The following is a 144,179-nucleotide window of genomic DNA, read 5'->3' as shown; positions in this document are numbered from 1 at the left end:
CCCCTTAGCCCAGAAACCCATTTTCTACAATGAACATCAGTAGTACATTGGTTGTCCTCCATTCATTCCTTTAGGAAATGACTAACCCCTCTACCTGGCACAGCCTGACTCCTCCACCTACCATGGGACTCATCTTGACTCTGTCCTGTTTTGATGGGCCAGGGAAAGGAATGTGTGACAAAAATAAGACAAGAGCATGGGGGTGGGGGAAGGGGGAAGAATCCTGTTTGTTTCCTGAATGAGTATCAGAAACCTTAGGTGCCTAAACCGACTGGGTGCCTCAGTCGGTTAAGTGTCTGCCTTCAGCTCAGGTCATGATCTCAGTGTCCTAGGCTGAGCTCCACGTCGAGCTTCCTCCTCAGACGCGAGTCCGCTTCCTCCTCCCTCTCTGTGATCTCTCTCGCTTTCGCTATGTCTCGAATAAATAAACAAAATCTTAAAAAAAAAAAAAAAAGAAAGAAAAAAGAAAATGCAACCTTAGGGCTAATAGAATCTCTGGCAAAACGATGGGCCAGCTTTGAGAGAAGAAGAGCTTTAGGCTCTCCTACCAGACTTTAAAACAGGGCAGATTTCCACCGGACACACAGGTTGTTAGCATGCAGTTCTTGTGAAGAGACCAGGGAGCCTGTTCAGGTGGGACTGGGACTGGAAACATGGCCATTCCTGAAGTAAACTGCCCCATAACTTGACATAGAAACTGCAATTAGGAGGTCCCCCCTTGGCCATCCAGCCTAGAAAGCCAGTCTGTGGCAGGCAGGCCTCACCGCCAGGAACAGGATGTATGATGGGCCCCACAAGACAGAGCAGGATGTTGACAGGGTCACTTCCTGCCAAAGAGAATCACCTTGGAGACCCAGAGGGCTACACTCTGGGCTACCTCAGCCCTTTGACTCTTTCCTAGAATGCATATTTTTATCCATCTGTATATTTACCTACAGGTATCTGTGTATATTTTTTCCTTCTTCCCTTTAATGCCTTGCTTGGACTTTGATGGGGGTGAGAAAGGCCCATGAGAACCAGTATGCGTGGAGAGTGAGTTGAAGCTGCTCAGTTCCCAGGGGAACAAAAGGGCCCACCCGAGAAGGTCTGAGCAGCTGGGCCAGACATGCTGAAAATCACAGAATTCCCCAGTCAGCTACTGGAGGAAAACAGTTACAGCTCTAACAGCCATGGAAGAGCCTTGGAGGATGTTCCTCCTGGACAGGCAAGGAAGCTGAGGCCCAGAGACGTCAATGAGAAAAACCCAGTTCCTCGGCAGCCCAATGACGATGGATTTTTGCCTGCCTAACCCTCCAAGGGACAGTACTTACTCAGGAGAGAGGAACTAAGACTAACTTCTCTTCTTCCTTTGTCACGATAGAACCAAGTGAGATTGATTCCTCCCAGGCAAGCTCAAGTTGTTAGGACTCTCTTCGCCCTTGCTGAACCCCAAACTAAACGGATCTCCAGCTTTCTGTGTGTGGGGAGGGCTGGCAGCGTTTACTCTTAGGGTATTTGTGTTAAAGTGCCTGAAAGTTTTACCCTTACGGTCTTCTGAGTAGACTCCGAACCCTAACTTGTGGTTTGAGTTTCTCATCCTTGGTGATTCAGTGTTATTTTGGGAAACCTGAAGGGAGTGGATTGGCCTAACCTCTTGCAACACCTTGAAGGACTGGTATGGGGACATCCATGTCACAGACTTGAGTTTCCCAGCAGCAGCAGGAACACGTGCTTCCAGACCATGAGCCTCTCTCCTCGGAGGTCATAAAATACACCAGAAGATCTCCTTCTTTCTCCCAAGTCCACTGAGTCACTGAGTCAAAAGCGCCTGTGTTAGCAGTTGTTAAAAAGTAATTTAAATTTCATTAATTCGGGTTAATATCAAGGAAAACTGCCTGCATTCAGAGCAGAAGTGATTTAAAGGCCAAGGTGACATAAAAGGAGCTTAACCCCAAAATCTGACAAGTAATATTCCTAACCCCTGGTGCACGTAATTTTCAGCAGAGGTTCCTTAAAAATATTTGGCCTCACCGGTTTGAAGGACAGGTGTTCAGAAATGCTGAAAAGCCACTGCATTCTCAAATAGTGATAAAATTTCTCTTCACTCTTACAAACTAGAGATGAAACCACCAATTTGCTACTGAGCGATTCTAATCCCACGGATGGCCCTGTGAGAGGGAATTATGAGAAAACTCCTAATCTTTCCCAGGGTGTTTGGGACATGTTTTCTTGAGAGAGCATTCACATGAGCTCTATGGCCTGAGACACCCTTGCTTTCTGCACAGTCGGCCAACATATGAAACATGAAGTATTTTTATTTTTTGGGAAAAAAATTAATTAGAAATCCTTTTGGAAAATACATAATTGATGGAATAATAAGGGAAACCACAGTTCCGAGCTAAGCCTTGGTTTTAGCTTCACCCGCATGTAGAAATACATTTAGGGCAGTAAGGGAGTCAGAGGGAAAAAACGGTAAATCTGGAACTGTTCTTCGAATGCAAAAGTAATGCCTTGATCCTTCCATCAGCAAAGCAAGGTCACTGTATGGCTCCCACCTGGTGTTGATTCTCCCTGTTCTCAGCCTCTGAAGTCCCTTGCGACCTCTGCCACCCCTGGGCCAGGAGGAGAGCCGAGGACCCGGCCGCACATCCTCCTGTCTGAGTGGAAGGGAAATGAGCCTCCCAGGCACCGTTTCCTTGGCGTTGTCCCCCTTACCACCTGCGTCTAAAAACTGTATGTTTTGTTTGAGTATTGTTATAAAAATAGTTTGCTCTCGAAGAGATATTGGCCTTTTTAGAAAACCGCGCCTGGCACGAACCGAGCGAGTCGGTGGCCCCAAGCTCTCGGAGAAGGCAGCGTGCCTCGGAGAGCAGCAGTAAAAGCGGTGGTTGCTAGGGGAACAATTGAATTGCTGACACAGAGACAGATGATGGGCCTGAAAACTCTTTTTTCTTCTCCTGCCACATGGAAAAGAAAGCAGATGAGTCAGAGGGAATGGTGGACGCTCCTTTCTGCCTGTTAAGAAAGCTAAATGGCCGGAATGGCCTATTAGTTAGCCTAACGGGAAGAGTCTAGTGGTAATAAAGGCAGGGAAAAGCTGAGAGCAGCTGGAAAGTTGGGGATCAGCCCGTGAAGGCTGAAAAAAAAAAAAAAAAGCCACCCACGAATGAGAGGAAACACGGGAGGCATTTGATCATGTGTACATAGATGCTTCTTTGAACACCCTCTCCTAGATATGTCGAAATATTTTTAATTGGTTAATTTGATCACTTGTATGCCATTCTATTGCCATTTTTGAAATCCTGTTGTTTCTTTAAACACCTTTCTTTGAGGTATAATTACCTTAAAATTCATCTCCTGTGCCTATGGAGTATAGTGATTTTTAAAGTAATTTTAGAGGGTTTGGCAGTCATTTTCCCAATCCAGTTTAAAACCTTTCCATCTCGCCAAAATGTTGCCTTCTGCCCGTCCACAGTCAATCCCGCTCCCAGCCCCAGGCAACAAATGATCTGTTTTCCATCTCTATAGATTTACCCTTTCCAGAAGTTTTATCTAAATGGAATCATATAATCTGCGGTCTTTTGTGTCTGGTTTATTTCATTTCTTGTGGTGTTTTTGAGGTTCATCTGTATTGTACCCCATATCAGTAGCTCATTCTTTTTTTAATGATTGAATAATATTGCATTGTGTTATCAGCCACTTTACACGTGTGATGATGTACATGTGTGTTATGCATCACATCTGGTTCATCCGTTCAACTGTAGAGGGTCATTTGGATTGTCTCCAGTTTAGGGTGATTATGGATAATACTGCCATGAACATTCATGTCCTATAAGTCTTGGTGTGGACATGCATTTTCATTTCTCCTGGGTACACACCTAGGAACAGAATTACTGGACCATAAGTATATGTTTAACTTGTTAAGAAACCACCAACTGTTTCCAAAGTGGTTTTACCATTTTACATTCCCATCAGCAATACCCAAGGGTTCCAGTTTCTTGATGTCCTCCATCTACATTTGGTATTGTCATCTTTGTGATCGGGGCTGTTCCAATGGGTGCGTAGTAATATCTCCTTGGAGTACATTTCCCTAATGACTAATGACATTGGGTATCTGCTCATGTCCTGAAGGTTTTTTATTAGGAAACATATTTGAAATGGTAGAATTTGGACTGGGAAATCTGAAAACCAAAAAAACGATGACTGGAGGCCCATGTCTAAATATTGTCCACTGAGGTTTATAGGATAGTGTTTCTCATGGCACACTGCTTGCAGAATCACCTGGAGTATTTGTTTAAAATGCGTATTTGCCCTTGCCTGCAGAATTGATGCCTACGGAGGGGTTCCGAAACACACATTTTTAACTGGTTTATTCTTATGCACACGGGAGTTTGGGAGCCAGCACCCTAAACCAAGGCATTTCTGCTCACCTGGGGACCGTGTAGGTCCAGAGTCCCCACTAGTAGGAGAGGGACCGAAGAAACAAATAAGCCTGTGGGAGACCTTTGTCCCAAGCATCATGAGCTCCGTGTGTAAGCCTTCAGGAAAACCATCTTTCTGACTCTAGATTTCTTCTTCTGGACACGGGAAACTTAAAACTCATCAGACATGATGTACATAATCATTGTGTGTTGTTAGAATTGCAAGAACCTCCTTTATAAGGCAGATGAACACAGACCTGAGAATGCCCGTGGAACGCACTGAGCTCAAACATGAAAACACCATCTCAACCAAGCTCATGAAAACAGGTCCGTTTTCAATCAGGAAAGCTCTGTTTTAGTGTCGTTTCCAGAAGGAAGGCTTTGGCTCTGTCATCAGGTCAAAGAAAAACCCATTAGGGAATGGCTTCGGTCTTCTGTTCAGGATTGAGTCGGGTGGTTCAGGATAGATGAAGTGTCCTAATCAATGTCACCAGTTCCTCAGATACTTATCTCTGAAGGCAGGCTGACCTAAGTGATTTAAAAACTCTCTTAGAGGGCGCCTGGGTGGCTCAGTGGGTTAAGCTGCTGCCTTCGGCTCAGGTCATGATCTCAGGGTCCTGGGATCGAGTTCCGCATCCTCCTCCCTCTCTCTCTGCCTGCCTCTCTGCCTACTTGTGATCTATCTCTGTCAAATAAATAAATAAAATCTTTAAAAAAAATAAAAATAAAAACTCTCTTAGACTCGGAGTCCGTTGTCATTACCAGGTCACGCTGTATGCGTACGTGTGTAAGCAGTATTGCTGTTACCCAGAAAACAAGGGAAATTGAAAGCGCCATGGCCAGGCCAGGCTTTGGCAGACTATTCCACTTTTAAAGGACGGTTTGGGACTCAAAGGAACACATTCTTTGTACACCATGATAATGGCTCAAAGCAGAAAATGTTAATGAGCCTGGTAGGAAGGGGTTCAAAGAGCTTAGAGGGGAGATGGGGCTTAAGGTCTGGAATTTTACCGAGGAACTGCTTTTCTTTCCATAAAGGAGAGTCCAAACACGGAATCTTACCATTTGTACTTCGAACTCGTTTTAAATATATTAGGAAAAAAATATATACACACAACAAACCTCCCACCCAGACACCCTCCCACTGGCTGGTAGTTGTATTTGAACAGTCCGTGGGTGGCATCCTGGGCAGCGCGTACATCATTGTGCACCTCCAGGAGGGACATTCCGAGTCAGTCTGCGCCTCTGACGGCCGGGACCGCCTCTGCTTGCGCTCTCTGTGGGACCCTTTCCCTCCCAATGGCTACTTAGGGGCTTTGTGAAGTAGAATTGCTTTGTAGGAACACAGAAATGAAAACATTTATGGAATCGCTCTGCACAAATTACTTGGCACTGCAAATTGGAACAATTAGCAAACCTTTGTGATGAAGGAATGCCGAACGTGAAACAACTTGAGAATGGAATAAAAATGGACCCATTATTCTTTGATTCAATTAAAGTGCGCATTATCTGTTCAAAATGCGTTTGCCAAGCCATATAGTTATCTGTGCTGTTGGAGAGGGCGCGGCTAGTCCTAAGCGAGACTCATTCATGCCAGCCCTGCCCTGCACCCACCTTGGAATGAAAGGAACAAGCCGTTCCTTTGAGTGGAAGAGGACTGGGTCGGTTGCACAATATTCAGCCCACAAGTAAAACCACGTCCATAACACTGGTCATTTTTCGTAATGGTCACAGATTTTTACAGAAATCAGTGACAGAGAAATGGATCATCTAAAATAATGCAATTTAGCGATGTGACTTTCTTTCCCTTTAGATAAGTCAAAATTATGGACATACTGTTCCCTGTATTTGTCCAGATGGTAAACTAGAGACGTTGGTTGGAAGTGAGCTTTCAAATTGGCACAAAGTTAAAATTTCTGTCCTCCTAAAACAAAAATATCGAGTGGCCTGGTAATAATTTCACATTTTCAAAAGGCTATGAAATCCTTTTCTAGCTTGTCTATCCATATCATTTTTAAAATGGGATCTGTCTAGTTAGCATTAATATTCACCCTCTGGGGAATGAGTCACCAGTAACTTGGGGCTGCCATCAGAACCTGATGGGATTCTAAAGACGCCGTGAGGGGCGCCTGGTGGCTCAGTGGGTTAAAGCCTCTGCCTTCGGCTCAGGTCATGATCCCAGGGTCCTGGGATCGAGCCCTGCCTTGGGAAATCTCTGCTCAATGGGGGCAGCCTGCTTCCTCCTCTCTCTCTGCCTGCTTCTCTGCCTGCTTGTGATCTTGGTCTGTCCAATAAGTAAATAAAAATCTTTTTAAAAATAAATAAAAAAAGACACCATGAGTCTCACTCTTTTCCCTGCAGGTCGGGGGGACCCTTCTCTTCCAAATCCTTGTCAGCCTGGCCCCGAATCAGTCCACGTGAAGTGTGTGCAGAAAATGGCTCCAGAGAGACACAGCTCATCAGACTTCTTTTAGATAGAATTTTCTTCTGTCCCTTCTTTCTCTGTTTGCCTCTCTGCATTTGTTCTCCCTTTGAGAGTGCTCTCTGCTGTAATGCAAATACTCGTTTTTCTTCCTCAATCTTCTCTGATTCTTGGAATATTCAAGTTGGCTGTGTCTTGGCATTCATGTATATCAAGTTTCTTCTCTTTCAACTTTGAGCGTCTTCCGTGCTAGGACTCTTCTTTGGGGGGAGGGGTAAGTTTTAAATTTTGAAATAATTTCAGAATTTCTTAAAAGTTGCGAGGATAGCACAAAGCATTCCCTTGTACTCTCCACCCAGATTCTCCGGTGGCTACCGTGCTCACACGTTGGCTCTATCTTTTTCTCTCCGCGCATATACATATCTCTTAGTTTTTGTCTGAACCATTTGAGAGTAAGTTGCAACATGATACCCCTTACTCCTCCAGACTTCAGTGTGTATCTTACTCTGAAAAGTATTGCACTTCAGTGCTGAAAAAAGAAAAAGCAGATAAGCAAAAAGAAGGAAATTAAAATCCATCTGGATTCTTTCTACCCAGAAATAAGCGTTTTGCTGTATATTCTTCCAGTTCTTTTCTATGCATATATTCAAATTTCTTACACAAATGTGACATTATGTATACAATTCTAAGCCCTGCTTTTCGAGGCTCCAAAGCTATAATATATATTACATATAATATATATTATATATGTGTGTTTAATCTACAGATAATACTATCTCTAATCACTTCCCATAGCCAGTGGCCACAAACTGGGTCAAAACAGCAGAAATTTATTGTCTGATAGTTCCAAAGTCCAGGAGTCTGAAATCAGAGTGTCAGCAAGGTCAGTTCCTTCTGGATCTCTGAGGGAGAATCTGTTGCCTACCTCTCTTCCTTAGTCTCTGGCGGCTGCCAAGAAACCCTTGGTATTTCTTGGCTCGTAGATGCAGGACTCCAATCTTTGCCTCCATCCTCACGTAGACTTCTACCCCGTGTCCCTGCGCGTCTCAGACTGCTCTCTCCCTTCTCATAAGGATACCAGTCATTGATGAAACCGGGATGACTTCATCTTGAGATCCTTAACTAATTACCTCTGCAAAAATCCCACTTCTAAATAAGGCCACTTTCTGAGGTTCTGAGTGAACATGAATTGTAGGGGCCACTATTTATCTTATTATCACCATGTTCATGAATAAGGATTTTCACCTCTCTGTGCGTCAGTTCCTGAGTGTTTCAAGGATTAAATGTAATAATACACATACAGCAGTTAGCACCATACCTAGAACATAGTAAGCATTTAATAAATGCTAGCTATTGATTATGGCAATAACATGACTTAACATAATTTATTCAGTCAATAACCTATTTGCTATTTAGATTTTTCCAGTTTTTTTCCAGCTATGATAAGCTCCTAACAAATATCCCCGTGACTTTATTTTTGCAACATTTTTACATATTTATGGTTATTTCCTTACCATAAATTCATAGGCATAGGTCACAAAATTCTAAAGCTTTTGATTTAATAATTCCTTTCTAGGACCTCATGGTTTTTTGTTTTTTGTTTTTAAAGATTTTATTTATTTATTTGACAGAGAGAGATCACAAGGAGGCAGAGAGGCAGGCAGAAAGAGAGAAAGAGAGGAGGAAGCAGGCTCTCCACCAAGCAGAGAGCCCGATGTGGGACTTTATCCCAGGGCCCTGAGATCATGACCCGAGCCAAAGACAGAGGCCCAACCCACTGAACCACCCAGGCGCCCCGGACCCCATGGTTTTATGACTGACTTTCGTTGTCCATTTTGGGAAATCATCTTTTGCACAGGTGTCCAGAAACTGAACTTACTTTTCCCTAAATTACCATTCTTGGAAATACACACTATGCTGCAGGCTTGATAATGTTGGTGGCTGTTCCCCTGGGAGCACAGCATGGCCTAGGAAGGGGATGCCCAGCAGGACATGTCACTGGGGGCCGAGGCATGAGAGGTACCAAATCTGAACCAAAACCACTGGATTCTGCAAAGCAGTTTTGAACACTCAGGTAGACGGTAAACCACAGTAACCGTGGCAGGAAAACAGCCCACCACAAATAAAAGCCGAAAGCTCTAGCTGACGCTCCGGTGTTCACGTCTTAATGAGAAATTGCTCAGCAGTTCAAACCTCCTGGTTCAAAGCCCTCACCACACGTGAGGATCCTGAGAGGCCATCTTTCCGGGGTAACCCTCAGGCCACAGGTGACTCCGGGCCGACTTGTCGGTCCCCCTCTCTCTTCCTCCTAGGCACAGAGGGAAGCTGGGGTGAGCCCAGAAAGGACGGGGCTTTCTGCCGTGTTGCCTGTGGCAGCCGGAGGGCTTCCATCTAAAGTTTTAAGTGGGCCTTTCCTACAAGCGCTCTACAAATGCACCTGCTAACCGGGTCCCGCGACACTCAGGCCCCGGTGTTTGACTGTTTCCTCTTGGAGCAAACGCACGAACCTTTAGTCAGCTTCTTTTGACCACAATTAGAAAATATTACCAGGGTAGGTGACCACAAATGGTATTTAAAAACATCTTGACAGTTTGGGGAGGGGGGGACAAAACAGAGCCCCCCTCCCCCTACACATACACACACACACGCACACGCACACGCGCGCGCGCGCACACACACACACACACACACACACACGCCCGGCTTTACTCCAGCTCCCACACACAACTACTTTTCTTTTGATTGACACTCTTTTGTAAAAGCATGCTTGAAATAGTTCTAAAGTCATGAATTTGGAGCTGAGTGGGTCTATCTGAAAAATCTATATTTAGCTTTGCAACGGGCTTGTGAAAACTTGTTTTTATTTTGATTGTTGTGGGTTCACACCCCTGGAGTTTCGTTTTGACTTTTCGGGTTAAATGAGTTTCAAAATGAAAGTCCTCCAATTGTCAAATTTTCCCCCAAGTTTTAATTTAAAAACTGGAGGCTTTCTTATTCCATAGGTTCTGATGGCTAGTCTTTCTCCAGAATCCCTCTCCTCTCGAGGTAGCAACCTGACTCTATCCCTCCTGCCACAGGTTTGATGCCTCGCTTTTTCTCCCATCCAAGTACTAACCAGGCCCGACCCTGCTTAGCTTCCGAGATCAGACGAGATCGGGCGCATTCAGGGTGGTATGGCCGTAGACTGCCTCGCTTTTTCTTAACGCCTTGGGAAATAATGAGCAGAGGCCAAGGGAAAGCCCTTGGTTGAAGTGTCAAAAGGGCTGAGCTCATATATTTTTTTAAGATTTTATTTTTAAATATTTAATTTATTTGAGAGAGAGAGCAAGAGGGAGCATGAGCAGGGAAGTCAGAAGGAGAAGCAGACTCCTTGTGGAGCTGAGAGCCCGATGCGGGACTCGATCCTCGGACTCCAGGATCATGACCTGAGCCGAAGGCAGTTGCTTAACCGGCTGAGCCACCCAGGTGCCCCTGAAGATTTTATTTTTAAGTAATGTCTACATACAACATAGGGCTCAAACTTACAACCCCAAGATCAAGAGTTGCATGTTCTACTGAGTGAGTTAGCTGAATACAACCCTGGGTTCATATTCTTGATCCCACGTGGCAGAGCAAACTTGAGCAGACCCATGCCTCAGTTTCCCCCCCTTGGAGAAATGGGGTGCAAATAAGATCTCTCTATTTTTTAAGGGTTCCGTGACCAAAAAACCAAGTTGATCTTGACTGTTTATTAAGGAATAATATTCCCTGTATGTGAAAGTTGTTATTGTAGGAAGGGACTCACCCACCGAATGGTTTTTATAAGCATTTGAAGGCTCAGAACTTGACACAGAAGCTAGAATGAATTCCTGCTACCTCTGAAAGGTACAGCCTCAGACAAGTCCTCTGACTGGCCAAGAGAAGAATAAATTATTAAGCCGATCTGAAGAGACAATAAGGTGAATGGGCTAACCAACACTTTCTACTTCCCTCTATTATCACAACTTATTAGGATTACTTTTTTAATGTCTGTTAAACATTATGCAAAATGTTTAATAAGCTACAGTTACATTCAGTGCATATTCATTTGCTGCTGTAACAAATGACCATAAACTGAGTGGCTTTAAGCCCAATGCAAATTTATTATCATATAGTTTGGGAGGTCAGAATTCCAAAATCAGTTTCACTGGGCTAAATGGAAGGTATGTGCCTCCTGGAGGCTTAGGTGGGGGGTTAGTATCTGTTTCCTGCCTTTTCTGGCTTCTAAAGGCCACCCACACTCCTTGGCTTGTGGCCCTGCATTACTGTGACCTCTCATAAGAACCTTTATGATTACATTGGATCCACCTGGATAATTCAGAATAACTCCCCATCTTAAGATCCTTTTCTTTGTCACTTCTGCTGAGTCCCTTCTGCCAACAACATACTCGCAGGTTCCAGGGGTCAGGATGAAGACAGCTTTGGTGGGCCCATCGTTCGGCCTGCCACACATACAGGCAGGAACCCTATCTCCCCTGCTCCGTCTTGATCCCAGTACCTACCACACACCTACACCACAGCGGGTCCTGAATGTATACACATGGAATGAATGGAAGAAATAGATGATGCCTGCTGTTGGCAGTTCAGTCTGTCAGATGCTCATTGAACACCTGCAGTGAGCCAGACCCAAGGGGCTCAGAGCTGTCTTGGAACACACAGCCTGACAGGCAGACAGTGGAGGAGGAAACTGAAAGGAGCAAAAGTCAGCCCTGGGTGTCCAGAGCCCAGAAGAGCAAGGACACGGTAACAATTCCGTGTATTCTTGCAGTTGCCCCCTTTGAGCTATTGGCTGCTGTCTTCTCTAAGAATTCTTTGAACACATTACCCTTGGCAACTGTGATTAATTATATTTAGATTTATTTCTTTATTTCTAGTTCCCCCTCCCCCCAGCTACTCTTCTGATGTGCTGAGAATTTCTACCGAGAATTAGTAAAAGATTCAATGTCAAGGCTTTTTTGCAGACCCTCCCCATCCCCATCCACACGCCCCACTCAGGGAAAGCTCAGAAACACAGAATAGGTTAAATGGGTTTCCTGAACCAGCGCGGGAGCCTAACGACTGTAGCTTTTGGTTTTATGTGTCAATGTATTTCAGATTTCAAATAGAGCTGATATATGTGTGACACTTGGAGTACGCCTGTTAGCCAGTTACAGACTGCCTGCCTGTGTGTTGGTGTCTGGAGCCTGATTTTCCCGGACTCATTTCAGGACAACTCAGCTGAGTTATGGAGCACCATAGGGTTGGGCAGATGTAGGTCTTTGGAGGATCCATTAGCCATCGCCTGTCTGACTTGGCCTTGGGGCTTTTTGCATTTCTCCCATTTCCCCCTTCTCTCTCGGTCTCTCTCTCTCGCAGTCTGAAAGGGACTCCACTTTGTCTAGTGGTTAAGAAGCAAGCTCAGAGGAGGAGGACAGTGGGAGGCGGAGGACAGAGCTCCAGAGGATACAGGTGGCCATGGAGGATGGGGTGGGGTACGCTAGCTGCTGGAGGGCAGGCCAGGTCCAAAGGCAGGTCCTTCAAAAGATGAAGACTGTCTTGTATTTGCCAACCCACATCCCCCCTCGCCTAAGGACACCAGGCTTTTGCAGAAATACATATTTACCCATTTTTGAAAGGTTGATGGGTCTTTCTAGAGTTTGAAGGGATATCTCTGTTGCTCAAAAGGTATGAGTTAAATTGTGAACATACTTGGTTCCAATTTAGTCTTGCAAACTTTTCCTCTACAATTTCTCATGTCCTGTTAGCTGATAGCGCTCCTGAGCACAAACGTTTCTGTGCTGCTGCCCTTTCGGTGGTGGATGTTGGAAAAAATACAGAGTGCTAATCCCACACACCTGCTTTCAATTCTGCCCACATGGGTTTGGAGTAGGAGGTCTGTTCACTCTGAATATTTCTACACAGTTTTCAAAACCTGCATTTTTCCATGCTAACACATCTCTGCTTGTCGGCACCTAATTGAACACACACACACACACACACACACACACACCCCATGTGTTCACATGCCTACCATTTATGTTCTCAGAGAGAAGCCTGTGAGTGTGTGCTACGATGACCACTAGGTGGCATTACATGAAACACTCCCACTGTGCTCAAGGGAAGGAAGTTTGAGGATTGCCCAGGGCTGGGGTTCCCAGACTTTAATCTGTAAAACTTTTTCAAGAGAAAAAGAAAAGGGGAGCACTGCATGGGCCTGTCAAATTATGTTTCCAGGGAACATCATTAAGATACAAATCATGGGGTGTCCTTGTGGCTCAGTGGATTAAGCCTCCGCCTTCGGCTCGGGTCATGATCTCAGGGTCCTGGGATTGAGCCCCGCATCGGGCTCTCTGCTCAACAGGGAGCCTGCCTCCCCTCTCTCTGCCTGCCTCTCTGCCTCCTTGTGATCTCTGTCTGTCAAATAAATAAATAAAATCTTAAAAAAAAAAAAAGATACAAATCAACTTCCTCTGTTTCCTAAGAGATAGATTTTTAACCATAAAGAAGTAGGAAAGATAGAATCTACACATTAGGGATCGTCTTCTAAGTCTAATAAATGTAGCCTTATGGAAAAGTGACCACATTGTCCTTTTGTTTTCATTTTGATGCCAACCAAGGAAAATGTCATCATGAACAAGCATTTTGGGAAATAAACCTTGAGGGAGATTTGCAATTCCGGGACTGTTTCTATGAGTGAAATCAAGATCCTTGGACTTGCACTGTCTTACCTCCAAACTGACCCTAAGACCTAAGGATTTCCATCCAGAGGCACAAAAGAGAAGCGGTGATTGCCGCTTGATCAAACTGGATTTGCTAAAACTAAGAAGCGTGCATTCAGAGGTGCCTGTGTGGCTCCATCAGTTAAGCGTCTGCCTTCAGTTCAGGTCATGATCTCAGGGTCCTGGGATTGAGCCCTGCACTGGGCTCCCTGCTCAACAGGGAGGCTGCTTCTCCCTCTCTCTCTCTCTCTCTCTCTCTGCCCCTCCCCCTTCTCATGATCTCTCATTCTCTCTCTTTAAAAAACAAACAAACAAAAACAAACGTGTGCCCGGGTGAGTACATAGGATCACCCGCACATACACTGGCTGTCTTCCTGAGCCACGTGCCTGGTCATCTGGACTACCTCGGGTCTTCTTTGCTTGTCTGGATCACTGCTAGCCTCCTTGGCCTTGGGGACGAGTCCATCTATGTGAACCTCTCGCTGAGACAGGTCTGCAGGTCCCAGGTTGTGGAGGGAGGGCAGCACTGGCCCAGGCCCCCCCATCTTGGCATCTTACTCCTACTCACCAAAATGTTCTACACTAGAATACAAGGCACTCTGGCGTGCCCCCCTTCTGTGGCAGAGGAGGGGTGAGACGCCATGTGCTGCTAAAGGAGGTCTCGTAACTATCGTGAGACAAGTATAGGCTTTCGATCAGAGAGACCTGGACTCTAACACTAGGCCATGAGCAAATAGCTTCAGCTCTGACCCTCAGAGTCCTGGACATCAGGGTAGTAAGAGCAGACACATCGCAGTCACAGTCAGATTAAGTGAGGTGATCTAAGTATGTATTACAGTACTGACTGTGTGCTCAATGTGCGTTAATAAGTATTAACCCTATAACTAATTTTAGTGCTGGGTGCTCCTTCCTAGAACCAGGCAGGCTGGTTCACCCTAAAATAGGCCATTCTTTGCCATGTGAATGCTACACACAATGTTTCGGAAGAAATTTCCTCCCAGTAACTTGCCACCTCCGAGTCTGACCTCCTTTGAACTGTGGTTCCTCTGTCGCTGGTCACATCACTGAATATGCCTGGGACGTTAAGCAGCCCAAAGATTTGGTTCTGAAGCACAGTGCGGGAGACCTGGGATGTCTCCTTGTAGGATCTCGGGCAGCCCTGCTTACTCATAGGGATGGCAACTACTTGGTATTCAAAGGGTGGGGAGTCCAGTTAAGCTCTTCCCTTATTCACTGTAGTAAATTCAGGAGAAAGTCCCATGGCTGGTATCTTCCCCCGGCAAAGCTATGCAGCCTCTGGTAAGGCTGGAGAGCTCAGAGAAAACTCCAGATAACCAAACACACTGAAACTGATACCACGACACCAGAGTTGTGAATTGACTAAGCCAGGCCTGATTAGGAAACCTCTCACTTGTCTTTGTCACCGAGAGCGGATAGTAAGGGCTCCCTGGAAGGCTGTGCTTGTACTGCCACCTAGTGGTGACAGAAAGCCAGGCCAGGTCTGGGGAGGATTCTTGACCGACAGTCAGACTGGTAGCTGTACAGTTATTACCAAGGTACAGCTGTAACTTCCTCATGGATATTTTGTAAGATGAACAGTTTAGTCACAGCTTTGCAAGTTAGTCCCCTGATTTAATTTAATCTCATCATCCCCCCAAAAGCACTGAAATGCTGAGATTTAAGGTAGGGCCAAAAGACCTGCCTGGGAGTCTAAAGGTTCATTTGAGTCACTAGCTCCCCTAGGGATGTGTGTTAAAAATGGAAATTAACAATAGCAGGGTTTAGGTGACTGTAAGGCTCAGGTGTGAAGCCCCTTTGTCAACTGCATCAAGCAATGAAGCATGATGTTCTCCTCTAACATCTGGCTTCCCCATTTCACCTGGATTCTGCCTCTCCAAGCCCGGATGCCCACATCCACCCTTCACGAAAACCAACCAGGCAACCTCCTCTTCTTCCTCAGGAAGGGGAGACCCTCTCCTTAGTTAGTGCTGAAAACAAAAAATAAAAAACAAATAAAAAGTGGGAAAGATCCAGCCCAGGATGTGCTCATGGAGAGAGTTAACAATAAAAAGACTCAAGGGATACCCCTGCCTTTCACAGCCACCCAATTTACCAGGATAAAACTTCATTTAGAGGACAATGCGCACACTCTTGAGGTGGGTTGACTGCAGACAGAACACACAGAGTTTATGCCGAATGGTGGCCCCACTGATGGAGACCAAGGGCTCTGCTGGTCTTCCCCAGCCTCCACCCTGGCCGTGGGCATTCCAGTGTGACCTGAGTGGAGAGACATCCTCAGAACAACTTCCTGCCTGGCTCAGACCCTGTTGGATCTCTGAAATCTTCCCAGTATTCTGCAAAGCTCCCCTAAGCTCAGTCCCCTGCTTCTCATTCTCCATGGGGCTGGCTGAGGCTCTGAGTGGATCCTGTGCCCCAGCTGACCTCTGGGCAGAGGTCTCCCAAATTGCTTGATTGTGCACACCTATCTGTAAAATCACTTTAAACATATGCTTCACTACGAATCTTTGTATGTATCATGTATATTAAAGAACGTTTGCAAAAATAGATAACCTAAAAGGGCGAGAAATTAATATGTAATGTATCATCACCCTTACGCCCTAAACCGAATACAGCCCAAATGGGCACCACAGGTCTGGGGTGGGCCTGGCCCCCTTCTCTGCCTGTAAGAGCTAAAGTCCAGGTTTGGGAAGGTTTTAGCTCAAGAGCTGGCATTAGATAAGAGAAGCTGGACATAGGAGGCAACATAGAAGCTGCCACATAAACTCAAGTGGAGGGAGATATTTGCCAGGGAAATTGTCAAGGTGGGAGGAACCAGAGTTCTAAAACACTCAGAGGAGGGGAGCCGGGCATGAAGGAGAACCTCAGACTCGGGCCACTAGACCTGTGCCACAGGATTTCCTGATTCTCCTAAAAGGAGTCTCATCGTGACTGGCTTAAGTACAGATGAACAGCTCTCCAGGATGTACTGGAGAAGAGCATTAATCGCTCATTTACATACACTCTATCACTTAATCCCCAAAGTGGTCCTGAAAGGAAGCGAGCGCCCCTTTGCATAAGGAAGCTGAGGCTGGAAGAGGGGAAGTCATGCCCTCAAGGCCACGTACCCCATCAGAGGCAGGGTCTACCTCGTTCTAAATCCCCAGACTCATGGTACAAGTTCAGAATAGTCCGCTTTTGATACTAATATGAATACAAAGTCAGCTAACACTTATGGATTGCTTTTATAAAGGCTTCACTGTTGCATTTGTTCCTCACAGAAGCATAATGAGTTGATGCTATTATGTAAAAAGGAAACTCAGGCTGAGGGAGCTCATTTGTTCCGAATTGCCAGTTCTTTAAAATCATGACAATGTGACATCTCACCTCAAAGCTGGAAACTGTAACCTTTATTTACTTCCTTCCGCAAGACCGTTTGCCTCTGCTGCCTGGGAGATGGGAATGCTGGACCCAAAGCCCAGCGTTCAGAACTTGCTGAAATTTTCTCTCACCGCTGAACATTACCTATACTGGGCAGGGTTTACTGGAAGGGGATTCTATTAAATAGGATTAGTTTGATTAGGAGAAGGCAGGGCAAAGCCCGGACTGCAGAGTCCATGTGAATCTCTGAATTTGTTTTCTTGCTGTGAAATGGAGGAACTGGACAAAATACTCTCCAAGCTCCCTTTTACCTCCGATTTCTATGGTTCTAGAAGATGGAAAATGGACATTTTTGTGTGGAGAAGGGAAAGGTCTGAGAACATTACCACCAACTGTGTTCTCCAACTTCTAGCCATATGGTATTTGTTCTTTTTTAATTTAACTATCATGTAAAAAAAAAATCAGTCCTTCATTTAATTCCTGAATTTCAGGGAATTATTCTTTTTCTCTGGAGACTTATTAGTTTCAGAATATGGGACTCTACCCTTGAATTAGGTACCTTAAGAATATCAAACAATATTCACAAGGCCTTATCCTCTGTGGGTGGTCTTCTCTTCAATTTAGCAACAATTAAACAAGAGTTTTACCCCAGAATGTGCTGAGTCCCCAAGACGCAAAATTTGGGAGGTGTATTGAAGTAAGAGGTTAAAAAATCCCAAGAATTAATAATCTATAAGCATAATTTTAGCTAAATTTTAAAACTTACCAAGTGTTGTATATACTCCCAAGGAAATACTTACAAATACAGAAATTGAAGCTGGTTTATAAACTTCCCGTAATAGTCTAAGCTGTAGCAGAGGACAGTGAATTTGCACTCCTCCCCTAGACTGCACCTGCCTGAAGGTTGGAGGCCACATCTCCTACATCTTATTTTTCCACAGCCCTGGTTCAGTGCTGTCCCTTTTTGTTGAACTGGATGGATTTTTAGGAAAGAAGAGTTCACAGGTTCATTTAGTGCATCTGCTGCTGGGCAGCTTCCATGGAATGTTCTTCTCCAACACAGCTAAGGCATATCTGCAAGTATTGTGCTCCTCATAGGCGGGAGCCGGGCAAAGAGCAGGGTTACTGGGAGTCTCTGCAAGCAGAGACTGATTTGGTTCTGGAGACAACTCCCAGCTCATTTGTTGGTATTTTAGCAGAGGCCCAAATCACACCAGCAATATGTTGTAGGAACCAGCTACACATGAACAGGGAGCTGGGCTTCCCTGATCACACCTCCGCTGGCAATAGAAGAGGCTTCTACACCATCTTCCACCTTAAAAGCAAGGATTTATCCTGCATTTAGTCTCTAAGAGCTTGTGGTTTTCCATGTGACTGGATATAAGTGTCATTACAAGGTCCCACCCACTCTGCCATCTTTCCTACTCATCTACTATCGAACGAGCTGGAAGTTCCCATCTTTAGATTTTATATAGACCGTGTTAATGCACATCATCACAAGTTGATGATAGGGCCATCTACTCCTTCTCGAATGAACTCAGAGCAGACAGTGTAAAGATCCAGGTAGGGTGAGTCACAGGAAGTGAGGGAACATCGTGACTTGGGACATGGGACAGGCAAGCTCAGAAGCAGGTGTATGTTAGCTGTGACTGTATTCCCGGGGCTTGGACCAGAAGCTGGGACTAAACTGTGCCAAAGGAAACAAGGGGAGTCAGGGCTGCACAAGTTGCTGGGGGGCAACGTTGGAGGTGCCAAGTCAGCCACCATTGTGGCTGATCTGTCTGAGACAACAGTACAGACACCAGATGGAGAGGAAAGACTGCAACACCAGTATCCTCATCTGTGAAATGGGACAACAGTAAGGATTCCTTGTCAGGACTGTTGAGGAGATCAAGTGAGGTAATATTTAAGACAATATGCAAAGCAGAGAGCTTCATACAGGTGTTAATTAGTCATTATCTTCAATGCCAGTCCCTCATTGGCCCCTCTTTCACAGCAATTACGGTACTGAATTCTGGGTGGCCTCCATTACCTTAGGTTTACCAGATGTACGTGTCTCCCCCCCGCACCCAGATTTATTGTGTTTAAACAGTTGATGGATCTACCTAATACCCTTATTTGAAGATGATGTAGTCACAGTCTATGTGGTTTTGTGAGCCAGCAAAGAATAGTTTAATGGTTCAATTAGCTCCTTGAGGAGATACATGGTGCTTGAGATATGCCAAATAAGCAGCATGCAACCTCTGTGGGGAGAGGAGAAGTCAGCCGACTTCTTGTGAAGACACAGCTTCCTACAGAGCCAGATGTAGTTCACATTTTCCTCTTGCTTTTTCCCAATAGCAGTGCTCAGGGGGGATAAACTTTACTTAACCTAATTAATTTTAATCACAGCTTTCAAATCTCATACTGTGAAAAGAATTACAAATTGGAATACATTAATAGAAGCCATAGTTTATGCTGTAAGCTAATCATGAAATGTGCATTTACATTTTCTGCATGAGTTTGCAATTACCACTAAAATAAAATTCCGTTATGTCCTTTTAAATTACCAAAATGTGAAGAGCAGGTTGAGCCAGGCCCATTTTTGTGCTAAATTACTAGCAGAATGTCTAAATTTCCAAGAATTAGACAGCTTTCTTCATTGGAGCTACAGCAAGGAATGATTTCCAGTCGTCTGCTCCAAGCTATTTCTGTTTTTAAATAATCTTTTAGACTAACTGTGCAAATGTCTCACCTGCTTTCCAAGTGGTCCTTTGAGTTGAGTACAGAGGAGAAAATATTTATCTATATCTAGCTAGAGAAATATGTGTCTGTATGCATACAGATGTGTATCTCAATACCTATAGGTGTATTTAGATCTATATGTGTAATTTTGCCTTTTGGCTCTACATAGACATTTATTGTGTGGAGGTGTGTATGCAAGTAAATGCTCCCTTGCTCCTCAGAGGATTTGAGGCCGTGTAGAGGAAACGGTAATAAGATTTGGTAATAAGATTTTAATAAAGCATAAGTTCCCAAATTAGAATAGAATGGCCGGACACCTGCGGAGTAATGTCATTGCTTCCGTGTGTGGAGGCCTCCGTGGGTTTTGTTGAGCTCCTTTCACAGGCGTCCCCTCCCTTGGTCCTGAGGGAGGCAACACAGTGGGGACCAGGTGTGGCAGGGAGGGGCAGAGTGGGTCTTTCAACTCCAGGCTGAGGCTCATTCTAGAGAAAGGCTCCTGGCCGCTAGAAGCACAGTGTTTGGGCTGTGAGAGCGAGGACGAACAGGCAGGTATAAGCAGTGACCAGGTGCCCCCCGCAGGCTGATGTCCGCGGGCACAGCATGGTGAGGCCCTTGCTCCTCCAGAGCACTTTACGAAGCTTCCGCTGGCTGGTTTGGCTGCTTGGCCGGACTCATTGAGGCTCTGGCTTCCTGGGGCAATTTCATATTGAAGTGCCTGGGAATGTTCCTAGTCTCTCTCCGGCTGGTTCTGAAGCAAGGCACAGACATAGCCCCATGACAACAACAAGAAGAGGAAAAGCAGCTCCCAGTGACTGACGGCTTACGGTGTTCTAGACACTTTGTCATATTATATAGTCTTCCCATTTAGTGCCCTGTCTTCTTTCTTCTCAAGCAAATATTCCACTTCTGCCAAAGTTTCTATTCAAGATGGCTTTCAGATGCCCACCAGCCACTTTGTCTACCGAGACACAGGCCAAGACCAGGAGGGCTCTTCCTCTTGGCTGATCTACATGGAGGCAGAGGACCTTCAGCACCAAGAGGGCCAGGACTCTATTTCCAAGAGTGGTCCGGATGCCCGGTCTGCTTCAGATGCCAGCTCCTCCTGACCTGCTTTCCTCCTGGCCTGCTGCTTCCTTTATTCACGGCTCACCTCACTTGCTTTAGATTCAAATGTCCAGGGTAGGATACATCCGTCAGAGGCACAGAGCGTGGATCTCATCCATCGTTATGAAGAACAGTGGACGGTGTGTGGCACCTAAAAGCCTTGGTCTTTCAGATCGTGCAGACCTGGGTGTGAACTGTGGCTCCACAGTGTGTCTGCTGGGAAGTTGGATGATTTACTGAATTGCTCTGCACTTCAAGTTCCTTCTTTGTTAGCAGGGATTTATAGTCTGCTTTGCAAGGGCTTTGGATGAAGATGAAATGTGACATCTGCGTGAAGCATAAATTCGGTCCCTGGCACACAGTCAGTGCTAAGTACCCTGACTCTGAGTGAGGCTTTACCTGGGCCCTTGCCTGAGCTCCTTCTTCCTTTCTGTGCCCCTTAGTATCTTAACACCTGTCACAGGAGGTGTCTGGGCCCATCTTCTGAGCATGCGCCAGCCCTATACAACCTTTTCTACCTCCTTCACTTCCACTTCCACCCTTTACTTCTTGGTCTGTGGAGCCAAACCTGAAGGCCTGGACCCCTACCGAATGGGGTCTTGTGTCCCCTGAGGATCCAAACATGGGCCTCTGGCAGACTCCGCACCACTGTCCAGTGATTTGAGGGTCGTGATTCCCCTGTGGTCCGTCTGGGTTGGCAGGTGACCAAGACTGCAGCAAGTGCATCGGATCTTGCTACTCAGAGTGTGGTCTGTGGACAGCAGCACTTGCACCTGGGAGCTTCTTAGACATGCAGAATCCTGGGCCACTGAGTCAGAGTCTGCATCTGTACAAGACCTCCACGGATGCCCATGGGCGTCAAGCCTTGAGAAGTCATGGATTGGCCCCTAGAAGACAAGGATCCCGCCAATCAGTTCTACGGAAGAACTTGGGTTCTCTGCTCCAGGGCTGAGCCCTAGTTTCTTCAGAGTCTCCAATAGATGAGCTCGCAACAAACGTTAGAGTCAAATTTATCTGTGTAGGAGTCAGTTTTGTCTTCTTTCCAGATCGCCTAAAGCAAACATTTGAATCTCTTTCTCTAAGACGCACAACTAATCCAGGATCCTGGTCACTTGTTGCAGATCAACTTGCGAGCCCCCACTGCCATTCAGTCAAGTGTCCTAGGCCATACCTCCTCCAGTTCTTTCCGCTCATGGAAACACCATCACACACACAAAGGCAGACACATATACACAGTTGCATACACGTACGTGGGCATACATTACACACACACACACACACACACACACAGGGTCATACCACTTCTTGCCCCTGGACCTGAGCCTATGTTGTCTCTTCTACCTGGGATGCCTTCATGCCCTTGTTTGGCTGGATTTTGAGTCTTCCTTTAAGTTTCATTTGAAGTGTCAGCTCAGGGGCACCTGAGTGGTTCAGTCAGTGGAGCAAGCCGCCCTTCCCTTGGTCTCAGGGTTGTGAGGTCCAGCCCCACATTGGGTGGAGAGATGACTTAAAAATAAAATCTAAATAAATGGAGTGTCAGCTCAGCCAGCGCCACCATTTTGCTCTCACAAGACCCTTTATAGAATGACCGTGGGATGGCATCTCTACTGCCACACATGGCATTACAATCTTCTGTTTATGGCTCAATCAGGTCCTGGAAAACAGTGAACCCAGGGAGCACAAGGACCAGGCCGTATTTATTCATCTTCGATTCTCCAACACCTCACACAACGTCGGGGCATTGTAGATGCTCTGAAAATGCTTATTGCATAAATGAAGTGGTAAAAAGCTCAGATTGTTCTAGTGGCTTGGCATTTTGTCCTTTGAAGTTTAATCAGAATGCAACAAAATTCCTGCAGACTCAAAGCGTTTGGGGAAAATTCTGTAAAACCTTGCAACCCGAGTGGAAAAAGCAGATCAAAGGGAAATTAGACGGTAATTTGTTATTTTAAAAAATCCTGTAGCGGCATTTTAATTACAGAATATTCTCATTGAAATTTAAGAACTCCCAGGGAAATACTTCATATGTTCGAGTATCCCTCCTCACACTTCTCCACCAGCCGCGGCAGGCAGGACCTGCTGAGCAGCCTTTGTGAGGGAAAGCTCCGAGGAGGGCAGCGCACAGCGCAATGAGACGCCCAGCACTGCCATGGCATTTTGCCCTTGGCACCGGTAAGCCTTTCACCCCTCCTCGGGAGAAGGTGGCAGAACCGACAGGACTTGATGGCTGAGATAAGAAACTCTGAGCATAACTGACCCGCTCCATGCATACAACCAGATCGTCACAGGCAGGATTCGGCATTCTGGAACCTCCTCACACATCAACCATTCTTTCCCCATACCTGAGAAGGTCATCCCTTTTAAAATTTATTTTTATTTATTTATTTATTTATTTATTTTTGACAGACAGAGATCACAAGTAGGCAGAGAGGCAGGCAGAGAGAGGAAGGGAAGAAAGGTCCCTGCTGAGCAGAGAGCCCAACACGGGGCTCGATCCCAGGACTGTGGGATCGTGACCCAAGCCGAAGGCAGAGACTCAACGCACTGAGCCACCCAGGCGCCCCTTTATTTATTTTTTTTAAAGATTTTTTTTTTTTTTAAAGATTTTGTTTCTTTATGTGTCAGAGAGATAATACAAGTGGGCAGAGTGGCAGGCAGAGGCAGAGAGAGAAGCAGGCTCCTTGCTGGACAAGGAGCCTTATACAGGACTCGATCCCAGGACCCCGGGATCATGACCTGAGTTGAAGGCAGCGGCTTAACCGACTAAGCCACCCAGGCGTTCCAGGTCATCCCTTCTGACAAACATTATACACCAAACCCTAAGATTCTTTGTAAGGAGGGAGTCAGGACTGGATCAGTGTTTCCTTGACTTTGGGATGTCACAGAGCCATAAAATTGTTGAAACTTAAGTTTAAGGATGACTCTGTTTCGAATTGCCAGATTTGTTTTGCTAACTAGAAATGCTAAGAAAATCCATGATCAAAATTATGTCATAAAAGAAAATACATGTTGACATTTTAAAAAATGATCTCAGAAGAAAGCCTGGCTTTTAAAAAAGTGAATACATTTAGCTTTATGAAACACTCACCACATTTTCGTTATTTTTTCTCATTTCACAACAGGCCAATGACAACGAGCGGTAGTTTGGAGCAGTGTTTGGGAGATACGGGCTTTGCCAATCTTTAAAATGCTAGCTCCGTGTATTTGTTGAAATCCCGAAGCCAAGGTTTTGTAGCAGAAAAATGGGTGAAAGCTTGCGTGTGGTCATTCCACGCCCGGCCAGTCGCCAGCTTGCTCCTTATGTAACTGTGGCCAGACACACAGCTCATTCATGCTGTTGTGGTCATTAAAGAAGATGGAGGACTTGAAACTTCGGTGTGATTTTCCTAGGGAGTTTGAGGTAGGATTAGGCCAAGCAAAAGGTTTGAGCTGAGGACTTTATACCATGGTATACCCTACTCTCTTTTGCTTTGCCCGTATAAGGAAAATAAAGAAGATAACTTAGTACTGGGATGTGACTTTGGGCACTTAATGCTAAGGGGAAATAAAAAAGAACACAGAACTTCATGTATAAGAAAACTATGGAGTTAGACAAAAAATAATTACAGTGATTGGTTGAAGGAGGGGGTTTGTGGATAGATTTTTCTGTCATGTATTCCAAGTTTCATTACTCTGTTTATATTAGTTTTGGAATTTAAAAGTGATTTTGAGAAAAATTGAAGAATTACATCTTCTGGGACTTTTAGGGATATCCCTGAAACGCTGTAAGAGCAAGCTGCAAACTAATGAATGTGTCGTGGCAGAGTGTGTTTTCCAAAGATGGCCTAACATCACTGTCCCTCCCACAGATTCCTCCTCCAAAGAACCTAACAGTCCTCCCACTGAGCTCTTCCCCGTGAACCTGGCCAGATCTTTGTAGTGGCCTCAACCAACTGAGTACAGCAGAAGGGATGCAATGTGACCTTTGAGGCTAGATTATAAAAATGTCATATACTTCTGCTCTGCTTTCTTGGGATACCACCCCTTGAATTCAGCGGCCAGGCTATGATGAAGTTCAAGGAAGCAGCCCAGGTAGGTTGTCCACACATAAATGTTCTGGTTGACAATCCAAATGAGGACCCAATATCAACCGCCAGATGTGTAAGTGCAGAAGCCTCCAGATGATCCAATCTCCAGGCTTGGACTCTGTCTAGAAGCCTCAGACACCAAGGAGAAGAGATGGCTGGCTGTCCCTTCTGTGCCTGGGGGAAATTCCTGATTCACAGAATCCCTAATTCTAAGCAAAATTAAATGATTATATTATTAAGGTTTGGAGTTTGTTACATAAAGAATGTGTGTGTAGTATCATTCTCTTTCTGTAAAAGAGCAATCAAGAGCAAAAATGAAATTATTGTATATCTAGCTCTCTATATAGTGGACCTTCGAACAATGCAGGGGGTTAAAAGTGGCATCCCGCCCACCCCAGCTGAAAATCCATAGATAACTTTTGACTCCCCTAAAACTTAACTACTTAACTACGAATGGCTTACTGATGACTGGAAACTTTACTGATAACATAAACAGTCGAGTAACACATACTTTGTTATGTTTTATAGATATTATATACTGTATTCTTATAAAAAATAAGCTAAAGGAAATGTAAAGAAAATCACAAGGAGGAGAAAATACATTTATAGTACTATACTGTATTGATGGAAAAAAATCCACGTATATGTGAACCTGCACAGCTGAAACCTGTGTTGTCCAAAGGTCAGCTATATATTCAGAAACACCCTTGTACAGACACATAACTTAAAAAATTGTTATTGTGTTAAAATATACAAAACATAAAATTTACTATTTTAGTCTTTTTTTGACTTTTAAAAAATATAACTGATATATATCCATTTCAGCCATTTTTAAGTGTAGAGATGTGCACATTGTTGTACAATCACTGCCACCATTCATCTCCAAAACTTTTTCCATCTTCCCAAACAGAAGCTGCACCTCATTAACACTAACATCCCACTCCCACCTCCCCTCGCCGCTAACAGCCACCCTTTGACTTTCTGTCTTTATGAGTTTGACTATTCTAGGCACTTCATGTAAGTGAATCATACAGTATTTGTCCTCTTGTGACTGGCTTACATCACTTAGCATAATTTCTCATAGGATCACCCATACTGTAGCACATGTCAGCCTTTCCTTCCTTTTTAAGGATGAATAATATTCCACTGTATGAGTGTGCCATATTTTGTTTATACATTCATCTGTCAGTGGACACTTGGGTTGCTTCTACTTGCAGTAAATAATGCCATTGTGGTGTAACATACAGACTTGCTGAGTCAGTATGATATACACCCAATACTAAGTTAACACTGTGTATCAGCTACACTCTTCAATTAAAAAATAATGTGATTATAAATAATGTTACAATGAGCACAGGTGTGCAGATATCTGCTCAAGTCCCTGTTTTCAATTCTTTGGGGTACATACCCGGAAGTGGAATTTGGGGATCACATGGTAACATTTTTCATAGTGACTGTACCATTTTACGTTCCCACCAGCAGTGCATAAGGGTTCGTCTCTCCACCTCTTCAACAATACTTACTATTTTGTAATTTTGTTTTTTTATTTTTTTATAACAGCCATCCCAGTAGGTGTAAAGTGGAATCTCACTATGGCATCTCATTTTCACACGCATTTCCCTAATTATTATTATTGTTGAGCATCTTTTCATGTGCTTACTTATCATTTGTATATTTTCTTTGGAGAAAGAGATATTTAATTTTTTTGTCCATTTTTAAACTGGGTTACTGGGGTCTTTTGTTTGTATACAATCTCTTAAATACACAAACAAGGCAGAAGCAGAAAAAAAATGGACAACAGAGTGTTACCTCAAAGAGTGTGTTCTGGGAATGGGAAGACCAGGACAAGTGAGTTCTCTTTGCCTATTATGACACATACTGCCAGTTTTCACTTGTCACCAACATGTGTCACTCATTGAATAAAGAAAAAAATGGAATGAAATTATCAATAAAATGTTATTTTGCTTAAGTATCTTAAAATACCTGACTCAAGGTTTTGTTGTTGTTGTTGTTGTTGTTTTGTTTTGTTTTGTTTTAATTGTACAACCAGGAAAATGAAATAGTCTAGAGCTGACCCCTCAAGCAAATTTCACAGGTAAAATTTCAACAGTGAGAAGAAAACTTCATTGTTCTGGTTGAAGATCCTTGGCCTGCCTTCCCTCCCACCCCTCCTCCCTTCTGGGAAGAGCTCAGACTAAGAGAGGAGCCTGTTTCTCTTTAAAGAGAGTATTTGTTTCCATGGTAACTTGCCTTCTTCATCTTCAGAGTTGTAAAGTGGGAAATTCTATTACAGGTTTATCCAGGCACTTGCTTTTGAAATGGTGTCTGATATTAGCTGTTTGTTTCATTCACCTTTGCTGCTCAGGAATCTTTTGAATTTGGTGATTCTGTTTTGATCAAATGGAGGAAGTGAAAGAAAACAAAATGAAGCTGATGATAATCGGTCTGATTGGGCCTGCTGTGCCCTCCTGTGGGGAGCTGTCCTGGGCTGCAGGAACTGTGTGTCCCCCCCCCCCCCCAGGACAGGCTGTGATGTGTGAGGCCCATGAGAACGATGAGGGCCAGGCCCACCTCTGCACTGATCCCCAGCAGTGGAGCCCAGCACACACAGCACTGGGAGATGCCCTGTGAGGTCAGCTGAAAGGGAAACAGAAACTACTTTCTGCTGTCAAAAATGACTTATTGTTAATGGATTTCATGTCTTATCCATGAGATTCTGATGTGGGCAGATGGACTGATTACATCCCTGCTGTGAAAGCAACTGTATTGCAAATAGGTACAAATAAAGCAAGTAACCAAATTACCTGAGGCTGGTAATTTTCATTTCTCTGGTAGCGTCTATGCTTGTAAAATGTCATTTATTGACTCTTGGAATAGAAGGTTTTGAGAGTTTTTATTGACCACAGTGATTGGTATGCATGAAATCTACGTAGTTTTTAATCTTTCTGAACCCTCAGACAAATGACATTTAAATCAATTTATAAACACAGGAAATCTCTCAAAAGCACCTTTTCTATTCAAGAAATTCAGCTACTGTATTTCATATGAAAGCAACTTCATGTGATTATATCGGGAAAATAACATTCTACTGGTTTTCCTTTTTTTTTTTTAAAGCTAATTGCTAATCAACAGCTTACTTTTAGCTTCTAAACAGATTTCTTAAGCAAAATCTTAATTATCTATTTAAAAATATTTAGATTGGGATGATGAAAAAATTCTGGAGATGGTTGTATAACAAGGTGAATGTACTTAATGCTACTGAACTGTATGCTTAAAAATAGTAAAATGGTTAAAATTTAAACTGCATATCATGTGTATTTTACCACAAAGAGAATAGTATTCAGATTTTCCCAACTGGAAAATACAAAAGTTTCTGCAGTTGCTAAAGAAAAGCACATTAAGCAAAACATAATTATCTGAGAGTCTTGGGCTCCTAGCTTTCCCCCGCAACTTCTTTGAGGTATAATTGAAAGAAAAAAATTATATATATTTAAAGTATACAACTTGAGGTTTTGATACTTTTTTTTTTTTTGGTGAAATGATCACTACAATCAAGCTAATTAACATATGTACCACCATAGTTGCCATCTTCTTCTTCTTCTTCTTCTTCTTTTTTTTTTGGTGTGGTGAGAACTCTTAAGATCTACCCTCTTAGCAAGTTTTAAGTACACAATACGATTACCTATAGTCACTACGCTATACATTAGATTTCCAGAACTTATTCATCTTATACCTGAAAGTCATACCCTTAAACCAACCTCTCTTCATTTCCCCCATTTCCCCTAAGAAGCTTGGCAACCACAATCCTACTTTCTGCTTCTATGAGTTTGACTATTTTAGATTCCACATACAAGTGAGATCATGAAGACTTTGTCTCTGTCTGGCTTATTTTACTTAGCATAATGTCCTTCACTTTCATCCATGTTGTTGCAAATGGCAGAATTTCCTTCTTTTTCAGGGGTGAATAATATTCTATTTCTCACACACACACACACACACACACACACACACACACACCCATTTTCTTTATCCATTTTTCAACAGACATTTGAGTTGTTTCCATGCTTTGGTTACTATGAATAATGATGCAATGAACATGTGAGTACAGATACCTTTTTTTTTTTTTTAAGATTTTATTTATTTATTTGACAAACAGAGATCACAAGTAGGCAGAGAAGTAGGCAGAGAGGGAGGAGGAAGTAGGCTCCCTGCGAAGCAGAGAGCCAAACTCGGGACTCGATCCCAACTCGGGGCTTGATCCCAGGACCCTGGGATCATGACCCGAGCCGAAGGCAGAGGCTTTAACCCACTGACCCAGGTGCCCCGAGTACAGGTATCTTTTTGAGATTTGGGCTCCTATGAAGCTTCCCTTCATCCTTAGACTCAAGAAAATTCCAGATTTCACTTTCTTTCATTATCTTCAGTTTTGAAGAATTTAAAATGCTTCCCTTTTCCCATGAAAGATGATGAAAGTACTATGTTCAGTAGCTCTAGAGATATTACTTCATTCCCAGCTCTTGCCTGGGAGGAATCTGCTGTCTGACCAGGGTAATCAAAGAACACAAATTATCCCAGAATTGCAAGGGATCTCTGGGGTTAACTCCTCTGTTGTCCTACCAAAGTAAGCTTCCCTCTTCAGTATCTCTAACAGGTAGGCATTGTTTGCCTGATTACTTCCAGTGATGAGTAGCTCTCTCCCTCCCAAGATGCCCATTCCACCTTCGATCAGTCTCACTTTCTACACATTCAGCCAATGGTTTGTCTTGGCCCCACACCAGGCACTGGAGACACGAAAGGGAATAGGAAGGACGTGGTCCTGCTCTCATAAAGTTTACACGAGACTCTTCTTCTGTCTTTGAGGCTGAAATCTTGCTCCTTTGCCTTAAGCTCAGTTGTTCTAATTATGCCTGCAGTCATAAAGAGTGCACGATGCCATTCGTGTATGCCCGCCGTGGCAGCCCGGTGCTAAGAGCCTTGGTGGCTTTATTCCTTTCACTCTTCGTGGGAATCCTATGAGGCAGAGACCATCCCTGTCTCCATTTTACCACTGAAATTAAGATTTAGAAGGTTAAGTATCTTGCCGAAGATCATATAGTTAGCATCTGTTTCTCCATTCATATTCATTCATTTATTCATCACACACTGGCTGATAATCTACTATGTAACCAACCTGCAATGGAGAAAAACTTGGTGGTGGCTGTCCCAAAGAACTCACAGACAAATGGGGGAAGACATCAAGCCATCAACAGGCACAATGCAGTGTGCCAGCTGCGCTGTGGCAGTGACAATAATGAGGAAGAAGGTCTCTCATCTGTTCTTTGAGTCCAGTGAGGCTCCTGATGAATGCAGCCAGCCCCTGCTGCTTTCTGTCGTACACCGGACCCCTCTAATCCATCCATCCATCTGTCACCTGAATCCCGAGTGATGTTTAAACTGGGACTTGGTTTTGTCACATTCCTTCACTCCTTTCTGCAGCCAACAAGTATTTTTGAGTGCATAAATCAGATATGGCCAGGACATTTACAGAGTTTGTAAGGTAGGTAAGGAGAAGAGATAGAGAGATGAAAAGAATCATTAAAAAAAAAAAAAAAAGGGTGCCTGGGTGGCTCAGTGGCTTAAGCCGCTGCCTTCGGCTCAGGTCATGATCTCAGGGTCCTGGGATCGAGTCCCGCATCGGGCTCTCTGTTTGGCAGGGAGCCTGCTTCCCTCTCTCTCTCTGCCTGCCTCTCCATCTACTTGTGATTTCTCTCTGTCAAATAAATAAATAAAATCTTTAAAAAAAAAAAAAAAGCATACAGCCACTGTGGAAAACAGTTTGACAGTTTCTCAAAACGTTAAGCATAAAATTACCATATGACTAGCAATTCCACTCCTAGGTATATACCTAAAGGAACTGAAAACAGGTACTCAAATACCTGTACACAACTGTTTAAGCAGCATTACTCACAACAGCCAAAAGACAGAAACAACCCAAGTGTTCATCAGGGGAGGAACGGGGAAACAAAGCGTCGTTGTATCTATACGGTGGAAAGCTACCTAGTCATATAAAGGAGCACAGAATGTTACATATCATACAATTCTTTTTATATAGAATATCCAGATTAGGTTACATACAGACAGACAGAAAACAGATGGTTGCCTTGCAGCCGGGAGGAGAGAATAGGGAGTAACTGGTAACAGGTACAGGGTTTTCTTTTGCGGTGATGAAAATGTTTTGAAACTAGGTAGTGGTGTTCGGGCAACACTGTGAATGTGGTCAATGCCGTTGAATCATATGTTTCAAAAATTTTTCTGTTATGTGAATTTCACCCCCCAAAACCCCCCAAAGCATAACAAAGGAGCCTATTTTAGATTGGGATCAAGGAAGGATTCTCTGAGGAAGCACAGCTGTCCCATCCGAGCAAGCTGGGAGCAGGTTGTGAGAAGACCCGTCTGGGAAGAAGTGGGTGTGGACGGAGCTGAAGGGGAGAGCCGTGGCAGGATGAGGTAAGGATCTGTCGACTTGTAACGAGTCTCTGATCTTATCGCAAATACCACGGGAAATCTGGAGAGTTTTAAGCCGGGGCAGTCGCAGTAGCCTACACGTTACGACTTTTGACTTCCGCAGGAATGGACAGCAGGGGGAAAAGAGCAGAGCAGGCATGCGGGAAGAATGCAGTGCACAACGGCGATCTGGAGGACGGCTCCCTGGGCTTCCCGTTTGGTTCCCTTCAGAGACACACCTGTCATCCTGACCTCGTCCCTTCCCATTCCCCTGGCTCACTTCACCCTGCTCACCTCACAGCCTCTACTGCACCCATATGGAACAGCCGTCAGAACTCAACAGATACCATAGTCTCTTACTCCAGGCCCCTGATCATTGCGCTCCTATCCTGAAACATTTCCCCGTAATCTCTGGCCAACTTCTTTTCAACCTGCAGTGTGCAGCTAAGGCTCATAAAGTCCTGGCCCCAGGCTACTGTAGGGTTCCCTGACTCCCCCAGCTCCCTCCAGCACTCTGACCTAATTCCATGATGGCACATATCACAAGGGGTGGCCTTTGCCTATTTCACATCCTTGTTTTTTTTTTTTTTTTTTATTAAACCCATGAATGCCTCCAGGCAGGAACACCTTTGTCCTGGTGCCTGCCCCATCCACTGGGGTAAATGAATTCTTCTATGAGAAGTGAGTCAGAACTCAAGCACCTTGAGTTCCCCCTCCATCCCACCCCAGGTCTGCCTTGAATTCTTGGTTAGCATCATTTCTTTTTTTCTCCGTAGATCTCCATTCCCACCCTCCCACAGATACGGTCCCTTGCTGAAATGTTTGCCTCTTTCCACTTTTCAGGGTATCTCCGTCCTTAGACATTTCAATCACATTTTAGTTCTGCAGACTTCTCAATGATGAACAAGCCTCCCATCATTGCTTTTGTTAATGCTGACACACGGTTCAGTACCATATTTTCCTTCCTTTTTCGTGACACTTCTAAGCTCTTTAATGTGAAGACCAGCAATTCATAAATAACTGATTTTTAAATAAAGACACATGGTTTTAATGGACATTTAGCTCTCATGCTGCCAAGTATTGGTCAAGTTTTGACTCTTGAAGATTCTGTTTTGAAGATACATTCATTTCATTGTTATTCAGGACCTTATCAATTTCCTGGAAACATTCACCTCTTACTTCCCAACTGTAGCATACCATTAAGAGCCCAAGCAGCTTGTACTGAGTCCTACCTCTGCCATACACTAGCAGGGTCCCCTCGAGCAAAAAGTTTCGCCTCCCCATGCTTTTGTGTCCTCTTTTGTAAACTAGGGGATAATGATGGTACCTACCTGAGAGTTTCTGTGAACTCTGGACAAGTTACTACTTCTAATACACTCAGAACAGTGTCTGGAGTTTACAGCAGCAACAGTTACCTTCCCAGGAAGGGGAAACAGAGGGGAGTGGCTGCGTGTGCAAGGCAGCTCGGAGCTCCTGTCTGCACAACTTCACCTGTTTCTTTGCAGAGTGAGGACGGGCTGGAGAAAGCTGACTTGGGCAAAGTGTGCTGCTGCCTGTGCAGGTAACTCTAACAATACAACCTGACCGCAGAACACGTCTTTCTAAAGCCACAACAGTCCTAGGGACCTTGGTTTGGTCATCACGGTACCCTACCATTTATCAAACTGATAAAAAATATTCTTTTGAATGCCTTGACCAAAAAAATTGTCCCCTACCTAAAGAAAAAAGAAGCAACATTTCTGACAACATAGCTTTAACTTGATTTTCATATGAAAGACTTAATTGATAAAGACCTAAAATCTAAGACAGTCCAAGGAAAACTCTGAGATGGAAAATACTTCTTTGCTTAGCTAAAGAAAAGGTGACTTTTGTCTTTAGCTGAGCAAAATCATTATCACTGAGCCATTGCTACTTTTTGACTCTATCAACTTTCCGATTAACCTTTAGTGAGCATTTATGGCCTGCTTGCCTCAAAAAGTAGAAGCAGTTCATAACTTCAATACAATGGGCAATAGAATAAGAGATTAAAGTGCAGACTCACCACCTGCAGAGGATGTTGATGGCCTAGATATCATCTGCTTGGCACGTGTGTTACTCAGGCACAGGACAGGGAGCCAGACACCTCCTTGGGGTTGGGCAAGGGTTAGGAGAGGAAGGATCAGCAAACTTCACTGAAGGTTAGGAAGGCAGTTCAGCCAGGTAGTTGGAGCCTGGTGCCCAGAGAGGAAGGTGACCAGTGGAAGGTAACTGGCCAGGCAGACAAGCAGCTGACCTTGGAATGTTCCAGCAGGGCATCATGGGCTACAGGATGGGATCTCTGGGAACAGACTATATTTGGATGTCAGATAGGCAGGGAATGGGCAATCTGAGTTGGATAAGCTGTTAACATATTTGGTGTTCTTGGTGGTGGGATTAGGGCCTACAATGGGCAAGATCAAGGCAGAACTCCAGCCCTAAAAGGAAGCTGTCATCTTATGAGGACATAAGCTCAGCCAGATGAGCAGTAAGGGGACCTTACATTAAGTCCCTGAGCTGCCCACACTCCCAGGGTGTGGAAAGGCCTGAGTCAAGTCACATGGAGGATCATGCAGGCATGTGGTAGTAGGAAAAGGCTCTCCCTGACTGGTGATAGCAGTTAGGTAAGCTATCTACTGCAAGAGGCTGAAAACCCAAGTTGCTGTAGCTTCTTGTGTACAGACATTTACTGCTTATTAATAAATTGGAGAGTATGTTCTCAGGGTTGGTGGGGCAGCACGTTAAGGTCATTCCCATCCTCTGCTCCATCGCCCTTATATATGGGCTTTCGGTCACTGCCATCACATGATGCTCCCTCGTATTACATCCTCACGGTGTCTTAAGCAGGAAGGACAGATGGGAGCAAAGCCTGCTTCCTTCTAGGACTGTCTGGGAAAAGGTCTTTTAGGAGCCCCCAGCAGTCATCCCCCCACTGCCCACTGGCCATATCTAGGTTATTTAGCTACCCCAACTGGAAACATAAGTTCAAAATGCAAATCTCTTGTTTCCAGCCTCCACAGAGGCAAGAGAGAAGGGTGATAAAGATAATGATCACTGGAATTGTTTTTTGCATAAATTGCTTATTTAATGTAACTTTTTCCTCCTTTCCCCCTTAATTTGAACAGTACCCTAGATGCCCCTTCCCTCTCCCTTGACAGAAGAATATTAAATTGCTTTGGCTCCTCTTAGGAAAAGATGGTATTGATTTTCTCATGGAGAGTTCATCCCTCTGAGACTGACCCATCGATCCTTATTCTTCAGGGTCAGGTGTTAGATCATGTGAGCCTCGCCCTAACACTTGCAGCCCACAGGGAGGGTGAGGCACCAACAGCTGGACAGATAGCAGCCAGAGATAATTCTACCCTACATTCCTTGTCTTGGAAAACTGCCAAACTCTCGTGGGCCAAGGAGAGTCAATTTCAGGCAGTTGAGTTTTCACTTGTGACTTCTGTCCTCGCCTCATTGTGGACAGAAAAGGTCTAAGGATATAATTATAAAAACAGGAAGTATGTAACTATGAGGCATGAATTTCCTTATATGCTAAAAGGGTAGAGACTTGAAGACTGAAAGTATCAGTTCTCCCAGCCTAAATGGTCTAGGAAACAGTTGAGCAAGAAGGCCATTTTAGGGTCGTCTGACCTGGAGGTACTCAGTCTTCAGGGGACGAACATACTACAGAACTGGGTACACCTTGGGGAGAAATGTAGGGGCCACTGAGCATCCAGAGTAGAATAAAGACATGTTCAGACAAACTGATCAATCAAAAGTTTACCTCATCTGTGCCTTTTCTGAAGAAGTTGCTGGATGATATGCTTCAGCAAAACAAGGGAGTAAACCACAAAAAAGAAAGACATGAAGTCCAGGAAACAGGGATCCTGTCCAAGAAAGTGCCAATTCTGTATGGGAGCTAGGGGAATTGTACTAGGTCTGCAGAATGATGGCTCCAGAGAGGAAATGGATCTGCAACTGTTTGAGAATATGAAAAATTATTGATGGGTGTGGGTGATAAATCTGTTGGAGGTTTTTGTTTTGTTTTGTTTTATTTTTTTAAAGGTGATAAATCTACTTCTTTCTTGGCTCTGCCAGCAGAGGTGGCAGCCATCTCCTACTTGGCTGCCCTCAGATCACTGGTTGAAGGCCAAGGTAGTTAAAAAGAGGACCATCCAGTACAAGTTAGTGATATATTAAAATCAAGCACAGGGGCGCCTGGGTGGCTCAGTGGGTTAAAGCCTCTGCCTTTGGCTCAGGTCATGATCCCAGGGTCCTGGGATCGAGCCCTGCATTGGGCTCTCTGCTCCTCAGGGAGCCTGCTTCTCCTTCTCTCCCTCTCTCTGCCTGCCTCTCTGCCTACTTGTGATCTCTGTCAAATAAATAAATAAAATCTTAAAAAAAAAAAAAAATCAAGCACAGCTGGTGGAAAACCAGAGGCAGGAGATTCAAGGGCCAGATCTTGATGTCCAACATTGGTTATGGGAGCAACAAGAAAAAAAGCACTTGCGGCCCAGTGGCTTCTAGGACTTTCTCATCCACACTGTCAAGGAGCTTGGAGGGCTGCGAATGTGCAACAAATCTTACTGTATGGAGATTGCTCACAATGTCTCCTCCAAGAATCCTAAAGCCATTGTGGAAAGAGAAGCTCAGCTGGCCAGCAGCCACCAATCCCAATGCCAGGCTTGCAGCGAAGGAAATGAACAGCTTCTACACGTCGTATTGTATTAATAAAACAATAAAATGACCAAAACAAGGTGATAAATCTAAAAATGAAAAAAAAAATAGGAGACAAATGGTTTTAAGAGAAAGGCCATATAATTAGTCATACATTCCTTGGCTCAGCTGTGAACGCTAGTTATATAGTCATGATAATGCAATATTCACTGTTTAAATCTAATTGTGATCTAAGGAAATGGGAGAGGTGTGCACAAACTGGCTAAATCTTCCACTACCATAATACGAGGTCAAAATTTTGGTATGCAATATTCATAAATAGCAGTACAAACATATTATTTACAAGTATGGAGTTATTAAAAGGAAACAACAGGTCCCAAATGGGAGTCACCTATGCTAATCCCCATTCCAGCAGACCAAGACTTAATACCTAACCTAAATGAAATTCTAGCCTCCTCCAGGAATGGAATTTGGAACCAGTCTGTCTGAAATATGCCGATCAACACTAGTGAGATAATCTGCATGACAGACTCCTGCCTTTTCCCCAAAGCAAAGTGGCTGGGGCACCTGGGTGGCTGTCAGCTAAGCATCTGCCTCTTGATTTTGGCTCAGGTCATTATCTCAAGGTCTTGGGATTCAGCCCTGAATCAGGATCCCTGCCCAGAGGGGAGTCTGCGTGAGGATTTCTCTCCCTCTGACTTTCCTCCTCCCTCCCCCAGCTTCTGCTCTCTTGGTCTCTCCAAAATAAATAAATAAATCTTAAAAAAAAAAAAAAAGAAAGAAAGAAAGAAAGAAAAACGAAAAAAGAAAAGGAAAGAAAACTGACCTTGCCTAAAACAATTTTTTTTTTTCCTCCTTAAATGACTTCCTTGCCCATACCCCATTCTGGCTATAAAAGCCTTCTATTTTGGGGACGCCTGGGTGGCGCAGTTGGTTGGACGACTGCCTCCGGCTCAGGGCGTGATCCTGGAGTTCCGGGATCGAGTCCCACATCAGGCTCCCAGCTCCATGGGGAGTCTGCTTCGCTCTCTGACCTTCTCCTCGCTCATGCTCTCTCTCACTGTCTCTCTCTCTCAAATAAATAAAATAGAAAAAAAAATTAAAAAAAAAAAAGCCTTCTATTTTGTACAGCTCCTCAGAGCTCCTTTCTCCTTGCTAGATGTGATGTTGCTCAATTCATGAATTACTGAATAAAGCCAATTAGATCTTCAGATCTACCCACCTGAAAATGGTTTTTAACAGGGCAAACAGAAGGAGATTGAGAGCCAGAGGTGGGGCATAACTTGCTTGTTTTGCTAGAAGATACATTAGATTTTAAAGATTTTTATTTATTTATTTGACAGACAGAGATCACATGTAGGCAGAGAGGCAGGCAGAGAGAGAGGAGGAAGCAGGCCCCCTGCTGATCCCAGGCCCCTAGGATTATGACCTGAGCCGAATGTGGAGGCTTTAACCCACTGAGCCACCCAGGTGCCCCGATACATTAGATTTTAAAACTAAATACACATATCACCTTAAAAATTTAAAAATGTTTCTTTAAAATACATAAAAGTAGTAAGACAAATTGTTAATTTACTTGCTGAGGTGTCTTCTGCTTCTTTGCTCTGAAGCTCCTGCCCCCCAGCCTGTGGCCAGGCCGCCACGGATGTGCTATACAGTCAAGGCCCTTAAAGAGCTGACCCAGCAGGCAGAAGTGCAGGAGGCGTCAGCATTTCAGGGCTGGTTTGGCCAATTTAGGCCCGTCCATGTTGTGGCAAATGGCAAGACTTCATTCCTTTTTATGACTGGGTAGTATTTCATTACACACACACACACACACACACACACACACACCTTTATCCACTCACTTATCAATGGGCACTTGGGCTGCTGCTTCTGTATCTTGGCTACTGTGAATAATGCTGCAGTAAATATATGGGTGCTTATTATCTTTTTGAATTAGTGTTTTCATTTTTCTTTGGGTAAATACCCAGTGGCAGAATCATTCAATCATAGGGGAATTCTATCTTTAATTTTTTGAGGAACCTCCGTACGGTTTTCCACAGTAGCTGTGCTAGTTTGCATTCTTACTAACCATGCACAAGGGTTCCTTTTCCTCCACATCCTCACCAATACTTGTTATTTCTCACGTTTTGTTAAACTTATTCCAGAATAGTCTGGGAGCCTCTATGAAAAGTGAAATCACATTTGGGGACAGAACATTCCTTTTGAGAAATCTAAGGATTAGGAGCACCTGTATAGAAGGATATATATGAAGAAATTATGAAATATTGCATAACGACCAAAAATATTTAATTAAAATAATACCTTAAACCTCAGAAATGTCTACTGACAGGGAAAGATTAAATTATGTAAATGATGTAATTTTTTAAAGGACTGAATCATGTATGTTGATATGGATTGATGTCCATGATCTACTGCTACATGAAAATATGACACTGAAGGGCAGATATATGATGCTGTTTTGGTTAAAAAAAAAAAAAAAAGCAAAAGCAAAAGTCTGCATGTATAATGTGACATGCATATGAATACTGAAAATAGTAGGGAAGGATACACTTAACAGATTATTACCTTAACAGATTATTACCTTTTTATGTAATTGTGAATTATCTGGCATGTTTAATGAGAATAGGCAACTTTGTAATTTGAAAATCTAAGTTTGAAGGAGGAGGCAGAAATGGAGACAGAACAGTGAGAAGTCATGCATGGAAGGTACAGTGGTCTATGGGGACAAGGTGGCTGTTGGAAGGTGGGAATTACAGATCTGTATTTGTGTATTTGCTAAAAGATTCTGCAACAAGAATATGCGTTTCTTGGTTTACAAAAAAGTGATTTACGTTTTTGAAATAAATGTTTTATAGTATTTTTAAAAGTAGTTTTGTCAATAAATAAGGCTTCATAAAATGTATTTATAGGTATTTATAGCATACATAATGTAACTAACCTGATGAAGGCCTGCAAAGATCATTGTTTTTGGATAAAAAGAAGAAAAAATTCTTTTCTTTTTAAATTGATCTTATGATTATCACAGTCTGTAAATAGTGACAAAGTCTAATAAATGAGGAGGGAACACACAAGAGCACCGCATAATGAATTGGTCTATAACCATCTAGAAGAGAACAAATTGCAACTAGCAGTTTTTCAGAGTACATTTGCAGCAACACATATAATGAATCATAACTCTCTGCACCCCAATAAGGTTTCTGATCTGAAGCACACAAGGTAAGCTTCAAGTCGTATTGTCTCCCTTAAGGGAAATAAATGGTGAATTCGAAAAAAAATGAGGAACAAATCCCAATCTCACTGAGACATGAAGCTTATAGTTATGAGCAGACTCCCATCAACAGAATACACAGGTAGAACATTTGCATAGACAAGCCAAGCACCTTTGTGCCTCTGTGACCAGACTCTGAAGCCAGGAACCAGAGGAGCTGGGTCCTTTCGTGAACACATACCTCTACTAGCAAAGAAATGTCTTTTTACTTTGCTTACTCATTCCTTTAATAGTGGATAAAGGGGGAGTTTCCTGCTGTGCCTCTGTCCAGGCCCTGCTGATACTGTCAACCGCTCGCGGACATGACAAAAGACCAGAGAAAATACTGAAGAGAGTTACCTTAGTTTTAAAGATACTTTAGCTTATTCTCATACTTAGGAAGCCCCCGATGAGTCTGCTTTTTCCAGTATTAGCTTTGACAACTATCACAGTTAAAACTACATGCTGCTAACAAAAGTGACTATCTTTTTTCTTTCTTTTTTAGCAGAGGGTGGGGGGCGGGGCAGAGTGAGAGTGGGAGAGAGAATCTTAAGCAGGTTCCAAGCACAGTGCCCAGTGTGGAGCCAGATGTAGGCTTGACCTCACAACCCTGAGATCACGACTTGAGCAAAAATCAAGTGTTGGACACTTAACCGACTGAGCCACCCAGGCGTCCCCATAACTGACTATCCTAAAAGGAAAGAAAGAAAGCACATACTCTTTGGTAGGCTGATAAATCCAAAACATATAGGAAATCAGCTTTTATATTTTTCCTTGCCTAAACAAGCTAGTACCTGAGCCAGTTCTGCTGCCTGAAATGTTGAAACATTGCTATAATTGTTCCTTAGAACTTCATTTAGGATCTGAACAACCTGCCACTTCCCTTAAATAACAACCTGTCACAGTGACAAATGCGGAGGTGGCTGGTCCGCAATGCAAAAGTAGTCTGTTTCAGCAGACTGCTCCATGTACCAGCAACAGTCAGGTTCATTAAAATGAAGGAATAAAATGTGCTCCTACTGAGACACAGTGCTTTGGTTATTTGAGGGAAGAGGTTTTATTTTATACTTAAAAATAGTCAAATGGGGCTTAGAAGTATTAAATATATTAAAGATTTCCTTTACCATCTTTGTTTGTTCCAAATTCTCTTATTCTGCTAGCTGGTAGGATTGGGGCATTTTATTATCTAGTAGAATGTGACATTTCATCTCACAGGACTCTCCCCTACAAACTGATTTCAAGAACATGTGGATATACTTCTTCATTTTCTTTGGTGAATAGTTGTCTTGTTTTTTTAGTGAAGGAAAGAAGGAAAATGAAAAGAACCATAGTAAGGAGGACAAGATCAGACTATATTCACTGACATGACAATCTCCAGTTTTGTATTATTTGTAATTCCAAGTTAGGCATGCCATCTATAGAGGAAATGGTAACAAGTACATTTCTGCTTCTCCTAGACTGGCATTCATCAAATTGCTCCTGGACATGGGGAAGGAGGTGCAGTCACAATGACTTTGCTTTGGAGCCTGAAAACTAGAGGTTTATAGCTGACTATGTGAAGGAAAAGCAATTCCCTGGAGGAAAAAGATCTGGGAGGCAGACTGGTTCTGACCTGGTTAGATGCCACCTTGTTGTTGGGAGTCAGGAGGCCCAGCCAGTTTCTATGCCGAGGACACAAGATGGCCTAGATCCAATTCTAAATGCCTGTTATCTTGGTTTTGTTAATGCTCCCTTCCCCATTCTCCACTAGGGCAAATTCACTTCTTCTGTCACATATACTTAAGGTGTTGATGATAAGAACCGAATCAAATTTTGGGAGGGGAAATAGAACTGAATGTGTATTTGTCAATTCCTCATTTCAGGAAAGATTCTACGTCCTCTCATTTACAGTAACAATGTTAACAGGAATTCTTTATAGTTCTTTTACAAAGGTTAGTGTGATTCAGGAATCAGTAAATGGCCTGTGAACAAATGTAAAAGTCAAGCTCCCCATAGATCTTTAAGACTGTAGGAAGAGTCCTGGATTTGGGCCAAATTATTGCTTCTCTGCGCAGGGGATGCGCTTGCAAGGCCAGCATAATGGAGAGGCTCCGATAAAACGGCAGGGTAGCGTTCGCTGATACAACATATGACCCATTGTAAGACTTGCTGTATTAAACCTGAGGGACGCTGAAACAGCTGCCTCCAAACATAAGTGGAAATTGAACTTAATACTCTAATCACCATAAATTGTAGTGATAATTTGTGTAAAACCGCAAGTATATGCTATGACTAAATGAGTCTTTACAGAATATCCTTTCAGTTATTAACTTGGCATAAATACGAATCCCTGAAGATTAAGTTGAACACTAATCACGTTGAACATTCAAGGACCTTTTGTAATCCCGAGTTTCTTATTTACATATGATAATTTCCCTGGTGGTACCTGAGCCGGGCTGATCATTGCTATGTAAGCAATAACGAATGACAAGGCAAGCTGCAACAACGGATGGGGTTTTCCTCTCTTTTCCCAATCCCTCCCCTTCCTTCCTTCCCAACCTGAGCTTAATTAAACTCCTCAGAACTTGGCTCTGATAACTAGTGGGCCAAACCAGCCCTGAAATGCTGACGCCTCCTGCACTTCTGCCTGCTGGGCCAGCTCTTTAAGGGCCTTGACTGTATAGCACATCCATGGCGGCCTGGCCACAGGCTGGGGGGCAGGAGCTTCAGAGCAAAGAAGCAGAAGACACCTCAGCAAGTAAATTAACAATTTGTCTTACTACTTTTATGCATTTTAAAGAAACATTTTAATTTTTCAAGGTGATACGTACATTTAGTTTAAAAATCCAATGTATCTTCTAGCAAAACGAGCAAGTTATGCCCCACCTGTGGCTCTCAATCTCCTTCTGTTTGTCCTGTTAAAAACCATTTTCAGGTGAGTAGATCTGAAGATCTAATTGGCTTTATTCAGTAATTCATGAATTGAGCAACATCACATCTAGCAAGGAGAAAGGAGCTCTGAGGAGCTGTACAAAATGGAAGGCTTTTATAGCCCGAATGGGGTATGGGCAAGGAAGTCATAAAAAAAAAAAAAAAAAAGTATTATTTCAGGCAAGGTCACTTTCCTATGGGGGGAAGGAGGGGTCTATAATGTAGATTAACTCAGGGAATTTCACCTACAGTGTATAATGCTAACTGAAATTAAATCACAGAAAGACAAATACCATATGATTTCACTAACATGTAGAATTTGAGAAATGAAACAAATGAATAAAGAAAAAAAAGAGACAACATAAAAGGCTTTTAAACACAGAGAATAAACTGGTGGTTGCCAAAAAGGGAGATGTGTGAAAGGATGAGAGAAACAGATAAAGGGGATTAGAAGTACACTTATCTTGATGAGTGCTGAGAAATATACAGAGCTGTTCAATCAGGGTACACCTGAAACTAATATATAACACTGTGTATATCAATGTAACAGTGTAACATTACACTGTGTGTTAATTACACTTGAATAAAGACTACTAAAAATAATTTCATAGGAAAGAACAAAAAGGTTTTTCTTTGTCAAATATGATTAAGAAAATGAAAAAGGCAAGCCACAGACTGGGAGAAACCATTCACAGCACAAATGTCAGACGTAAAACTGCAACAAGAGTATATATAAATCTCACAACTCAATATTACGAGAAATAACCCATTAAAAAATGGACAAAGGATTTTAACAGACACTATACAAAATAAATTATATGAAAGCCCAATAAGCATATGCCAATATACTGAAAATCATTAGCTGTCAAGGAAATATTCAAATTGAAACTGCTGTAAGTTACCACTACACACCCATTAGGATGGCTAAAATGAAAAAAAACTGAGCATACCAAATGTTGACAAGGATATGGAGCAACTGTAATTCTGATACTTCTCTAGTACTGCTGCTGGGAATGTAGAATCACCTAGCTACTCTGGAGAAGTCTGGCAGTTTCTTAATAAGTTAAATATATACCTACCATAAAACTCAGCTGTTCCACTTCCAAGTATTTACCCCAAAGAAATGAAAACACCTCTCTGTGTGAAGACTTGTACACAAATGTTCATAGAAGCTTTATTTGTTAAGAGTCAAAAACTGGAAACCGCAAATATCCATCGGCAGTCGAGTTCATCGACAAACTGTGCTGCAACTATACAATGGGATCCTGCTGAAAAATAACAGAGGGTCAAACTACTTACATACGCAGCAAGCAATGTAGGTGAATATCAAAATCATTATGCTGAGTGAAAAACCAGTCAAAAGAGATTATATTCTATAGGTTAAATTCTAGAAAATGCCAAATAATTAGTTATAGAAAGCAGATTAATGGTTGTCTGGGAAACGGGGTGAGATGCATTATCAAGGGGTACAAGGACACTTTTGGAATTGGGGAGAGTCAGCATCCTGACTGTGGTGGTTTCACAGATGTATACGTCTTGCAAAACTTATCAAATTTACACCCAAGTATGTGCAGTTTGTATGAAAATTACACACTAACTGTTGAGCATCTGTTTCTTAAGAACTTTAGAATCACTTGATCCAATTCAAAACAAACCTACTCCCATCCCCACTGGGTTTCTGGCTGAAATTACAGTAAACAAATAACCTATAATACATATAGGTACATAACAATTTTTATGATATTGTTTCTCATTTAGGAAAATGTTAAGTTCATATCTTGTTTTATACTATTTATTAAGGTTATAGTGTTCATCAGCCCTATATCCTGTTAAATGTTTTCTTTGGTATTTTATAGTATTATTGCCATTTTCAGTTGGAGTAAAAGAAAATCTCCAATAACAATCTGATTGTTATTATTTATAGAAAAAACCCAATTTTTAAAAAAGATTTTATTTACTTATTCGACAGAGATCACAAGTAGGCAGAGAGACAGGCAGAGAGAGAGAGAGAGAGAGAGAGAGGAGGAAGCAGGCTCCCTGCTAAGCAGATAGTCCGATGTGGGGCTCAATCCCAGGACTCTGGGATCATGACCTGAGCCGAAGGCAGAGGCTTTAAACCACTGAGCCACCCAGGCACCCCAGAAAAAAACCAATTTTGACACATATTAGATATAGTCACTCTAGCAAATTATCTTTTAGAATTTAAGTAGTCTTTTGGCCTTTTGTATAATTTTACATTCTGCAAGTAAAGATAATCTTGTTTCCTCATTAAAGTGTTTGTATTTATTATTCTGTTTTGGGATCTTTTTATCAGCTAGAACTTTAAAAAAATGTTGAATGACAGTGCACCTGTGCTTTGATTCAGATTTTAATTAAAATGTTTCAGATTTAGTGAAAATGATTATCATTTAACTATTTAATATGCTATTGGTTTAGATCTGTGATCTTTATCAAGTTTGGGAAATTCCATTTTAGTTCTTTTATTTGTAAATTTCCCAACTGTCTTTTAGGCATCTATTAATAGAACTGTACATTTAATTTATGTATATAATGAATTACACTGATAAGTTTTTTTTTAAAGTGTTCCATTTTTGTTATAAACACTACTTCATGTGTCAATCTTTCAATATTTTCAAGCACTCAATTTGGACAGATATAGATTATCAAGTGTAGAACTCTATCACACTGTCAGCCTTAAAAGTTATTTTACCAGCAAAATGGATTTGGAAGTAGCAGAGGAATTGTAGTTCAGAACATGTAAGCTATAGGAAACCATAACCAAGTCAGATCGAAGGACAGAGAAAAGGAATTAGTTGGGAGGAACTCTTTTGAACCAAAGTCTATTGGAGGAAAATAAGAGCTCAGGGTGGTGACAGTTTCTCATTGGCTGAATTGTGGTATTTTCTTATTGGTTGGGTTAGTTGCTGGGCTTGGAGAAATTTTTTCTTCCTTCTGTTGGAGTAGTCAAGGAGGTTTCTTTCTATTGGGAGTATAAGGTATGTCTCTTCCTGTTGGGGTCTGCATTGGTGATGAGCATGAAAACTCCCCCTTCTGACTCCATTCTATTTTACTTTTTTAAGATTTGTTTTTAAGTAGTCTCTACAGCCAACATGGGGCTTGAACTCACAATCCTGATAGTGAGAGTTACATACTGCACCGAGACTGCCAATGTCCCTTCCATTTTAAAAGAAGCTTCCTTTACTCAGTTTCACAATACTTTTTAATGGGCATAAAATATTACCTGGTGTAGATCTACTATAACTTACTTACCATGGATTAATGGCTATTTAGATTGCTTTTTAAAACCTCAATGCTGGGATGCCTGGGTGGTTCAGTCGATTGAGCATCTGTCTCTTGGTTTTAGCTCTGGTCATGATCTTGGGGTCCTAGGATCGAGCTCTGCATCCAGTCCCACATCAGGCTCTGCACTCAGCTGGGAGTCTGCTTGTCCCTCTCCCTCTGCTCCTTCCCTTGCTCTCTTGCAAATAAATACTTAAAGACAAAAACAACTCAATGCTGTGATAAACATAATTATCTAACAGTGTAACTCTAAAATGATTTTTCATTTTTTTTTTTTGAAAGATTTTATCTATTTGACAGTGAGAGAGAGCACAAATAGGCAGAATGGCAGGTGAGAGAGAAGCAGGCTCCCTGCTGAGCAGAGAGCCCAATGCAGGGCTCAATCCCAGGATGCTGGGATCATGAGCTGAGCTGAAGGCAGACACTTAACTGACAGCCACCCAGGCGCCCATCACCTTTACTTTCTATACTTTCTCCATAGTGATGGAATGGTAGAAAAGACAAAGTTCGTATATTTAAAACTTTTTGAATTTCTGATGTTCAGGTATCACTCCTTGTATAGAAAGGAAGTTTTCTCCCCCAGCCTCTACTTTCCTAAAGCCCTTTTGAGTTGCCCTTCTATAGTTTTTGAAGTTCTAGCTCTGCATCTTTCCTAATCTTATCCTTACCTCCATGTTTCTGTGTTTTATGAATCTCAGGGATACGGTAGATTTTATTTTTCACTGACTCATTCATGATTCTGACTACAATTACAATGTGTGGGTGTTTTCCCCCCATACCAAGCCATTCGACACCAGCTGGGTATCGTACAATTCAACTTAATTCTGACACTGTCTACTCAGATACAGGATGAGATCCCACAGGTTAAGGGTTCAGTCCTACAAGACTACCTCTGGTCCCCATTTCTAGCACCAATTCGAGGTACAGGTTGTCATCTGTGCTTCTGACCTGACTGCCTGTGTAAGTCAGAGGTCCCAACATTATCTTCCTTGGAATGGATTAATTTCCTGGAGTGGCTCACAGACCTTGGGAGAAACATTTTACTTACTAAATCACCAGTTTGTTATAAAAGAATACGACCCGGGAATAGCCGGATGGAAGAGATGCACAGGGCAAGCAAGGTACTGGAAATGGTGATTTCCATGCCTTCCATGTGCATCACTCTCCTCCAATCTTCATGTGTTTACCAACCCAGGAGCAATCTGAACCTTGTTCTTTTGGGGTTTTTATAGCAGCTCCATTACACAGCCATGACCAATTAAAATATTGGCCTTTGGTGACTGAATTCCATCTCCAGTCCTTCTTTCCTCCCTGAAGTTTGGCGGAGGAGAATGAAAGAAAGTTCCTACCTTCTAACCAGGTAGTTGGCCCCCCTGGCAACCAACTCCCATCCCCACCTAGGGGCTTTCCCAAAAATCCTATCATTAACAAAGTGAGACGTCTTTATTGTTCTCATCAGCTAAGAAATTCCAGCTGTGTGCCAGGAACAAGAAGGGAAAATATAGATTTCTAACTATACATCACAATCTCACACTCTTCCTCTTAGCTTTCACAACACTAGATGGGTTAGAATCTAGTAAATTTACAATGGCAATACCCCTTCTATCTGCTCTATGGTGTGGGTAATTCTATAATCTGTCAGTGTAACAGAATCACTTTGGGAACTGGAAAAAAAAAGTTTATTTCCCTGAATAAATAGCCTGTCATTGTGAAGCCAAATTTCAGAGGCTGGGGTCCATAGAATGTATATTAATAAGAATAAGGAACAATTTAGAGCCATTAAAATTCTGCCTTTTTTTTTTTTTAAAACTCTTCTTGTTGAGACTGAGCTTCATCCTCACCAAAATCCATGGGAAAACCTTTGGAATCCCCTCCCTTTGGGTCAACCCCTACCTGCAAGGATCCAGGTTGGGGCCAGTGGTGGAAGGGAAGTTCCTACCCCTGTGGGACTCACACAAGGACTCCAGTGGTTGAGTGGTGGAGACTACCTGTCCTCCAAATCTTTTTGATCCTTCACTGGAAACTGAATTCCTACCTTCTAGTTAGGCATATGGCTGTCCATTTATACGGACTTCTTCAGCCTCCCTGCAAGTAGGGTAAATTCACGTGACAACGTTCTGGCAAACAGATGGGAGCCTAAGTAACTGTACCTTCGCTGCTCTTGCCCTTTCTGCCTCCTCTATTGGCTAGGAGGCAGATGAGCAAAACTATATTATTTTAGACTTTTACTGTGAGAAAGAAAAAACTGCTATCTTGTTTAAGCTATTATTTTGGGCAGCAGCCAAACTTATGTCCTTATGAATCACAGTACATGGAGCACAGAGACTGGAGAGTTTTCAGATATGACTGCAAAATGGAAGAAATACTCAGCTTAGGCCAAGGAACTTCTATCACTTCAACTGTCCTGTACGTAAAATGTGGAATCATGAATGGGGAGACAGAATTATGTAGTCGGACATGAGTTTTAGTATGAATTTTTAAGTAACACTGTTGTCCAGCAATGTACTAGTAATATACTAGCCCAAATGTACTGAAATATTGCTTGTAAGCATACAGATTACCAATTTCATATGTAGCTTAGAGAATAAAGACATGCTTCCAATCCTCAAAGAAACAATGTCTGTTAAAAGGTTCTCATGGAAGACACAAAAGAAACAAGAGTGGTATCGATTTTTGCCAAGTAATATGCTCACATTTTAGATGGATACTAGGTAGTATCTTTGTAGGAAACAGATTAAAAGTCAACAAGGCATGTGAAGTAATACTACCATTTTTTCTTTAACCAAAAAAACCATAACCATAAAAACCATACCCGTTTTCAGGTTTCTTCAGTCTCTAATTTGAATTTAGTAAATTTATCAATGTTTAATGTAGTTTCTCCTATAATAACTAAAGAAGAGGTGTCCAACAGAAGAAACAAAAAACAAGCCTGAGAAGGAACTGCATTTTGTTTATTTTGTTTTTCAGAAGATAAACATCCAGCATTTGTTCAGTGATTTCTGGTGTATTCAAAGCAATTATCCTGATGCCACATGGCATCTACAAGAGATCACTGACCACTAAATTACAGGATAAAAAATGCATTTCATTACTTGGAAATATAAAAGCACCATGGAGGTGCCTGTGTGGCTCAGATTGTTAAAAGCGTCTGCCTTGGGCTTGGGTCAGGATCCCAGGGTCCTGGGACTGAGCCCTACAGTGGGTTCCCTGCTCAGTGCTTCTCTTTCTCTTTCTCCCTCTGCCCCTCCTCACCTTCCCCCTTCTCATGCACTTTCTCTCTCAAATAATAAAACCTTTAAGAAAGCACCACAAGACTCAGATAAAGTTAAATAAGCATTTGATTCTCAAAAAGACTTCACTGAAAAAACTGACATGAAGGACAGTTCATTTCACAAACTGTTTTGGTGGGACCTCATGGCAGTAGGGATGAGAAACTGAGAGCGGTTACTAATTACTGATGGAAAAGGAACACAGGCCCTGGCAGTAAGCAATACAGGAGCTACCAGTGTAATCTTATTTATTTCTATGGGCACCACTATAGCAGACAGAACCACCAACAGCACTGGTAGAAGATACCCATATCAAATACTACATACAGAAGACTGTTTTGTTATTTAAAATCGAGTTTCCCAGGTTTCTGAGTAGCAAAACAGCAGCCACAATCTAAATGAAAATGGAAGGAGTAACTTTTAAGAAGTTACACTGATCAACTGTATTTGCTGAAAACTACCATGAACCTACTAATAGGCTGCTACTGTCCACATCTGTGTTGCATTTCTAACACCTAAATGCAGAGAGAAACAGGCTGACTTTAACAAACAAACCAAGGGATTTTGTAAGCAAAGTATTAGGGTTCTGAAAATGTAAAAATAAAGTGATCTGAAATGTTGCAGAAGATAACACGATACAATCAAGCTAGCTACAATGGATGCATCGAAAGTCTCTTCAAACATGCGTTTTCTCTTGAAGACTGATAGTGAAAAGTTCTCAAGTATCACTAAGAATGGTTTAATTAAAATTTCCTGTGAAAGGCATTAAAACAACTATTCAAGAGGGGGAAAAAAAAGCTTAAAAAGTAAAGAGTACATATTGAGTGATTTTATTGTTTACAATTGTAGAAAATGCAAACAAATTTTTATTGTTAGAAAGCACTGTGCCTGAGGCCTGAATTAAAGGGACGGAAGGACCATAAAGGGGAATGGAAGACCTTGGGGAGGGGGGATGGAAATGTTCATTATGTATTTTGTTTGTTGGATGGTTTCCTGAGTGTATGAGCATGTCAAAACTCAGTTAACTGCCTTGCACATCATTATATGGATGCAGTTTCTTATATAAAAATTATATTCCAATTAAAAAAAAAAGAACAAAAAAGCAAAAACAGAAATACAAAAACAAACCAAAAATGAAAAAGCCTGAAGCCTTTCCTGAGTGGAGAACAAGTCTTCTTTCTAGACCAAGCCTCACAATATCATTTCTATTCCCATTTTTAGCATGTCTTTCAGCTGAGGGGAGTGGACGAGTGAAGACACCCCACTCACTGAATAAATGAATGTGAAAGCTGAAGCATTCAGCAAGTTTTAAATTACAGTACGGCAGAATGGTTTGGAGCACAGACTTGTTTTAAAAGATACGTGTGGGTCTCAGTGTTGGCTTTGTTGTGATCTATAGAGTGGTCACAAAGCCTCTGTGTCTACAAGTGACCTCTGATCTCCCCCCCATCATTTGCATTTCTCATGCTCTTCTTCGCATCACGGGATGGTGGCCACAGCGTCTCCTTGCACGAGATTCTGCCCAAAACAGATGATGGGGGAAACGGAGACTCAGGCAAAAGTCTTAACCTTTAGCAGCCTAATTTTCCATCTGGGAAATGAGAATATGATCTAACTACCATGTGACTAAAGAGAACATGTAACTGGGCATTAGCCACAGGAGCTTCACTTATAACAGGTGCTCAATAAATATTTGTTAAAGGAATGAGTGAATGATGAATGAGCTGATTTACTAAAATGAAGGTTGAGTCTGTAAAAGTTTATGTGTGCATTATATGATGACTGGGAGACTAGGAAGTTGATAATGGAATGGAATACTTAATGTAAGGTAGATAACCTAGAGGAAATCAGTTTTCTAATGAGAAGAATCACTCAGTAATGCATATGCCATATTGTACTTTATATAAATCATGATTTAATGAAATTGTGAAGAGTACCCATTTAACAAAAAATGTCACTGGCCAGTGACTTACCCTCTCAAAAATCATGACTACGTTACAATTGTGTTGAGTATTTTAAGAGTACTCACTTTTCAGTTTTTATTTAATTTCATGTAAGGTAAAACACTCCTATAGCTGATTTGCTGATATAAACCATTAACCATTTTTATAAACAAGTTTAGAATAACAATCTGATTTTTATTACAAACAAAAATAAATCTAAAAAGCTTCCTTCAAGTATACAGTATACACAAGGATTTCTGCATTACACTGTTTCACATAAAATGTTCTGAATGACAGAAGTAGAACTTCCTACCATTTGAAGAGAGAAGTTCACTGCTGAAAGCCACACACTTACAGAAAGAAAAGAGCATCACAGGCAAGGCCTGTGATCTCTGGCTACAAGCAGGAGCTGAAACTAGGAACACAGAAGACACTTGGGAGAAAAAGACCACATTAAGTACTCTAAAATGGTTCAGCAAAAAGTCAAACAACTGTAAACAACTTTTAAGCAAATCTCTTCAATATGCGGTGCTGCTCTAAGTAAATAATGTTAAATGATTTTCATTCTACTCAGTTATTTTTAATGCCGAGGAGAGTCTCTCTCTCTCGACTTTGTTTTCTTTCCCTTGAGGGAAAAAATGAAATGTAATTAGGGATTGTTTGTGAATTTCTTACATGAGGGCCTTTAAGCCACTTGCTTGTCTGTTCACTATTTCTACCCAAAAATGAGAGTTAGAATAAAAAGTAAAATTTTTTTTATAAGTAAAACATTTGGCTCCTTGTTAAAATCTGTTTGAAGGTTTGATGGTAAGGATGCTGGATAAAACTGGCTATAGTTTTTGATTATCCCTGCTGCCCTTTTCTCCCATCAAGGATAATCAGGACTTAAAAGGTATGAGCTTTGCAACACAACTACTTTAAAACCAAGCAGGCTGAAGTAGACTCAGCGTCTAGGAGAATTACAGTGTGAGAATGAAGGAACTTACTGTAAACAAACAAGCAAGAGTTCAATAGCCTTTTTTTTTTTTTTGGCATTTGGCACCATGACTTAACACTACTGTTTTCTTCCATTTTCCTATTTGAGATTTTCATAAAGTGATTACATGTAATAATAATAAATTTTCCCTGTAAGTATGTAATACATAGCAAAAACACATTAATGACTAGAAATAAAATCTGAAATCTATAATGCTAAATCCTAATGGAAAGGTTAAGCATTGGCATCCACACTTGAGTATCTCATGCTCTGAGATAATCAGAAAAGTCTCTGAACACTGATTAGATCCCTTTTGGTGGAGTGACACATACATATCACAAGCAGCAATGCTATGAATGGGTTGTACTTTTCCTTACTCTACAGTTCTTTTCTATGTCAATTTTATTTTACTATTGATGTGCTGAGACAGTATACTTTTAGTTAGGTAATCAAATTGTTTGGGAATGACAGCCTTTTCTTTTGTTTAAATAAAGTAATGGTAGACATTTATTTATTGGAAACTTTTTGATAACAGATTTTGAGGAAGCTAAAAATGACACAGTTTAGTACAAACTGTCTTTTACCTTTATTGCTTGTATACACAGGAATACATTATAAAACTCAGAAGGAGGAGAAAAAAATAACAAGAAAAAGTTACCTGCTTTAGCATTTTTAAGAATAGTTTTGATAACTTCTTAGATCAACTTGCTTATCTGAAACAGAGCAAAACTACAATACAATCATGATGTAATTCTAATAATCACAGCAATTATACTTTCATTTTTAATTTTCTCTTCATAAAACATTAATGCTATAAAAATGAGATTGATGACATCCTTGTTTAAAAGACACCTTGTACTGGTATCAAAATGTGATTTATTTTAATACCAACTGAAAAAATAGAGCTTATATAGTCTATTATTTCAATGAATTTATTACCTTTATTTTCAAAGTTGGTAGCAAAGTTATTGTTAACAATATAAATTTTCTCTTTGTAAGTGTTGAAATTCCCTTAAAAGTGTTGAAAGGCAGCAGGCATTCTAGGATGGGCTTGCAAGGAAAATCAATTACTCCAATGCTGATAAATAGTATACTTCATGAATTTATATTTATTTCTTTAATTTCCTTACTAACTTCTCCTGATTTGCCAGTTTTTTTACTCTTTTGGTATCATAAAAGAAATCTAAGCCCAAGCCTTTTAGCTGGAGCAATTATTTCCATTTTCAATTATTTCTCTTTAGTTTTTCAAATATAAACTAAAACAATCCAATAATCATTGCAGGAAGGAATGATCATTTAAGCTGGATCATGTTCATTTACCTTTTAATTTCATTTAAGAGATATTACTATTAGAGTGATAAAATCTTTACAGTTTCAACACACATACACTCAATCACAAAATTAAAATCTTTATATCTTAAAAAAAGGTTCCATTTTGTTCAATGTATCATAATCAGATTTTAGTCCAATGAAATACGTTTTCATTAAATACAGCAACCACCACTTACCTTTAAATATTTTATGGATGGAACTAAGTTCAGTACTGATTGAAGGATGCTGGCATCAGAGCCCTCACTTGCAACTATCCTTAAATGTTCTGCATTTCTATAATGTACCACCGATTATTCTAGATTTATAATACCCTGTCTTTAACTTGGTATATACCATCTTTTGGAAAAAAAATTGTTTTTTGAGATGAGATACAAGAACAAAATCATTCTTGAGGTTCCACCTCGAAAAAAAGATGATGTTTGCACATAGCAGCTAGTTTGATACCCCCTGTTTTTGTTAGGCTAGCCTTCACACAATGAGCATGCATATACAGCCATGGTTCACTGCATCTGTTTTGAAGTTGAGAACTGCTGCTTATTCAAGTCACAGATGCCCCCATGTTATGCAAGGAGACAGTTGAATTGCATGTCCACCATAAGAAAAAGAAAATCAACGATGAAACAAAATGCAGCAAATACAGGCAGTTGGCATTTAGAACACGCCCCAAAGCTAATACTCATGAATTGTCATTATAAGGGCTTTTCTTTTCCTAAAAAAAAAAAAAAAAAAAAAGTCTTTCTTTGCATATTTTAAAATTTAAAGGTCCCAGAGAATCATGAAGTGCCTTGTCGTTTTTGCTGCTGACTTCTGATGACCTCTAGTTGTTTTTTGCATTGCTGGTAGTAAGTAGAAAGGCTTTTGTTTTCATCTAAAAGCTTTTTATGTTCCTGTACCAGACGAGATGTATTTTGCTGGTCCTTTTCATCCTGGTCCAGTTCTGCAACTAGTTCTTGCCTGAAAACAAATACCATACAATAAAATATTGTATGTGATAGAAAAATTCATACTAATAACTGATGAGCTCAACTTTTTAGGACTTTTATTCTGGGTTGATCATTATGCATCTTAGGTATACTTAATCAAATACACTTGTGGACTAGAATAAAAACTATCATCCACTAGTCTTTGTACCCATAGAAACACCATAATCCTTTTGTAAGTAACTGTACTTAGACAAGTAGTGAATACAGATAAAATGGTATAAAACAACTTTTAAATACTACTTTCCTGACCACAGGAAAATAACATGTTTTATCATTCACATTCCAATTTTACACTCATGAACTTTTATTCATGCTTTGAAGTTAGTTTCATTTATACTAAGTTAGTTTCATTTCATTTGTACTACAGTACAAAGTGGGGGCTCATATAACATGTGCAAGCTAATTAAAATAGATGCTACCAACTTAGAATCTATTTCCTATTTTAAAAGTGAGAACAATACGAAGTACCACTTTCAAATGAGTTAACTCACTTTTATGAACATTTTCAGGAATGACCATTAGACGCTTTTATAGCCTGATAAAACTTTGGGAGATGTTCAATATTAACTCCTAAAGTGAAGTTCCTGGATATAACTGAATAATTAATGAAAAACCTTTAGATGATTTTCTTATAATATTTCTCATTTAAAGTATTTAAAATTGATTAAAACTGTCACAATTTTTACACTCCCTTAATCCGTCATTTATGTCACAATTTTTACACTCCCTTAATCCATCATTTATGTCACAATTTTCACACTCCCTTAATGCATCATTTATTTTTTCTAGCACACAACTAATTCCTCCTTCAAATGAACAAAGTATAGATTAAATATGTGAAAGTTTTTTTTTTTTAACATGAAGTGTCAACAATTCTACAATTAGCAGACTCCAATATTTATTTACTGTATATCCTTTAAAGTATTGAGCTGAAATAATTTTAACAGTAGGAGCTCGTTTTTCTTGGTGTTTTTTTTTTGAGGGGGGGAAGTACAAACAAAACTTTCTACAAATTACTTCAGGAAGCAAGAAATTTTCATTTATTTAGGTTAAAATTAACAGAGGGAATCCTATTACCATGTATACACATATAGTTGCCTTGATTTTGTACTACAGCACTTCATTTCAGTTTCCACAATAATTAAGCTTCAGAGGTATAAAATTTCATGAGGATCACGCTTAAGAAAACTGAAGTTTTTGTTTTGTTTTTTAGAATTTCAAATAAAGGACCATGAAAACGGGTTTTCTTAAAAAAGGGAGGAGAAAGGCAGACTCTTTATAAACTCTCAGAAAAACACGTGAGTATAAAATTCCCCAGAAAAACACTCACACGTATAAAATAAAGTAATTCTACTTTCTTAAACATATACCTAGAAAGAATATATCCACAAAATATTTATTTATTTATTATTATTTTTTATGTTAACATATAACATATTACTTTCCCCAGGGGTACAGGTCTGTGAATCACTGGGCTTATACATTTCATAGTACTCACCATGCACAGCTGAATATTAGTAAATCAAATTATTTTATCTATGTCTAAAGAAATAATAAATCTTCATAACTATAAATCTAAATAGCTTTTAGCTTTAAAATTCTTAGGACATAAGACATGTTTATATAACACCAGTTTATTTTCCTTAATTTTAATATAGTATATGTAGTCAAAAGGGATGAATTTTGCATAAAAAAAATAGCCAAAAGTTGCGTTAAACTTAAAGATGAACACATGTAAAACCTTCAAGTTGGAAATATAGTTGACCCTGGAACAACATGGGTCTGAACTACATGGATCCACTTACACATGGATTTTTGTACAGTACTGTAAATGTGTTTTCTTTTCCTTATGATTTCCTTAATAAAACTTTTTCTCTAGCTTACTTTATTCAAGGAATAAAGTACATAATACATATAACATAAAAAATATGTGTTAATTGACTGTTTATGTTATTGGTAAGGATGCTAGTCAACAGTAGGCCAATGACATTTTTGAGGAGTCAAAATTTACATGTGGATTTTTCAATGAGTAGGGGTTCAGCACTCCAACCCTCAAGCTGTTCAAGGGTCAACTCTATGCTTAACGATTAGTTCTAAAAATTACAAAGTTTTCATGTTTTCCAACAATATTTAACCTTAACATATTTTAAACTCAAAATACTAATGTGTTTTATTCATAAAAGATAACTTACTTTCTCTGTAATAACAATGCAATTTCTGTTTGAACTTTCATATATTCTTGTGCCATTTTACAATGCTGTTCAAACACTGCCATAGATTCTTTGGAGTTTGGGCACGGTGCTAGAGGCTAAAAATAAATCAGGACTCTTAAAACATAATTCAATCAAATTTCAATATCAAGCTGAGAGTTAAGACAGTAACTGTGATAAGTTTTTATAGCACTAAAACAGTTGTCTTTTAAAAATAAGTGTTAAACCATGGTCTAGAAAATTTCAGTGTCCTTTTGACAGAGTTAACTCAGAATATAAATTCACACTCGCTGTTTTAACACTTTTGTTGTTACAGAGAATCATGACCAGAGTATCAATGGCCTCTGGTTTTACATTTCAGGTTGTCAAACTGTATTATACCAAAAGAAGCTTCTAGCTCCCATACTCATGAAGAGACAGTTAAGTGTATTACTTAAATTCTCAGTCACTATGAATATGACAGTGTACCATGAAATGTATTAAGTAGAAATGAACTTATGTAAATTTTTATACTACAGCACTAAAATTAAAGAGCAAAAATGCTATTTTTGATATTCTTAGCATTCCTTTTTTTTTTTTTTTGAGAAAGTGAGAGAATCTCAAGCAGGCTCCATACCCAGTGGAGAGCCTGACGTGGGGCTCCACTTCATAACCCTGAGAATGGGACCTGAGCCAAAATCAAGAGTTGGATGCTTGCAGTGCCTGGGTGGCTCAGTCATTAAGCATCTGCCTTCAGTTCAGGAAATGATCCCAGGGATCAAGCCCCACATCCGGCTCTCTGCTCGGTGGGAAGCCTGCTTCTCCCTCTCCCACTCCCCCTGTTTGTGTTTCCTCTCTCACTGTGTCTCTCTCTGTCAAATAAATAAATAAAATCTTAAAAAAAGAGAGAGAAAAAAAAGGAGTTGGGTGCTTAACTAACTGAGGAATTCAGGTGACCCCCCCCAACATTCTTGGTATTCTTAAACAAATATATGGAAATATTTAAAGACAACTGTTAATCTATGACTACCAATTTTAGATCTGATTAACTTAAATGGACAAATCATTTTAACTTGATTTTAGAAAGTTTAAGGAGGCCATCTAAAAGCATAAATAAATGAATTTATGATGCCAGATATAAACAAAACTGTTCACTTTCTAGATAGACTATGTCTAAACTTCTAAGGAAAAAGTAAACATTCACTGAGAAAGTACTCTTTTTACCTGTAGTTGGTGATCCAGTGTAAGATAAGCCATTGGGATAGAGTTATCTGATCCATTGGTATCTGGAATTCAAGTATGTGTTTTATTTTCTATCATGAATAATTATAAGCAAAACACAAGAGCGCATGCATGAATATTAGCATTTTTTCCTAAAGTAAATAATACATTAAAGTTATTGTTATTAATAACAAAGAGTCTATTTCTGAATTCTAAAGGTAAAAATGGAACATCCAATCACCAGATAATCAGAATGCAACCATACTCTAGCACAATTTAAGTTGGTTATAAATTGTGTAACGTTACAGGTCATAAGCCCTTGTTCAATTAAAAACAAAAACATCTACCCTTGAGGCTAATACTACATTATATGTTAAATAACTTGAATTTAAATAAAATCCTGAAAGAAAACACAAAGAAAAACAGTGGTATGGGAACTTTATACTTTAAATTCAGTCTTCATTGACTCTACCTAGTCTAACCTCGTATCTCATGCTGTTTACTATAATGCTGTGTCAATTCCCTGAATATTAGCATTCTTTAATGGAAAAAGGGGGGGGAGACACATTCTCTTCCAGTGGAATATCTTAAATTTATATATATTCTAGTGTGAACTCCTTCCCACCTCTCCTAATGAGAATCGCTGCAGAAAATGGAAGAGGTTTCTGAGGGGAGTACACTGAACACAGGTGTAATGAATAGTAGGGAAACTGTAGCTCGATGTCATAGGCGGGACAGTTAAATGGGTTAAATCAAACAACCTGGTGATTTTATCAAAGCATTTGAACAGACAGCTTTTATTTGTATTTCAAAAGAGGTAAACTGTAGTAACAACTTGCATGAGTCACATGGGATTAACGTTTATGCCTCCAGAAGCAGGCGGGGCAACTGTGAAGTAATATGGACTTTTTAATTTCAGAAGTAGCTGCTTTCCCACTGTTAGGAAAGAGTAAGTTAATTGTTCAAGGGCCTCTGGGTGGCTCAGCTGGTAAAGCGTCTGCTGTAAGCTCAGGTCATGACCCCAGGGTCCTGGAATTGAGCCCCACGTAAGGCTCTCTGCTCGGCGTGGAGAGCCTTGCTTTTCCCTCTCCCTCTCGTTTTACCTGTTTGTGGTCTGTCAAATAAATATATAAATAATCTTAAAAAAAGAAAGTGAACTGTTCAGCCCCTTTCCTAACAAGTGACTCCTTGAAAGAGTGGTGCAGATAAATATAAGTTCGGGCTGACAGCAAGGCATGGCATGCAATGCAATAAAAATCTAGGACAGTCTGATGGTTGGGTAACTTCAATAATTTATTACTGACTGATAGTCTAGTTTTCTTTTTCAAAGCCATTGTGAATGTGCTTGCAAGTAACTCCAAAAGCTAAGCTAAATCAAATGATATAAGAAAATGCATGTAAGAAATACCATGCAATGCTAACACAGAGTAAGCTGTCAACACATGGTGGTGATGGTTACCATTACTGTTATTATTGACACTAAATGGAGAATTAGGAAGAAGGGCAGTTTTACATACTTAACTTTGTATTTCCGATTGAAAAAGTAATGTTTAAAAAAAGTAATGTTTAGGGACGCCTGGGTGGCTCAGTTGGTTGGACGACTGCCTTCGGCTCAGGGCGTGATCCTGGAGTCCCGGGATCGAGTCCCACATCGGGCTCCCAGCTCCATGGGGAGTCTGCTTCGCTCTCTGACCTTCTCCTCGCTCATGCTCTCTCTCACTGTCTCTCTCTCTCTCAAATAAATAAATAAAATCTTTAAAAAAAAAATTAAAAAAAGTAATGTTTATTAAATATTGAAGTGCAATAAAGAGTGGAGTGCCTAGTACAGTCTTACCTACCCTAAAATCATATACTAACATAAGTATTCTTCTGGAATGGCTAAACAAAAACTATATTTAACTTATTATCTCTCTCTTTCACTACCCACAACAACAGTTTCGAACTATGCGCCCATGGAACACTACTTTCCGCAAAAATACAACTGATTAAAAGTTATTTCCCCCTGGGCTTTATAGGAAGAATTAAGTATCCTAAACTTGTTCAATATTTCTATTCTTATTACTTTCTTAAATCTTTCATACCTGATATATCTTATCAAATAAGCACCCTGTCATCTGATATATATTTACTTTTTAAAAAATTTTTATTTTTTTAAAGATTTTATTTATATGAGAGAGAGAGAGAGTGAGAAAGCACGAGAGAGCGCAGAAGCAGCAGGATGGGGAGCAGGAAAGGGAGAAGCCGGCCAGTGCCGGGCTCCATCCCAGGATCCTGGAATCATGACCTGAGCTGAAGGCAGATGCTTAACTGAAAGAGCCACACAGGCGCCCCTCTGATACATATTTTAAAATTAAGTATATCAGTGTTTCACAGTATTCAGGGAATAGAAAAAAAAAAATTCAAGGACTATTCTATTAACTTTTAAAACACTGAGCTTTGCACTGCAAATTTAGTAGTTTTTAAAACTACATAAAGCATGATGAGTTTATCTTTAATGTGTCAGTATTATGACTCTAATAAGATTGTAAGCAGTGGGCCATGTTTTACACTTCTAATCTTTGCAAATAAGAAAAACTCTTCGGTGGGTTTTTCCCTCTCTGTGGCTCCCTCTACTGTGTCTAGCTATCTTTCTAACTGCTATTGAGTATGTATGTCTTTCTTCATCCTCTGCATATTATAAATATAAATCCAAGAGCACTCATTGTGTGCTATGATTATTAAATTGATATGCTTCTTATTTTTCTCTGAAAATGGATAGAAATCCCTCCTCTTTTAAAATAAAACTACCTAATTAATTAGATTACTTAAACTTATGTATGCACTTCTAAAATTTTTCCTGAATCAGGGAGACTTCAAAGAAAAAGGCTTTACCAATATCTCTTCCCTGTAATTTATCGTATTAGCTTGATTATCAGTACTTTTCTTAGAAACAATGCAAAGCTGAACATCATTAAATATAAGCCTAAACCAGTTTCAACTCTAAAATTATATTCAAAATTATCTAAAATTATAACCACATACTTGCTGTATTTCAAAGGAAACACAAAATTCAATTGAATTTTGGACCTAGATATGATTTTTAGTTATTGGTATTTTAGGTCCCAGAAAGGAAAAAAATGAGATTGGGTTTGAAAGGCTGGAAGAATATATGAAGTAGGAAAAAAAGAAAAAAAAAAAAAAACAGAAGTGAGAGGGACATAAGAGAATTTTTATTTTACTTCCATGAATTCACAATTCCATTGACTGGCATGGCTAGATTAGTCTAGGCTGAAGTCAGGAGGTCCTGCAAAATTTGAGCACTAGGTCTCAGCAAATGCTGTAATGTCAGGGCACATACTCCCTCACCAGAGGGTTGAAGAACCAGGAAAGAGCTAACCTTACCTGAATGTTAATGATCAAATATGTCAAGAGCATTTCCCCACTTACCTCTGAGAGAAAGCACACTGTGACAAATTCTGCATATGTGCTGAGTAGTGAATGTTCTGGACAATCCGGGGTTGGGCTTGCTAGGGGTGAAACTCAGAGGAGTTTTTTGCCACCACTAAATTTAAACTTACTAAAACTAGAGAGTACACCCCTGGCTAAACTTAGTTGTATCTTACATGAAAGAGAGAAAGCTACTCAGTAATTTTTTTAAATTAAATTATGAACTTGACTAAGCCATGCCAAATATCTATAAATACTTACAAGGAGTGTTTTAGTTTGTAAAGGGAGAAAGCTGACTTTTTAATTTCAATTTAGTGGACACTATTAATAATACAGCTGATCTTAAATAAAATCACAAATGGTTTAATTTTCCAAGGTCTAAGAGATCATCTTTCCCTCTCTGACATAATAACATATAAATAATAAATTTTTATAGAACCATACTGCTGAGTATTTATCAGGGAATTCTCTTAATGCTAAGGAAAGTTAATTCCACTGTGGTACATAGCTTCCTGCTTGCCCATAATAAAACTATTTCATCATTAGATTTTAATACTAGTATTTTGACCAGTTAGTCATTCATGTTAGGGAGTTTTAGTATTATTATTACTATTTTTAAAAGGTTTTATTTATTTATTTGACAGAGAGAGAGAGAGAGAGAGAGATCACAGGTAGGCAGGCAGAGAGAGGGGGAAAGCAGGCTCCCCGTAGAGCAGAGAGCCCAATGCAGGGCTCAATCCCAGGACCCTGAGATCCTGACCTGAGCCAAAGGCAGAGGCTTAATCTACTGAGCCACCCAGGTGCCATTAGGGAGTTATAATTTAACAGGCTTTTTAAGGTCTAATTAACAGAAATTTATGTAACTTTAATGGTCAGAAATTTTTTTTCTCACTGAAGTACATGGTATCTCGCGTCTTTAAGACAAAAGACTGAAACTAAGATGATTATTTTTATTTTATTGATTTTAGTTATTTAAATGATAATGGACTTTACTACTATCATCTGTAGAATGGATCAAAAATAGGAAAATCAGAGACTTAAGAATCAAGAACACAGTAGTTCCTCTGTAGAGGAACAAAATCATCTTTAATATAGATGGTTAGTATCTGGGGGGGAAATGCAGAAGGCAAGACAATCTATCTCAGTACTCAAAAACTCATCTTTAAGTTTATTGCTAAATATTTGATTTTATTAATATGAAAATCCACTCTGAAATGCCTGCCTTTTAAAAGATCAGTGTCATGACACACATAAATGGAAACAAATATGATGAATTCAACTTTTAATTATAATGAGGAAATACACTGGTCACCTGTGGAATCATCAGGAGTCCATGGATGACTTCGAGTTGGCTTTTCTGAGGTTGGTCCTGAGGTAGTGATCATTCTGACGCTAGGACTGGATGACCTACTGCTTACCTATTGGAAGAAATGATAGGAGGAACAAAATGTGATTTTTATGTGAAAAAAAAAAGATAAGAGAAAAATTTTATTACAAAGCAAAGGACAGCCTTCCATTTCTATCACTAGAGGTCTTGAAATACTCTTGAAAAAAATAAATAAATCCTCTAAGATTTTATACACACACACACACACGTCTGTACATATGTATATACACAAACACAAAATTTATATACACTCATGCATAATACCTCTTAAAAATTGATGAGCTTTCAAGAAAGTAAGAGAAATGCTCTGAGACCAGTAATAAAGCAGGATCAGGAGTCCAGTAAGTGCTTAAACTGATAGCCTGTGAATTTCAAATGAACACCAATGACCTAAAACTTTTGTTTTGACTATGTTCTGCACTCAGAGGAAAGGCATTAAGTCTTAGGCCTTTGTAGGATGGGAATAAGACTGGAGAACTGCTGTGCTTAAAGCTAAAACCCAAGAAAGACTTCAGTTTTGGGGAAAGAGTGAACTAGGAATAAAGGTCTACCCTACAAAAGCAGAGAGCAAATAAATTTGTCTGTGTTGGGAGTGGCTCTGGGTGGAGGGGAGAAATGTATCCACTGTGAATTCATAAAATATTTACATAACTGCTGGACGATACAACAAATCCCAACCACAATCAATCCCAAGCAGAAAAAAATAACAGAACTACAATAATGAATTAAACATAGGTCATATAGTCAATTCTAGAGAACAAAGAAAATAGAAGATAGCAGAAAGTAGCTAAAGACAGATTATTCCCAAAACCATTCAGTTAGATTCTTAATAGCAAAAAAGAAGCCAGAAGGAAGTGGAGTATCTTTAAGCTGCTAAAAGAAAATAACTACTATCTTAGAATTGTTTGGCCAACAAAAACATAAAGAATGAGGTCAAAATAACATTCCTAGATAAAAATAGACTCTACCATCCATAAGCTCTTTTAAAAAATTTTTTTAAACTTAAAAATTTTTTTCATCCATAAGCTCTTATAACAATTTCTAAAGCACGCAGTTTAGGGTTAAGAAAAAGTTTTCCCTGATTGAAGGACCAAGTTGCAATCAGGAATACTGGTAAACATAAGGATGATTCTATGCACAGAAAATGTTAAACAATGGGAACATGACTGATTTTCAAAATTACCAAGCAAACAGATAATAAGAGAGTACTAAAACTTGAATAAAAATAGCATAAGCAAGAGAAGGACTGATTTAAAAATCCTTATATTGTTGAAGATGAGGTAAAGATATTAACTTTAGTTTGAGTATGAGTGTTAAAATTTCACAGGTAGCTACTAGAAGTAGTAGTATATGGGATCCCCAAATTAGAAAGACAAATAATGGGATGAGAAATATATTTGTTCAAGTCAAAGGAAGGCAAAAAAAGGAGCAAAAAGGGAAATAAGAGAAAGCATAAGATAAAAAGGAACAAATCAATCAGTAACCATAATGTAAACGGATTAATTTCTTGAGTTAAGATATTTAAAAAATCAGACTGTCAGGTTGGATTACATGCTCTTTATAAGAGACAGCTCTAATTCACAGGGTAGAGAAACCAGGAAGTTAAAGGATGAAAAACGACAGGCAAACCTACCCAAAATAAAGTTATGTAGCTATATTAATGAGAGAGAAAACACTTTAGAATTAAAAAAAATTACTAGAGAAAGAGATAACATGATTAGTGAGTCAATCATTATGTAACAACAATTCAAAATTTATATGCTCTACCTATTATAAGATATGCTGTATCTATACATAGCTTCCAAACAGATACAGCAATAAAACTGCAAGGAGAAAGGGACATAATCACCACTACAGTGCAGTATTTTAATATTCCTCGGTAAATGATTTATAAAACCAGACCAAAAAATAAGATACACCACCAGTAAAACCTGAACTGCATTAAGAAGAAGCTTGATCTAAACATATCAATGAACCCTATACCTAAAAACTGGAGAATATGCATTCTTTTTAAGTACCATGGAACATTTATGAAAACTGATCACGTACTAGCTATAAGGCAAATCTCAAAAAAAGTTAAAAAAAATTTACTTTTGTATGACTCAAAGTTAACCTTAAAAATCTCATATATTTGGACATTTAAAAACACTTCTAAATAACTAACTGTTCGAAGAAACAACGTGGAAATGAGAAAATATTTGAACTGATTTTTACCATGAAACACAGTAAAACCTGTGGGATGCAACTACAGAGGCACTTGGAGAAAAATACTTAATTCCAAATATTTAGATGAAAAAAATTAGAAGCAGTGACAGTTTATAAGCTAGAGATTTAACTTATAAAATTGGAAAAAGGGCGCCTGGGTGGCTCAGTGGGTTAAGCCCTGCCTTCAGCTTAGGTCATGATCTCAAGGTCCTGGGATCGAGTCCCACATCGGGCTCTCAACTCAGTGGGGAGCCTGCTTCCCTCTCCCTCTCTCTCTGCCTGCCTCTCTAACTACTCATGATCTCTGTCAAATAAATAAATAAAACCTTAAAAAAAAATTGGAAAAAGAACAAAGTCATCAGCCTCCCCACAAAAATAACAAAATAAGAATGAGAGAATACTATAAATGGGTGGTTAGTAAATTAAAAATAAAACAAAAAATTAAAAAAGTGAAATAGAGAAATTCTAAAAAATATATACATCACTGAAGTTTCTATACATTAGAGAAAACACCAACCTCAGAGGATTTTACAGTTGAGTTCTATCAAGCACTTACCATCGTGAAATTATTCTAGAAAAAAGAAACTTCCTGACTCATTCTGTAAGGCAGTAAATCTGATTAAGAAATAAGGACAGAAAAAGAAAAACTACTAGGCAACTTTACTGATGAATATAGGGGCAAAAATCAAAGACCTAAAAATTATATTAGCAAATGGAATCTGGCAGTATAAAAACAATAAAAATCATCTGAGAAGTTGAGGTTATCCTATAAATGCAAAGGTCACTTTGTGCTAGGAATTCTATTAATCCAATTCATCATATTAACAGATTAAAGGAGAAAAATCTCAACAGATGCATTAAAAAAGCATTTGACAAAATTTAACATTTTGTTAAATTTTTTTTTTAACAAACTTGAATTCCATTTAAGAGAAGATAGTTTCTTAACTAGAGAACTAGTATTTATAAAAAGTCTAGAAATGTGGTAGCACAGAAAATGGCATTGTAGGCTGGCGGATGACAGAAAGGTCACAGGCAAGGAGCACACACAGGCAGAATCATGGGAATTGATCACGTTCTATTTCTTAAATTGGGTGGTGGATTCGTAAATGTTCATTTTATTATCAGACTTTATAACTTACATATTACATATACTCTTATCTATGTATTAATATTTCATATGTTAAAAATTCTCAGAGGACATATGAGTTAAAATGGATTTTATAAGACTCTTTAAAAAAAGGTTTTTTTAATTTATTTATTTGTCAGAGAGAGAGAGAGAGAGAGCGAGCATGCACACACACAAGCAGGTAGAGTGGCAGGCAGAGGTGGAGAGAGAAGCAGGCTCCCTGCCTAGCAAGAAGCCCGATGTGGGACTCCATCCCAAGACCCTGGCTGGGATCATGACCTGAGCTGAAGGCAGCAGCTTAACTGAGCCACCCAGGCATCCCTATAACACTCTTTTTCAAAAAAGCACCTTTTTTTCTTAAAAGTGTTACTGATACTCAAAAAAGAATATGGAGTTATACAAAGTAAAACATAAAAAGTACATAAATTCAAAAGAATCTTCAACAGAAACACTCAAAGATGGCATCAAGTAAAATGAGGGCAATACAATAGTTACAGAAAGTCCCCATGTGTAGAAATTAGCAGATGTGATTTCTAATTATGGTACTAAGTCTAATTTAGTTTACTTTAAGAAGTCTTGTTTTCTTTATCTAGAGAGGGGGTGGAGCTGGGTTAAAGATGTGGTAACTTTTAGTATTTCATCCACTGCTACAGTTCTATTATCCCAAGCCTTGAAAACTCACAACAGATTGAGGATACTAAAACTGTAAAAAGCACTTGTATAACAATTTTGGAAATAAATCACAAAATAATTCTGAGGAAAAGACTGATGGAATATTACTTTCATCTTGGGTACCTAAGAAATTGCTTCAGAAATTCCAAAAAAGCTTTCCTATACCACAAACAATTTTCAACTCCTTATTAGACTGGTCTTTCCAAAACCTTAGTTTATTCATGTCATACTTACAAAGGTGCCCTGTGTATAACAATGCTCATTGTTTTTCTCTCCTTATTGCTAATTCTTCTTCATCTTTCAGGGCCTTGCTGAGATTCCCTTCAACATGTTATGTTCATTCTTGCTACATCCTTGGTTCTCTGAGCACAAAGCCAGATCCTCTGTTTGAAGACTACTTTATTCTAGCAGCATCTACAAATGTTCATTTACTAGTTGTGAATGGATCAATTCTGAAATTCCCACCCTAGCATTCCTGACCCTCCATCGGCAGGTTTTACCTTACCTATCCGGATTATCTCTCCTCTGACAATTCCTTATGCCCCTCTTTCTCTTCCTGCTTTTAATCCTGACCCTATATTCATTAAAAGATTATGTGGTCTAATGCAAAGAGCAAATATGACAACTGAACTACATGAATCTGACATTTTATACATCAAAATAATTGAGTATCAGCAAGTTCACATGATTTAGTCTAATACTTTGTGGAGACCTGGGTATAAATCTCAGTTCTGCCATCTGTGCCTATGTGAACTTGAATAAGCTGTCTTTTGGTGCCTTAAGTTCATTTATCAAGTGTGGCTGAACAGTAGTAATAGTTAAGAAGTCAGGCACTGGCAACAATACAACCCAGAGTCTGAATCTCTGTCTGCTATTTATTAGCAGTGTGGCTTTACATAAGTTGTTTAATCTCTAAGCCTCAATAAGTAAAATGAGGACAGTGTTACCTGCCTCATCAGTTTGTAAAAAAATCAAATGAAATCAAGTATCTGAAGTATTTTTTGACACAACGAAAATGTTCACTAAGTGGCTGATTATTAGGTTGTAAATCTAAGATGGAAATATATGAATGAACTTGCAGCACCTAACAATTCTCTCTCAAGATTAAAATCATGGTTCTTTTTATAAAACACAGTGACTAAACCCTGTAACAAAGACACTTTTCTTCTTTGAATTTGGCTGTATTTATAGTCTGCTACTACATAAGCCTCAAGTTGAGACTGAAATAGTTTATATTACTCTCAGTGTTTGTTATTCCTCAAAAATATTATAATATACTAAGGGCTGAGATCATGTGTATTTGCATATTGTACTCCTCAGGATTTAGGAAATTACTGAATATATAATAACTACAAAATAAATACTCACTGAATAAAATGATAACATAAGCTCTTAGTACTCAGGTATAAGTCTGGTGCTTAGGCTTATTTACCTTTTGTATAGAAGAAAGAATATATACCAAAAAGAATCAGTGATGTAATTTGTTAACTCTTACTTTTGGATGCTGCTACCCTTGGTAAAAAAAAAAGTACAGATACTATGACATTTCTCCTGAGTCCTTTAAACCTTCTTCTTCATCTGTTTTTTTTTTTTTTTTTAAAAAGACAGGGAAGGGGGCACCTGGGTGGCTCAGTGGGTTAAGCCTCTGCCTTCGGCTCAGGTCATGATCTCAGGGTCCTGGGATCGAGTCCCGCATCGGGCTCTCTGCTCAGCAGGGAGCCTGCTTCCTTCTCTCTCTGCCTGCCTCTCTGCCTACTTGTGATCTCTCTCTCTGTCAAAGAAATAAATAAAATATTAAAAAAAAAATAAAAAGACAGGGAGGGAGTGGGAGAGAGAATCTTAAGCAGGCTCTATGCCTAACTTGGAGCCTGATATGGGGCTTGATCTCACAACTCTGAGATCATGACCTGAGCTGAAATCAAGAGTCAGATGTTTAACCGACTAAGCCACTGAGATGCCCGAAGGCTAATATTTTAAAGTCAAGTTTCAAAACTAGTTTTTCCTGAAAACTACAGGAAAAGCCATCATGAGCTAAATTTACATCCATAAATTAACTAAGTAAGTCTTCATACTTCAATAAGTTGGTTTTTCAATGAGTAATAATATGCTAAAACATTCATATAAAAAAACTAAAGAAATATTTAAAAATAAGCCATAATTATATTTCTTGAACATCTGAAAAATATAAGGTAATAAATAAGAGGATCACGTAATATTTGACAATGAAAAAATCAAACTAGTTTATGGGTTAAATTTATATTGCTGCTTGCAAACTACTAAGGAAGAAGTTTTAGTTTATAGTAGCTACTAAAAAAATCATTGGTCAAATTCTTATGTTCATGTATGCTCTCAAATTATTAAAACTCATTTGGGTTGCCTCTTTCTTCAAGATATTCATAAAACTTTATTTTATTCCTACACAAATTGTAAAAAGTTTAAGAGAGATGGAAAAACTTGACTTACCACAAGGCTGGATGTGAAAGTGGTTACAAGAGTACAAAAATGCCACACTAAAATTTAAGGCAGATACAAAGCCAAATTTAAACCAGAGGGCAAATTACCATTGGTAGCCATGAAACAGGATTGGACTTTGCCCAGAACTTTATCTCAATATTTATAAGGAATTGGGAGTTATTTTACAGACAAAAATAAAGCTTTGCTTTTTATGTTTCACCTGAATGACTGGGAAAATATTTTCATAAGTAAAAAATTTATGGCCAGTGCTACCATTTAGACTGACATTTAAAAGCTATTTTAAACTTTCAGTTGCTAAAATTATATAAGCATAAAGCACAGAAATTAATGATTTATATGATAATTTTGCTGAAGTAACATCTGAATAATATAAACATTAAAAAGAAACGGGTATCAAATTAGTGATGTGCATTTACAAGGGTACTTCCTCCATTATGACAGTCACAGATAACTCAATTAAATCTATACATGACAGGTAATACTGAAACATTCTTTCTAATCTGAAGGTATATGATCAATCTAATTCTAGCTTGACTATAGTTCATTATAAGGAAATTTTAGAATTTTATTATTCTTATATGGTCTTTAAATTCTCCAAAAGAAAGGTATACTATGAACCAGGAATTATTTAAAACTATTATGTAAACCTCTGATTTAGAGCTTCAACAGAAAATTATTTATACTGAAGGAGGTGCAGACTGAAGACAGATAGAAGTAGTAGTATAATAAATGATATTCCTTAAATAAATAACTGATATGTGATAAAAGGCCTTTAATGCCAATACTTTCTATGATCCCTAACACAAACTTCTCCTATAATACAGAAAAAACTGAATGCCAATGGGACTATCTCTTTCCCAGTGCTATTTTTGTTTTCTGGATAGTAATATATTATAATGAGAGCAAGGAAGTAATAATAACCTTGGGACATACACTATGGGGAGGCAGGTGTACGTTATTAAGCATCTACAGTGTGTCTGGTACTTTTACACATTATAAGAACCCCAAGGAGTGGGTGTTATGATCCCCACTGGTATCTATGATTGCTGAAGCTCAGGGAAATTAAAGAACCTACCTAGAGTCACACATCTGACTAATGAAAGTAGATTCTAAGTCCATTAAAAATATAGTAGGCCTAACTCTTTAAACAATCATCATCACATCATCTATCTTGCGGTTGTGATTTTCACTGACTGCTATCCCCCCCAAGAGACATCCTGAAAACAGATCTATATATATATATATAAACTCCAGAAGGGTTATACAGACATACACAAAAATATGTAATTTTGGTGAAATTTAAGGAAGGCTCACCCAGATATATAAAAAGTAAATTTGTGCAGCCATCTCAGGAAATTTATTATCAAGGTAAATTAGCCTTGCTCAGTAATATGATACAGCTAAAACTCATCATCATTAAAAACTATTTAAATAATTAATGATGATGTACACTATCATCTTGAAATCTTGAAATCAAAGAAATCTAGGAGTACTTTAGCATGCAATACATTCAGTTTTACATGCAACACAGAATGACAAGAGTGTGTCTGTTTTGGAATCAGATCTGGATTCGTAAGTTGGCTATAGCAATTACTGGCAGTACAAGGGAAGACATTTTGGAAAGTTTCTCTAACCCTCAGTTTATTCATCTGCAAAATGAGGAAAATAAAAGTACCAAATTTACAGGGTTATGATTTATTTATTTTTTACAGGGTTATGATTTAAATAACATACATTACTGGGGCGCCTGGGTAGCTCAGCTGGTTAAGTGTCCGCCCTCAGCTCAGGTTATGATCCCAGAGTCCTGGGATGAAGCCCCTTGTTGGGCCCCCTGCTCAGTGGAAAGTGCTTCTCCTAATTCTGCCCCTTCTCCCGTTCATGTTCCTCCACACACTCTCTCTAATGAATAAATAAAAATCTTTAAAAAAAATTAGAAAGGGGCGCCTGGGTGGCTCAGTGGGTTAAGCCTCTGCCTTCAGCCCAGGTCATGATCTCAGGGTTCTGGGATCTAGCCCTGCATCAGGCTCTCTGCTCAGTGGGGAGTCTAGTTCCCCCCACCCACCCCCTGTCTCAGCCTGCTGCTCTCCCCACTTGTAATCTTTCTTCCTCTGTCAAATAAATATTAAAAAAAAAAAAACTAAAAAATAAAGGCCTTACCTGCACAAAGTTGGTACACAACAATATTACTGCATTTCTCTAAGTGATCTGGGTGTAAGTCTGCTGTGCTCAAATACATTAGGGGGCTGGGCCTTTTTGGCACTGTCAATACTCTGTAGGCAGAGACCACCAGGGACATACCCACAGTGGGATGAGATGAGTTTAACACTCATTGCAGCGAAGCAGAGTGCTCACTGTGGGATAATGTGGGGTATCTCTGAAAGAACTGTAGAACTTAAAGATTCGGGGCTTTCGATGAGTGATTTTGGAGCTGTTCCAAGGAAGGAGGGGTGAACTCTAGATCAGCTACTGCCAGAAAGCAGAGGCAATTCTCCAGGGAAGTTAGACTAGAATGAGGATGAAGCTGCAGCTGGTAAAGAAGCACAGTCACTCGTACCAGCTGGGAGACGGCAATGTCTGGTATTTTGTGTGTGGCACAGTGACCTTGTTTTTGTCTGTGCTGAGACTCTAAAAAGTGTTCTTGTTTTGTCTCACCTGGTCATAGTCTCAGTATAATCTTGGTGTTCTGAGACATTGTTTATGCCCAGCTTCTAACAGCCCTTGAGGCCTCAGCGTCAAGTCAGTTCTTGGACATCCTGGGGGCACTTTTTTCTTTCTCAGTATGTTTTCAAAGTAAGAGGCCAGATCCACTAAATGTGCCTAATAAGCTTTCTGGCTTAATAAAAACCTGAATGAATTTAAAGTGAGTTTTATGTTTAAGGACACAGTATTTTAGACAAATCACAACTACTGTTAATTCAGAGGTTTGCTTCATTCACTATTCTGCTCAAGAGCAATGGCCGTATAAAAACAACCTAATTTTAATTTACATATATAAAGTCTAAATTATTTTTAAGGTCAGTCTTGAATCAAGAGCCAAAGTATAAACTCCAATCAGTTTACTTTCCTCTATGAGATATAGTACTAAACGTAATTAGTAAGTTCTCTCTTCCTCTGATGACTGTACCGGGTAGGCAAATTCTTTTCTTCATGTTCTTTACCAATTTCCATGGCGAAAACCAACCAACAAACAAAATCCCCTATGCATCTGTTTTACCACCGTTTAGCCAGAATTTAAAAAGAACTATACCTTCAATTCTGAAAATCCATATTGTGCATATTTTTTTCAAATAATGAATATCATTTTCATGAGTAATTAAAAACATTTAATGGTTGTTTATCCTAACATTTTCAAAGGAAAATGTTTTCACAGTGTATTATAATTGCTATTTACCATCTTCATCCCAAACTGGCATTTTAAGTTTATGATACTTAAGTAACTCTGAAAGAGTGGATCAGTTTTAAAAACTGGCCACACAATGGCCATCTATCACCGGTTTTATTTATTTATTTTTAAAAAAGATTTTATTTATTTATTTGACAGATAGATATCACAATTAAGCAGAGAGGCAGGTAGAGAGAGGGGGGAGGCAGGCTCCCTGCTAAGCAGAGAGCCTGATGTGGGGCTTGATCCCAGGACCCTGAGATTATGATCTGAGCGGAAAGCAGAGACCTAACCCGCTGAGCCCCCCAGAACCCCCTATCATCGGTTTTAGAACAGGTTGCACTGCTACCCTAAAATCCCCCTCACTCTGAATCTTTTGCCGTAGTCCATGACAATTCATGCTAATGACTGCCACACAACCACAGACTGCCTCAGTTCCAGTGTTTTCCTGCAGAAGGTATTGCAAATGAAAAGGCTAAGAATCATAATCTCAAGTCATACAGAATTTGTGATGAAGTAACAAAGACTGGTATGGTGAGGTGAGTCCCAAATAACAGCAATGCCTTTACTACAGAGTAAAGAGAAGAGCACTTGCACTCACACACGCTTCTGAACTGCCTCAGAGCACGCCTCACATTCTCAGTCAAACGGAGAACACTTGGCGAGCATTTCTCATAACTGGAATGTCAATGGCAATAGAAAACAGGGTTAAGAAGGCTGAGCTCATCAAGCCTCTAAGGAATCAAAGCAAATACCAGATGCCAAACTGTTACTAATTGCCCTCACCAACACTTGAAGTATTTGAGGGGGAGAAAGTGGGAAACGTTATTCAAAAGTTCTGGGGTTTCACAAAAGCAGATATACTGAAAAAGCCATTAAAATAAATGAAATTAAATGACTGTATTCATTTATGATACTTTCAGATTTAGGGTTACTTCATATCATATATAATAAATATATATGTACAATGTACATATGTGTGTGTATGTGCGTGTGTGAGTGTGTGTATAGGCATTATGAGAAATAAAAAATATATCCAGATATAAATGAAGATCAAGGATATTTATCATTAAATATTTAAGTGCTTTTTGTTAGTTAATTTGATACCTATAAAGGGCTTTCAAATTTTTATTAACAACTAAGAAGATTCTCTAAAATTTAAAAATATTGTTAAAAAAAAGGGGGGGTGCCAGTGTGGCTCAGTTAGTTAAGCATCTGCCTTCGACTCAGGTCATGATTCTGGGGTCCTCGAATGGAGCCCTCTGTCAGGCTCCCTGCTTCTGCCTCTTCCTCTGCCCCTCCCCCTGCATGTGCGCTCTCTCTCTCAGATAAATTCAAAGAAAAAAAAAATTTTTCTTAAATTTATAAAAATGAAATAAAACACCTTTCTAGAATGAAAAGTACTAGCACATTTTATCATAAATTAAATCTTTGTTTATAATAAATAATCCTATAATTTTACATGAATATGGACCATAATGTGAGATTTTTATTGCTTCAGATGTATGTTGTGCACATAACACTTATTGTAGGGGCGCCTGGGTGGCTCAGTGGGTTAAAGCCTCTGCCTTCAGCTCGGGTCATGATCCCAGGGTCCTGGGATCGAGCCCCATGTTGGGCTCTCTGTTCAGTGGGGAGCCTGCTTCCTCCTCTCTCTGCCTGCCTCTGGGCCTACTTGTGATTTCTATCTGTCAAATAAATAAAATCTTAAACAAACAAACCAAAAAAACACTTATTGTGATAAAACTGAAAATAAATCAACAAACAACTCACAATTTCTGCAACTCTCATTCATTTAAAAACTATCACATGAATTATATGTGTCTAGTGTATTGAGCTGAATAACAGAAAAAAATACTGGCTGAGCTGCTACTTTTATATACTTGTTGGTTAAAACTCTGTCAGTAATGGCTAAAATTATAACACTGTCTGGATCATTTATAAGGAAAGTGATAAAGAGGTAATAAGACTTTTGAAGAACATCCAGAAATATAAGATGAAGAAAACCTTACCAACTGTGATAGAAGCCTTTCCAGAATTTATTCATCTGCTTAGTAAATACTGTCTTAAGCATATTTCACAAAAATATAAATCCAGTAAATAAGACAAATTAAAAGATGTTGGAGTCATCTAGGTATGTTAGTGCCTTACATGATGCCACAGGAGTGACATTTTCTTGGGAAAATATTTATTAGTAAATATTAGCAATTAGTAAAATAGTAAAAATTTTTTTCTTTATCTCGTTAGTAAAAAGGAAACAGCACTAATGACTCACTTTAGAGCATAAGGATAACAACAAACTATTGAACTATGAAGTTGGTATTTCTTTATTAAATCATATATAAAAACATATATATATAATGCACGTGGAATACTACTGAATTAATCAACCTACTATGATAAACTATCCTTCAAGTTAAGCTAACAATGGCATCTACACTTTTTTTTCCCAAAGTATTTAAATTCAGGTGCCAATGAACTTCTCTACCACAACTTTAGATTAACTCATGAAACCAATTCTGCAAACTAATTCTGCAAAATTCTTCAATGACAGAGAATTCAAATGTTAAGTCTTACCTGACCAGGTTCTGTTCCAGTAACAGTCAAGTCTTGGATGGATCTACGTCTTGGCTGTCCGTTGCCTTTTAAAAGATAAAAAAAAAAAAAAAGTAGAATACTCAGATCTATTCAAACAGACAACAAGGATGTTACTGCTACAGTAGGAAGCTGGAATTTGTTGCTCCTTGGATCTATACAAAATGTTTGTGGGAAAAATAGTTAAGTCAGTTTATTGTTTAAAAAAAAAAAAAAAAAGAAAAGAAGAGAACATTGTAAGGAAAGGAAGAGAAACAGTTGCAGAGTTTTAACTCAAAAGTTGCCAGCCTCCAACAAAGTAGGTCCTACTTCTACCCTACATGAATAGCTGCTGAACTCTCTTGCACCATCTTCTGTCATGTATTTAAATAGATGAATGTTTGTGGGCTGGGGCTGATGATGGCATCTATTTCAAGGGCCTTACGTTACAATTTCTACAGCAAGACAGCTAGCCAGCAGGTAGTATGACATGACTGGCTTTACCCAACAACAGTACCTTGTTCATTCAGAGCCTAAAAGGATGCTTAGGCTTAAGTTTATTATACTGAGTCACACTTAACCCCATTAGTCTTTGTCAGAATCTAGTAATTTACTACTGGTGAACAACTCTTTTAATTTCCTACTGAAGAAGAATGACGCTCATTCCATTCTCAAATATACAGCTTATTGAAATGGGCTGCTTTAGGAACGTCCATGCTAATAATAATTTAATCTAAAATTCAGTTTACGAAAAAATTCTAAAAATATAAGCAAAATAGAATGAATTAAGCAAAAGTTTCACTCAGTACTTTTATTTGGGCAAGAGCTGTTTATATGGTATCATTTAAGATGAGAGATCAGCTGTCTAAAAGGAAACACAAAAATATTGTGAGAAACAGCTGATACAATACTCAAAATTCTTTTGACTCTGAAAGCTACATAATTTCTAAACTAGTAGGCAGCTTTGAGAATGTACACTGTAACAGTTTTGGTCCAATTAGCAGAGAGAATTCATTCTTAAAATTTTGTATTTCTATAATCCTCAGTATCTTATTTTAAACCAAAGAGCAATATAATTTAGCATCTTAATCCATGTGACCCCATTATTATTTTGTATGTAAACTAAAAGGACCTTACACAGAATGTTTAATACAGTAAAATATGTAGCAAATATAAAAACTCAAGTTTATAGCTACACTTCAATTTATAAGACATCAGTTTTTTTTTCATTTTAAACTATGTTTTAGAATTCTCTGCATAATTTTAGCTCAAATTTACTTCAAATTTCATTTCATTCCATTCCAAGTTCCAACTTTTTAAAAAAAGGATTTTATTTATTTATTTATTTATTTACTTATTTGAGAGAGAGAGAGAGAGAGAGAGAACACAGGCAGGGGGAGCAGCAGAGGGAGAGGGAGAAGCAGGCTCTCCACTGAGCGGGGAGCTGCATGTGGGGCTTGATCCCTGGACCCCGGGGCCATGACCTGAGCTGAAGGCAGACGCTTAACCAACTGAGGCACCCAGGTCCCCCGCAAGTTCCAACTTTTGGATACAAATTAAAATAACACAAATAATAGCACATCTGTTGAATCAGGCACACTAAGATACTCTTGTGAAAGTTTTTAACTCTCCCTGTTTCCTGAGGACAAAAAGATCCCTACCACCATGACTAATAAGCAATTTTAGGCACACTTCATTCAACACAATCATTCTAAAATTAGCTGAGATGAGACAGGCTTATAAAAAAGCGTCTGGAATTCTCTTTTCAGATTAGCAACATTTGTGAATCTGGGGAACCACCCAGCACATGTCTCTAAAAATCATTACATCACTACTGCAATAACAACAAAAACAAACTCAAATCTAAGTAGGGTAGGATGAAGGGGAATAAAAATTTTTAAGGAAGTAGGGTAAATAAGAGGTGGACACAGTTAACAAATGCCTTAAAATGAGAAATCTTCAAGCTACAAAATGAGTCAAAGCAAGCATATTAGGCAATGCATTTTAATTAGCATAACCATGGCAGAAACCATCTGGCAAAGTTTAGACAAAGCAAAAAAGTACTGTAATCAACAAATACTTGTTGCTCCAATATTAAGTTTTAGTCATAATTTGGAAATGTGAATGTAAAAAAAAAGTAAAACTCCTATTATTGCAAATGAAAATTACTGGGTTGTGTTCTCAGTAAATTTAGCTGGAGTCTGAACTTTTTTTTTTTGCAATTAAAAACTAATTTAGAAACTCATTCTATATTTTTTCATGGTTCTTTGATATGTGCATACCTATATTACACATGGTAGTATAAATGAAAAAAGTAGAATTGAGGGTCAGTATGATGTCCACAGATGCCTGAACAAGGAATCTGAAACCTGCAAATGATGTCCTGAGTATTTCATTTTATAATAAATTCCGGAACTTTAAGGACTTACACAGGGAACAAGAGGTATTTTTTTAGAACAACTTCTCTGAGTAAGAGCAACAAAAGGAATAAACTATATCCCTAGCCCATCATAATGCCCCCACAAACCCCCTTTCTCCCCAAAGTGTGGCTGAAACAGCAACTTTCGTCAATTCAGTTGTTTTTACAATTAATGTCACAAAAACAGAATACATCTCTTCAAAAAGCTTCTCTTTGAAATATAACTCATTTACTGAACTGGTATTTGAACAGAGCCCTTTCTAGACACTCCTGTGGCTTTTCTTATTGATTTAAGTAAGCTCACTGTTTTCCTTACCTTAATTACTCTTATTTTTCTATTTTCCAAACTTCTTTAATATTCTTTTTATGTCAAAATCAACACTACATTTTCCTGGAGACATCTCTTGACAAATGTTGGAAATTTTGAGATTCATAAGTTTTGAATATTAAAATATTAATAATTATATAAATAACAAATATAAAAATATTAATATTACATATTCATTAAAATGCTTTAATTAGAATTTTTAATTAAAAACGGAATGGTATACATTTTAATAGCAAAAATATTAAAATTGTGTCTTCATGTGTAAAATATATAAAATTTTAAAAATTTGTACAGCACTACACACTGTTGTGTTATATCACTGCTTCACATTAAATCATGCAATTTAAAAATATATGTTCTCATTTAGGCTGCCACAAATTTCATATTCTTTTATTTCAACAAATTCTGCCTCATTCCTTAGAAGGCCCCTCACGGTGGGTGTTTTTTTCTCCTACCAAAGGGAAGTAATTATTAGTGATACTCTGCTTTCTAACAAACTAGCTTTATTAGTTTTTCGATTACAAAATGTTATCTTGATAGGCTACAATATGTAAAGACTACTAAATGTTCTCTTTAATGTTGGTTAGATGAACTTCCTTTTTAATTAGCCACATTTACAGAATTTTATTGAAGGTGAGGTGGCTACACACAACAGAAGCCGAAGTATTTCAGCATAGCTCTCCTTGGGCCACAGAGTCCCAAATTCAAAGGTTTCTACCTGCTAATGACACTACGTGTCCAAGGTAGGAACTTGCCAGAGCTACACTTTTTACCTCACTATCTCTTCACACCAGCACTGCACTATTTGGGTGGAAAAACTACAACAACAATTGATGTACTTAGAGTTAAAGTAATGTTTATGAACAGAATCTACTGGTTCTTGAACTAAATATAGTATTATAAGGTTATAGTCTTGTCCTGAGGGGAGAAAGCAAAACAGTGCCCAAGTGCCTCTGAACAGTATCGTAGCCTTTGTACAATCCTGTCCAGGATTGTACAAAGCCCTCACTGCACTACCCTCCCCCACCCCTCCACCCCTCCACCCGCAATCCCCACCAGGCCAATCTGTTTGCCTATGATCTAAGATCTCTGAAACTTCTGAAGGAGGAAAAGACTCAAGTACAAGAAACTCAACTATCCATTTATTTTTGTTAAATATGCTTAGATTTTCCCATATTCTATTTAACTGTTCATTATACTCATGAAAACAACTAATACAGAGCTAAATAGTCTGGCATATTAAAAGCAAATATTCATTAACCTTTTCTCAGTTAAGATGTCTAAATGTAGTTGCAATCATAAGGACACCTGAAGTTTCTTTCAGCTTTAAGAACAGTATTACAAACAAAAAATATCAATTAAATTCAGGTTCTTCAGGGACCTAGGCATAAACATTTTATACAACTAAGAAATATCTGCACATTCAATCTTTATTATTTATTATATCCTTAAGAACTGCATGTAAGACAGAAAAATCACCTCTGGTTAAAGCACTCTATGATTCTAAAATGCTATGCAACATTATTTTAGCTTTATCAAAGGTATACTAAAGCGCCACTGTTCAAGGCTCTCAAACAGAAGCACATTAAAGCAATTTTTATCTTTGGAATAAATGAGAATTTTCAAGTGTTTTACATGAACGCAAAAATTATAATTTAGTGTAACCTAAGAAATTCAGTATTATTGAGTATAACAGCATAAAAACTGTTTAGACATAAATATTCTATAAAACTTTGAAGGTTACTTTTTAAAAGATGTATATATACTATAACTATGGTAGTCATACAGCATCAGTATTTGGAAAAATTTACTTTTGCAATATTTGTAAATATATATCATCTTAGGATAGTAATCAATCTGGTATAAACTGTGTGTAAGGGCTTTCATATTAAAAAGTAAGGAACTACAGAAGACTAATGTTTCAGTGAAATCTTTCAAAGGCAGTATACAGTATATATGTATGTATGTGTTTGATTGTTATCTTTTCAGTGGATTTCAAAATGCTTTATTACTGCAGTTGATTTCCTTAAATGCTGTAATTATTCACACAAGGCCTCCAGAGCAGAACTGCTGATTTTTTTCAATTACTGAAACTAAAGCCAGGAACAAAATTTGTATTAACTACCCAGTGTCTTATTCCATGCTTTAAATGGGAAAAGGCTGTTGCTCCTGTTAACTTTTTTTTTGACATTTTACCTGGTGATCTTTGACACCTGGATTTTTGAAAGAAATATAAATGAGGTATTCTAATACTAGTAAATATTATCAAAATGTATTATATAACTTCATTAATTCATAATGCCTATTTCATTTGAGTATCTGGGATGAAGATGGGGGAAAAAAATAGAACCTTGGAAGCCTGGACACAAAAAAATGAAAGTCAAGAAAATCCAAATAGAAGAACCAAATAAACAAAAATTCACATTTTTATTAAGATCTTGGAGGAAAAAATAAGTAAATTTAAAGCAATCTAATAATAATCCACTCATTCATCTTTTCCTCAAATAAAATTAAAACAAATGAAAATGAACTAGCTAAAAGGGAGAATTGATTACGCTTTTAAAACTTCCAAGTATTAATGGAAAACATTTAAGAAAGTATTTCTTTTTCTCAAAATTCATTTCAATTTATCAGTTTATAATGTTCAATAAACAAATAGATCAGAAAATGGTAGTCAGTTTAAATCCTGAGCAAGACACTTCTATATTTATATTTACTTTGCTTAGGTAGAACACTGTTATTTTGCAGGGCCCTCTCCACAAATGAAGAATTAGCAAAATGTCATACTCTACCGGCAATCTGCTCTTAACTATGTGTCACTTGGCAATAAAAAACCAGATTGATCTATAGCCACTCTTTGTGGCTTATAGAGAAAAGTGGAAGGGAGTCATCTGCAACAAACAATTGCCAATACTTCTTCAGAGCCAGGGTCAATATAGAAAAAGTATAAAAAATTGTGTAGCTTAATCCATAGGAACTCCTGAGGTATTAAAGATCTATTTTTGCATGACCCGAGTGACTATTACATTATTGAAAGTTATTGTAAGCCACAGATTGCTTGGAAGGATGGCAGAATACAAAACAGTGCAGAAGAGCAAGCAAAAAACAAGACTTGAATTTGTTCACCTCTGACTAAGCAGTTCAGTTACTATAAAAATGTATTTAAAAAAAACCAACTCTTTAGAGTAACAGTGTGTATTTTACAATTTTAAAAACTTGGTACATGTAAGAAAGTTCAAGCAAGACACACTTTCAAAAAGATGTATTTGTACACTGCCAAAAGTACACATGAAAGTTTTCGTGATGCTCAAAAGAACACTCTTAATTAAAAGATGCAGCTCATTCTAAGAAGTACATTAGACTCAGTATATTACACTTGGGCAATGGACAGTACTATTCAAAATACTTATTCATAACAGATAAGATAAAAAACCCCAGCTATATTTAAAAAAAATGCTTACAAACGGGATCCAGTATTCATGAATACCTGTTTGGATATAGCAAGAGGTTTGACCACAGAGCTTGTGGGAAATGGACTTTCAGGAAAAAAATTCTAGAAGGTACAAAGAAATTTTGGGAATTAAGGATCATCTTCCTTTATAAATTAAAATGGCCATGTAAGACATTTGAAATATTCCCAAAACATGGGTTATATTTTTATATTTAATTTAATTTAAAAATACAACTTAAGAACACATTAATGTCTGGCTTTTATGTCCAACTTTGTTAATTTCAGTGCTTGTATTCTTTTATTAAAGAAAGCAAAACTGATTAATGTTTGGATTATCTAGGGTGGGGGAAGTCACCAAGAATATTTAATAAAACGTGTTACTGAATACCATCTCTATTTGAACAGCACTGTTGCTCTGGCAATTAAGAGCAGATGTAAGGTTTCCTGACTCCAACAAGGACTCAGTGTCAAAAAAGGGTCTGCTGGCCAAAGAGCTCTCTTTAATGTGAACGCTAAACAGGAGCAAGGCAGAATTACTGTCTTCTCTGACTCAAACAAAAGAGGAGAAAATGGATGTGATTTGGAGTCAGATCTAGGTTGGGATCCTGGCTATGTGTCTCTGGGAAAACCACTCAAAACCCATTAGATCTGAGTTCCTCATTCCTAAAAGAGCTGTAATTTAATCTGGTAACCCACTTATAAGGCTGTTGTAGAGCTCAATTAGGATGGTGTACTCTAAACTACTTTACAGGCCACACAAGAGTATTGAAGCAGTTTCTCAGCATTGGCACTGTTGACATTTTAGGCTCAGTATTCTTGGCTTTTGGAAGATTATCTGGTACACGGTAGGATGTTCAGCAGTGTCCCAGGGTCCTGCTCACCATATATGCACCTGCCACTTGTGACAACCAAACATGTTTCCAGATGTTGCCAAATATCCCCTGGAGGGCAAATTCATCCTGGTCGAGAACCATTAAGATTATTCTCTTTTTTCTCCCTCATTATTTTGTACAGTACTGGCTATATCATTCAATGGATGTGTGTGTATGTGTTCTTAATGCTTATTCATAAGACATGGATTAAGATTATACTGCCAAATTCTAAATTCTACTGATTCACTCAAACATTTAAAGTAATCACAGCTTAATAGTATGCACGTTTAAGTGTTCCCACTTCTTTAGTCAAAATATTATTCCCTTAAACACTGTACCTTTCAGTACAGAGGTAAAATGATCTCAAGTACTCTGTTAATTCTGTAAGCAGGCCATGACTCAATAAATGAAATTACTATGTGAGAAATGGGTTAACTCTTCTCTCTGAACAGCAATAGTGAAGGTGTTACAGAATAAAAGCATTTTGAAAGAATAAAAATTACTTTAATATAAAATGGTTTTATATAGACAAAATGCCCAAGAATTGTATTATTTGTTTTATGCATATTTGTAATTTATAATTTATAAAGATTTTGTAAGTATCCTAGTTCCTAGCCATGGGAAGTCAATAACAGTTTATTTATTTAATAGGCACATATTTATTAAACACTATGTGTGAGGCACTGTGTCAGATAACTGTTGATACCATCAGTAGTAAGTAACAAAGACATGGTCTCTATTTTGTTTTTCATTTTACTAGACGAGAAAATGACCTCTAGGTTTTCAACTATGATACAATACTATGCTAAAAACACACTTACAGGCAGTGTATAGAGTGCTGAGGAATTTACCCAAATCATGCCCATGAATATGTGTGGGGGAAATTGTGTATTTCTTTTTGGGGAAGAGGTGGAGGAAAACCCAAAGCAGATAGAGAAATAAATGATAATTCTGATGACATATATTAACCAATAATGAAGGTTACATATGCCATTTAAGTTTCTGTCAAATGTGGTCATTTAGATTCATCTATGAAATTACTACCATAACAAATAAAAGCAATTTACCAATTTGACATGCTGAAGTACCATGTGTGAGTTAGGTATAAAAACATGAAATTTGCAAGAAGATTCTCTTGATAGCATATAAGAATCAGAATTGACCATGATTCTTTGGCAGGATACCATGTAGCAAATCTCATTTGGTTTTATTTTGTTTCTATTTTCTAGGTTAAGGCAAAATGGTATTTAGCAATTCTTTTTTCTTAACTTCAAATTTCACTTGCTACCAACAGAAAGAGGCTTGGATAGGAAGCCTAGAGGGAACCCCAAAAGTAGAAAATAAGGAAGAAAAGGAGTCAAGGGACAACAAATATTTTTAGATAGTTGTTTCCTCTTTCTGCTGGGCGCAAAAAAGTCTTGGTTCAGCTCATCTGCTCATTTAAAAGCAGCGAGCAAGCTGGTAAAATTCTAGGCTAGTATTCTCCCTTCTGGGAAAAGGTTTACTACCCTCCTTTTTGGAGATTTAAGGTATCCTGTCAAGTCGGCTTCAGTATATATAAATGTATAGTTTTCAATCTGTCTTCCTAGTTACTGCATGCAAGGTATCTATTTTTATGTCCTAGACAAATTGGAGCAAGAAGCATTTTATAAGTACCAGGGCTCATTATTTCGGTCCCACAGCTATTAGACCACCTGAGTTGGTCTATGATACCTGATACGACGATCTCAGGGACATCCAGAATGTTGCCAAATGAAGCAGTTTTACGGTGGCCCCGTTTAGGCTTGGAATAGGCTGCAAAAACATATATATACAGTATACATGCAAACAACCACAAACAGTAACACAGAAAATGATTAACTACAAAAACAGAATACTTTTCAAATAGTTATGTTAATAATACTTCATGCAGAATGGCATGCAGAACTATCTAACTTTTTATCCATGCTTAGAAAAGGCATGATTTAGGAGAAACAAACTATCAATAAAGATGTTTCACATACTGGTTTTATTAGCAGGAAAAGAAAACAAAAGGACAGAGACAAACAAAGCTGCAAGGTAATAAAGCTAAATTTCAAACATGTTCACAGAAACAAACTACCTAAGTGAAATCACTGATAAGCGACGGGAGGGCTAGGATGAAAGTGGGAAGGGAGAGAGGAGTTAAAAAGAAATAAGCTGCCATATTTGTTTTAATCACACAAACACAAGAATATATGTTCAAATCAGATGTTTCCTGAAGTGTGCTATAAAGTAAAATTTGTGATTAAATGTAATTACTGAATTAAAGTGTGAAATGTTTATGCTTTTGTAAATAAATATTTACATATACTTCTATTAAACTGAGTATTTACTGTACTTTCCAAAGTTCAAGGTGCTTTTCCATTAAATGTGAACAGTATTAAAAGCTGGAGAGTGAGAGTTTTTCAAAGTAAGACAATCATAAAAAATCTGAACTATAAAAAATTCAGTGATGTTCAACAGCATCTGTTCTATATTTACAGAGGGTAGGATAATTTAAATATGGTTGTTTTTAACCTAGTGAAATATCACTTCTGTAAGGAATAATTATAAACCAGTGCCTGACTAGAAAATTGACACTAGCAAAGATATAAAAACCGTTATAACACCACTTCTTTTTTTAGAGTAGTAATCATTATTTAGCAGTTCTAACTTGAATGATATCCTTCAAGCAAAAAGGTTCCCCAAGTGTGAAGATCTATCACTGTGTGCACTATTCATCTGCCACTACACTGAGATGCCCTCACTCCACAGAAAAACACCTGTGATTCAGAGACCAGGAAGGCTTGTTAGTAGCTGGTGAGCTTCATTCAACTTGATCATTTATAAAGATCTTCTGTGTGGCCAAGACTGCCAGTACCCTGCCAATCTCTATTCTTCCCTCCTTCTTAGCAACAGAACCCTGAAGTTACTCAGGATAGCAGTGTTCCCAGATAAAAAATCGCAAATCCTTTTTTCCCTTGCAGCCATGAGTAGCCATTTGACCCTATTACTATAGCCGAAGGCATCTATATGGAAGTTGTTAAGGGGAACTTCTGGTAAAGATCCTTGAAAGAGTCTGGGCATGGACCCTTTGGCCTTTCCCTAATTTTCCTTTCTTGCTGCCTGGACTGTGGATGTGATGACTGCCGATTATGATAGCTATTCTGGAGCACAAAGTAACCTTGAGGATGGAAGCCACACAACAGGACTGTGGCCCAGAGACAGATGAGCTCAGGTACCTAATAATCCTAGAGCCTACCTTCAAATTTCTTTATGTGTGAAAAAGAAAGCTTATGTGTTCAAGACACTATTATTCTGAATATTCCATTACAGCTAGCTGATTCTAATGCTGATACAATCAGTGTTCATTATTAGATGAAGACAAGTAAAGTATGATGGTCCTCTGAAAAACTTCTGAAAAGAGCTCCACAAAAAAGGGAGAATTTTCTATTTAGAAAACAAAACAAAACGAATGAATGAGAAAAAAGACCTAAAAAACAAACAAACAAACAAACAAACCTGGTTAGCTAAATTAAAAAATGTGTATGAAAATACATGATACATGAAAATACACATGTATACACATATATGGTTAAAAGACCAGAGGTAAATACACAAAACTGTTAAGTGTTTATTTCTTAGTGGGACAATTATGAAAAACTGTTTTTTTGGTTGTTTGTTTCCATTTCCACATTTCCCATAAAAGAAATGTATTTACTTTTATAATTAGCTTCCCTCTACCCCTGGAAGAACTGAAAGAAAACAAATTAAGCCAGCATTACTAAGCTGAAACCTGGTTGGAAAGAAGGTTATAAGTTCATTCAGGTAATAAAACATATACAATTGACCCTTGAACAATATGGGTTTCAATTGTGTGGGTCTAATTATATGTGATTAAAAAATATATCATATAGTATTGTAAATGTATTTTCCTTACAATATTTTCTTTTTTTTACAAGATTTTATTTATTTGTTTGACAGAGAGAGAAAGAGTACAAGCAGGGGAAGCAGCAGAGGGAGAGGGAGCCAGATGCGGGGCTCGATCCCGGGACCCTGGAATCATAACCCGAGCCAAAGGCAGATGCCCACCCAACCAAGACACCCAGGTGCCCCTATTTTCCTTACAATATTCTTAATAACGTGTTCTTTTCTCTAGTTTACTTTACTATAAGAATACAGTAGAAAATACATATAATATACAAAACATGTGTTAACTATTTGTTACTGGTAAGGCTTCAGGTCAATATTAGTAAAGTTCTGGGAGAGTTGAAAGTTACATGTGAATTTTCTTTCCTTTTTTTTCTTTCTTTTTTTTTTTTTAATGATTTTATTTATTTGAGTGAGAGTGAGAGCATGAGGGGGTGGGGAGCAAAGGGAGAGGGAAAAGCAGGCTCTTCACTGAGAGTCTCTTCCCTGACATGGGGCTCCACCCCCTGATCCTCAGATCATGACCTGAGCTGAAGTCAGACACTTAACTGAGTCACCCAGGTACCCCTGGATTTTTCATTTATTTATTTCTTTATTTAATTTTATTAGGTTTTATTTATTTATTTATGTAGGGAAACAGCATGAGCCGGGGGAGAGGGGTGAGAGAGTAAGAGTGAGCTCAAGTAGACTCCCTGTCAGACACTCAAATGACTGAGTCACCCAGGCAGGCACCCTACATGTGGATTTTCAAATGCATGGCGGGTTAATGCCCCGAACCTGGGCGATGTTCAAGGGTCAACTGTAATTGTTTTTGTGCTAACCAATGCTTTTGTAATTAATCCTTTAAGAACTGAAAAAATGTAATTTAAATGCTAGATTTTACAAGATTGAATAAAATTACCACGATCTTTTATATAGCAATTAAAAGAATTAGCTACACCCAACTTAGCTATTTTTGCTACTGGAAGGAAGAGGAGCAGATTGTAAGGCCAAATCATATTTGGATGTAGAGTACATTTTTCTACTAATTTCAAAACAAAGTATTTGCTATTATTTGAAGTCAGCACAAATTCTAGTAGAATCACTAAAAATCCTCTAAAACATTCTGGTTTTGGCAAAATTTCAATTTTCCACTTAAATTTTCAGTTCATGTTCGAGCTGAAAGAATTACATTTGATAAAAATATATTTTATGATCCAAATCATTTTACATATCATATCTGTTTTATTTGGAACTGGAGAAAAACATATAAATTATCTGCTAGAAGCTTAGAAAGTATCTTGTAAGCCTATTTCCTGCTTTAAAAAATTTTATGACACAAAAACCCAATACTCCCACTACTGAAATAATTAAAACTACTCTTTCTATTCCTCTTCAGATTTTTATTTCCCTTTTACCTGTGGTTGCAGCAATCCTGGCTTCTATTTCAGACATGTCAGCACTCATCCTTTTGCCCTCGGAGGTTGGGGGCAAGCTTTCCACGCTGCTCCCACGGGAAGCTCCCAAGCTTAAACGTCCCGATTCACTCTGTTAAAATTATAGGTCAATTTGAATTACTGAAGCTCTTTAAACTGAAAAATCCTGGGCAGCCTAGGATGAGAAAGATATCACCTGAGATCCTTAATGGATTCTGTTCTGTTCTGAAAGAAAAGGGAAGTTTTAAGGGAGAGGAAGCTGCAAAGGTAAGGGACGGCAAGCTCCAGAAAGGGCCTTTAGGAAAGGGTAGTCACTGGAGTTGGGAGTTAAAGGCTACAATTATTAGTTAACCTAAATGCCACAGGTAAGATGAATGAAATCACTTAAAATACTTTTAAATCAATAATAGCAAAAATATATCTGGACAATATGAAACGATAGACTTAGGGCAAACTCCTTTAACTGGGTAGTAGAACCAAGAAATAAGCATTTTACTTTTTTTTTTTTTTTTAAGCATTTTTACATTTTTAATCATCAACCATTAAAGTTAGGGAACATCACAGGCAGGGAGCTGCACTGTTGGCAAAGGCAGCAAACATCAGAAGGGAAAATAATTTGATTAGTGATAAATGGTAGGAGAATCTCATTTTATGTCTCTTTCTTATCTGTCTGCTTCTGGAACAAGATTCAGCATTTGTATAATGGAAGATAACAAATAATTTCAGTTAGTATAAAGTTATGACTACTAGTAAGGTCATCACATAATTTTACTTTTAGTAACAAAACAAACCTGTTGCTTTGCCTGATTTTTCAACAATTTTGATTCTAAGCGTTTAATAGTATCATTTGTGGCAGGAACTTGCTCCATATTAGTGTCACTTTTATTACTGGTATTTGTAGAAGCGATGTCCATGAATGAGCCTAGGAAAGTAGAAATATTTATGACTACAGGTTGGGAATAATACAGAGGCTTCATTCAATAATATGAAACTTAAACTCTTTTCTAAACTAACAAGACATGAACAGGAACAAAATAAGACTTTTCAAGCCAATGAAGAAATCCAAACCCATTTTAAATGAATTTTAAGAATAACACAAAAGGGAACCAAATATTTAGTCTTCTAAAAATCAAGGATGACTATAAGGTTCTTAGCCTCAGCTAGTAAATCAGAGCGGCCATTAATCGAAGTTGGGAAGACAACGGGAGAAGTAAATTTGAGGGGAATGTCAGGAACTTAGTTTTTGGAAAATGGGAAATGGGAAGTTTGAGTTCTTATTAAAGATTTGTATATATTTTGACAGAGAGGAAAAACAGCGAGAGAGGGAACAAGCAGGGAGCGTGGAAGAGGGAGAAGCAGGCCTCCTGCCAAGCAGGGAGTCCAACATGGGGCTGGATCCCAGGACCCCGGGATCATGACCTGAGCCAAACTGCAGACGCAGTTCCTATTAGATATCAAGTAAGGAGTTGGATATAGGAGTATTAGGTTCAGGTCAGTAAGGGAAGAAAATATCAGCAAATAGATGGTATACAGAGCTGTAATATTGGATAAGACTACTGAGGAAACGAGTATAGAGAGATAAGCATAAGCAAAAGAATATTAATGACTGAGCCCTAGGCATGCTGACATGAATAGGTTGGGAAGATAAAATTACCAGCAAAGGAAACTAACAAGAAAGTGGCCAGAGATAGAAGATGGAAATCCAGGCTAATATGATATCCAAGAGACCAACTAAAGAAAGTGCTACATAAAAGGAGAAAGTAATGAACTGTGTCAAATGTTGCTGAAAGCCAAAAAAGATGAGAACTGGGGGCGCTTGGGTGGCGCAGTTGGTTAAGCATCTAACTCTTGGTTTTGGTTCATGTCAGGATCATGAGATGGAGCCCCAAGTCGGGCTCTGTGCTCCTCAGGGAGTCTGCTTAACATTCTCTCCCCGTCTCCCTCTGCCTTTCCCCCACGCTTATGGATGCACTTGCTCCCTTCCTCCCTCTGAAATAAATAAATCTTAAAAAAAATGATGAGAACTGAAAATCATTTCAATTTAGTCTTGTGGAGACAAATGGTGACCTTGACAAGAGCAATTCTGGAGTAGTGGTATAATAAAAGCCTCAACAGACTGGGCAATAGAGAATGAGGAATAGAGAAGCTAAGAGGATGCAAATACAGACTATATATGCCCTGGGAATATATTCCAGTAGAAAGGCTGGTGATACAAGGGGCTGAGGGAAGAACTGCTGCAAAGAGCAGATGGGATACAGTGTTCAAGTAGACAAGCTTGCCTCTGGTGAGAAGCATGGAGAGCTCAGCCATAGTAACAAAAAGAACGTAGAGCAGATGGACACAGATGCATAGGTAGGTGGGCAGATGTAGTGGGGGAGCCTCTGGGAGCTATCTTCTGATCATTCCAATTTTTCAAAGAAATAGGCAAATAGGATCAGCTAAAAGTGAGGAGTGAAGAGGAGGTATCTGAAGTTTGAGGAGAGAGGCTAACGTGTAAAATCAAGTCATCTAGACAAGAGGAGACAGACTGAACTACAGTACAACCGTCCAGCATCACTCTATCACTAAAGCATATGAAGACAGTAAACACGTGTTGTCCCTAGTCACATTCAGTTGCACAGTTACAGGCAATGGCAAGATGAGTGTCAGACTGAACCATCTGTGGTTTAGTCAAACAAGCCTAAGACAAGAAATTATAATAACTATCTGGAAGTAAGTGAAGGGAGGATAAAAGGAAGGATCTAAGAGAACTGTGGCTCAGTGAAAAGATGGAAGGATCAAAGGCCTGAAAGTCACAGTACTTAAACAGGAACAGAGTTTGGAGGTGGTGGTAGAAACAAATAAAGGAGTTTTAGAGAAGTTCACTTTAGAATTCAGAGCAACTTAAAGGTTTTCAGTAAAAATAGAATTTGGGAAAAATATTAAACCAGCTTAAAATAAAGGTAATTATTTTTGAGGTGAAGGAAACATCAGCAAAATTATTTTTCAGTAAAAATAAAATTTTACGTACAGGATAAATATAGTGTACATATGCACATGTATCTTTTAGTTGTAATTAAATTAATAAGTGCTTAAAATGCCATATATTTTGAAAAGCACAGTTTTTCTAAGTTGGAGACTTATTTCTACTGTCTCTTCTGATGATCACAAACTACAGAACCCACTACTACTTTGTATTTAGAAAACTAAGGAACTTTGAACTAAAAATAAGAGTTCTTAAATAAGAGTTTGTATAGACTCTTCTATAAAGACCAAAAAGAAGAGTGTTCATGATAAAAAATATGCAGTTTTTAAAATTTACAATGATTTCTAATATTATTTGATTTACCCATATCTGTGTAAAAATGATTATTTTTCAAATAAAGAATGACATTCCCAGCAATACAATATACTATCTTTTTATATTTAACTATACAAGAATTCTAAGACTTGGAAGCAAGACTTTAGTAACTCTTTAATCTGGGTACCTTCCTGAACAATGATGCACCTGGAAATCCAAATTGCAGTCAATCATATGAAATGAAGAAATTAAAATGCAAATGGAGACATCATTCATTGCCTCTTGATTATAATTTCATGGGAACAGAGACAAAAAAAAATCAAGTTATTACTTTTCCGATCTATCCATTTACCTGTACTGGTAGCAGAGTTGCTCTGTCCTTCATCTGAATACTGACAAGGGTACTGTAATGGCTCATCTGCTCCTGGAAAGTACTATATATGAAAAAGGAAACCAAAATTTAAAATTTCTTTAATACAAAATAAATACTGTAAGAATTAACTTGAAGAATACACATTAATTATTTCCTTGTCCTGGGAGGTGAAAGTGGCAGAAATGGTGCTTTATTTTCCTTATGGCATATACTGAATTTATAGTGGTCTAAACTCAGTATATGCCTTAAGTTTGTGAACTTGCAAAGATGATGATAATGTGCTACTCTTTTAAATTTCAACTGTGATCAATGCTGTGTATGTACTTAAGTAGTATCTATTTTACACAGAGCGTAGATACTCCTCAAGAAAACAGCTATATTTTTCCAGAGGAACATATCAAATATAATAGTATCATTCCTCATAATTAGGTAAAATGTACTTATGTTCTCATAGCACCGATACAAACTTTCAAATTGTTAAAATTATTGTCAGTCTGACAACTGAGTTTGGTATGTCAGAGAATAACGGTTAGAGTATTTTGAATACCAAAGACAGATTTATGCTGTTCCTCTATAAAATGGAGATACAATATTGGAAATTTTGCTTGTCAAAAATTAAAATTCAAGGGGCGCCTGGGTGGTTCAGTGGGTTAAAGCCTCTGCCTTTGGCTCAGGTCATGATCTTAGCATCCTGGGATCGAGCCCTGCATGGGGCTCTCTGCTCAGCAGGGAGCCTGCTTCCCCCCTCCTCTCTGCCTACTTGTGATCTCTGTCAAATAAATAAATAAAATCTTAAAAAAACAACAACAACCTAGAATTCAGGGAAAAAAAGAAAGGTGTTCTTTTCAAATAAGACAAAGCGGATATAAGTACAATTACAATCTGAACAATTTATATATCCCAGTGTTTTAAAGTATCTTACTATGGAAACTAAGTTGTTTTCTTAAAAGCACATCTTTAGGGCCTAAAATTCTACAAATAGCTGGTACCCACATATGATGGGTTAAACTTTAATCAAATTAGTTCAAGCTTGGTTTACCCAAATCATTTTCAGTAGAATAAACAAATCTTTGACCATCTAGGAAGTCTACATTTAAGGAGACTGAAAGGTTCTTCTACCGAGCAGAAATTATTCTACTGTTCTAAAATTCAGGCACTTTCATAAGTATGTGAACTTTTAAAGTCAAAGTACCACTTGGGAGATTTGTTAATGTACCAAAAACTAGAGGCCTAAAATTATTCAAATAATTTCAAGTGTCTGCTTATAGACTAAAAAATTTTGATAATCATTTGAAAGGATTCTTCTAAATTAAAAATTTCTATTAAATCCTAGATGTTTAAGTTTCTAATGGTACAAGAAAAGCTAAAAATATGTAATGAAACACCAAAAGATAAAAATCATGAAATACACATGTCTGGGAATACAACCATTCTATTGCCTTACATAAATTTGACTGCTTGATGAAGATTTATCCTCAAGAAAATTTCAAATTTAGTCTGTCAAGTATTAAAGTAAGAAAATGACCAAGTCCTGTATAAAGACATCTAATTTAGCTTCTCAGATTACAGATGAGGCAACAGGCCCCCAAACAAACACATTTGTTCACTAAATTAAGCAGGAGGAAAAAGCAAGTTCAGAAATCTAGTTAAGCTACCCTTCCATTATAAAGAACTAGATATTTCCCCCAAAATAAGTCTTCTCCTCTGATTACATGAGTAATAAATGCCCATTCTAACTTGGATAATACAGGAAAGTATAAAGCAGAAAACAGCAATATGTCTTTTCACTTTTAAAATCCCAAATTCAGTATATATATCAAATTCCCCTAAATCCAAAACCCCTCAAAAGAAGGATTATACCCGCATCAAGTGAGTCATTATTTTCACAATTTCCTCCATTGAAGGGCGCTGAGAAGGATCTTTAGACCAACAACGAGTCATCAGGCTCTCAATGGGCTTAGGTAAATTTTTGATCAGTGGTGGTCGAGTACCTATAATTGAAAATTAGAAGGGGAGAAAGAATGGATTTACCCAAAGAATGGTGTAAGCTTTTTATATGTACTCCCAATACAGTATTTATTTTATAGATCTTGTAATTTAAGATTTATTTTGGAATAATAAAAGTACATTTTTTAATCTATTAGGTTTACATTATATTTTCATAAAGGGGAAGGTACACCTTCCGCAAAGTTAAATTAAAATTTTTATATGTAGTACAGTAGGAGTAAGACTGAGAAATAATATCTCATTTGTTCTAAACATTTTTCTTTTAACAAGTAATAATGGCTTAATGGGTGCTTTGAGGTAATCTTACTTGAACGAGGTAGGTTTTCAGATTCACTATAAAAATTTCAAATGTGTTTGAAAAATCACCTTCCATAATAGAAAAGTCATCAACTATGATGTTATACTCACTGATCCCTAAATGACTCTTTTGTCAATGCCAGACCTTTCTGGCTGCTGTGAATCCATCACTTCACCAACTGAAAACTGTCAATTTTTGTGTAATTACCAAGATTAACAGAAAGGTCCCTAACTGAAAAAGAGCCTCAAATATAATGAAATCTTTGTAATTTTACCAGCAAGTTAGTTCTTTTATTCTGTACTTTCCTGACAGTCAATTATTTACTGACAATTAATAGAAAAACAAAACACATTGTCTTAGTCAATGCTCCAGCTTTCTCTACAATGACATTAAAGGCAGTAAACTGAAAGACAGTACAGGAAACTAAAAAGAACACATAGGATTACTCATATGATGGTACTGTTTGATAAATCTATGAATGATCTAGTTAGGCAGGTATTTTTATGATCTGTGGAATAGTGTACTAAAATGCCAATAAAATTTAAATGCCATAATCAGAATGATTATAACCAATTGACAGAAATTAAATAATAATAATATAAAAATAAAAAAGGTTAAGCAATTTCCCTCCATGAAGAGTTTATTTTCCCAAATCAAATGTGAAATAACTTGATTAATGAAGAACATGTATTCTAATATCCTCAGTGGTTAGAAACATCACAACTACATGTCTAAAAAAAGCAGGAGGGATAAAGGACACTGAGTTCATAAGTCAATGTAAGTTAAAAATAGGGACACTGGGAATCAGGAAGATCTGGATGGGAATCCCAGCAATACTTTACTAATCTAATGACCCTGAGTAACTTCCTTTTCCTCTCTAAGTCTTGGTTTCTGTAAAATCGTATAACTGTTAAATGAAGCAATAACATACTCCCCTTATAAGGATGAATGAGAAGATAAAAAGAAAGCATATGTGAAGCACTTTGTGTTTTGCTTTTATGAATAGCTGAAGTAACAATTCTTATTATTATTCTTTGCTCCCTCAGGAGAAAAGGCTATACCTCCTCAATGACCTTAACCTTGATAAAGATTTTATTTATTTATTTATTTTTAAGTTTTATTTTCTCCACAGAGTCCAATCTGAAGCTTCTCTAGCCCCTAGAGAAAGCCAAACTAGGTAGTGGGCTCTGGCTGTCTACTGATGGCCTTTCCTTAATTAGCTGGATCAGCAGACTCCTCAGCCTTGGGCAAAGGACAGGACCACTCTCAGTACTGCCCTACCTGATTCTGGGGGTGAGGAGGAGGGTTGGAGACTGATGACAGCAAAGTATTCTGGTAACAAAGAATTGGACATTTTAATGTTAGAGATAAATGGTCTTCTTTGGGGGTAGATACAATTGTCCAGACAGAAAATATACAAAATATATAAAAGAAAAATTTCTTCTTACGAACCGTTATGAACAGCCCACATGATACGGAAAGCTGGGCCACCAATCTCATCAAAGGGTTTCCGACGTGTTATCACTTCCCAAAGGATAATACCCCAGCTGAAGACATCACATTTTTCACTGTAATTGCTACCTAAAGACAAAGGTGGTATAATTTCAAGACTCTTTTCCACATGACTTACAGGAACAACTGCTTTCATAAATTTTTAAGAATGAGCACTATGTACAAAAACAGGAGGATGCTGCATGTATAGCTAAGAAATTACTCTTTCTTAATTTCTTAAGTAACTTAAGTCTCTGCAACAAAACATTTATTTATGAACTGAATATTAATGATGCACTAAAAAAATCCACTTTAGAAAGGTGGTCTTCTTCTACCTTTTCATGGAGAGCCACAGGATTTGTCTTTTATTTATTCAGACTTTCACTTTCTGTGGGGCAGAGTATAAGACATCTGCACTTTCCTTTCTTTCATTTTTTTTTTTTTAAAGATTTAATGTATTTATTTGATAGAGGTCACAAGTAGGCAGAGAGGCAGGCAGAGAGAGAGGAAGGGAAGCAGACTCCCTGCCGAGCAGAGAGCCCCATGCGGGGCTCGATCCCAGGACCCTGGGATCATGACCTGAGTTGAAGGCAGACACTTTAACCCACTGAGCCATCCAGGCAACCCACCTTTCTTTCATTTTAAGAACTTAATTTCATTCTTAAATTTTCCTACCCCATTCATTACTCTATTTTCACAGCAGAAGAAATTTCTAATTAAATGATAAAACTTTCTTTCCAGTATCTGGCAAGACAAAATTCTTTTTTTTTTTTTTTTAAAGATTTTATTTATTTATTTGACAGAGCGAGATCACAAGCAGGCAGAGAGGCAGGCAGAGAGAGAGGAGGAAGCAGGCTCCCTGCTAAGCAGAGAGCCCGATGCGGGCCTCGATCCCAGGACCCTGAGATCATGACCTGAGCCGAAGGCAGCGGCTTAACCCACTGAGCCACCCAGGCGCCCCAAGACAAAATTCTTAATTTGCAAACTTTAAAGTTGTAAGCAGTGAAAATGATGGATAACAAATTTATAGTAAGCAGGTTATGCTGTAAAATTTATAGGATCACTAACTTGGGCCGATTAGCAAAATAAACAGCAAAAAAACTGCCCCAAACCCCCAAAATCCATGTAAGAATGACTATAGTACCACACATGCACTAAGAAGTATACTGTAAACACTAAAATATTAAAGTCTAATTTGGGTAATAGGGACTGACATCTTTCAGAAATGAAGAAATCACTATAGCCTTACAGTACGAACTTTATTACTCTGAATTATTTCTGGCCTCTGGTATAAGTAAGTCTTTTTGCTCTTCACATTACAGTAATACTATGTGATTTTAACTCACAGAAAAGCATTTTAAATGAATTGTTTCAGGGGCGCCTATATGGCTCAGTCGGTTAAGCTTCTGCCTTCAGCTCAGGTCACAATCCCATGGTTCTGGGATCGAGCTCCACACAGGGCTTCCTGCTCCATGGAGAGCCTGATTTTCCCTCTCCCTCTGCTTGCCAGACCCTCTTATCAAACAAATAAATAAAATCTTTTAAAAAATTGTATAGTTTTAAATCAATGTATTCTGTATATGAACTTAAAAACAGGAAGCACTATTTAATTTTGTATAATTTAACATCTGCTGGTTCATTCACTTTTTAACTGAATTTTATGGCAAAACAGTTCCACTCAAGAGACCAACTGCACAGCAAATTTCTCTTTCTCTCAGGTGGCTAAAAACAAAGAAACAAACTTTGAATTCATCAAAAATAAAAGACATAATCCATAATTAGAATCTGATTACTGAACATGTCTGAATTTAATGGACATACTTTCTAACACACAAATCACACATCTTCAGTTCAACTTTTCTCATTTAAAAGATAACTTGATGTTTTCATACAGAAAGGTATTATGAAATTTATGAAGTGTTCTTTTAGAACTTGAGTGAGATACAGAGATGTAAAAGAAATTAAACATCTCATCCTTTACTAGTCTTTCTTAGTATCGTATTTCTACCAAATTACCTGCAATCCTTTTAAGGCATGTTCACTGAGACTGTCAGTTTTTAATTGCTAGGAAATCAATACAAAGTACAGCTGATTCTTGTTATTCTTGGTGTTTATGTTCTATAAAGTTTCTGTGAAGACTGGACTAGTGAAAGCTGAGTCATTTGCTCATGGGGGCAATCAGGGTTAGGTTCCTGTGAACTTCCTAATGTCACTGATCAGTATATAACCTTGTTTCATATGGGTTTCTGTTTAAGACACCTTATTTAATATATATGTGAGTTCATTAACATTGACTTTTAACTGAATAACTCATGTCTGAATAAAGATTAGCTAGCATATTTCTCTGTTAAGACATATCACAGCCTTGTTATACTTAGAACCACTAGAAAGCACTTCAATGCTGCTCTTGGAGGCCATCTTAAACAGCGAAATCACCAACAAAAAGCACATAAAAAACGAAAAAAACCACAGCACTAAGTAGATCATTAAAATGACACAATATAAGAGCCGAAATGAGAAGGCAGTGTGTTGTTTTGCTACTTAGCTGGGAACATATGTTGGACAACTCAAAATGTTGCCCTGCTCTATACATGCCTGCAAATAACCATGAAAGCACCATGAATACTGATTTTCAGGTTAAAAATAGGCACGTTTTACAGTTGCAATAGGTGGAATATGAACATGAGGCTTGAATGTACATATACTTGAACTTGCATAGGACACTGCTAGACAACATGAATCTTGCTATGAGATTTAAAATCTAGGGCTGCATTTATTTACTGCCTCTTAGACTTTAATACAGTTGACCTGTGAATACTTGTATGAATTGCAGAGGTCTACTTAAATGTGATTTTTTTTTTTGAGAAATACAGTATATTATAAATGTAGTATATAAATGTATTTTTGAGAAGTACAGAACTACTATAAATGTAGTTCCCTTACTGTTTTCTTAATAATACTTTCTTTTTTCAGTTTATTTTCATGTAAGAATACAGTATATAATACATACATAAATATGTGTTAAAAGGCTGTTTATTTTGTCACTAATGTTTATGGTCAATAGTTGTCTTTAAGTATTTAAGTTTGGGGGAGTCAAAAGTTACATGTGGATTTCCAACTGCACAGGATGGTCAGCACCATAACTTCTAGGTTGTTCAAGGGTCAACTGTATATCCTTTCTAGTATGTACTGTGCAGAAATAAAACCACTGAAACAGGGTAAAGCCATAAACACACTCTGGATGTACAGAGAAGGCAGATTATCAATCATGACATGCTTTTGTTATTTACCTTCAAAAACCTCAGGTGCCATCCAAGCAGCACTCCCCTTGTTATTGGTCATATGAGTCTGAATGTCACAGGCTGTACCAAAGTCACAGATTTTTAATACTGTCCCGCCTGCAACCAGCAGCAAGCTGTTTACAAAACAACAAAAACAAAGGTTGTAAGACCAACACTTGATTATCTACAATAAAAGAGGAGGCATTTGTGGTAATAGAAATGGTTAAGCAAAATGTCATCAGCTTTTGTCAAACACTTCTTGGTCACTCTAATAGCTCAATGGTTCAGAGGAATATTAGCAAAAAATAAATTACCTTAACCTAGTTCTCTTAGGGAGACTGCTAGATCCACATTTTGATGTCTTCATCTCTATCTTCATAATCTTTCCTGACTACATCTCTCTGGGCCAAAATAAAATATCGATTTAAAAAAGTTCTAGTAGGTCAACATTATGTGTTCTAAAATGGAAATCAATGCTTTTGTAAGTCACTTGTCCCCTAAATTCAATTTACCTATTGCAGTGTTTTTCAAGCCAATGGGATGTAGGTGGAAGTGATGTACTTCCCTTTCAAGCTTGGCCATAAAAATCTCCCACATATATATATTCCTTTTCCTTTCCTCATATGCCATGGAGTGCAGAGGATTTTGAGCTACAAGGAGCCTGGGATCCTGAGCCACCATATGAGAAACTCGCTATTTCATTTTGGACTTCACATGAGTGAAAAAAAAACAAACAAACTTGTATTTTGTAAAACCATGAGATTTCAGAGCTTACCTACTGTTATCAGTGCAACTCTAACTGATATAAGAAACTGGTATAGAAGTGGATGCTGCTATAACAAAAATCTAATATATTTGATATTAGCTTAGCAACAGGCAGCAAGAAAGCTAAAACTGGAAGCTGGAACGATACAGATCCATGTAATGACATGGCAAAACATTTTGTAAAAATTGTCTCCTATGATAATCTGTGGCCTTGAAGGACTGGAAAAGCTGACTGCTTCTAAACTCCAAATAGCAGGAAATAAGACTGACAAAAGCCCTTAAGACTCAGTACTGCAACAAAGAACAAATTAAGAGAAAGTACTTCCCACCTGAATGTAATAGTTTAATTAAAACGTTCCGTTAAGAAAAGGCAATGTGGCCAGAAATCAAATAAACCAGGTTCAATATTTTGCCAAAGAAAGAATTCTGGTAATAGTCACAGGCATATGAAATTGACTGGAACCAGGGCGATCATAAGCCTACTCTTCAGGAGATTAATACTGTCAAATGAACCACAAATTTCTAAGTAAGACTTTTGAATATTTTGAGTCTTACAACAATCCTCAGGAGCCCAGATTTTCATAAGCAGTGTGTAGCTGGAAAATCTGTACAGCTTTGGAGGAGTGTATACACCAATACCCACATCTGGCATGGTATAAAGAATGCACAAGGGGGAACCCAGAAAAGGGTAAAGCTTGGAATCATGAGCAATGGATAAGGGAGCTCCTTTTCAAGGGCCAAAGGTCTGATCAAGACCCCTCTAACAAATCCAGGGTAGAGGGACCAGACAATGCCAAGACTTCACCCCTAGAGACTAGGAACTACTGTATGCCTCCATGCTTCCCTTTCCCCAGTGGAAAGTTTTACTGATTGTCCATCTTTCAGCTATTATGTATTGGGTAAATGGGGAGAGAGAAAAGTGACAGACAACTTGTCCTTTCAATTCATTTGTTTCTGAACTATGGAAGGCCACATCCAGACCAGGTGGAGGACTGCATGTCATCCTGAGCTGTTCATCTGGATGGTGAACTGGATGGTGACTGTTAGAGCCTTTGGGACGTTTAACTGGCAAAGAGCCGTGAGCGGTTCTAACCGGTGGTTAGAGCAGTAAATACTCCGGGTGACTGGGACTGGCCATTGCTCATAAAAGCCATCCCCTTCTTCCTCTGGGGCATACAAGACATTTCCCAACTTCTACTGTAGGTAATTATACCTAAGACTGGGTTGTGGCCACTGATACGTAGGTAGTGGGAAGGTCACTTCCAGGCCTTGTTCAAAAAACCTCTCATATGGGATCTCTATTCTCTTTATCTGCTGGCTGAATGCTTAAGTTCCCAAAGTCCTGGAGGACGCAGAAGTACAAAACGGAGGGAGCTTAACTGGGTCCTTGAATGACAATATGGAAGATCATTTGCCAAACAGGAACCCCTCTTTTGGATTTCACATGCATGAGCAATAAATTTCTCTTGTGATAAGCCCAGTATTAGCTACAGTAGCTGGTTTTAACTAATACTCCTAGCTATTAGGATTCCTTTAAAGAAACTGATACTCAGAGTTTTAGGTTTTTTTTTATATCCCAATGTAACTTATTATTCCTATAAAAACTGAAATCAATATAAAGCATTTTAAAAGTGTAAAAAGAACTATGAAAGTAAAAGACAGTTTTATTACCTTACTCAAAAGTTAAACATTTAAATGTGTAAAACACTCTCTGTATCATTACCTAAAAAGCTGAAAGTCATGTGTAAACAAGTAGAAGTAATTCTACTTGTTTTCTATAAAGAAATAATTCTTTATTTTGAATCCCTTTCAACCACCTTCTCTTACACACAAAAGATATTTTTTGTTTTACATAGCCAACATTTATTTTATTTTTACTTATCTTGTTTCACCATTCCTTCTTGAATCTTATACTTGTCCTACATAACCATTTTCTTTCTATCCCAACTACCTTCAATTAAGGTCCATTTATAGTGAATTCTCTCAGGTTTTGTTTCAAAACATCCTTAACTCCCACCCTTCTCCTTAGAAAGTAATTTAGGGCAGGTACACTATTTTCTCTCAGCTCTGTGAAGTTATGATTCCAGTTTTCCAGATTTTACTAATGGTACTGGAAACTGTACTTCAGTCTGTCAATACTTTGTAGGTAATCTCTTTTCTGATCAGCTGATTTAAAAATCTCCCTTTTGTTTTTGTTCTTCTGTAGCTTCACTAAGGGTGTGTCAGAGGGTAGACTTCATTTATCCTGTTTAGAAATCATACCTTTGTCCAGAAAATTCCTGGCCAATCTCTCTCTCTCTTTTTAAAAATATTTCATTTATTTACTTGGCAGAGAGAGAGAGAGATCACAAGTAGGCAGAGAGGCAGGGAGAGAGAGAGGAAAGCAGGCTCCTTGCTGAACAGAGAGCCTGATGCAGGGCTCGATCCCAGGACCCTGAGATCATGACCTGAGCCAAAGGCAGAGGCCTAACCTATTGAACCATCCAGGTGCCTGTAATCTCTCTGGAGTCATAAACTAACTCCATCCTATTTTCTTTTACTTGAGTTCTGTGCTCTTAGTCCTGTCTTTCCTTTCCCCTGTGTTCCTTAACCTATTGTTTTTCTCATTTATTTATTTGTTTGTGTTGCATTCTGGGTAGTTACAGATATATCTCACAGCTCCCCAATTCTCTTGTCACCTATTTCAGATCTGCTAGTTTAAATTTTTAATTATTCTTAAATGTATTTTGTTCTTTTGGTCCTTTTGTATAGTTTATTCCTTGCACACTTTAATTCCTTTTTGGGGGTAAATTATAAAAGCATATTTACTTTATATTTCATATTGATAATTCCAAATATCTGGAGTCTTAATATTTGAGGGCTTACTTCTGCTTTCTGTTATTTCTGCTTTTACCCAAGGTAACTTGGACCCTTATGGATGTGGTAATTTTTATTGTGGCTTCATATCTGATCAATTTTAATCTGGAATAATTAAAATCTGGACTGAAAACATAGGACTTTATTTTAAAATTTTTATTATTTTTAAAAAGATTTTAATTATTTATTTGTCAGAGAGAGAGATATATATATATATAGAGAGAGAGGCAGAGGGAGAAGCAGGCTCCCCACTGAGCAGGGAGCCCGACGCAGCACTCGCTCTCAGGACCATGAGATCATGACCTGAACCAAAGGCACATGCTTAAACGTCTGAGCCACCCAGGCGCCCCAAAACATTGGACTTTAAAATGGAGTTTCACTTACTACTAGATGCCATGGGACACTACCAATCCCAAAAAACGTTTAATCTATTTTGTTGGGATTTTTCTGGATTGTGCAAGCAGGGCAAATTCAACTCACAACAACATATGGGGAGACCTCTGTTAAGAAATAAATGCTTGCCTAGTCAGAAAACTGGTATTTTTTCTAGCCCACTTTTAAGTTGTTCCCTCCAGGGATCCTAAATTTATGGAGAGATCTCAGTTCTGCTACTTCACCTCGTGCTGAACACAGGACCTACCTCCAATTACACAAGAGCCATTAACACCAGGGCTTTACATTTTTGATAATGACAGCTCACAAAAGTCTTTAGCTTCCATGCTTGGCTTAAATTCTCTCAGGATTCAGTGCTTTCCATTTTTTGCCCTGATGATTTCTCTTTTCTTATAAGATCACCTATATATGTAAAAGGGTATTTGTTGTCATACACATTTATCTCTGGGTGTTTGTTGTAGGATGGATATTCAATTGATCTGGTTCGCCATACGCTGGAGTGTCAAAATTCTTATCATGTGAGCATAAGAATCAAAGCCATGTTTCTACACAATCTCTATCAGCACACACAGGTTGTTAGGATTTGAATGCATAGATACCGTGGCTTAACTTTATGCGGTTTTCAAACCAGGGTATGAAACCTTGCCATTTTATCAGTGTATGCCAGGATAAGCGACAGGGAGCCTACAAAGCCTTAGGTTAAAGCTAGCACTTCTCCATGGACCATCACTTTTACTCAGTTTTAAGTATTTTTAACATCCTAACATTGACTTTAAAGCAAATTACATAATATATGCAGGTGAAGTAAAATGTGCATGCAAAATTCCTAAAGAAGGGTTATTTGGGCTCTGTCCCTAGTCTTAATGGCTGAGGTTACATTATATCACAACTTTGTTCTGAGGGGTAGGAAAGTTTGAGAAGCACCAACTTAGGGCATTAAAAACTATGCAGAATCTCAAAACATTAAAAGACTGAGTAGCACTCTGTTTTCTAAAAACAGCTCTATAAATCGAGACTTCTGAGTCTAAGATTGCTTATAAGACCAAGAATAGTTTCAAGTACTTACTTAAGAGATAACAAGAATATTATTTATCTATTAAAAATGAGGCTAAAAAATAAAGAAGTAAATATTTGAATACAGTGATATAAAAAGATGTCCATGTAAGTGAAAAAAGCAACATTACATACAGTGTAACCCATACATTGTTAAAAAAACAAAACAGTGGTTACCTTTGAGGAATAGGAGGCAGGAAAGACTTGCTTTATATTTTTCTAACTATTTGAATTTGTTTTTAATCACAAAAATGTACTATTTGAGAATAACATATAATTTAAAGAAAAAAGTAAAATAGTCTCTAAGGAAGAAGGAAAAAAATGGTCCTTATTTTAAATGTTTTTATTTTTAAGATACTTCTAAAAATGTTCAAACCCAAAACCATTCTTATGCTTTGAATGTGTGTGTGGGAGGATCATAACTCTTATTATGGTTAGAATAATTTAATGAAAGATTTCCAGAAAATTTTCTGAATTTAAGATTCTGATTTTCCTAGGTGCTATATTACCCAAGTATATTCACCAAGTAGTATACCCTTACTTAGGTTTTCCTCTTGATGACAAACAGAAATAAAGATAAGTTGTACCATCACACTGTAGTAATATTCAATAGCAGTATATGGGTTCCATTGAAATTATAATTTTTATATATTCTTTATATATAATTTTCATATTAAAATTCTAACTGGAGAGATTATTTAGAAATTAGTTTCTTTTTAGTCTAATGACTGATAAACCAGATAAACTGCTACACACATTTCCATAATGTCACAAATACTCCTATAATAACTGAAGTGGAAAGAATGCTAACTGCAATTTCCCTTTATATGCACATCAACAAAAAACTTCCTGTTTCACTGTTCTTGTTCCAGCTCTAACTACTCTTTACCCAACAAAAGAACAATAACTGGTTTTCCTTGTTTCATCTTGATAGATTCAATTTTTTCTGAATGACTTTTACATTATTATTATTATTTTAATTAGTACTCCTTCACTAAGATTTTAATATGTCACTAGCCATGAGCATGATATTCAAGGCTCACTGAAATATGCACCTAAATGTTCTCTGTAGGCTTACATTCACACAGTTGGGATCAAAAACACACTTTTATTTCTGAAGTACATGTGAATGAACCTGCAAAAGATGAATAAAATAGGGCACAAATTGACACTATATAAAATACCTAACCAAATCATCAGGTGCCTTCTTTATATGCCATTCAGAGGAATTCTTCCTGACCACAGAATCCACAGGTTTTCCAGTGACAATAACATAGTACATGTGCTTGTATATACAATTTCATATGAAAACACAGCCATTTCAAAGAACCTTCTTCCCAGTACATTCTGAAAAATCAGTTTTAACTCTAAAGCCCAGTTTGTATACAGATGTCCCAAAGATAATCTGAAATACTACAGGATGAGTGCACACATAAGGATGCCCAAGAGGTATGCATGACGTAAGCCAGACTTCCTGCAAATATACTGATGGTATTTATTAGCAAAAGTTAGAGGCCCTATCTACAAATGATTTTAGTAGGACATAACTGGTCTAAGTAGGTTCAGTAAATACATCTAATATTTATGGATTTATGGAATATGGGTAGATGGAGAATGAAGGTAGTTATTTTAGTTGTAAAATTATGGAATAGAAAAGATGTTGGAAAACTCAAAAGACTTCCTTTTGTGAGATAGTTTCATGTACATTGTTTAGAAACAGTTATTTCAAAGCTGAAATGTGACCTAATGAAGAAGAAAAGGGATACTTTTGAAGAATTCCATCTGATAGTTTCTGGATCTTTCAGAAAAAGATGCTATGTACCTGATGCTTGCCTATATCTTTTGAATCATTAGTCAATTTGTTGCTGGATAGGAGCTATGATTCTCATTAATTTGTTTTGATAATTCAGCTGTGTGTTAATTAAGAGGAGCAAAGAGGACTCATGCTTCATAAAAAAGAAAGACAAAGTGGTTCTTCACTATTCAAGATAGGCAGCTAAGGCAATAGCCTCAAGGAGTCAAGTTAAAAAAATGTACGTCATGAATCTGGGTTTTAAACATTATTTGACCAGGGACCTGGGGCAAGAGAAATCAGTTTAAGTCTGAGAGAAGAAATAAGGTACACTAGTGAGAACAGTCATTCCAAGAGCCGAAACCTATGTAGAACGTATCAGATCAGACATGAGAGTGACAAGTTGTACCCAGAAGGGACACTTTAAAGCTACCTGTATCAAGAGAATCCAATATTTGAGACTGATTTCCTCGGGGAAACCTCTTACACAGGGACTGATGTGGTAGCAGGGGGGGGGGGTGGTAAGGGAGAGAATGGAATGTGGACTTTTATTTAACTCTGTCACAAGTGGATAAAGAAGGAAAAAAAAAATCTGACAGAAAAGGGGACTACCCACATGGGTGTTTTCTTTAACGGAGTACCTATGCAAACAAAAAAACCCCTAAAGTTTTAGCCTTCTAAAGTACTTATTTAGGGAGTTTTTAAATTCTTTCAAAGTCCTAGGATACTTAATATGAAGAAATCCAGAATATTTTCATTTTCTACCCAGAAGCCAGAAATGTCCTTTTGCCTTCCTCTAAAACGGCAAATAATAACCACTCTGTAAATTTTTGCAGAATGTCCACTACATGTGGACATTGTACTAGCTATTAGGAATATAGTAGGAAATAAGACAAACTTGTCTTTGCTTTTATGGAACTGTCTGGGGGCAACAATATATAGAGCAGGCACAAAATAAGATTTATAGGCTACCCAACTGTGGAAGTACGCTACTACAGCAAGAACTATTAAAATAAAAATCTGATGAAGATTTAAATCCTAGTAAAGACAACATTTTGAAATGCAAACTTAGAGAAATGACTAAATAATGAAGGTGAGTTAAAAATAAACACTCTCAAACAAGCCAAAAAAGAAGAGAAAAGATAAAGTCAGGTGCAACAATTAGCTTGAATTAGGAAGTGGGTGGAGGGCTGGGCGGTAGAGACAGACACCACACTATTAGAACTTACTTTGGTGGTTTCAGGTCCCTGTGAATTAGAGCTTTGGGTTGCATGCTGTGAAGATAAGCCACTCCTTGGGAACATTGTAAACACCAACTCATTGCATGGGCAGCAGTGTAATATGGCAATGGTTCAGCACCATGCAGCACTGCAAAAGAAAGGCACAAACTAAAAAGAACTTTATTGCATATAAAAAAAGACAAGGTGAATGCGAGCACTATTGGAATACATGACTGGGTAATTTTCTACTCATGCTCCCATCACTTCTGCTTTTAAATCTTTTCTAAATACAAAGATGGAAATATCTAATAATTTCAAATGGGTAACTATCACTAAGTACCTACAATGTAATAGTACTTCTATTAAATGTTATACCTACACTCGAGCAAAATTAATATGAATCATCACACTTTTCCACACTGACAGTCTTTCACACAATAATGTGACTTATAAGCAATGTGATGGCATACTACTGTAAGAGAAGTACAGAGAAGTAGTACGAAAAGAAAACAATGCGTGTCAAGATACTTAAAATTATGCTTTCTACAATAGCTAAAAACTAGAAATAGTTCAACCAAGTAAGACAATGGAGTATTAGAGATACCCATCAACAATGAACACATGGGCAGTGAATATAAGTAAAAATTTAAATAAAATGGTAATTAAAAAAATACAACCATTTATTTTATACAATTGCAACAATTAATATACTTACTATATGGTTGGTGTTTCTTAAGAGTGAAAAAGTTATCTCAGTTCAGTAAATATAACTAAATGACCTAGTTTCTTTTTTATAATTAAAATGTTTTCTGAAGTTTTCACAATTTCATTTTTTTTAAAGAGAGCAAATTAAGAGGAATGAAATGGAAGAAAGTATGCTTAAAGAGTTCTCAAATGAGGAGGCTCAAAGCTAAGAGAGGACAAAAAGACAAACATTAAAAGTATGAAGATATTTTAAAATCTATTTAAAAAGCAAATTTTCCTTGACTTAAATGCTTTTAACATTATGAAAAGTACCATCAATTGAAAAGATTGATAGATTTCTAAATTTCACATACTAATGTTCTTTTCATTTCTTATCTTTAGCAGATTTATTTTTAATTACCTCCTTTTGAGATTCTGAAGGTAAGCTGTAAAGAACATTAAGTAACTAACAGTGTATATGAAAAGCTTTTCAATGATTTTACTCTATTAGATAAAGGCAGGTCTAATGACACTCACCATTATATAAAGAGCCCCCTTCAGCATATTCCATCACAAGACATACCTAAAAGAAACACATGTCAGTGTAATTAACCACAGGGCTATAACATCTTAGGTGACTCGAGAGAGAACTGAGTTCAATCTTTAATTTTACAAACGCACAAGAAATTATTCTTTTGATTTCTGCTATGTGAATGGTACTAATGGAAAAAAGAAGGGGATCTATGATCTAGGGCCTTGTCCTGTAGGGGCCCACTGTTCAAGAATGCAGGTGTGTGTAAAAAGATAACTGCCCGAACTTTGAAAGCTTTCTCCAGTGCTGAGTAGATGCTGGCACAGAACATCATGAGCCTCATAAGATGAGGTTAGTGGATAAGACCACCCAAGATAACTCTTGCAATATACTGTGTTGCTAACAGACTACAAACAAATACATAAAGGGTAATTTTTACTTTTAATTTAAGAAAAAATAACAGATCAAAATAGCTTCATAAACTACACACCTGCAAACATTTACTATGTCAATGCTTACAGACAGGTGACAATGAAAAAGTGACAAACTTACTGGATTCAAGCAGGCTCCATATAGCTTTACAATATTAGGATGGTTCACACGGGATAACTGTCGCAGCTGTAACAAATTAAGGTTTCTTTTAAAAGATGCTAATTTTTGAAGAATTGATTACATTATGTCATTGCAATTTTAGGGTATATAAAACATTAGTTTAATCATTTAACAATCATTATTCACTATGTAGCAGGTGCTGTGTCATAAAATGCCTGCCCAGAATGGAAGATTCCCTGCCCTGGAGCTCTCACACTTTACTTGGGAGACAGACATGTAAACGAGTAACTAAGGCAAAACGCAAAGTGCTATAACAGGAGTATGAACAAGCCATGATAAGTACAAGTAAGAAAAAATAAACTTTAACAAGAAATGTTAGTACACCAACCCAGAAAGGGCACTGAGCTTAGTTATCCAAGGCAAACGAAGCTATGTCACCATCATCACCTTCAGAGTTACGCGGCATAGCCTACCTCACTCTGTGCCAGGTCCTGGTGGGCATTTAACAGATACTATGTAATTCTCACAACTCTGCAAGGTAGGTATTGTCATTTCTGCCTATAAGAAAAGAGACCTTTGGGGCGCCTCGGTAGCTCAGTCAGTTAAGTGGCTGCCTTTGGCTCAGGTCACGATCCCAGCATCCTGGGACTGAGCCCCATCTCAGCGTACTGGGACTGAGCCCCATCTCAGCCTCCCTGCTCAGCAGCGAGCCTGCTTCTCCCTCTCCAGCTCCCTCTGCTTATGTTCCCTGTTATTTCTGTTATAAATAAATAAAATCTTAAAGAAAAGAAAAGAGACCTTTAAGATAAAGCTCAGACAGGGCTAAGGGAGAGGTTAAATAACCTATTGCTACTGCCAGGGTTTCAACTTTGGTTCATCCAACTTAAAATCTGTACTCTTTCTGCGTATGTGTACGGTCTTCTTCCTTCTCCCATCTCTTGAATTAATCGCATCCTCTCCATTCCCACTACCACTGCCTTAGTAATTCCAACATGAATTGCTGCAGTAATCACTATGGTATTTTCCTAGCTGTTCTCCCTACTTCCTAATGATAGTACCAGGTACCTATGCAAATAATCTTCCCCAATCCAATGAATCACACTGAGGTCAGTGAGAGGTTTGGCTGTACTGTTTCTCTTGCTTTACACCCCAAACTTCTATTAATGTGTCCCCCCAAACTGTACTTACTCTTCATTTTCCTCTCTTTTCTGTCTTTTTCCCTATCTTTCTCTTCTCTATTATCCACACTATACAGCTGGCTCATATGAAGGTTAACCTTTTTACCAAATGTCACTAGAAAGCTGTATTTCTCTATAGTCAACACTTGTGTATTTTCAGTCCTAACACAAAAATTACTATTTATTATATTCATTTATTATACAAAAAATATATTTATTGTATTTCATCTTCTAAAGGTTTAGCACTGAGCTTCAGATAGCACATTATTTAAGCATTTCTTTCTTTCTTTTTTTAAGATTTTATTTTATTTATTTGTCAGAGAGAGAGTGAGCACAAGCAGTGGGAGACGCAAGCAGGCTCCCCACTGGGCAGGGAGCCCAATGTGGGACTTGATCCCAGGACCCTGAGATCTGATCTGAGCCGAAAGCAAACACTTAACCAACTAAGCCACCCAGGTGTCCCTTAAGCATTTATTTCTGCTCCTTCCCCAAATTCTACCAAGATATTACAGACATTTTTTCAAGGCACAAATTCAGAAGGATTAAGAAAATGTCAAATGAGGAAACAGCACGTTTCTGAAAGCTGAAAAGCAAATGACTAGCAGTAACTGACACAGCAGACCTAAAAAAAAAAAAAAAGAGAGAGAGAAAAAGTGAACAGAAATGAGATTAATTTCATAAAACCTACAAAGGGTTGGACCTGTGGTACTACCAGGAATCTATGCAAATAAGCCAACAAAGGAACAGAGAGATTAGTTGAAAGGCAGACCAGATTCTCTCCTTTCCTGACTTCAGTTTAGTGACTGCATCTTTATCATCCCAATGATTAGAGTCTCTGGATTGGGGGACACAAACAAAACTAAGGGGTGAGCTCAAAGTAGTTGCCTCTGATAAGCAAAAAACTTGATTGGAAGAGGTCTGGGTATTAAAGTTTTAAAAACAAGACTATGTGGAGAACTATTTGACAATCTGAATTACCTGTATGTATAACCTTGATAAAACTTTTTTTATCCAACTTATTATAATGTTTTGACTCCTAATTCCTAGCATTTAACACATATGCTCTTAGTTAGTTTTGTGAAAGTGCCAATGCGCTTTTAGACCTTATCTCAACCATAAACAAAAATCATGAATAAGGCAATGCTGAGGCCACTCTTGGAGCATACTACCAGAGATCACCTTTTCTTCCCGAGGACCCCAAATTATCAACATTTCTCAACTCATTCAATTAATTACAAAAATCCCCTTCATTGTATCCCAACTAAATTTTCATTCTCTATATGTTTAAAAATATCATAAAGTATATTTGCAAATTATAATTAAATATAATCACAGACATAAATTCAGAAAGGTTTGTAAGGTAAAGACCACTTATCCACTGGCCAATGAGGGAAAAACCCCACTAATTTAAGGAACTACTGTGATCTAATATACAAAATAGTTCGAAATTAATAAAAAATAAATCTGATAATACAATTACTATTGATTATTAAATTCATGATTACTGAATTCTTGATCACTGAATCTGTAAGAGAACAGAGTTGTAGATTTTTATGCTAAATGAGAAAAAAAATCAAATTTGAAATTATTTCCCTGTAAAGTGATCTCATTTGAATTTCTAAAAATATTCAGTCAATAATGAATGCATAAAATTTCCCTTCTTAATTTTAGATAATGGGATAGAATACCATTTCTATTCTAAAATTTAAATCCTATGCCTTGAAATAGATCTGAGTTACACAGATGATCTGTCATTTTAATTCAGGGATGAATTCATTTATGTGGTTAAAAGTCTTTTCCCCCCAATTTTTAATTAGAATTAAGAGTGTGAATGAAAAATGTTTCTACAGCATTATCTTTGGTTCAACCAAATTGCTAAGGTTCAAGTATATGGGGAAATGACAACTGGGAAATAACTTTTTCATAATATTAAATTCACAGAGTATCTTTGGTAAAGAATTATACATTAGAAAAAACATTTCAACTTACCTCTACAATAAAAGCTTTCCTCTCAGATTCACTTTCTATTTGTTTAATAGCAACATCTTTCGCTCTCCACTTAGCTTTGCAAACCACTCCAAAGGCTCCTCTTCCAACAACCTGAGTTAAAACAAACAAAAAACAAACATATGAGAATCAGAAATAAATAGATTCAGCCCAACACAGAACACTGAAGCCAACTTGAAAGACTTATTAAAAGATTTAGAAATCATCACTATCTGGATTTGCCACTGAGCAAGTACAGTGTTTCATTAAAGTGAGGAAATAAAGAAATGAACTTATCTCTGTCTCTGAAAGTTTATAGTCTAGACAGCTCTTCATTGTCACGTAAAACCAAACAACAAACAACAAAGACCCCTGGAGCGAGAAAACAAATTAAAACTGGCAAGATGAATGAGAGGACAGAAAGACTACGTTTGCTAAAATAAATATAAAAAGCAAGAACGTACAATCAATGTTTTTAAGCTATCATATTCATGAAATATAGCTTTTGTATAGTTCAGTAGGGGTATGAAACAGATGTGAAAGGATAAAAATATAGATGATAAAACACTGAGACTGCAAAGACAAACGAAACAAGGTATTACCTATACAAGAGAATACACTTTTCAAGAGAAAGAAATGAACTACTAATTGATACATGCTATAATGTGAATGAACCTCAAACACACTATACTAAGTGAAAGAAGCTGGACACAAGAAACCACATCCTGTATGATTCCATTGACATGAAATGTCCAGAAAAGGCTAATTCATAGAGGTAAAAAGTAGATCAGTGGTTGTTTGGAACTGACTGTGAAAACTGGGATTAACTGTAAAGTAGTAGAATGAATATTACCAAAGGGATGAAAATGTATGAAAACTGATGTATGGTGACAGTTCCATAACTTGGCAAATTTGTACAAATGACTAATACTAATTGTACAAATGGGTGAATTTTATGATATGTAAAATATCTCGTTAAAGTTATTTTTGAAAGTTATAAAAGAAAGATTGGCTATGTATTGTATTACTGTTGACAGCTAAGTGATGGGTACCTCATGGGTTCACTGCTGTCTCACACTACGCTTTCTACTTTCACAAATGTTTGAAATTTGCTGTAATATAAAATCAACAAAAGAACAGCTTTTTATCCTTGTAAATCAAAACCATTAGATTTTTATCACTGTAAAGGACCTTAGTTAAGTGTCATCTACTCCAATTTTTCAGTTCCCAATGTATCTAAGTACTTCGTATCAATGCTTTCTCCTTAAGTGAAATATCTACCTCTGTACATCTCTCATTTATGATGCACTTTCTATAATGCTTTACTTACATTACCCCACTTACACAACCATAGGAGACAGGTACTAATGCTATTGTTATATTACAGATAAAGTACCTAGTTTTAAAGAAGGAAACTAACTTGCCCAAGGCTATATTCCTTCGTAAAGAGCAAGTGCAGTTTGATGCCAAAGAGTTTAACACCAGAATGTTAAGGGTGCTAATATACACACACATATCTCTATTCTATGTCAGAAAACTACCAGTTATCTTTCCTTAGAGGAGTTTTTACTTTAGACAAACTTTCCAGCACAAATCCCTCGGTACAAAGCTCTTCTGTAACAAAGCTGGCTATAGCTAGGGTGATTAGGTAATTTACTATTTATATCAGAACTCTTTTTAGAGTAAGAAGAAAGTGCTAGTAATTACCAGGATGGTGGCTGTAAACTGGGATATATGGCCACTCTAGCCATAGCTCAAATTCTATTTCATATGTTACACAAAGCAGTATAGACGTTTTTCATGTTAAATAATATATAAAACTACCCAAATGGTTAAACCATGGGCCATTTATTGAATGTTCACCATGTGCCAGGTACTAGCCTATGCGCTTTTCATGCATTCTTCTCTATTCTCACATTCTTCTCTATTTTATTTTGTCATCTCTAAGTATTTTTTTAAGTTTTTAGTTTTAATTCCAGAATAGTTAACAGACAGTGTTATATTAGTTTTAGGTGTACAATATAGTGATTCAACAATTTATTGTTGAAGCACTATATTCAGTGCTGCATACATTATTCAGTACTTATCATGGTAAGTAGACTCTTATACTTACCATGATAAGTATACTTACATACTTATCATGGTAAGTATACATTATTCAGTGCTTATCATGGTAAGAATACTCTTTAATTCCTGTTACCTATTTCACCCATTTCCCCTTCCACCTCCCCTTTGGTAACCATCCATTTGTTCTCTATAGTTAAGAGTCTGTTTCTTGGTTTGTCTTTTTATTTTTCCTTGGTTCTTCTGTTTTATTTCTTAAATTCCACATATGAGTGAAACCATATGGTATTTGTCTCTGACTGATTAGCTTGGCATAATACTTTCTGGCTATATCCAGGTTATTGCAAATGGCAAGACTTCATTCATTTTTTATGGCTGAAAAATGTTCCTGTGCATGCATGTGCGTGTGTACATATCCACACCACATCATCGTTATCCATTTGTCAATGGACACTTAGGCTACTTCCATATCTTGACTATTGTAAATAATGCTGCAATAAACCTGGGGGGGGCATGTATCCCTTTAGTGTTTTCATATTTTTTGGGGTAAATACCTTGTAGTGCAATTACTAGATCACAGGGTAGTTCTTTTTTTCTTTTTTTTTTTAAAACTTTTTAAAGAACTTCTATACTGTTTTCCACAATGGCTATACCAGTCTGTATTCCCATCAACAGCATACGAGGGTTCCTTTCTCTCCACATCCTTACCAACACTTGCTGTTTCTTGCTGTTTTTGATTTTAGCCACTCTGACAGATGTGAGGTGATATATCATTATAGTTTTGAACTGCAATTCTCTTATGATGAGTGATGTTGGTCATATTTTCACATGTCTGGCCACCTATATGTCCTCTTTGGAGAAGTGTCTGTTTGTGTATTTGGCCCATTTTTTAATTGGGTTGTTTTTGGGTGTTGAGTTATATCTCTTGTAAGAGAAAGAAACCAACATCAATCATTGCACTAGTCATCCAGTTACTTTAACATGAATAAGTACTGGCTAAACCTGGCACCATCAGAGTAAAGGAAAGAGCAGATCTCGGCTCTAAAATCCAACAGACTTGAGTTTGAATACAGGTCCTGTCTACATACTAGCTCTTAATGCTGGGGAGATTAACATCTCTGCACTTCTGTTTTCTCAACAGAAAAAGGGAGATGCTTACAGTGTCCTCAGTGATATCTATAGGGTTCTTAAGAAAGCCAGACCCATGCATTTTCTTAAATCCCATAGAAGAGTTAAGTGCTCAGAGTTAGGTATGAATCAGTGTAAGAAGCGATACTACTCATTTGTCTCACAACTAGCCATGATGGATAGCAAAAAAGGTCCTGAAAGAAATTTCAACTTTATGGCAACATTAGGCTAAGAAGGTATGGATAGAGACCAGACTATTAATACTACTACGAAATAATGATTATGAATTTAAAATATTCTTCAACCATGTATTTAAAAATACCTCAAAGCAACTGGTACTTAGTAAGTCTCCTCCTGTTTCATTTTCCTATTCTCAGGAATACCCATGCAGGAATTCCAAACATTACATTTGTGGATCATTCACTTGTCACAAAAACTGTTAGGTGTTCTATGACTAGTTGTGATGCAAAAGTGCCATCTAGTGCTGAGAGAATGGCTGAATCTTGAGTTTTCAACTTAAAATCATGGGAACATAATGTGAACAAAAAAGGACATGATACACTTTCTTCCATTTGCTAAAGAAACTAATTTCTGGGAACACTGAAATATAAAACAGGCATATTCTATTAAGATGAGAACCCATGGCTTATTAAAAAAGCCTCCACTCATGTTAGGGCCATAAGATACTTCACATATACAGTGAAACATACACAAAATGTTAGTAAAGAAAGTGTAAGATGCCTAAGGTTGTATACATAAACTGAAAGTCATGATCAAAAAAATAATTGCTATGAATTCGAAGGAGTGACGTTAGAAGCACAGAATCAATGCTTAAAAAATTAAATTTCTGTTTATCAAAGGATTCTGAGCACCATTTCCAATGAACAAAGAGGACTTTCTCCACACCACCAAGCAATGCTCAGATACCAGCTGGGTATCTTATAATTCAGTTCAATTCTGACACTATCTACTGGGACATAGCATCAGATCCTGCAGGTTAAGGGCTCCATTCTACCAACCTGCCCCTTCCTCCCACAACTTCAGATGCCAGTCACAAGTCCACGTGTTACTTGTGCTTCCGACCATGGCTACAGACTGGAGGTTCCAATGGCTCCCTCCTTGGGTTCACTTAATTTGCTAGAGTGGCTCACAAAACTTTAACATTTTACTTACTAGATTACCAGTTTATTATAAAAGGATATAACTCAGAAACCACCAGATGGAAGAGAACCACAGGTAAGGTATGCGGAAAGGGTAGAGGATTTCCATGACCTCTTCAGGAAAGCCACTCTCCTAGCACCTCTATGTGTTCACCAACCTGGAAGTTCTCCAAACACTGTTCTTTTGGGTTTTTACAGAGGCCTCATTAGACAGGTATGATCGATTAATCTTTGGTTATTGGCAAGTGGTCTGACCTCCAGCCCTTCTCCTTTTTTCTCCTCTCCCCTCCTTGAAGGTTAGGGGGATGGCAATGAAAGTTCCACCCTTCTAATCACAAAGTAGCTTCTCCTTGCACCAACCCCCATCCTTTGGTAGTGTTCAAAGTAGCCTCATTAACATACCAACATACCACATCATCTTTATCCATTCATCAGTCAATGGACACTTAGGCTACTTCCATATTTTGACTATTGAAAATAATGTAATGTAAATAATGCCAATAAATACAATAATGTCTATTGTAAACAATACCAACATATGAGAGAGAGAGAGAGAGAGAGAAAGAAAGACAAAACAAAGGAGAAAGAGAGAAAGAGATTTTTATCTCTCTCTTCAATTATGAACTTTTGAGGGTTTTGGGAGCTGTGAGCCAGGAACTGTGAAAAAGGCCAAATATACATTAAGAAATACACAGTTGGTCATTCAGAATGCAGTATCAAAAAAACCCTCCCATTTTTTCAAAGGCATAAATGTAGAGACATTAAGAGTTAACAAGGAAAAAAAATAAAGAACTGACCTTGTGAGGTAGAAAAATAATTCAAGACAAAACAAGAGTTAAATAAATTTTTTTAAAGATTTTATTTATTTATTTGACAGAGAGAGATCACAAGTAGGCAGAGAGGCAGGCAGAGAGAGAGAGAGGAGGAAGCAGGCTCTCTGCCGAGCAGAGAGCCCGATGCGGGACTTGATCCCAGGACCCTGAGATCATGACCTGAGCCGAAGGCAGCGGCTTAACCCACTGAGCCACCCAGGCGCCCAAGAGTTAAGTAATTTTTTAAGGGGACGCCTGGGTGGCTCAGTTGGTTGGGTGGCTGCCTTCGGCTCAGGTCATGATCCCAGCGTCCTGGGATTGAGTCCCACATCGGGCTCCTTGCTCGGCAGGGAGCCTGCTTCTCCCTCTGCCTCTGCCTGCCACTCTGTCTGCCTGTGCTCGCTCTCTCGTGCGCGCGCGCTCTCTCTCGCTCTGACAAATAAATAAATAAATAAATAAAATCTTTACAAAAAATAATTTTTTAAGTACTTAACCGCTAAAGTAAGCCAAAGGTTAGTCTATGATGGTGGCTAAAGTAACACCCCCTCCCCTTCAGGGAATAGGCTTAGGGATTCAGGACAGGTTTAGGGATTTGAGGGCAGAAAGGACTTATCCTTTCCACTTCTCAAAGAGATCCCTAAGAGAGGGCTGCCTCATGCAGCTTAGCTAACAAGGAAAGCTACAGATGATGGAGAATGCAAAGGAGGCAGACAAAGGAAGGCCCTACTCAGGCTCTCTCAGCCCCAAGAGAACATGGAAATGATACAAAAAACTCTTCTCAAGAGAAAAGTGAGGCAACTGAAAATTAGAGTTTTCCACACTGCTGGAAGGAGGCTGTCGTAGAGCAAATTGTTGGAACCTATATCACAGACTGTGGGATGGCAGATAATTCAAAGACAGGGAGCTCAGCAGTTTTGGAGAATCAGTGTAGGCCAATGGAGGAAGGACAGGTAAGTTTTCCTTTCAAAAGGGGTAAAGGTGAAGTTCATGCCAAGAGAATAATGAACTTCTTTTGTTCACTCCTTATACCAGTACTTTCTTTAATGTCTACTACGTCCAGGTACCATTTAGGATACCAGAGATACAGCAATAAACAAGACAAAAGCCCTGATCTACATTGAATGTGCTTTTAATTAAGGGAGGTGGGGGGACGACAATCAACAGACAAAAAGATGAATGAGAAAAATACCAGACAAAAAATGCCATGTAGAAAACACAAAATGAGGATGAGAGGACAGAGACTAGTGGAAACCTTGGGATGTTACTAACTTGGTACTTGAATGATGGAAGGAACCAACCAAAGAAGAAACAAGTAATATGAAGGCCATAAGAAGGGATGGAAATAACCCACTATTCCCTATTCAACAATATCTGAGCTCCATCTATAAACTAGGTGGTATCTTAGACACTCAATGTATAGAAGCTAACAAAATAAACCATAATCCTTGTTCCTACTGCTTATATTCTTGTGGAGAAAGACAAATAAAGAGGAAGCAAGATATATAAGAAAACACATATATTTTAGTAAATCACAAGTGTGCTAAGAAGAAAAGGAGAAAAATACTGTGTGTACAAATATTTATGTATTGTACCCCCCTGCCCCCCTGCGTATTTCAAACAGGGTAGTCCGTAAAGCTGCACTGAGAAAGGTGACATTTTAGTGATGACCTACAGAAATACTTGGAAGGTTTGGTGTGGGCGGTGCATAGGGGGAGAAGGAAGAGTGATGCAAGATAAGGCTGGAGAGACAGGCAGAGTCTGGATCCTGAATAACTCCATCATGAAAAGGAGTTTGGATTTCAGTCTAAGTGCAATGGGAAGAAACAGAAGGAGTTTAAGAAGAAATGATGTGATATGATTTTATATTTAAAAAAATCATTCTAGCTCTTACATGAAAAATGGATTGTAGGGAAGCTAGAATATATAGAGAGACCAGATACGAGGCTATTACAGCAGCTCAAGCAAGATAGAAGAGCTGTGAGGACATGACTGATGATAGTGCAGAAAAATGGGCAGATCTGGGATATGTTTTATAGTAGGGTTAAACGAGCTTGTGGAGCACCAGAGTGGCTCAGTTGATTAAGTGACTGCCTTTGGCTCAGGTCATAATCTCAGAGTCCTGGGATCAAGCCCCACATCAGGATCCTTGCTCAGTGGGGAGTCTGCTTTCCCTTTCCCACTGCTCCTGTCTTCCTGCTTAAGCTTCTTTCTCTCTCGGTCTCAAATTAAAAAGAAAAAAAAAGAAAAGAGCTTGCTGATGGTCTGCATGCAGCAGGATGGGTGGAGAGGAAGAGATGAATCAAGATAATGTCTAGATTAAGCAACAGCTTAATGAAGGAAAACAAGAAAATTTTATATATATATAAAAATATGTTTTTTAAAATAACACATTTAGCAATTAAATGAAAGCATTTAGTTGCTTATTTCTAGTCAATCAACTGGGTGAGATTACCAAAAACAGAATCTAAATACTGGGGACCCGGAATTGAGTTCCAAAGAACTTCAACATCTAGAACACACAGGAGGAAGACCAGCAAAAACTGGGAAGAAACAATCAGTACTGTAGCAGGCAAACCAGAAGAGTGTCACAAGAAAGCAAATGCAAAACAGCAAAGCATTAATTCAATAGCTCTCTCAAAGTGTGGTCTGTGGATCAAAAGCATCAGCATCACCAGAATATTTGTGAGAAATATAAATTCTAAGGTTCCAACCCAAAAGTACTGAGTTTGAGGGTAGGGTCCAGCAATCTGTGTTTTAATAAGCTCTTCAGGTGATTCTGGTTTGAGAATGACAACATTAGGTCATATTAAAAACATAATTAATAGTGAAACAAAATATTCTGGTGGAAGCCATCACATAGACCAGTGGACATTATTTATGAAAGTCTCCCAGAGCACTAAGAGGCTACCTTGGGCAGGAAGAAAGGAAAGGGGGATTCTTGTGAGCAACCCAAGTGTTTTTCTTGACACACAGTAGGTCATAGAAATGAGTGGCATAGATGACAAGTTGAGACAGATTGGCAACTGAGGGAAACAATGAAAAACCCAATATTCAAATTACAAGACAAGGAAAGGAAGTACTTTTTAATTGCTACTAAATTTCTAATTCAAGTTGACAAATCAATATGCTTTCTGGGTTGTATTCATATCCAAATAACATAAGTTTCTTTGACATATCATCATTAACAATTACTCTGAATGACTGCTTTCTCCAAATATCAATTTTCGGCAAGGGGATAAAAAGGGCACACATCCAAATTATAAGCATCTCCCCTATCACACAAAATCCATACAAAATGGCAAATCCAGAAATAGATATTAGCTATTTTTCACAATCTCTCCTCTGTAAAAATAGAAGAACAGAGCAATACTAAGAGGATTTTGGTTTTAAAAGGGAAGTTAATTTAGAAATATTTCCTCCAAATTTATGAATGTTTTCCTTTTTTTTTTTTTTTAAAGATTTTATTTATTTATTTGACAGAGAGAAATCACAAGTAAGCAGAGAGGCAGGCAGAGAGAGGAGGAAGCAGGCTCCCCGCGGAGCAGAGAGCCCGATGTAGGGCTCAATCCCAGGACCCTGGGATCATGACCTGAGCCGAAGGCAGAGGCTTTAACCCACTGAGCCACCCAGGCGCCCCTTATGAATGTTTTCTAAATTAAAATGTTGTTAGATTAATTCTCTTATGATATGCATCTTTCCCCTGTGGTGTAGTCCTCTTGGTTTGGGGTCCACAACTTCAGTTTCATATAGTAAAAGCAAAGTTTAAACGTAATTTTTAAATAAAAAATAGAACAGAAAAATACGATAATGGGAATATTTATATGCAATTAATATTAAAAAGCACTAATAAAAGCAATTAATATTAAAAAGCACTAAAAGCATTAAAAATCAAAATCAGAATTCATTCTGTGTGTTTAAGGAAAGCAACTCCTTTAAAAACTAATTTCTTTAGGATGGAAGACTATTCCTTTATCCAAGTCGTATTATTAAAAACTAATGAACAAACAAAACAAAAAGCCTGCCTAAGCTATACTAAATGGTGAAGGATGCTTACATGCTCTTAATTTACTACAAAATAATTCTTAATTGTCCCCAATTCATGTTATTTTTAGTTCAGTGACTATAGTTGTCACTTTTATTTGGCCCTGCTCTGTGGACTATGTGAATGGTCCCTGGCTGTGCCTCTGGCTAGAAATATGGAACATGACAGAACAAGCGTAGATCTTATATTAATTTGTTAGAACTTAGAGCCTCCAACTATTTCAGAACTTAGAACTTCAATATCTATTAATAAACTGTGGCAGAATAGAACTGCCATCTGCTGACAAGACAGGCTTGACAACAAAAAAGTAAAGCTTTGATTATCCAAACTTACTTTTGAATTTTCATGCAGTCTTTTAAAATCTGGCATAGACATCTGACCTAATTAGTAGGCCTTTCTTTCAAGTAATATGCCCATGTCACCTTTTAAGCCACACACACACACACAAGTTATCATGTGCCTATCTCTTCATTGTGATAACAATTTCAGATTTCTAATGAAACCAAAGATCATTAAGTTTCACATGGAAGAGTTTATTAATAATTCTGGATATCCACAATTAAGTACTGACTCACAAATCTATAGACTCAGTTTTTTCAGGCCACTATAAATGAGGATTTTCTCCATTATGTTGCCCATATACCTCTAAAATTACAAAATATAAATCACTGCCAAAGTTCTTTCTATATTTCCCTTTAAAACAAACCCTTTGGGTCTCTATAATAAAGCTTAACATAAGTACTGTAGTGATAATATGTACGTTGCTCCTATTATACTTGATGTCAAGACCATAGGTCTCCCTTTTAAAAAGCAGCCATGCCAAATAGGGTCTTTTCAGGATGTTAGTAAAAGCCCACCAATACATGGTTTACTTACAGCATCTAACCCTTCACAGCACTTTTAAAATCCTTGCTAAACAAATGTATTTGCTAGGTATAATGGAGTATAATGGAATCAACATTTAGACAGAGAATCAGATTTCATTTCTAGTGTAAATGCTGCCTAAGCCAAATCACAAACTTACTGAAACCTCTGGTTTTATCACATGCAATATGAAAGAACTGGATGAGCACTAAATCTTCATAATTATGCTGTGATAACTTCAAACGACTCATTCAACAAATATTTAAAGAAAAACTGGGTGCTATGCATTGGTGTTATATGAATAACATATAACGTTTTGCTGGGGGATACATAAATTTGTTTACTGGTTAAGTTCCACAAAGGATATTGGAACTGATGAAGATCTGGGAAAGTTTCCCTAAGGATTAAACATTTGAGCTGGGACTTGGTGAGAGGAGCCAGCCATGTGAAGTTCTTGGGAGAAGAGAATGCTAGGTAGAGGAGCAAGTGCAAAGAAAATTCATCTTTGTACCTTTCCCAATGTGTGATGCTTACTTTATTCAAAATTGGCTTCAAACTATTTTCCATACAATGAAGTCTTCTGTGATTAACCCTACTTTCAAAGTATGGCTTCAGTGCTCAGTTATCTATAGCCACAGTTTTAAATTCATGGTTCTAAAAATGTTAATTATCAACTGTTCTGTGTTTATTCTAGTCTCAACAATAAGTCAAAAATTTCAAGGAGTCAGGGCATCTGGGTGGCTCAGTGGGCCTTTGGCTCAGGTCATGATCCCAGGGTCCTGGGATGGAACCTCGCATCAGGCTCTCTGCTCAGCAGGGAACCTGCTTCTTCCTCTCTCTCTCTCTCTGCCTGCCTCTCCACCTACTTGTGATCTCTGTCAAATAAATAAATAAAATCTTAAAAAAAAAATTTCAAGGAGAGTATCCTAGCATTCTCCATCTTTCACAGTACCTTAGCTGTATTGTACACAGAAGAGAATGTTCACTAAATGTGTAGGACCAACCACCATAAAGAAAATCAGTATTTTGTTTCTCCATTCTCAGAATAAGGTTTGGTCAGAGTGCTTCACTGTAAATCTAGCAGAAAGAGCAACTGACTCATGAGTGAGATATTTCAAATTCAAAGTTCCCAGCTCTACCATTTACTTAGGTATGAGCGTTCTAGTAATTGATAATAGTAAATCAAACTCTATGACCATTTGTCAGAATCTGTAAAATAGGGATATTTGTCTTGTCTAACCAGGGCTAGTTACCAACTACATTCCACAAGAGATCATGTAAAGCTTACTGTGGAAACAGAGCAAAAATACTAGAAATAATAAATGTGTTTTCATTTTAGAACTGGAAGACACCTTAAATGATCAAATTTAATCCTTCAGTTCACATGAAAAGTCAGAGACCCAGAAAAATTAAGTTACCTGTTCAAAGCTACTGAAATATATTACGCTAGAATCAGTACGGCATTTAATTTTTTAAAATACCCAGTCCAGCACACTTTTAACCACACCACACTGCTTTTACCACTTTTGCAACCTTGTCTTCAATGTACATACCTCACAATTTATTCTAACATTCTCTTCACTCAGATCCAGAATGGTAAAAACCAGGTGGCTTCAAAACAAAACAACACACAAAAAACCAAAAATAATAAAAAAAAAACTCAAACCCCTAAACCTTATTAAGTTTCTGAGGCTGAGACCTCACATAATTTGATATCAGAACTGAATTTAGGAAGTGCTGCCCTGATATTACTGAGTCACAAGATTAGGAATGTAAGGATTACAATCAGCTGATGCCTTAAAAATATGCATCTAAGAAATGACTGCATATTTGGCTTGTGGTTGGAGTATTTTTCTTACACAGTTTCTAACTGAATCAATATAATGCTGCTTCAATTACACTATTACTTAAGAAATACAAATTTAATTTTATTTATAGACAATGTATTTGTATAATATGAAATACTAAAAGCAATGTAAAATACTTTTTGTTTCTGGTCATCTTTCTTTGTTCGCTTATTTTTGATTTTAATATAGAAGCAAAATCTAAGTTCAGAAATAGTTATTAACTAAGTACCTATATAAACGCTGGATTAAAGAACACTGTTTTAATGCGTGTGAATGAATGTAATGGGAATTACGTATGTTTTCAACAACAGAAAGGTCCAAATTCAACCTTTAAAGTGAAAATATACTGGGTATTAAAAAAATGAAAACTAAACTAGATAACCAACTAGTATTAGAAAATTTCATCTGAAAACACAAATTTACTCCTCAGGAATATCCCAAGTATACTAAAGAAAGGTTGAAACAATATCTAAACTGAAAGAAATATCTTTAGAAATGTAAAACTTTATCAGAAGTTAAATGGTTTTCTGGGAAGAGCAGTAAAATGATTAAGGTCCCCTCACTAACTTCCATTCTTCCAAGAAGCAATAATGTAAAATGCTTTAGAAAATAGTGTGAGAAAATGAAGGTTGTAAGAATCAAATGATGTAAGTCTGTGAAAGCATTTGGTAGACGGTGAAGTACAAGTTATTATTATATAACAATTTGTAGTCTACAAGTACAGCAGTTTGCCACAGAGAAGACGTAAATGCTTATTTAAAAACTGCAATTCTTTTATACTGACTCACTGAATTTTTATTCTTAAAAAAGAAAGCCATGAAAGCAGATCAACTATCCACTTCTGAAAAAGGAATTTATCATAGCCTCAATAGAAAACACCCCCCCCCGCCATGATCACAAATAAATTCCCCCCTCTTTTCAAAATCTAGGGCCTTCTTTTAGCCACGTGACCTTAAAGAAGGTTACTGTTCCTCTCTAGAACTCAGTTTCCTAGTAGTTAGTGTCCGGTACTGTGTTGAGTGTTTTGATTTTATTGCATAATAGGAAGTACACAGATAAAATTACATAGAAATTATTATCCCTGTTTTATAGTTAAGGGATAACACTATAATGCTCAAAGGGATTAGTTAGGAAACTGGCTTCAAATCACATGGCTAACTCCAAAAGCCTTCTTTATGCTACCTTGCATAAATGAGGCTGTTCTCAACAATTACTTTATGCTACAAAAAGATATGATTAAGGAATCCATTTTTCTTCCAAAACATGCATAGAAAAAAATTATTTGTTGAATGATAATTTTCTCACTACTTTAACTTGCCACTATCTAAAAAGAATTTTGGATTTTCAAAGTAGAGATAATTCGCTAAGAGTCTGCAACATAGGACACACAGTGTTCTTTATGGCATATATACTGCCAAGGTATTTAACAAATTTTAAAAATGATGAATAAATGGTAACTGATAGATACTATTTTCAGCTAAAGGTTTAACACTTTCTAAAGTGCCTCTTTAAAATATGTACAGTTTTTACTTCCCTAAATTTTGTGGTCCTTAGAATCAATCTACTCTATATATTTATAAACAAACAATATGTTAAAAGCACATTATTATCTTTCTCTAAAATATCTTATTACAGAATGAAGAATAGATTTGGGTTTTCTAATAGTGATTTCTGGTTTGGTGTTATATTGCGGTTGTCACCGAAATCATTAATTATCTCTTCGGAATATGCTACCTTTAAGCAGTTTTTCATCACAGTCTACATTACTAACAGTAAAATTTATCCAAATTAGTCCAATTGAAGGTAGAACATTTAATATTATGACTACTACTCTACAGAATCAGCGAAAGTGAGGAATCATTCGGTAGCCGGGGCAACACTTTATTTAACAAGCATTTACGTACCGGGCACTGAGCTATAAGTCAAACATAATACAGTCGTTGGAGACACACACACACACACACACACACACACACGAACTGGTGGACCACACCATCTCACCAGTTGAGCTGTTTGAGATAACCGAGCTCCAGGCACCGACCAAACACAAGAGTGCCGAAGTGAGCAAAAAGCAAGCTTCCCCAGACCATCTGAAGGCAAAGTCCGCTCTATACCTAGCCTGTGTGGGGACTCCCGAGTGGACCCGAAGGGGCCCTGAGAATCAGAGGGGCCAGGGGAAGCACCTTAAAGAGTCGGCACCACCCAAAGGCCGATTTCGGTGCCCCCGTGTTAGGCTTCACTCACCTCTTCCACCTCGATTTCCTTGTAATCGATCTCTTCAAAGTTGAGGACTTGGGAGGGGGCTTCGATCATCTCACCGGCCGAAGACGAGGAAGAGGAGGAAGCGGCGGAGGCTGTAGACATGATCCCTCACGGAGCCCGGGGGCCCGGGAAGGCTGCCACCCCGACACTCCGGGGGAGAGCCGCGCCCACCCGTCTCCGGACCGACCTTCAGACTGAAGCCACGGCGATCCGTGGCGGGGACAGGGACAGCGGCCACAGCCGAGTCCCGGCTCCGGCTCCTCTGCGTTTTCCGCCGCCAGGCCCGCCCACCGAACTTCCGGTTCCGGCCTGAAATCGGAAATAGGTGGAGGGCTGGCAGCTCCAGAAAGGGGAGGGGAGAATTTTGTGACTGAGACTGGGAAAGGAAGGGCAGATTGGGGGTGGGGTGGGGGAGAGTGAATGGCCGGCTTGGAACTGTAGAACAAATTTCGCGAGATCTATATTAAGGGGCTGCAGCATCGGGTGATACCGCGAGAGCTGATGCCTGACGTAATTAAAATGCGCGAACGGAAGTGGCGCAGAGTACGACGGTATATTTGTGCGGTTGGTCGTTCAGGCATCCGCGGGAAAGATAAAAACTAAGTTTTCAACTCTGCTTGGTAAACTATGTTGTATCTCCCCTCCCTTTTCTCACAAGAGACCTGCGGACGGATGGGCTAGTGTTGGACTAAGTTTTTGTGACGAAGCTTTTCAGTGTCACCTCTAAGCTAAACTGAACTATTTCTTTAAGAAGTCATGGAAAATGTGTTTCCCTCAATGCGGTGTATGCAAGAAAGCGGTTGCTACTGTTACTTTGAGCCAGTACTTGATGCTATGAGAGATTCTAAAGAAAATAATACAGAGCGAGCCAACGCATGTAACCTGAATAACTGTAGGCTGAGTGCACACGAACAGAAGTTAATATTAGGTAAGGTAGATATTTATAACTTGTATTCATCTGAAGTTACGGGTTGTACCAATAGTACTTATCGAGTGCGGAGCACCCGGATGCTTTACGTTTATAATTTAATCATTAATATCCTTGCAAATTAAATATTTTGGCTGCCATTTTAAGGACATGAGAAAATAAGCTCAGAGAGAGGAAAAAGATTATGAACATCACAGGCTATAAGAAGCTAGGTCAATGTAGCTCCAAGGTGTTGCTTGTGTTGTGCTATTAACTCAATTTTTAGTTTTAAACTAGCTTGTAAACTTTATTTAGTTGATTTGACCTAAAACTGAACTGGTAAAATTGGAGTTAGAAATGAAGGCTTAAGGACCAAGGATGAAACCCTATAATTGTCAAATTCTAAGACTCAGTAAGGTAAGAGACAGAAAAGGAACAGTCAGAACAGGGAAAGAGAGGGGAATGGTGATGGGAATATCACTGGAGGAGAGCTTTCCAATTAAAGAGTAGCCAACCCAGTAAATGCTGTACAGAAGTAAGAAACATATTTGGGATAACAAATGGGTGATTGGATTTGGAAATTAAGTTTTGAACTGAAAAACATGTCATTTTTTGTAGTTCTGGTAATAATGATAGTTTGGTGAGTGGCTATAAAAACAGTGAAAGAATTTCTTCTCCATATACACCCTGGATGATACTCAGTGTCTTGGATACCTAGCCCACTTTTATGATGATGCCCAATCTCTCCCAATGCTCAAATAGTACCTGCATTCCCAGCCTATTGAACATCTTTATTTAGGTGTGACATAAACACCTAAACTTCAAGATTCCAAAAGCAAATGCAAAAGTTACCCAGTACAAATATGTTTTTCTGTGTGCATTTTCTGTCTCTGTGAAGGATAATATCTATCTACTCGTTTGTCCAAGTGAGAAATCAGACCTTTATTTATACATTTAAAATGATGCTTAGTGCACTAATAACTAAATAAAACCAGATTAAGTCAATGGGATAACCATGTTCACCTGTCATTTTGGATTTCCCAAATTAGGATGGTCATCTCTTCCCTCATGCTATCACTCTGCAGGTCATTACTGATTTCTCTTTAACACCTAGATCGTAATTCAGTGGGTTTACCAAGTGGAAGCTCAAGAAACGTTTGTTCTGTGTTCTGGTTGAATGAATAGGTTTTGCTAATTCTCCCTTTGCCTGGGGTGTAAGGTCTCTTTTCTGTACCTTCAGTTTAGAACTAGTATCCTGCTGACAAGTGACTAATCCTTATAGCCATGATGCTATTCTGCTTAATTTCCTCTCCCCGCCCCCAACATATTGTTGGGGAAAAAAATTAAACATACAGAAAATATGAATGAATTTTACAGTGAACTCCTATATACTTACCATCAAGATTCTAGCATTAACATTTTACTCTACTTGATTTATTCTGTATTTGTCCATTTATTTATTTATTTATTGTTTTTTTGTGGTTTTTTGGTTTTATTTTGTCTCCCCCCCATCTATTTAACCATGCACACATACTTCTATCATTTTTTTTTTTGTTGGATGCATTTCAAAGTGCATTTCAAACTTCCTACATGATTTTGAAATTTCCAGTATTTCTGCTTCTATATTTTATCCATTGATTTGGACTTATGTTACTGATACTAGTCTAAAGTCAGTTCCCCTGTGTGCTCGCAGACTGCTTTTTATGGGGTATAGGGCAGGCAGGGAGGTCTGCCTGGAACCTTTTCACTAGCTACTCATAAAGTCCCAGCACTGATCATGTCTGGACCCAGTCATCCCCAAAGTCCAGATCACCTCCTGTGATTGGATTATGTGGATGGTAAATTTCCATTTTTCAATTAAGCCAAGCCAAGCTGTATTTTTGTCACTTGCAATCAAAGATTCCTAAGTAATTCAGTTTGAATCCAGAGAAATGAGGGGGTGGGGCTGAACTTATTTTAATTCACCTCAATTTTTAATTTGTATTCCCTTTAACTTCTTTAACTTTCATGAGTTGAGAATTGATGGTTGGACCTCACAATTTGAATTTTATTTACCAGTCTAATTTGTCTACACACATTTCCAGATATATAAGTAAGGTTTTAAAGGAACTTCTTGATGTCTCTCTCAATTTGAGCACTCTCCACCAACCACCCTCATGTCAGTGTCCTAATCACTACTCTTTAACCTTCAACCTTGTCTTCAATTTTAACTCCTGCACTATCCATGGGATGAGGACCAAGAGTTTTGAAATCCGTTTCCCACTATCTCTTTGCATGTATTAAGTGGGAATCTCATCCTACTTGGCTCATTTTGGATATGAAGATATCTGGCACCTAATTTCATGGCAACTTAGCAGAAACAGACTAAAATAGTTCCACTTTAGTGTTCTGTTGTATCGGCATGTATAATACATCAGATAATGAATTCCATATTTTGTCAGCTAATGATGTTTGTTATAAATGACAGGAAACTCGACACATAATGGCTTAAACAATAAAAGGAATTTATTTACTTAGTTAAGTGGAAAGTTGAGCTAGAACACCTAGTTGAGCTAGGTGTCATAAACCTTGATTCATAAACTTAGTGATAGCATCAATAATTTACTTCCATTGTTGTCTTCTGCCTTTTGTGGTATTTGCCACTGCTCTAGAACATTGTTTCTCTGTCTTTTTATCTTTAATGCTCTCCAAAGAGCCTTTTAAAATATTATTTCTCGATGCTCCCCCCAAGTTTTAATACCACAGATATGGTGCCTATCTGTTTATGGATTGTATGCCCATTTTATGCTATACATAAAGAAAGTAAGATTTTTTTCTCTCTAATTTTTGCCCCCATTGAGAATATAGGCTCTAGAAATTTCACTGTTCAGTTACATACACTCCAGTACAATGACAGAGTATCTCTTTTGGTAGCTATTTCAGAAGAGCATGGAACTTCTGTTTTCTTTTTTAAGATTTTATTTTTATTTATTTATTTATTTATTTATTATTTTAAAAATTAATTAATTTATTTTCAGCACAACAGTATTCATTATTTTTTCACCACACCCAGTGCTCCATGCAATCCGTGCCCTCTATAATACCCAGCACCTGGTACCCCAACCTCCCACCACCCCCGCAACTTCAAACCCCTCAGATTGTTTTTCAGAGTCCATAGTCTCTCATGATTCACCTCCCCTTTTATTTCCCCCAACTCCCTTCTCCTCTCTAACTCCCCATGTCCTCCATGCTATTTGTTATGCTCCACAAATAAGTGAAACCATATGATAATTGACTCTCTCTGCTTGACTTATTTCACTCAACATAATCTCTTCGAGTCCCATCCATGTTGTTACAAGAGTTGGGAACTTGTGTTTTCAAAAAGTTCTTGGCAACTGTACCCTTGAGTGACCAGTAGGGGACAGGAGGTTTGAGGTTGAAAATATCTTGTATAACTTAGACTGAGGATTCAAAGAGTCATGGGCTTTGAGAAGGAGGAGCTCCCAACCAAAAAAAAAATTTAGAAAAGGCAGGGAATGTTTGTTTGGTTTGCAGCCAACAAATGTTCATTATTCGTATGTCTATTCTGATTGAGCTAAGTGTCTAGAAAGTATTATCCTTACTGCCTGTCCTAGAAACAAACTAGCCCAACCTGATCAAATATTATTCTTTCCGGGCAGTTCAGAAATAGATTTCTGTTCAAATATTCAAAACTGCAATACACAAAGGATAGCCAAAAACTTAGTAATTCACTGACACTGCTGGAGAGCAGCTCCCCAGATTCATGCATTTCTTAAATATTTGAGTTTATCCATATTTGCTACTCCCGACATCTTTATCCTAGGTCTTTAGCAGCCCATGGGGCTGCAGAAAGGGTTTGTGTTTCAGATGCCCACAGTGTGGAGGGTAAAGTTAGGCCTCTACTACCTGGGGGAGTAGTAGAGGTAGGTACAATTTTAAAGCATTCTTGACATTACATATAACAGACATATCTGTTTGCAGCTAACTAATGTTTTAATTTTTACTCCCTCAGCTAAGCTGGCTGTAAGACAACTGCCTTGATGGTGCCATTATGTCATGCAGATAAAATCTCCCTTGTTTTTGAAATATTTGATAAGAAAAAGTTCAACTGGTTTCAAAATCCATTCATAGTATAAAAATTTGAACATTACATTGTATTTTAAAAAGAAGAAGAGCTGTTAGAGTCTTAAATATGATGGCAATTGTTGCAAATTTTAAAATGGCTCTAAGAGTATTTAAACAGTTTTTTCATTTCTTTGTGTGAACAAAGTTTCTCTTTGATGATGACTATCAAGAGTTTGAAGGGAACATCCTGAAAGGTCTGATCAGGAATTGATAGTAGGCATTTTAAGCAAAATTCTTACAGTAAAAAGTGAAATTTATGAAGAAAAAACATTAAAAATTCTTATTAAATTTTTGAAAAATATATTTGATATTTATATAAATTCAATTCTTAACATCACTGCTAAGGTTTTGTGTTTATTGATTTTTTAATTTCATAGTATGAGAAAAGCAAACATATTTTTTTATTAAGCCCCAAATAGATACCTCCAAATTCTTTACAGTTCATCTCAGAGTATCTTACAGTGTTATTCTCCATATGAAAAAGCTGAGAAGCACTAAGAAGCTGTTGCTGTAGTTAAAGCAAGAAATTAGTAGTTTGAACAGTATAGATAGTGGCCATAGGAGTTATAGATAAATGGATAGATTTGAGATATACGGAGGAAATGGAATTGGAATTCGTAATTGGATGGGAAGGAAGGAAGGAAGGAAAGAAAAGAGCAATATGAAGAATGATTGCTAAATTTTTTACTTATACAACTTGGATAGGAAGGATGCTATTTACAGAAACAGAGAAGACTGGAACAAGGTTGTGGGAGAAAAGAATAAAGAAATCAGCTTTAGACACATTGAGCTAGAGGTACCTGAGAGACTTCCAAGTGTAATTACCAAATAGGGAAAAATATGGCACTAGGGAAACAGGTACTGAATGAGGTCACCTAAGGAGGATGTGTCAAGTAAGAAAGAATAGGATAGAAAATAGCCTTAAGGAATGAAATATTTAAGGCATGGGTGGGTACAGAGGAATTGCTAAAGAAATTTGTAGAAAACTAAAAATTATGATGTTGTGGAAACCAAGATAGAAGGGTGTTTCAGTGCTCAGTGCTTACAGAAGTTTAAACATGTGGGTATGTAAGGTTCCTTACAATATTGACTTGAGTCCAAAATAGGAAAAGGGGGTCTAGGTCAGGAGCTAAAGGCAGGCTTTGCTCATACCACCACATTCTGGTGAACTTAATATCATCGAAGTAGAAGGATGGAATATATTTCCTTTACTAGGTTGTTATCTTGAGTTAGAACTTACAAATATTTAGAAATATAGCATGTGAGTCCAGGCATTTATGCCCTGGACCCATACATATTAGGAGAAGTTCTGTTTTTTGTGTGTTAGGTTTTTATTCCTACATACTAGTCTACAGGTAAGCCGTTCTCAACTTGGATTTGCGATTTCCCAAATTTCCTCCCTTCAGCAACATACCCCTTCACTTTCTATCCATTACTCAGTTTTATTTCTAGCCCTTAACTATCTGACATCATCTTATTTAATTATTTGCCTCCTTGTTTATTTTCTGTACTCCCACCCGTCCCCACTCCTGCTCATTGGATGTTAGTTCCACTTGGGACAGGGATTATAAGCACTGTGCTCACCACTGTCTCAGGACTTAGAACAGCACCTGAAAAGTAGTAGACATTTAATCATTTTATAAAATGTAGATGAATATCTTTATTTCTAAGCAAGCACTTTATTTCAGGTATAAGGAATGAGCTAATCACATATTTTCTATATTATCATTGAGAGAAGATTTAATAAATGGCTAAATTGATAAATAGCATATCAATTGTTTATCATCAAGAGTTCTTAAGTATTTTAGAGTTTTGAAAATGCTTTGTTCTCCTGGTCTATTTAAATCTTTCTCCAATCTTAAAAATGATTCGTTTTTAAGATATTTCTGGGGACAACTGAGTGGCTCAGTCAGATAAGCATCTGTCTTTGGCTTGGGTTGTGATTCCAGGGTTCTGGGATCAAGTCCCACAATTGGCTCCTTGCTTAGCAGGAAGTCTGCTTTTCCCTTTGCCTGCTGCTCCCCCTGCTTGTGCTCTTTCTCGATCTCTGACAAATAGATAAGTAAAATCTGAAAAAAAAAAAAAAGATTAAAAAAAGGATATTTCTGTTTCTAGATTTTTCAAGTATAAACTCGTTCTTTTTTCCAAATACTCATTACAATGCAATGCATTTAAATTGCATTTTGAAATTGAAATGTTACTGTGATGCTAATGATTGCTTTCAGAAATAACTGGTATTTTAAGGAAAATAGATGTAAAATTGGGGTGCCTGCCTTACTCAGTCGGTAGAGCATGAAACTGTTGATCTCAGGGTCCTGAATTCAAGCCCTATGTTGGATGGAGAGCTTACTTAAAATAATAAATAAGTAAAACAGATGTAGAATCAAATAGAATAGGCAGGTTTTTATTTTTTGGGCTTCTGAGGCAAACTTAAAACATCATGATATATTTAGCATTGGTTTTTAAAAGCAAAAACTTAATCAGATAAGAATATACTTCAGAGGGCGCCTGGGTGGCTCAGTGGGTTAGGCCGCTGCCTTCGGCTTGGGTCATGATCTCAGGGTCCTGGGGTCGAGTCCCGCATCGGGCTCTCTGCTCAGCGGGGAGCCTGCTTCCCTCTCTCTCTGCCTGCCTCTCCATCTACTTGTGATTTCTCTCTGTCAAATAAATAAATAAAATCTTAAAAAAAAAAAAAGAATATACTTCAGAAAAAAAAAATAACCTTCATAGAAATAGTGCTCTTCACTACAAAAGTGCATTCATTAAATGTGTTAGTTCACAGACTAATATGTCAAATCAGTGTTCTTAGATGGTCTATCTCAGAAGAAATTCCAGAGAGCAATTTGGCTTCATTTACGGGAATAAATGAGGGTGTTTTATTTCACACAGCCTCAGGGAATCACAAATTAAAACTTTCCACTAAAATGGATGCCATCTACTTTTCATTATTTCAACAAACAAACCACTCCACTCTGCTGAAGTTGCAATCAGGGTAAGGGATATATAGTGCTTGAAACCTGCAAGGCCGAGGGGGCCTACTTTACATTTTTATTCTTAAGCAGCCCATTTCACATCTTTCTCTGAGTTCCCTAGTACCCCACAGAGCTACTCTCAGTGGTGCAAAGCTCCATTAAGTAAATAGAGGCTCCATATTTAGAAGCCATCTCTGGGAATTTAGAGTGTTCTGAGAAGGAAATTGGTACTATCAAGATTAAGGTATTAATGAAAAGTTCTGTTAAATTTCTGTTGGGATGCTAATTAATCTTCTAAAAATTCTTAATCAATTCAATTATGTAATGCACTTAAACGTTAACATGTAGTACAAGAAAAGAAACAGGGTCTTTCGATTATGTCCAGAGGCATTCAGAAAGTTAAGGGAAGTAAGTCTAAACGAAAATCATCCCCCAGTGGTGTTTTAGCTTGATCTTCAGTTTTCACTTGTTCTGTCATATTTGATAAGTTTGGGAAATCAATATTTAAAGCTCAGATATTTGAAGAAATACTGGAAGTATTAGAAGAATTCAGGAAATGGAATTATGATGATTCTTTAAATGGAATTTTCTATTTGTAGTGCAATAGCATGGACTATTAAATTCATGTCGGTAGCTTTAGCTTGAATTGTTAAATAATCCAATAATTTTTTATTATTTGAAGCCTGGCTGACCACACTGTCACTATTGAGTTAAATGAATTACCCTGTAAGTTATGCTATATTCCTATTAATATTGCAATATTTCATTTGTGTTGTTATGAATATGAATCGTATCAAAGTTAAATATTAAAATGTCAGTCCATCTTTAAATTTTAATGTATATGAAACAATATGTGAAAGTATGTAGTACAGTGCCTGGAAAATATATGGTGTTCAGAAATGTTAATATGAATGAAATACTACATAAAGGAACATGCTGTGATAACAAACGTTAGCCACAGCCTAGAGTTCTGTCAGTGAGTATTACTCGTGGAGAATCTGATCAGGTAGGTCTAAAATGTGACTGAGGCAGCCTTAAGCTTCTATTTCACAGCCTGGTCAGAGTAGAGAATTGTTAAGGTCACATATAGGTAGCAGCATATATTTTAATAATTCATTTTGAAGAATTAAAAATTATACAACAGTAATCTTGGGCCCATTTTTCTATTATTTAAAAGAAAAAATTGATGTTAGTGATGTTAGTGTCTTGATTTGTAATACATTTCTTTTGGCTGCAGTTGAAGACTGTTTCCAGTAGCATCTACAGAACAATTCACCTTGGTGAGGACACATTGATCTTGGCTGTAATCTTTGGTTTTATAAATTCAATAACTCAATTTTATTGGTTTGCTCAAAGATGATTAGGCTTTAGATTCCTGCTTGGCAAAACCACTAGTAACCATAAGAACTAAAAAGCCAATGCTATAGTATGGTGCTTCTGAATGAAAGGCTGGAGAAAGGGAACCTAGTTCTAATAATAGAATACATTAAGAAAAGAGGCTTGAAAGAGTTGGTGTATTAAAGATTATGGTACAGTTGTGATGAACTCACCACAGTTTCCTATGAAATCATTTTACCAACATCCTCTGGTCACTTTTGTAAAGACAGTAACCAGCACTGTAACTGTAGGAAGATGTTTCATTTTGATGGACACTTGAGGTTCTTTGTAAAATCACCAAAATCTATTTGCCTGAAAGTTCAGGGCCAGATTACTAGTCCTAGCTTCTATTGACCTATTGAATTAGATTCTACTACTACTTGTAACTGCTAACAATCCAGTTCTAGGTTTTGCATATTGAACTCTCAGATGATCAAATTGCTTTGGGGTATATTGGGGTCCCTTAAGAAAAATAGATTAATTGTAACTTTATTTGCAGGATATTTTTTGACTATGGGCCTACCCTGGAAAAATATGGAACCTTTTCCATTTATTTGATGAGATAATTATACTTTAGGATTGCATCATTATGAGTTTTCTAATAGGATTTCCATTCTCATCTGATCATTTACAGATGTCATGGTGAGATTCTTTGGTATCAGGGAGAAGAAATTAAAGATGAAATTTAAGTGGAGTAAAACATTTTAAAGAGTATAGGTTCAATTAATCATTAAGAATGAATCTTAGGGATGTTTAGGAATATGGTCATACTGTAATGAGTATATCAAATATAATACTGTTTTACTGCATGGCCATTAAGTAGGAATTGGTAATTTGGGGATGACGAAAAATATTATCATTCAGTTTATGTTAGGGTTTTAAATCTCTACTTTTTTTTTTTTTAACTTTCCTAGTAAATACTTGTGTTTCCTTGATAAATGGCACTTGCTTAGGTTAGTATGTCATTATCCTGATCAAACTAGATTCACGGCCTAAAGAGAAATTTCATTCTGGGGTCAAATGAAACAACGCTTGATCAATCTAAATGAGAGTAAGTTTTACATCTCCTCATATATTCACACAATTCAAAAGTTTATTAATCAATATTAGCTATATTCGTTAAAAGAGAAATGATAACATGTATTTGAATTAACATATGGTGTTTATTAAACTAACAAAAATGGAGTCATCTTTGGTTTCAATTTCATATAATATAGCTTACCATAACTTTCTTGCTCAGAATTGATTTCTGCTTTTCTAAAGGACTCATTACCAACTTTAGTAAACCTCTAAACAAAGAATATGTTATTTCCTGTGTTTCTAGCTTAATTTACCAAACCAAACCAAACCAAACCAAACATATCATCAGAATTCACCTCCATTTGAAGCATATTGAACTGACATACAAAAGATTTCTGAAAGCAGCAAGATTTAGCTGTAGGACTGTAATAAGATGTGAAATCTGGGTTAAAAAATGTAGTCTTGAGGGCTTCCTGGGTGGCTCAGTCTGTTAAGTGGCTGCCTTTGGCTCTGGTCATGATTGCAGCGTCCTGGGATCAAGCTCTGTCTCAGGCACCCTATTCAGCGGGGAGCCTGCTTCTCCCTCTCCCTCTGCCTGCCACGCTGCCTACTTGTGTGCTCTCTCAAATAAATAAATGAAATAAATAAATGAAATCTTTACAAAAAATGTAGTCTCGAAACGTGATTAGATTTTGAGAAAGAATGTGGGAGATTTAGGATATGTAGAGAATAAGAAGTTAAATTACTACACTTCTTTCAAGATACTTTTTTACTTTAGATTTTTAATTGACTAATTGTGTTTATATTAGGAGAAAGTGTTGGGGTTTAATCTATTACTTTTATTTTTGATATTTTATGGCTAAAACTGTATATAACTATCTCTTAGAAGAAAAAGCCCTACCTCAAAGCCATGCCCTTTTAGCTAGGTTGTCAAAAGTAAACATTAAAAAATAAAATTTAGAGGCTCACTGCCAGTGAGCTGCCATGGCTGTCTGTAGTGTTCTGGTTTTCTCTGTTCTTGGGTAGCACACTCCTAAATTCACTCCTCCATCAAGCAGCAGTGAGTTACTGAGTATAGACAGTAGTAGCTGCTCTACTATAGTGCCCTTAAAAGCTAGTTAGCATGATGCTATGAAGAATTTTAGCTTCATATCCTTTTTTTCTCTAGAGCCTCTTCCACTACATACCAGTTGCTGTTTTTCGCCTGTTGGAGCAGACGCTATGAGAGCCATATTCATACCCTCAGATTCTTTTAGTATTTCCAAGCATGCCAACTTGATTTTTTAAGGACCAGCTATTACATCATTATTGTGGGGGCTAATTTGGGGTTACCAAAACTCACTTTGTTGACGTGCTTGGGTGCTCTGAAAATGCATGAAAAGTAATATTCCTTAGATGATCACACTTAACCCAGTCACTGTGGTATAGAGGTATAAATACGAGGCTTTTCACCCCTTTACTGGCATAATTCTAGAGCTTCCCTATGTGTCCACTGAGGTTGTTGGCTTATGCACCATGTATCAGCTGCTTTTCCTTTTCTGCATTATCTTCTCATGTCCTTGTCAAGGTCACTATTTCAAATAAACAAGGTATGTTAAATCCTTGTCTCAGGATTTGCCTTTAGGGGATACCTACCTAAGAACTTGGTATTCTCTAAACAATAATGATAGAGTCTTGGTTGTAGCCAGGCAGATCTATAAAATTCAAATAGTAAGTACGATTTTTTTTTTTTTTACACTTTTTCAGGACTGAGAACTTATATACCCCAACATATGACTGACAGAGCCTTACTGGGTATATTCAATTGTAAATTCACATTCTAGTAAATGCTATATTGGATTCACCAAATGATCCACCAAATTGTTCGCTTTAATTAATGGAAGTAACTGGAATGATTACATATGTCATTTTTTAATTGAACAAAATGTATTGAACATCCACTATGTGTCAGGTACTATTCCAGGCTTCAGATTCACAGCAGTTAATGAGATTATTGATTAGTCTTAACTCTCCACCTTTTTATGGAAACAAAGTTGAGCTGCTTATTTTGTTGTTTACATACTATTCTTAAAAATCTTAATAGTTGTTAATAAATTATTGGTTTCACTCAATGTGTTTAATACTTTTACCTAGTACTTGCATTGCAAAAGTCAAAGTTGTAATACATTTTCTCGATTATGCTTTTCCATATTGATTGCAGCTTACTGATTTTGCATATCTGGTAGTTCTACTTAATCAGTTCTTTTTTTTTTTTTTCGCCCTCTTCAGTTTCAGATATTCTTCTTTTTCAAGAATTCTTTTTCAAGAATGACCTCATTACCATAGACTCTGTTCAAGGTTTTTATTATTCTAGGAATGTCTCACTGCAATTAGCATTCTTCAGTCTTATCACGCTTGGTTCAGCCATATTTATCCTTAAGATTTTTTTTAAGTTTTTGATTAAGTATAAAAATACTTACAGGGGAGCCTGGGTGGCTCAGTGGGTTAAGCCGCTGCCTTCGGCTCAGGTCATGATCTCAGGGTCCTGGGATCGAGTCCCGCATCGGGCTCTCTGCTCAGCAGGGAGCCTGCTTCCTCCTCTCTCTCTCTCTGCCGGCCTCTCTGCCTACTTGTGATCTCTCTCTGTCAAATAAATAAATAAAATCTTAAAAAAAAATAATTACAACTGAATATATTTTTATTAAGTAAATAAGTGGTCCAAAACACTAATAATTCTTAATAATATGCAGAATAGCATATAGCAGTTTGATTGCTATATGACATGCCACATTTAGCTTTTCACATTTCAGCTTAATTTAAAAAATATTGTTAAAACTTCCTTAGAAATGCATAAAGTTCTTGTAAATGGTTATTGCTTTCCTGTCATGTCAAGGTAAACATTTATAAGTAAAAAGCTGTGTTTTTTTTTCAAGTGCATGCATTGATTGGAGTGTTCACCTGAAATTTTCACTCAGCTGAACCTTGAGGAAATAGGAAGTTTATACACACAGAGTCTGTTATTTAAAGGTTTGTACTTGTTTGTATGTATAGTCCCAAAAGAAATTGTTAGTCATTCTCTGCCTTTAAAATTTTTTAAAAAATATTTTATTTATTTGAGAGAGAGAGAGCAAGTGAGAATGAGCACAAGCAGGGTGAAGGGCAGAGGGAGAAGCAGGCTGCCTGCCGAGCAGGGAGCCCAATGTGGGACTTGATCCTGGGACCCTGGGATCATGACCTGAGCTGAAGGCAGATGCTTATCTGACTGAGCCACCAGGTACCCCTGCCTTTAATTTTTTTTCTTGACATAAAAATGATTCTTAACACTCTGTAGTTGGCTTGTCCACCTAATACTCACTTCCATTTCTTCTGGCGTTAGCATCTTGGTTTTCCTTTGAATAGTGACCCCTCTCTGTACTTGGTTTTCAGGTTAGGTTGACTGCTTCACCCCCCACCCCAACTTTCAGTGGTGGGAAAACCATCTAGGTGTGGCCACAAAGAATAGTATCTCTCTTTTTTGGTCACAGTGACTGGTTCAGGAGTAGATATGTGAACTAGGTCAGGCTAATCAGAGCCAATAGACTTTGGCTGGAGTCATTCTCTTTCTGCTAGACTGCTAGACTGGTAGTTTGTATACCCAGAGCTACTACTAACTGTTCCTATGACCATTTGGGGAGACCTTCCTTGAGAACAAAACCTGTAAGGGAATTGCAGAATGGATGGAAAGAGACAGGATCCTAATGATAATGCCTGAACATCTGTGTTCAGACGTGCCTGGCGTTCCACCCCCTGAACTGTTACTTTCATGAACCATTAAGTTCCAACTGTTCCACCAAATAGTCCCCACCACCCCTTCACAATTTACATTTTTTTCTCACTTGCAACTGTAGGGTTTGTAACACTGTATACACTATATAGCCATTGTTTTCCTTCCCCCAACAAGATTTATCATCAAAATATCAAACACATGGACTTATATTTTAAAAATCCTTTGACTCTTGGGATATATGCTAGAGAGTTAAGCTCTTTCTTCTGTAAAGCAATAAGAAGAGTCTATAATGTTGCAACTATAGTTAGATGCTTGAAGGAGAGCAAAGCCATTGAAACTGAGTATGACCTAAATCTGCAATCATAAAGAAGACCTGTTAAGTTACAATGTATCTCTAAGATACAAACAAATGTAAACCAAGTTCCTGATGGAAATAGAGCAATGAGCAATACAGATAAAAATCTCTTGAACTTTCAAAGCTGACATCCTTGTGTTATTTCAGAAGCCTTAGTACCAAGAACTGGAGCCATTTTTGGGGCAGGTAGCACTCAGGAAGACTTAATTCCTCTGCCTAAAACCCAATGGTTTCCCACTGTACTTAAATAAAATCGAGAGGCCGTAACATGCTTACCAGTACTGCATGGATCTGGACCATGTTCAGTTGTCTAAAACCTTTTCCAAGAACTTATATTCCCTTACTCATGCTGCTCCAGGCAAATAAGCTTTCTTTGCTTCCTTGAACATCGATCTGTCTCGCAAACATTCACATCTTCTCTCAATCTTGTCTCTTCCCCTGACACTTCACACAATCACAGCTTAAATGACACTTTTTCAGAGAGAGACATTCCCTCCCCACCCAGTCTAAAGTGGGTCTCCTTAATATTTGATCTCTTTTTACATAGTATTTGTAATAAATTTAGTATGTATATATTTATATATATATTTGTTTTTCAGTGTTTATTTACTACTTCTGCCTCTCTGTGAGGTCAGAGACTATATTTTGTTCACCACTGAATTACTCAGTGCCTGGCGTAGTACCCAACACATTGTAGGGACTTAAATATATTTGTTGCGTAACTATGTGGCTTGACCTCAGCCTCTTTAGATTTATCGTTTACTGTCTTAACCCTTCTTTGAGCCACATGCTTTCCAAGTCAAGGACCCTTGGTATCCCTCTTCTTTAAGCTGCTTATCCTAGAGGTCATTCTGGTACAGCAGGCATTATCTGTTTATGTGATAGTCTGGGCTGCAGGCACCAAACTGGGAGAGTGACCATAGAAACCTGATGAGATAAATGGAACCAAAACAGAAACTCCACCCTTCCAACTAGAGTTTTTCAGAACTGGAATTGAAAGGGGCAGGATAATCCCAGAAACCCACTGGTCATTATGGAAGCACTGAATCCCAAACCTGACTGTGGGCTAAAGAGCTTCAGGCCACAACATAGAAGCCAGTAATGAGACTGGGAATATGGGCAAGTGCATCAGCGTTTAAACTTGTTTGTCTGGAGTGTGATGTTGGTGTGAGTTGGAGATGGTATGGAGGACAGCTGTAATTATTTTTATACTGACTGCCTGACACACAGAATGGCTGGATAACCAGGCAAAGGTGGGAGAATCAAAATAATCCGAGGTACCTGGGGAATGCTGGGGGAATTGGAGGCAGTAAAAATGAGATGAGCTGACATCTTGCTCTTTCCTATTCCCATCCCATACTGGTTATTTATTTTAGTTGGGTTATAAACAGATCCTATCAGCCCATTCTGATCCCTTTTAGACTTCAAATCTTCTTAGATCCGAGACATTAATTTTTTTCTCCAATGTTTCATTATGAAAGTTTTCAAATGTACAGCAAACTGAAAAGTATTTTTATTGTGAAACCTAAATATTTACCACCTAGAGTCTAACATTAACATTTTTACTTTCCTTGTTTTATTACCTGTCCATATAGTTAACCCTTTATCCTCCTATTGATATATCTTAACCTTTGATATATTCACTGATGAAAGTAATAGAAGACATTGGTACATTTTTCTTTAAGTGCTTTAACATTCATATCATTAACAAGAGTTCAGTATTTTTTGCATTTTTTTTCCTTTTGAGGTAAATTTTACATACAATAAATGTACAAATCTTTAGTATTCCATTTGCTGCGTTTTGACAAGTGAATACCTCTATAGAATCCAAACCCTATGAAGGTATAAAACATTGCCACCATCTGTGTATATTCCCTTATACCCTTTACCAGCTGATTTCTGCCCCAAAGGTCTCAAAGGCCAGGGCTGTTCTGTTTTGGGGGTTTTGTTTGTTTGTTTCCCTATCATAGTTTGGAGACATTATGGTCATTAATGAGCCCTTAAATAATTTTTCTTTAGTAGTTATTTGTTCTTCTCATGATTCAAATAAAAATTCTGTTTCTAAAATTAAAAATCAATCAAGCTTTGAAAGAAAGAACTTGGCACAGTGTCTGTTGGAGCCTAGTGTTGTATTATCTAACTCACGTTTTCTCAGGGTGCCCCAGATACAGAATATAGATAGGATAAAGTGTTACAAGTTCACTGTAACAGAAAGCAAACAGTATTTCTGTGGTTATCTACTCCCCCCTTCCTCCCCTTAGCCCTTGCCCCAGGCCACTCCAAGGTCATTCTGGTCTCTTAAATTCTTACCAGTGCTTTTAAGAAGTGTCCATACATGTCATATATAATGCTAACATGACCAAAATCATCCCTCTGTGTTAACACTAGCTTATTACCTTCATTTGGGTAAATTGGTACTCCTGAAGTTTCTGATAACCTAAAGATGTATTTCCCAGGATCATCCTTGGTCTATTTTAGAAACAGGATTCATCCCTGGGTTGCAAGGGTGGTTCAACATTCGCAAATCAATCAATGTGATAAAACAAATCAATAAGAGAAGAGAAAAGAACCACATGGTCCCCTCAATTGATGCAGAAAAAGCATTTGACAAAATCCAGCATCCGTTCCTGATTAAAACACTTCAAAGTATAGGGATAGAAGGAACATTCCTCAGCTTCATAAATCTATCTATGAAAAACCCACAGCAAATATCATCGTCAGTGGGGAAAAAGTTCACAGCTTCTGTTTGAGGTCAGGAACACAAGGCTGCCCACTCTCACCACTCTTGTTCAACTCTTGAAGTCCTAGCAACAGCAATCAGACAACAAAGAGAAATAAAAGGTATTCAAATTGGCAATGAAGAAGTCAAACTCTCTCTCTTCGCAGATGACATGATACTTTATATGGAAAACCCAAAAGACTCCACCCCAAACTACTAGAACTCATACAGCAATTCAGTAATGTGGCAGAATACAAAATCAATGTACAGAAAGCAGCGGCTTTCTTATACACTAACAATGCAAATACAGAAAGGGAAATTAGAGAATCAGTTCCATTTACTATAGCACCAAGAACCATAAGATACCTGGGAATAAACCTAACCAAAGAGGTAAAGGATCTGTACTCGAGGAACTACAGAACACTCAAGAAAGGAATTGAAGACACAAAAAGGTGGAAGACTATTCCATGCTCATGGATCGGAAGAAAAACATTGTTAAAATGTCTATACTGAATAGAGAAATCTATACTTTTAATGCCATTCTGATCAAAATTCCACAGGCATTTTTTGCAGGGCTGGAGCAAACAATCCTAAAATTTGTATGGAATCAGAAGAGACCCCAAATTGCTAAGGAAACATTGAAAAAGAAAAACAAAACTGGGGGCATCACATTGCTTGATTTCAAGCTTTGCTACAAAGCTGTGATCACCAAGACAGCATGGGACTGGCATAAAAACAGATACATAGACCAGTGGAACAGAGTAGAGAGCCCAGATATGACCCTCGCTTTATGGCCAAATAATCTCCGACAAAGCAGGGGAAAATATACAGTGGAAAAAAGACAGTCTCTTCAATAAATGGTGCTGGGAAAATTGGACATCTATATGTAGAAGTATGAAAGTGGACCATTCTCTTACACCATACACAAAGATTAACTCGAAATGGATAAAAGACCTCAACATGAGGGAGGAATCCATCAGAACCATAGAGAAGAACATAGGCAGTAACCTCTTTGACATTGGCCACAGCCACTTCTTTCAAGATATGTCTCCAAAGGCAAAGGAAACAAAATCGAAAATGAATTTTTGGGAATTCATCAAGATCAAAAGCTTCTGCACAGCAAAGGAAACAGTCAACAAAACAAAAAGGCAACCCACAGAATGGGAGAAGATATTCGCAAATGACAATACAGACAAAGGGCTGCTATCCAGGATCTATAAAGAACTCCTCAAACTCAACACACACAAAACAGATAATCCTGTCAAAACATGGGCAGAAGACATGAGCAGACACTTCTCCAATGAAGACATACAAATAGCTAACAGACACATGAAAAAATGTTCATCATCACTAGCTATCAGGGAGATTCAAATAAAAACCACATTGAGATACCACGTTACACCAGTTAGAATGGCCAAAATTAACAAGACAGTAAACAACAACGTGTGTTGGAAAGGATGTGGAGAAAGGGGAACCCTTTTACACTGTTGGTGGGAATGCAAGTTGGTACAGCTACTTTGGAAAACAGTGTGGAGATTCCTCAAGAAATTAAAAATAGAGCTTCCCTATGACCCTGCAATTTCACTACTGGGTATTTATCCCAAAGATACAGATGTAGTGAAAAGAAGGGCCTTCTGTACCTCAATGTTCATAGCAGCAATAGCCATAGTTGCCAAACTGTGAAAAGAAACAAGATGCCCTTCAACGGATGAGTGGATAAGGAAGATGTGGTCCATATACACTAAGGAGTATTATGCCTCCATCAGAAAGGATGAATACCCAACTTTTGTATCGACATGGATGGGACTGGAGGAGATTATGCTGAGTGAAATGTCAAGCAGAGAGTGTCAATTATCATATGGTTTCACTTATTTGTGGAGCATAAGAAATAACAAGGAGGACATGGGGAGAGGGAGAGAAGAAGGGAGTTGTTACTCCTCTAATACCATGGAAAACACTTTATGTTTTATGTTGGCCTTTAGTTTTTTTTTTTTTTTTTTGAATTATCTATATATACCTTTATTAAT

General features: G+C 38.0%; 1 protein-coding gene and 1 long non-coding RNA gene across 4 annotated transcripts; both read right to left on the bottom strand.

Annotated features, from left to right (window-relative positions):
* Nucleotides 1-33,175: 33,175 nt before the first annotated feature.
* Nucleotides 33,176-43,290, bottom strand: LOC122904534. Its single transcript, XR_006384221.1, has 3 exons — nt 43,217-43,290; nt 42,038-42,121; nt 33,176-33,419 (listed from the first exon to the last, which is right to left on the bottom strand). It is a non-coding gene; the product is annotated as an uncharacterized LOC122904534 (long non-coding RNA).
* Nucleotides 43,291-50,823: 7,533 nt separating this feature from the next.
* MAP3K7 (mitogen-activated protein kinase kinase kinase 7) lies at nt 50,824-125,207 on the bottom strand. 3 transcript variants are annotated; one of them, XR_006384220.1, is made up of 18 exons: nt 124,915-125,207; nt 110,757-110,867; nt 107,590-107,655; nt 107,043-107,088; nt 105,831-105,969; nt 97,752-97,876; nt 94,423-94,551; nt 92,526-92,656; nt 90,645-90,726; nt 87,804-87,934; nt 86,995-87,124; nt 83,381-83,461; nt 74,601-74,665; nt 62,089-62,194; nt 57,354-57,415; nt 56,133-56,248; nt 53,134-53,911; nt 50,824-52,338 (listed from the first exon to the last, which is right to left on the bottom strand). XR_006384220.1 is itself a non-coding variant. In XM_044245467.1 (17 exons), exons 1-17 carry the CDS (start codon nt 125,032-125,034, stop codon nt 53,731-53,733), a joined length of 1,821 nt encoding a protein of 606 aa, XP_044101402.1. In that variant the 5' UTR covers nt 125,035-125,207; the 3' UTR covers nt 50,824-53,730. The 3 variants fall into 3 exon arrangements, 2 of the variants coding, with proteins under 2 accessions (XP_044101402.1, XP_044101413.1); XM_044245467.1 differs by having other exon boundaries at nt 50,824-53,911; XM_044245478.1 differs by lacking the exon at nt 83,381-83,461 and having other exon boundaries at nt 50,824-53,911.
* Between the last annotated feature and the right edge of the window lie 18,972 nt (nt 125,208-144,179).

This window comes from Neovison vison, chromosome 1 (assembly GCF_020171115.1).
Source record: "Neovison vison isolate M4711 chromosome 1, ASM_NN_V1, whole genome shotgun sequence".
NCBI classification, from domain to species: Eukaryota; Metazoa; Chordata; class Mammalia; order Carnivora; family Mustelidae; genus Neogale; species Neogale vison.
Note: the sequence above shows the minus strand (reverse complement) of the source record. Positions and strands in the feature narration are given on the sequence as shown.

Excerpts from the sequence above, each read along its gene's own strand:
- MAP3K7 (XM_044245467.1), bottom strand. The coding sequence starts at position 125,034 with ATGTCTACAGCCTCCGCCGCTTCCTCCTCTTCCTCGTCTTCGGCCGGT. Across the intron at positions 97,877-105,830 it reads AGGGACCTGAAACCACCAAA|CTTGCTGCTGGTTGCAGGCG; the intron begins GTAAGTTCTAAT and ends TTTTGTAAACAG. Across the intron at positions 90,727-92,525 it reads TAATGACTCACTTGATGCGG|TACTTTCCAGGAGCAGATGA; the intron begins GTATAATCCTTC and ends TTTCATATATAG.